Source organism: Apodemus sylvaticus, chromosome 4 (assembly GCF_947179515.1).
Source record: "Apodemus sylvaticus chromosome 4, mApoSyl1.1, whole genome shotgun sequence".
Classification (NCBI taxonomy): Eukaryota; Metazoa; Chordata; class Mammalia; order Rodentia; family Muridae; genus Apodemus; species Apodemus sylvaticus.
Window position 1 is genome coordinate 131,661,289 of NC_067475.1, and position 144,179 is coordinate 131,805,467.

Genomic DNA, 144,179 nt, shown 5'->3' on the forward strand with positions numbered 1-144,179 from the left:
TAATTGCCAGATGCTGGAAAGAACCCAGGTATCCCTCAACAGAAGAGTGGATGCAAAAAATGTGGTATATCTACACAATGGAGTACTATTCAGCCATTAGAAACAATGAATTCATGAAATTCTTAGGCAAATGGATGGAGCTGGAGAACATCATACTAAGTGAGGTAACTCAGACTCAAAAGGTGAAGCATGGTATGCACTCACTAATAAGTGGATATTAACCTAGAAAACTGGAATACCCAAAACATAATCCACACATCAAATGAGGTACAAGAAGAAAGGAGGAGTGGCCCCTTGTTCTGGAAAGACTCAGTGAAGCAGTATTCGGCAAAACCAGAACGGGGATGTGGGAAGGGGTGGGTGGGAGGACAGGGGGAGAGAAGGGGGCTTATGGGATTTTCGGGGAGTGGGGAGCTAGAAAATGGGAAATCATTTGAAATGTAAATAAAAAATTATATCGAATAAAAAAAAAAGAAAGAATTACACAGGGAAGAAAGATGATGTTGACCAACCAGATGCCCCAAGGCATCTAGGGACTAAGCCATCAATAAAGGGGTACACATGGTTCCAGCCAAAAGAGTGACAGAGGAATGCTTTGCTGGGCATCTGTGGGAGAAGTCCTTGGTCCTATGAAGGCTCAGTCGATGCCCCAGCATGGGGAAATCAAGGGGGAGTAGGTGGGAGTGGTTTGGGTGGAGGGTCATATTTTTGGAGGCAGAGGGTGGTAGGATTAGTTGGGAGTTTTCAGGGAGGGAGAAACTGGGAAAAGGTATAACATTTGAAATGTAAATGAAGAATATATTCAATAAAAATGTAAACATATCTGCAAAGAAAGAAACAAAGAAAAGGAGGCAGATGTGCAAGCACATTCCAGTGATACGAGCATTGTTAAAGCTGACTTATCCTGTGTGGTATACGTGGACTCTGCAGTGGACATGTTCTCAAAATAAAATATTTAAACTATGAGAAGCAGGTGTCCTCTTGCTTGTTGTTTCCAGATAAACTGAAGAAGCAAGAGGAAGGAATCCCTGATTATGATCCTTATACACAAGAGGCAACCCATGTAAGCCTCTCAACCTCATAGTTTCCAAATTAGTAGGAAGAGATGAGAAGCAGCTCCTGTCCCTCCACTAATCAAGGAAAACTGCAGGCACTGGGTCTTGTTTTGGTGATTCTGCACATACTAGAGAAAACTGATGTGATTAAATGAAGCTGTATACAAGGTTGCACTGTAACTTATGACTGTGGAGATGTTTTCTGGAGCCACATCACATATAATCTAAACTGGCAATGATCATAGCCTCCATGTTATTCTAGAAGGTATGAAGCTGGTATTGACATTATCAAGAAAATAATTTAAGGTATGTTCTCATCAGTTTGCAAATGGATTTGGGGAAAGACATCAATAATACACTTTATTCACTTTAGGGGATAAACGTTCAGGTCATCTGTAAATAATATTCCTAAAGATCCACTTCAAAAAATGTGAGAACATTTAATGTTAGAGAGAATTCTTCAATATATTGTAGATACAACCAATCGGGTAAATTTGGCTTTCAGCCCTGTCAGTCATTTGTAAACTCCCGCCACAGAAAATGGTAGTTAGTGTCTGACTGATGCAGGCTCAAAATAAGTGAATGTCCAGGCTGTCTATCAATCTGTCAGCCTTCTTGTCATTTCAACTCCACTCACCTTTAGTCCACAATTGGAAATACTTATTTTTTGAAAGATAGTAATAACAGCGAGCGAGGTGGTGCGTCCAGGGTTTGTAGCAAGTGCACGTGGATTAGACATTGGGTTCATTCTGGAGCTGGGGAAGGAGATCGGTCCAGTCTGGTCCATCCGGGGACCTCCTCCATATTCCCCCTCCCTTCTCTGCATCCACTTCCGCTTCCGCCTCTGTCTCGGCCTCCGCCTCCAACTGCCGCTGCCTGCAACCGCAGAGGCTCATGGGAATCTGGATCTTTCCTGTCTCGCTTCTCTAAGTAACTGACTCATTTGAATTAAAAAAAATACTTGTAAGTATAACTGGTGTAAGTGAAATTCACTTTGATTTTTGAGAGTAAAGGACACTAAAATGGTATTCTTGAAAGACCATATATTTGTTCCACTTCTGCTGTGTAGTGACACTTAAAACTATTTTGAGATTTATATTCATATTATGGAAAAAGCATTATTAGTCTTGTAAGAAATGATTGTCATTATTTTCATTTTCAAGGAATATTATCTGTTATCAGACATTGGAATTAGAGGTATTCCTCTAATCCATAGATAGGTTTATGTATTTCTTCTGAACTTTGGTTCATCTATATATATATATATATATATATATATACACACACACACACACACAACTAGATGTTTTCAGATGGAAACAAAATAAGTACAAATGTTTCATATGATTGAGACATGGGTATGTATGTTTGTGTGTGAGTGTGCATGTGAATCCTTTAGTAAATATTACATAATATTCTTGTATTTTGACTGTTACCAGTCACATTACATAATGTGGGAAATCTTTTTCTGTATTATCACGTTTAGTATCAAACTAGCAGAGATTCTTGATTCTCTTTCTAGGAATAAGTAAAAGGTTAAGATAAAATGTATCATCTCACTGAATTACCCGTGGGACAAGGATGATGAGGACCTAGTCAGCATCAATGAAACCTGTACTTGCGAGACACTTGATTTGTTTTAACCCAACGGAATTTTTTTGACCACCTTTCGGTAAGACCTACAGTTTGGACCTTGTATTCACCGGAGGATAGCTACAGAAATTGTGGGGCCACTTAAAGCTTTGTAATTCACAGGTTAAACCTATTAACCAGAATGTTTGCAACACAACAATCCAGTTTAGTCTGATTGTATACAGGTTGCCAACTCCAGTTTTACACTTCTATGATGACCCTAGTTTGTCTATACATGCCACAGCATACATTTCACATGTAAGTATATACCTTAGTCTTTCATCTGTGGATTTCATCAGGACTCCACAAGATTCCTGGGCCAGGATAGAGCTACACTGTCTTCTAAGAAAGATGTGGACAAAACAAAGACTTAACCATATCCTCCACATTCTTTTCCCCATAATTTCTGGTATTATTTAGGTTTTGAAAATACACAAATTGATTTCTTTCCAGTAATACTGCAGAGTATACTTAAATTTGACCAATACCTTCAATACTCCCCAGGTAATTTCCATAAAAAATATACATTTCATTGAACAGATAAAAATAGTTATTGTAGAATGCTCAACTATTTGGATGTCTGTGAAGCAGACTATCACTGGTGGCTAATGGTCAAGGGATAAGGTTCCATGGGATCCACAGATGATAGACACACAACTAGCTCATTTTGATATGCCTTAGCTCAGGGACCAGGCTCTTCTAAACCTTCCTCAGCTCTCTTACCCTTCTTTTCACCATCAGGTCAACATCTCTGAATTTGCTCTCAACTTTGTTTGCTCAGTCACCTTACTTCTAGCTCAGTGCCCTAAATCTACCCTCAGCTATATTATGTTTCTAATCTCTCTCCTGCTATTCCAGGACAGTTGTGGAAGCAGCCAATGGCCAAAACACCTTAGATCTCACATGGCTGGTGACTATTGCACCCTCTGTACCATGGGGAATCTTTTTCTCCTCCCCTGCAATTTCTAGCCTTCCTGTGGTAAAACTGGAAGTTCTGCCTGTTCCACCCAGCTCCTTGGCCACTAGAAACTTTATTGATCAACCAATCGGAGAAAAGGAACTTCAGTGTTCACATGCAGATTCCTGGTCAAAGCATCAAAACAAGCCACTTCATATCACAAAGTACCTATAAGATTTCTTCCAAAGTCACTTATTACCTGCTATGTCACTTTTAATATTATCATATGTGTACATACATGTGCGCGCGCGTGTGTGTGTGTGTGTGTGTGTGTGTGTGTGTGTGTGTGTAGTTTTGAGGGTCACAGATATAATCCACCCTTCTGACAAAAATGGTTGTAGGCAGAGAATAGAGTGGGTGAATACAGTTCATGGTAGAAATATGAATGTGACAGTCTTTGGGCAAGAATCAGTCTATGGTTCCTTAGTAAATCAGCTTGAGTTATGGATGTTAGAACCATGGCAGAAGTGAGAAGAATATTCTGTGATTGAAAGATTATTGCAGGATAGATAATTATTTTCAGAAAGAGGAAAACATGTACACATTAGCTTACAGATGGAAAAACTCTACCTCACATAGGGTTGTAACCATGGAGAAGAATAATGGATTCATTAAGAGTTGCTTTTTAGATCAGAAAATCATTGATCAACAAGATGACTGTAACACACTGTGAATATATCAAATATCAATGAGATTTAACTCATTCAACATATAATTTGCAGACACAACTTACCCAACAATGTGCATCTGCGAATAGGAAATCAAAAAAAAAAATCTCCTAGTTGTTCAGTTCATGAAGCTAGTTTGTTTTACGTAGTCTTCTGTATAAACTGGAATCCTGAAGAAGTAGATATCTACAGGTCTGAAGGCAGTCTAAGAGTAAGCAGCAAAGAATGAGTCTTCCTTCTTCTAATGTCCTGATATAGGCCTCCAGCAGAAGGTGTGACTCAGATTAAAGGTGTGTACCAACAATCCTTGATTGGGAACTTGGTTTGTCTCTAGAGACCTCAGATCTACTTCCCTCAGTCTCTAGGGATTAATTGAAGGTGCTGGCTGCAGTGCCTGGGCCTGTCAAGGTTCAAGTCAGAAGGCTTTGTCTTCCAGCCTCAAGATCTGGATCACAAGTGTGCCCTCCATTTCTGGATTGTAGTTCTTTGAAGATGTAGGCAATTTGACAACAACCTTGCAAAAAAAAAGTTCTGAGAACTGGCTGTGTTTCCTAGGCCAATGTGTTATTACCTGAACATATCTTTGCTTCTAAAATATTTTTAAATATTGCCTAATCCAATAATGCATGTTGTTTAATAATAAGTGTCTTGTATTTAACACTTAGATGGTACTTATAAACTATTAACAATGATTAGCTTAAAATAAGATATTAGAAAATTAACTTTTCTATATTGTGTGTTCTTCTTGCATTTGAGCAGAACCATTAATGAAGTTAAGAAGAGTATCAAGAAAAATTTATCACTGCAGATGTTCACTGAGGACATTCCAAGCTATGACAGTGTATATAAATACAAATCAAAACTGACATTTCAAGTTCATGAGTAGCAGAGAGACAGGCAGTTTGTAGAAGTAATGGAAGATGGAGACTTAAGAAGAAGGTAGACGGGAGAGATAATGAGGTTTACATATATAGAATAGATAAATATGAATGGCATGCACACATGTGTATTTTATAAGGGATATATAGAAAGCACTATGAACAAGATTGAACCACATGGTAAAGCAATAAAACAGAAGAACTACTTTTTAAATGACTGAAAACTATGTCAGCTAGTTGCAACAGCATATATTTCCAAGCCAAGTATTATTATTAGAAACAAACAGTATTCCTCCCGAGTTCTTATTTCTTATATACTAACTTATACATTGTTCAATTATTATTTGTTTTAAAATATTTCTCTATAATCAAAAATAATTGTTATTATATTAGATAAGTATAAACTATTCTTAAACAGAGTGAAATATTATCAAGAATTAATTTCTTCTCCACATGCACATGTTCTGGTACCATTTTATCTCTTACCTCTGTCCCCTTCTCTTTCAGTAAGTTTCTGTGCATCCTCACACCTGCTTTGGAAGGCCAGGTAATAATCATAGTTCTTTATCCTCATATTTATTTGAATGTTCTCTCCATAGGATTATCTTTTCATGTAACTTCTGTTTAGAAATAACTTCTATTAACTTATCATGTGTGTGTGTGTGTGTGTGTGTGTGTGCGCGCGCGCGCGCGAGTGCGCATGTGTGGTCATGTGTGTATAGTGCTTAGGATAAAACTCATAACCTCACGTATAATACATAGTAATTTTATCACTGAGTTCCATGCATACCTATTAAATAATTATTACACAACTATTTCAGGGTAATAAGGTATGTTTAGGAGACAATACATAAAAACCCTCTGAAAGAGATGGCTTATTGAGTGGTTTCCTTTGGTCTTGGTTCAAGGATCTTTCTGGATAGCAAGTGTTTCTTATTTAAGGGTTTATTTCATAGACACTCACAGTGCTTATATTATATGGAGCATTGTATGGAGAGAGTACTCACTCATCTTTTGTTTATTTTGCTTTTTAAATTTTATTTTGTTTTTGTCTTGTTTTCTTATTTAATATCTGCTGCTATTAATCCTTATTTACCTAAAACTGTGCACATGCTGTGCATGAAGGTAAGAGTGTCAAAAGATGGAAGTCTAGATCGGGAGGAAGCAAATAGTTGTGCTCTGTTTCAACCACCCTCCCTACCTGTCTGCTGCCATAATGAAAGAAAAATCAGGATGCTGAGCTCCTGTAGCCATGGCTACTCAGTCTTCTGTTATCATACACAACCTGTGACAGTTATGTTTGTATACCAAGTACCCCCATAGTTAATTTGGTGATAAATATGATAGACAGACAGTCTTCCAGAGTTATCTCAAGGGAAGAAAACAAGATGTTTATTCTATATTAGAGTTGCCATTACAGACTGTAGATTATAAGTAATGATTAGACAATAACCAATATTATAATCATGAGCTTCAAAATTATTTTATACCATTCTTCTCTGTACTTTTCACAGCCTTTTTGTGTAACAGCAACAAACACTGATACAGTGAATGATATAATTGAGAAGTTACTATCAATGATAAGAATGCCTGTAAGTTATTTTCAAACAGCAACAAACATCGATACAGTGAATGATATAATTGAGAAGTTACTATCAATGAAAAGAATGCCTGTAAGTTATTTTCAAGTAACTTGGGATTAAAATTGAATTTTGTTTTTGAGATCACATATGTGAAAATGTGTATGCATATAAATAATACAGATGAAACTTAATCATGATAAATTTACAAATCACATTTTATAGTCTTCTTGTTTTGGGATAAAAGGCATCTAAAATATAATAATAGTCTTGAGAAGGACTTTTGTCTTGAATTTCATGTCCATAGAAATGAAACTCATAGACCAATAGCATTGAGCTATACTTTTACTAATACTAGACAGTAAAGATGCAGTATAATGAAGTGAGGAGAATTGGTTATATGCACACAATTTATTTAAAATTTGCCAAGCTTAGAGGCAATAAGATCTTTTCTTTTCTTTATTTATTGTCTTTCTTTCACTTTCTTTCTTTCTGTTTCTTCATTAAAATTTTATTATACTTCCTTTATAGTATATGATTCCTTTCCTCTCCTATTCCTTCTTATTTTCATTTCATGTGTGTGAAGGTATTGTACAAGTTCTGGTGGGTTTTTTTAAACTTTAATTAATGTGCCTATATATTTCTTTTTTTTTTCTATGTTATTTCTCTCTGCATACATATCCCTATATTTGGTCTTTCTAATTTAAATGTGCAAAATTCTCTCTCTCTCTCTCTCTCTCTCTCTCTCTCTCTCTCTCTCTCTCTCTCTCTCAGGGGTAGGGTGTGTATGTGTGTGGAGGGGTGGGGGTGTTTCTCCGTTTTCCAGGTTAGACACATTGTCATCCTCTCCACAGACTGGCTATCGCTAAATGAAAGCTAATGGTTATATGTACCCTCAAAGTCTCTCTGTTTTCATCTATTTTTCTCACTGTTGCTGAAATAGCCATATCTTTCAAATGTCCTTTATTAAGTCGTCATTATCACTGTGAGTATATGACTCTCTAGGTACTAGGTTGTGTGCTCATGCCAAATCAACGTTCAATATTCCACTGACAGACTGGTGAGAACTATGTGAATCATTTTGTAATAATATTGGTCTTGGTTAGTGTTGATGGTTGAATGCAATTTCTTATTCTACAGTGGATCAATAGACCAAGGTTCCCTCGGGTTTCTCCTGAAATCAAGGAGGTCTCCTGATGACTCCAATCTGTGGTCAGAAGACATGTCATTAATACTGGTCCTTATAATTTCCATGCTAGAGAGCTGGAAATTATAAATAAAGAAAACCACTAGATACTTCAAGACTTTACTGTCAGATTATTTGTGATGGTTGGTTCTTTTTGACTTTCAGAACAGTGAAGATTACTAACTGTGGTTCCGTCCTGGCAATGCAGAAGCTCCAAGAGCACTCCAAGGTAAGAACCAGGGAAATCTATGGAAGGACTACATATGTTCAGTGGTCTAACCCTGAATTCTCAATGTTTTAATTATTTAGAATTAAAAATGAATACACACTAAAATAAACAGTATTTTATTCATTAAATTAATAATTAATAATTTTATTATAGCCTTCTAGTACATGATAACCTCATTATAAAAGAGTCTGGATTTTGACATAAAATAACAGAAACTTCTGTGTTTTCCACTTGAAAAACATAATTTTCCTAAAAAGAGTAATAAAACAAGACTCTGGATATATTTTTTCTGAAGAAAATAACTGAAAAATACCATTTGTTCATCATTACAAAAAATCCCACTAGCAAAAAAAATTTTCAATGATTTCGAACACCCACATGATAGCTCATAGCCATCCATTCCTACAGTTTGAGGGGGATCAAATTTGTTCTCAGATATCAGGCTCAATACGGTACAAAGATATACATCAGATCAAAATAGTTACAAACAGAAACAAGTCTAAAATTAAAATGAAAACATCTTCAAAGAACAATTCAGTGTTTTAAAGAAACTGCTGTCACAAGAAAATTGGGATTAGTTCTACCGGAGGAGGACCATGCTATACCACTCCTCGGCATATACCTAGAGGTTTCTCCAATATGTAATAAGGACACATGCTCCACTATGTTCATAGCAGCCTTATTTATAATAGCCAAAAGCTGGAAAGAACCTAGAGTCCCTCAACAGAGGAAAGGATATAGAAAATGTGGTATATATACATAATGGAATACTACTCAGCTGTTAAAAACAATGAATTCATGACATTCTTAGGTGGATAGAACTTGAAAATATCATCTTGAGTGAGGTAACTCAATCACAAAAGAATACACGTGGTATGCACTCACTGAGAGTAGATATTAGCCCAAACTCTTGGAAAACACAAGATAAAATTCATAGACCAAATGAAGCAAAAGAAGAAAGAACAATGTCTGGATACTCTGGTCCTTCTTAGAAGCAGAACAAAATACTCACAGGAGGAGATACTAAGACAAAGTGTGGAGGAGACTGAGGGAAAGAACATCCAGAGACTGCACCACCTGGGGATCCATCCCATACACACTTATCAAACCCAGACACTATTGTGGATGCCAACAAGTGCTTGCTGACAAGATCCAGATACAGCTATCTCCTGAGAGGCTCTGCCAGTGTATGACAAATACAGAGGGGGAGACTCTCAGCCAGCCATTGAACTGAGCACATGGTCCCTAATGGAGGAGCTAGAGAAAGGACCCAAGGAGCTGAAGGGGTTTGTAGCCCCATAGGAGGAACAACGATATGAACCACCCAATATCCCCAGAGCTCCCCGGAACTAAACCATTAACCAAAGAGTACACATGGAGGGAACCCATGGCTCAGGCTGCATATATAGCAGAGGATGGCCTTGTTGGATATCAAAGGGAGGAGAGGCCCTTGGTCCTGAGAAAGCTCAATGCCCTAGTATAGGAGAATGCCAGGACAGGGAAACAGGAGTGGGTGGATTGGTTACCAGGGGAAGGGAGAATGGGTTGGGAGCTTATTGGGTGGGGAGACAGCATTTGAAATGTAAATAAAGAATATATCTAATAAAGAAATAAAAGTAAGTTAAAATGAGAAAACTTTCAAAGAAAAAATTCAGCGTCTTTAAGGAACCTGTGGTCATAAGACCTTTTTCTTTTGTGTGTGTAAGATTTCTCTTAAGCAGTAAGAAATTCAGCAACATTAAAAAATATTCTGTCTTTTCAAAACAAAGTTGTTGCTGCCTGCAGAGACAGATGAGACCAAGGCCTGAAAGAGAATCCTGGGGATATATGGGGGAGGTGAAAGAGAACTGAGTCAGGACGACCTTTGCCAATCATGACCAAAACTTTAATAAATAGTAGTCAATATGTAGCTTAGGAAGAACCCTCCTCCCAGGCTTCAGGTGAAGTCCAAGAGCTGGCTGGCTCCAGTCTCAGCAGGTCGCCTGCTAAGATCCTCATACTTCAAGTCTAGCAGATTTACTTCTGTGTGGCTTCCAGGTGCTGTGAGCAGTGGCCTGTGTTGTTCTCTAGAGAACAAAGGCCAGGAATACCACAGGCTGAGAGCAGGGACTGGCATCCAGGAATGTCACACAGGCTGAGCACAGAGACTGAAAAGCACAGCTCAGTGCTGGAGGGGGAAGGGACACTAAGTAGATCCTGCTTTGTAATGAAAATTGTAAATGTAGCCATATCTCAGAGTCCATGTAAAATATGCAGTTCCCTATGACCAGCAATTCCCCTACTGAATGAGAGATCATATTCAGTTTATTGGAGAATTCCTGACTGCCATTCCTTCTATTGCCTTTTTTTGTTTCTCTCTAAATAAATTATAACCAAATAAATAATAATAATGAAATGACCAGGAGCACTTTGATAAGTTTTAAAATTGTAAGATCATCAATTGTGCTTGCAAAGGTGATCTTTTAAAAGCTAGCAAAAAGGTTAAGTTCTAATGCATTAAGTGACCTTCAGACAAGTGACAATAACTATCATTTTTAGAGATCAGAGAACATAGTTATTCAAATTTTTTTCATGTATCATGAAAAAAATATGTGGTGATATTCTTGATTATTTGAAGGAAACTAAAACTGGACTACTTTTATTTTTCTTCTATACCTATTTTCAGGATTTTGACACAAAACCAGGTCAAACTCAATGCACATATTTGACTTTATTTTCATTTATAAAACAGAGAGTTGCTATGTGAAGGAAGGTAAGGAACTTTCAATCCTTACTGTGCTGAAATTATAGGCATGTACCAAAATTGTCTGGCCTTTTCGGTTTGTTTTTTTTATAAGATGGACACAATAGCAGTAGTACTCAGTGAAAAGACAAATGTGAAGTGGCACATTCCAAAATAAATTTATTAAGTGAAATGTGTCGACTTGATGATATTTTAAAATTAAAGTTTGGAAGAGTTTTGTACATTATGAATGTTTCAGAAATCCCAAGAACTTAATGCTCTTGTTACTTTCTTAGCATCATTTTGAATGTGTATTTCCATACACAGGCCATATGCAAGTATGTGTCCCTTATGTGTAGATGTTTCTATATTGATCACTTGAATGGATCTGGAGTCCTTTTATCTCTATGTTGCTGTAAATCTTTCTCTGACTGTAGCACTGACATTCTATCTGTGTCAGAAGCAAAGGCAAATGAAGATTTTCATCACATTGGTCATTCATGAGAAAGGGACAAAGCCAAGGTTGCATACTTCCTAGAAAACCATATCCACAACAGAGCACATACTCTCTAAGATTTCTTTAGAGAAGAAATACCTGAAAACAGGGGAGAACACCTCCACCACCTGGATTTAATTCTACTTTTGTATTTGTTGTTCTGGCCCAGAGTCACTGTTTGTTGGAACAATCTAAAAATAATTTTGTGAGAAAGGAATTATTCTTAACTGCCTGTGAGAAATATTCACACACACAAGAAAAAAAGCCTTGAGACTGCAGTTTCCTTAGACACTGAATTGTTCATTGAATGTGCGTTGGTGCCCTCCCTAGGTGTAGCAGATAGGAGAGAGTTTACTCCAACTGTGGTTGTTCATATGCCACCATGGAGAAACTTGTTTTTTCTCGTCCAGCTTTTTGATTGTATACTTTCCTCTGGTGACTCTTATTTACCCTCAGATTATAAATTATCTGATTGCTGAGAAAAGTTGTCTATTGCATACAACTTCTACCTGTCTCATTGATAGACTACATTCTTGCAGGTCCATGTCCCTAACTAGAGTATTAAAAAGTCTTTTGTGTCCTGACAGACTCATGTGTTCTCTATAGCATACAGCATCAACCTGACCATTGTTAAGGAAAACAGAATAAGAGGAAGCAGAGGCCATTCCACTTCACTGATTCCAAGAAACTCTGTCCTTAACTGGGAATTGAAATGGACTCTATAAACGAGGCTGTCATCATGAATGAAAAGTAATTTTTTGACACAGAATTGCTTGACATGGCTATTAGAATTACTTATATAGTGTTTGCCTCCAAATCATATGAAGATATATTATATATATATATATATATATATATACACAATGGGAGATAATTAAATTGACTAATATAAATCTAGATATTACAGGATTCACTGTTTAACAACACTATGTTTCCATATACAGAACACACATGACCTGCAACAAGCTTCATTCATTCTATTTCCAGGGAACCTGGCAATTTCTCCTCAGTTCTGTGCGTAGCAGGTATATATGTAGTACAGAGAAATTCATATATAATGTTTAATTTTTCCCATAATACTATAGCGAGAATTGATTTCCAGAAAATAGTTTAGACAATATTTTTGCTGTATATTCCTACTGCTTTTGAATCCTGATTATACTATGAGCTGGTGTACAAAACATTTACCCTAATTCCTTTGTATTCAGCATTTTGTAAGTAAAATTACTTGTCAGACAATCAGTAGTAAAATTCTCCTTTTTCTGTGTATAGTATTCTAATGAAGATGCCACAAGCAAACTACCTCCTGCTAAAACAGCTCATCAGTGTGCTATTAAAATACAACCTCTACCAGGAATCACCTACAGCTTATCTGTCCTTATAGCCCCTTATGTGCTATTGGATCCTACGTGCATGAATTCATTATTTGGGAGTGACCTCTCAAAAAAGGTAAGGAGATCTGATTTTTTCCCTTTGTGAACAAAGCCCTAATTGTGAACTAGGAGTTGGGAGTATCTCAGAAAGGTCACTGTCGTTAAAGGACACCCTAGGATTGCATTCTTCTGGAGTTGGAGATGCATTAGTCTATTTCAGGAAGGATTGGGAAGGGAGATTGTTAATGTAGTTTGAAGGAATTTAATCATATATTTTTTTTCTTTCATTCTCTCCTTTTTTCCTTCTTTCCTTCTAAATATTGATTTTAGATATTGATGTTTTAGCCAACAATATGCTGCATGCATAGTGGTAGTGCGTGAAAACTCCAGTGAAGTTGAAAAAACTCCTGATTACCTCGTGTGGTTTTTGTTTCTTTGTTTTCTACTGTAGCTGTACTTTGGAGCATGTGATCATTGTGCTTAATAGTGGTTCATATTCACTCAAAATGCACTGCTAGTCATGTAAAAGCACATTGCTTACAAATATATATATATATATATATATATATTTCACTATATCACATATTTTATGAATAATCATTAGTGAATAATGATAAAATTATACTGTATGTTATATAATATATTTTCTAATATTTTAGCACTAATTCCTACTTATATAAAATAGAATAGTTTTATAAAATAGAATGTTTGAATTATTATAGGTACAGTCTTATGTACCTCAGTCTTTTGTATTCTGTATTTCTTAGTTTTACGAATAGCCATATGCATTGATACTTTTCATTACTTTATTTACATCATACCCTGATGGCAGTGCCCTCCTCTAAGTCCCAACCATACAACCCCTTCCTCCCATAGATATGGACAGACTGGAAAATGAGTTATCATACTGGGTTGCATGATGAGAAATTCACAGAGAATCAACAAAGAACATACATTTTGTAAAGAAAGAAGGTAGACAACAAAAAAGACATCAACAGTAAAAGAAAAGAAAGCAAAGGCACTTTTTAACAAGGGGTTTCCAGAAATAAGGTCCACAGGCAGGAAATCATGGTGGTGTTACCACAATGAAGTAGAGAAGTCCTGGGAATTGCTTGTTCAATTTAAAAGTGTCTTAATGAGAATATTTGTCAAGTGATGGAATTTAATATTCATTTAGCAGAGAAAAATATCAACATATCTTTCCTCAATGGAAACTTCTTCATAACTGAAAAAGGTGCAAGTTATTCTACTTCAATGTTCCCTTCTTCCTTCCTCTTAAACAAAGCAGAAGAGATTATTATAAGAAACAACTTCAATTTTATATTTAACTGTATTTTTCTACAAATAGTCTCACTCACGTATTACATATTATCATCTATTATATAGCTATAATAAATTATATTATTATATAACATAATAAATTATGTTATTGCTAAGTCTCCAAGGTATCTGAGTAATGATTCTACATAGATTCTGCCATTTGAAAATGGCATTTTCAGTATTCGCCTCCACTTCAGTTTCTCAGGCACCTATTTCTTCCAAACGACAATCAAAATGGCATTTTAAGTACTTGTCAATAAATAAAAGTTAAGAATTTATCTGACTAAATTCTTCCAGATTCTTACCATAAAACACTCCCATGGCTAAGAGTCTACTATTTAGTAGTACAACACAATCAGACTGTCTCCTGCTGTATTTCTCACCTTTCTTCCCTTGATCCATAATTTATGTATTTTATCTTAGATATGAAATCATTTTTACAAAGTTCACTTAGAAACAATTATTATATTTAAAAAGCCATGCTACAAGATTGAACCATATACCAACAATCTTTACTACCTGAGTTCAGAAACACTGTAGCACTGTAGAACAGTGTAGCAACACTTTTTTTAAAAAAACTAATTATATTTCTATTTATGTGAAAAGATACTGTAGAAAATTATTTTCATTAGGAAAATAGCTCATTATTTGAGGGCTTGGGATATCATCATACAGCAGTTCTGATGTCAGGAGTTTGTAGCTAGTGAAGTCATTCATGTAGTTGAGAAGCAGAAGACAAATGTTTATATTCAGTGAGCTTTTTCTTTTTTACCTCATAGGAACCATGCCTAAGAAATAGAACAGCCCAGTAATATTGTTACTTTGCCCACAACAGTTATTTAAGCATAGAAAGAAAAGAATGGCATTGAGTACTCCCTCTGTGTTGTGTCCAGAATCCTTTGACAGAGATAGTTCTCAATAAAATTCTATTAATGATCAACATGAATAATCACACATGAAAAAATAAGAGCTGTATCACAGTTTTAAGAATATAAGTAATGGCCTGAAATGATAGGTGTAAAGCAATTGAGATACAGGTTGTATAACATGAATTCAATGATATATGTTTAACATATGCAATATTCACAATACCATGGTAATTATATTACAATGTAAATAAACCACAAGTATTATACATACATACTTCTCTTAATTTGTCTCACACCAATATTCTAGTCTGACCAGCACACAACTGTATAGCATTGGCTGTCTTCCACACCATGAGAGTTATAATGTAAAAGACCCTCAAGTGGTGGGATTAGAGAAATGGTACAACATTCTTGCTTGAGAAATGCACCTGTTTATAAAATGGCTATACATGTCTGAGCAAAGGAAACCTCTTGGCTTGGGACACCATTTCAACTTACAATCCTGTAAATGCAAACCTATGTATACTCAAAATGCATCGCTTCTAACTCTCTGCAGTTCTTCAAGTGTTTACTGTATCATTACCTTTGTATAGCAGAAATTTTTCCAAGCAGAGATTCTTCATCAAGGACGCTAAGCCAATTTTCATATAAATCTGAAGAAAGCAAGCTTCCTTGTATATTTCCAATAAAATCCATTTATAATTTAAAAACACAAGAAAATTAATGGCCAATGTACATTGTAGAAAGTATTTGAGAATATTTTTTGGTTAAAAATAAGGAGTTTAGACCAGTGATTCCCAACTTCTGTGTCACAATCCTTTTGGGGTACTCACACATCCTGCATGTCATGTATTCCGCACGGTATGCATTATAATTCATAACAGTAGCAATATTCCAGTTATGAAATAACTGCAAAATGATGTCGTGGTTAGGTGTGACCACAGCATGATGAACTATGTTAGTGTCACATGGAAGGCTGAGAACCACTGGTTGAGACCCTACTTCCTTAAGAGATTCCCAGCCTGTCACAAACCAGAATCTTGGCACAAAAGTACAAACTTCAGGCAGGAACCTAGGTGTTCTTACCTAAGACTAGAATCAGAGATGCAGCATTCTGGCTGCAATATCAATGAAATAGCCCTACTGACTGTTCTAATTGCCTTTCCTGGCTTTCAGTCCACACTGCTACCTACAATCAGAGATCTCTACTTCACATCACAACCTGAAGCTCTGTCTGTCTCAAAGGAGGCCAGCTTCTCTGTGGAACATCCAGACAGGAGCCTATCATAACTGCTCTCTGAAAGGCTTCACCCAGCAGCTGACTAAACAGATAAAGAGACCCACAACAAACATTGGATGGAACCCAGGGACTCCTATGGAAGAGTTGAGGAAAGAATTCAGGATCCTGGTGGAGATAGGGACTCAACAAGAAGACAAACAGACTCAACTAACCTGGACCATTGGGAGCTATGAAGGACTGACCATCAACCAAAACTCATACAGAAGCTGCATCGTGACATATGGCATATATGTAGCAAATGTGCAGCTTGGACTCCATGTGGGTCCCCCAGCATGTGCAACAGGGTCTATCCCTAAAGCTGTTGACTATCTTTGGAAACCCCACCCAACTGCCTGAGTAGGAGATTTGCTAATCCTGAAGAGAGTTAATGTGCCAGTGTGCAAGGATAACCCATGGGGACCCTAACCCACTCAGAGGAGAAGGGAAGAGATTCTGTGAAGGGAGAAGAGATAGGGTGAGGCATTCAAGATGTAAAATGAATAAATAAATGACTGCATAAATAAATAAATAAATAAATAAATAAATAAATAAATAAATAAATAAATTAAATAGGTAATAATATTAGTAATAGTATAAGGAGAAAAAATAAGCAGTAACTACTTAAAACCAACAAAACAAACAAAAACCAAAGTGCTCTTCTTGAAAATAAACAACCAATAAAAAATGGCAGGGACAGAAAATACCTCATTCTGATTCTATGATTGGATGAATTTGTACTTTCAGTTCACAGAGAGTAAAGAGGTAATATACATGTACACCTGGGCATACAGCCCAATCTGGATTAGTAGTGAATTTCTTACTTAAGCACCCTGTATTACATGTGAGAACATCTCACAGTTTCATATTCATTCCTTAAAATGAATAAATATTCCACTATTTAAATTAATTGTAAGCAGCAGCTTGTTTGAAGAACAAGCTTTGTACATGAAATACCACAATTAACTTTCATATGGTACAAAGGATAGCAAATCAGAAAAATGGAAAATTCCCAGGTATTCCTGTGCCTTTAAATTGCTCTGAGTACACATAGCCACTTTCAGTTACTGATCTTCACTTTCCTCCCTGTGACGTGGTCCCACGTTTTTTGGCAATAAGAGCCAGCTCAATGGGCAAGCTTGAGGGCCAAGAAGGATCATTCAGTAACTTTGCCTAGTGTTATTAACCATGCCTACTCTCAGAGCATTATCTTTTCTCTTGATGTCTAGGACCATAGCTCCACAGTCTACTGAGAAGCAATCTCAGATCATGGCCCAAATAAAATTAAAACAATGATATTTGCTCTAGAGTTAACTGATGCTCAATAGTTAAGTGTGGTAGACTATTTAGAAGTAGGTTAGGCTAATTCTTCAGTATTTGACATGAGGTTATTTTTTAGTAGGGAAAGAAAACAATTTCATGCATCGATTGAACAAAGGGCACCATCCAACTTTCTTGTAACTTCTTTTAAGTCTTTGATATTTTGTAGTGTTGTTACTTAGCAGGAATAGTTTTGTTGTTGTTGTTGTTAAGTATGATATAAGACATTTATTTTGTAAATCACACTTTTATCACTATTATTAATTGTTCTGCTATTATTTCACATGGTTTCATTACAGAGGTGAAGTCAATGGGAGCATTTGTAATGCCAAAACAAAGTCCAACTGATGTATGAGAAAGTTAACTTCCAACAGAAAGTGTCCACATGTCTTTGTGATGAATCTTTGACCTTGTCAGACTTTTACTTACCATGCCTCTTATCTAGAGGTCATGTGTTCATAGTTCAAGAAAACTGTCATCATCAGGCAATCTCAAGGACAGAAAGCACATATGCATTTCTTAGAGGGATGGCTGAATGTTGGTGATGCAAAATACTTCCTCACCTTTAAAACAGAAGTTACTGTGAGCACCGACTCTTCATTCCAGTTAATCTGTTGTTCATTGAAATCTTATCCCTCAGGGACCAGTGTGATTTTCCTGGTATGAATCTCAACATTTGATATGAATTTTGGACCCTTCGCGCAATTATGGATAACATATCCTGTGTGGAATAAGGACAAGCTTCTATTATTACAGATCCAAACAGCTGAAGCACAAATATGTCTTTGAAGGTAAACCAGAGCCGTGGCAATTATGGATGCGTAGCTACAATTGAAAGGAATGAAGAAGACATTGAACTTGTTTCTTTTTTAGCTTTCAAATATACTTTATTGCCGCATTGGTTTTCCAAAATTGAAACCTCAAGGTTTCTTGGAATTAGATAATCCTCACGATTGAGCCACACTTCTATTCACAAAAGCATTTTGGTGAATGGTGCCCTCTTACTTTTTCTTCTATGAATATCTTTCTCAGGCATGACATTCCAAGTTAATATTGGGATAGTCCTCTTTCAGAGAACAAAAGAATCTGAATAGGCATGCGTACCAGGTGACACACCTATGCATGTATAAAGTGACCCTCAACATGGCCACATGAAAAATTCAAATGAAAGATACTTATTTACATTACTGCTCACTCTGACTTGATTTTTGTCTGAGTCCCTATCCCTTCTGTTCTTAGTAGCAGACGAACCTTTCATCTTTTGAGAGTCTCTCATTCTTATCTACTATCACTCAAGGGAATCCATGATGAAGAAAACTACTCATGTAGTCTCAAAGGAATCCTGAGAGTGGATGATGCAAGAATTTTTCCTGCCTTTAGGATCCATGCCACTACATACATTGATTGATTTTATTATACCCACCTCTTCCTCAGAATCCAACCTTTCCTTTAGTGTTTTGCAAAATTTACCATAGGGAGAAAGGATGAATATGCCCTGTGTTGTGGTGCCTTTTCCCTTAAGTGGCACAGGATGTCCTGAGAGGAAGAAAGGGAAATACTCGTCACTCATCATGCAGCACAAAGCACTATTTCCTCCTGAGAAGCAGACCAATGGTGTGCACATGTACAGTGCAAGGGCTGGCATTGACAAAGAGGACCTTGAACTGGTTTGGGGCCTCAATCTTTTCTTGTACACATCCCACCCTAAAGTTAAGATTGAAATATCGAGAAACACTCTTTTTTTTTTTTTATCAGATTTTCCTTAGGAAAGCCAGAAATGAAACATGCAAGACCTACCTAATTGCTCTGGGCCATTTTCTGACATGACAAATGGAACTCAGCTCTTTTCCAAAGAGTTTTCCTCTCTTATTAACTGTCTGGACAATGCATACTTGGTCCTAGTGGAGCATAGAACCCCTATGGAAACATAGCGTCATATAACGTCTTTCTTTCTTATGAAGTATTTCCTTTGCATCTAATGAGGAGATGTGATAATTACCTAGAATAGTGTAATTTATATAGATCTTTTAAAAAACAAATTTCAATTGAATAATGTCCCTGTTGTAATGGGTTAGGCATTCTGTAGTGTCTCTGTCTTCTTCCCTATGCTCTGCACTGTTATTAATCTGTGAGATGTCTCTAAGACATAATCTAGTGTTCTCTAAGACATGATCCAGTGGGAATTCTCACAAGGTGATGCTGTCTAAGATGCATCCCATCCTATGATAATTGATATCTAATTGAACAAGTTCCTTGAACTATGTACAGGCAGTTGCTTCTGTAATAATATCTGTTTTCATAGCCACACTCACATTTATTAACACCAATCAGTTTTCTATTGTGTTCAGTTTGCATTGGGAAGCTCTTCCCATGCTTAGGGTTTTTTTTTTTCTTTTTTGGTTGAGCTTTTATAAGAACCATTGTTAAATTTTTCTCATCAGCATTATGTCCCCTTCACGAGAATGTATGCATGACTCTTTTGTCAAACTCTGGACCCTGGTTACAGTAGTGGGACGTGAACAGTGAAATTAAAGTATATTTTTCTCCTAAGACTTGTTTTTATAAAAACCAGTCCATAATGATATCTTGTATATGCTACTTAATAAAAAAGTATTCAAAGCAAACAATGGAGTCATATAACAAGATATAAATTAAACAGTCTTTCTCAGTGTAGAACATACTATTTGTCTAAAAAAAAATTGTAAGGCCTGAAAACAAAAGAAATATGTTACAGACTAATAAGATGTATGAATTTTTTGTGTATGTATGTGTTTGTATTCACATGTATTCCAGTGTATATACATACATATATATACACACAGAGACACACAAACACATACAGTTTTTAAGAGGAGAACTTATAAAGAATTAAGGGGGTATGTAGGAGTAAGGGGTAAGTAAAGAAATTCTGCAATTATCTGGAAAAAATTGTTTAAATTTCAAAATCTCCAGAATGTATTAGCTCTATTTGAAATCCAGATACAGGTGTGGATACACACAAAAATATGCTTTTTGTGTGAATTGAAATGAGAATAGAGTCTGAGCTAGGAGACTAAGGTTACTTCTATTTCAGTCTGAAACAGACTTTCTTCAGTTCCATACATATAACTTTTCTGTGTCTCTTACAATATCCTGGTATAAATGCAGTTCTTAGGTCTTTTTCTGCTCTGATCATGAAACTATGTGAAATCACATTCTAATGGGACAAAAGATGTGAGTGCACACACATGTGCATATAGCATCTTGGAATACCTGCTTATGTTGACTATCAGCCTGGAACAACTGGAATGTTCTCCCTATAATCAAGGGTAGTCTTGATATCAGAATACAGAGATCTCAAGCTGGACCTGGGGCATACTGTTTTATTTTGGAGTTGTTTTCTGCAGTGCCCCTCCCCTAAGCAAGAAAATGCCAACATGCATTGATATTTTATGCCAATTGAAATGGGAACGGAGATGGTACTTGAAGGAAGGTGGAGGACTCACTTTGCTTCTGTCTTCCAGCTGAGTCTCGGGTCCTTCAGATGAATTGCCCCTCTGCATCTAAGTTTAGGTTTTTCACAAACAAGCCAGGCAAGGCAAGGCAGGAAAAGCTGTGGAAATTTGTTAGTTTGACCTACTGAAGGTATTTTGAAGGTTGTTCACTCTAATGCCATGTGGATACTCATAGATTATGGAAAGAAAATAATATGAATTGAAACTACTAATAATAAGTGTGAGCAACCCTTCCAATGGGATTGAGCATGCACTGCTCTATTTTATGTCTCATGCTTCTTCTGGAAAATGTAGACTGTACACCCTAAGCATTAGGAGACTTACATGGGTATTATGATAAAGTAAGGATGTGTAAGCAGAGGACTCTAAAATCAAGGAAAAGATTTTCAATTTATCATTTTATTTAGAGCCATCAGAGCACTTTGTATGGTAGACTTTTCTTGTGTTCTACTTTGAATGTCTTAAGACCTGCCTGTTTGATTCTTGATATCAATAAAATTTGTACACCATAAAAAACTTACGGTATTTGTCTAGATTTATAGTAATGAATTTAAATATTTCCCACTGCTAATATATCTATTTTCATATGATGTTAGGCTAACACTGTATACGTAATTCTATTAGCCATGTCAAGTACTTCTCTGTCCAAAATTATTTTTCTCTCATGATGACGGCCACTTTTATAGAATCCATTTCCATTCCTAGTATGAGGACACGTTTTCCTGGAATCAGTGAAGTGGAATAGCCTGTGCTTCTTCCCATTGCTGTTCTCCTTGATAATAATCATGTTGATGCTGTATGCTATAGAAAACACATGAGTCCTTCTGGACACACAATAGATTTTTAGTACTCAAGTTAGGGACATGGACCTGGAAGAATGTGTCTTAATAATGAGGCAGGAGGAAGTTGTATGCAATAGACAACTTTCTCAGCATATCAGATAATTCATAATCTGAGGATTAAGAAGAATCACAAGAGGAAAGTATACAATCAAAGAGCTGGATAAGACAAAACATATTTCTCCATAGAGGCATATGAAAAAAGGCAATGGAAGTAAACTTTCTCCCATATGCTATATATAGGGTCACCAAAACACATTCACAGAACAACAGTTCAGTGTCTTTAAGATAACTGCGATCACAAGACATTTATCTTATTTGTGTGTGTTAAGTGTGTGTGTGTGTGTGTGTGTGTGTGTGTGTGTGTGTGTGTATTTCTCACAAGCAGTAAGAATAATTCCTTTCTCACAACAATATTTTTAGACCTTTTCAAACAACAGTGATTCTGGGCCAGAACTACAAACACAAAATTAGAATTAAATCCAGGTTCTTGATGTGCTCTCCCCTGTTTTAAGGTATTTCTTCTCTAAAGAAATCTTAGAGAGTATGCGCTGTGTTGTGGAAATGGTTTTCTACGAAACATGTAACCTTGGCTTTGTCCCTTTCTCATGAATCACCAATGTGATGAAAGTCTTGATTTGCCTTTGATTCTGACACAGATAGAATGTCAGTGCTACAATCAGAACAAGATTTAGAGCAGCACTGAGATAAATTGACTCCAGATCTATCCAAGTGATCAATATAGAAACATCTAAACATACATACTTGCATATGGTCTGTGTGTTAAAATACACATTCAAAATGATGCTGAGAACCTAGCAAGAGCATTAAGTTCTTGGGATTTCTGAAACACCAATAATGGACAAATGTACATGTATTTGGTCCTGATTTAATTTTGGTATTTGGTATCTGTCAAGGAAATTGTCCATTTCCTCCAGATTCTCCAGTTGTGTTGAGTACAGGCTCTTGTAGTAGGATCTGATGATTTTTTGGATTTCCTCAGTTTCTGTTGTTATATCTCCCTTTTCAGTTCTAAGTTTGTTAATTTGGATACTTTCTCTGTGCCCTTTGGTCAGTCTGGCTAAGGGTTTATCTATCTTGTTGATTTTCTCAAAGAACCAGCTCCTGGTTTTGTTGATTCTTTGTATGGTTCTCTTTGTTTCTACTTGATTGATTTCAGCCCTGAGTTTCATGATTTCCTGCCTTCTACTCCTCCTGGGTGAAATAGCTTCTTTTTGTTCCAGGGCTTTCAGGTGTGTCATTAAGCTGGTAATGTATGCTCTGTCCATTTTCTTTTTGGAGGCACTCAGGGCTATGAGTTTTCCTCTTAGCACTGCTTTCATTGTGTCCCATAGATTTGGGTATGTTGTGTCTTCATTTTCATTGTGTTCTAAAAAGTCTTTAATTTCTTTATTTCTTCCTTGACTAAGGTATCATTGAGTAGAATATTGTTCAATTTCCACGTGTATGTGGGTTTTCTGTTGTTTTTGTTGCTATTGAAGACCACTTTTACTCCATAGTGATCAGATAGGAGGCATGGGATTAGTTCAATCTTCTTATATTTGTTGAGGTCTGTCTTGTGACCAATTATATGGTCGATTTTGGAGAAGGTACCATGAGGTGCTGAGAAAAAGGTATATTCTTTTGCTTTAGGATAGAATGTTCTATATATATCTGTTAAATCTAATTGGTCCAAAGCTTCAATTAGTTTCATTATGTCCCTGTTTAGTTTCTTTTTTCCTGATCGGTCCATTGAGGAAAGTGCAGTGTTGAAGTCACCCACAATTATTGTGTTAAGTGCAATGTGTGCTTTGAGCTTTAATAAAGTTTCTTTTACGAAAGAGGGCGCCCTTGCATTTGGAGCATAGATGTTCAGGATTGAGAGTTCTTCTTGTTGTATTTTTCCTTTGACCAGCAAGAAGTGTCCCTCAGAGTCTCTTTTGATGACTTTGGGTTGAAAGTCAATTTTATCTGGTATTAAAATGGCTACTCCAGCTTGTTTCCTGAGACCATTTGCTTGTAAAATTGTCTTCCAGCCTTTTACTCTAAGATAGTGTTTGTCTTTGACCCTTAGGTGTGTTTCCTGTAAGCAGCAAAATGTAGGGTCCTGTTTACGCGTCCAGTCAGTTAGTCTATGTCTTTTGATTGGGGCATTGAGTCCATTGATGTTAAGAGATATTAAGGAATAGTGATTGTTACTTCCTGTCATTTTTGACGTTATTTTTTAAATTTGATTGGTTAACTTTTTTTGGGTTTGATGAAAGGTTACTATCTTGCTTTTTCCTGGGTGAAGTTTCCCTCCTTGTATTGGTGTTTTCCTCCTATTATCCTTTGTAGGGCTGGGTTTGTGGATAGATATTGGGTAAACTTGGTTTTGTCATGGAATATCTTAGTTTCTCCATCTACGGTGATTGAGAGTTTTGCTGGATATAGTAGTTTTGGCTGGCATTTGTGTTCTCTTAGAGTCTGCATGAGATCTGCCCAGGACCTTCTAGCCTTCATAGTCTCAGGTGAAAAGTCTGCTGTGATTCTGATAGGTCTTCCTTTATATGTTACTTGGACTTTTTCTCTTACTGCCTTTAATATTCTTTCTTTGTTTCATACATTTGGGGTTTTGATTATTATGTGACGGGAAGTATTTCTGTTCTGTTCCAGTCTGTTTGGGGTTCTGTAAGCTTCTTGTATATTCATGGGCATCTCTCTCTTTAGGTTAGGGAAGTTTTCTTCCATAATTTTATTGAAGATATTTGCTGGCCCTTTAAGTTGTAAATCTTCACTCTCATCTATGCCTATAATCCTTAGGTTTGGTCTTCTCATTGTGTCCTGGATTTCCTGGATATTTTGGGTTACAAGCTTTTTGCTTTTGCATTTTCTTTAACTGTTGAGTCCATGGTTTCTATGGTATCTTCAGCATCTGAGATTCTTTCTTCTATCTCTTGTATTCTGTTGTTGATATTTGCATCTATGTCCACTGATTTCTTCCCAAGGCTTTCTATCTCCAAAGTTGTCTCCCTTTGAGTTTTCTTAGTTGTTTCTACTTCTGATTTTAGATCCTGGATGGTTTTGCTTAGCTCCTTCACTTGCTTGTTTGTGCTTTCCTGTAATTCTTCAAGAGATTTTTGTGTTTCCTCTTTCATGACCTCAGCCTGTTGACCAAAGTTCTCCTGTATTTCTTTAAGTGTTTTTTGTGTTTCCTCATTATTGGCTTTTGTATTCTCCTGGATTTCTTTCAATGATTTTTGTGTTTCCCTTGCAAGGGCTTCTAACTTTTGATCCATTTTCTCCTGAAATTCTTTAAGTATGTCCTTCATGTGTTCCTGTACCAGCATCATGACCAGTGATTTTAAATCCAAATCTTGTTTTACTGGTGTGATGGGGTATCCAGGACATGCTGGTAAAGGAGAATTGGGTTCGGATGTTGCCATATTGCCTTGATTTCTGTTAGTGACGTTCCTGCATCTGCCTTTTGCCATCTAGTTCTCACTGGTGTTAGTTGGTGTTGTCAATGCTGGACTCACCAGTGCAAGCTGCCCCTTCCCAGGTGGCCTCTGGTGCACAGCTTACCTCCTGCACTGCCTGGAGACAGGGTGTTGTTGTCCAGGCTGTTCAGACCCCAAGCAGACACCTGAAGGCTCCTGCTGGGGCCCGTTGGATTCACTGGAGCACACTGACTTCTCCCCGCTGGCCGCCCGGAAGCCCCACTTGCCTCTTTCAGGACCTGGAGATGTGGTGTTGCTGCTCAGGCTGATCTGGATCCGGAAGCAGAGAGGTCTGAGGGCTACAGCCAGAGGCCTCAGGACTGAAGCCTAAGCTCTGTTCCACAGGAAGGAGCTGTGCTGTGAGCTCCCAGACTGCCTCTGGGTGCACACCAGGTCTCCTGCACTTCCTGAAGACCGAGTGCTGTGGCCCAGGCTGTTCAGATCCCAAAGCAGTCGCCTGAAGGCTCCTGCTGGGGCCCGCTGGATTCACTGGAGCACACTGACTTCTCCCACTGGCTGCCTGGACGCCCCACTTGCCTCTTTCAGGACCTGGAGATGTGGTGTTGCTTTTCAGGTTGATCAGAAGCAGAGAGGTCTGAGGGCTACCACCAGAGGCCTCAGGAGTGAAGCCTAAGCTCTGTGCCACAGGAACGAGCTGTCCAGTTTTTTTTTTTTTTTTTTTAGAAAAAATATATCCATAATTTGGTTTTGTTTCTCTTTTTAGGAAAATTATGTTTCTCACATGGAAAACACAGAAGTTTCTTTTATATTTTTGTTAGAACTCAGATACTTTCATAATGAGGTTATCATGTGCCTGAATGTATAAGTTATTAATTATGAATTTAATGATTGATATATTATTTAGTTGTTTTGTTTTAGTGTGTTCTTATATTTAAGACTAAATAATGAAAGTCTGAGATTTCAGGGTTAGACCACTGAATTCAGTTAGTCCTTCCTTAGATTTCCCTGGTATTTAACTTGGAGTCCACTTGAAGCTTCCTCATGGCCACAACAGAACCACAGCTGGTAATCTACACTGTTCTGAGAGCCAAAAAGAACCAACTGTCACAAATAAACTGACAGTAGAGTCTTGAAGAATCTGGTGATTTTCTTTTCTTTTTTTTTTTTTCCTCTGTTAAAATAAACTTTTTTATTGATATATTTTTATTTACATTTCAAATTATTTCCCCTTTTCTGGGTCCCCACTCCCCACAAGTCCCATAAACCCTCTTCCGTCCCCCTGTTCTTCCATCCACCCCTTTCCATTTCCCTGTTCTGGAATTCCCCTATACTCTTGCACTGAGTCTTTCCAGAACCAGGGGCCACTCCTCCTTTCTTTTTGGACATCATTTAATTTGTGGATTATGTCCTGGGTATTTAAAGTTTCTAGGCTAATATCCACTTATCAGTGAGTGCATACCATGATTGATCTTTTGAGACTGGGTTACCTCACTTAGTATGATGTTCTCCAGCTCCATCCATTTGTCTAAGAATTTCATGAATTCATTGTTTCTAATGGCTGAATAGTTCTCCATTGTGTAAATATACCACATTTTTTTATCCATTCCTCCGTTGAAGGACACCTAGCTTCTTTCCAGCTTCTGGCTACTACAAATAGGGCTGCTATGAACATAGTGGAGCATGTGTCCTTATTGCATGCTGAAGAATCCTCTGGATATATGCCCAGGAGTGGTATAACAGGGTCCTCAGGAAGTGACATGCCCAGTTTTCTGAGGAACCACCAGACTGATTTCCAAAGTGGTTGCACCATCTTGCAATCCCACCAGCAGTGGAGGAGTGTTCCTCTTTCTCCACATCCTCGCCAACACCTGCAGTTTCCTGAGTTTTTGACCTTAGCCATTCTGACTGGTGTGAGGTGAAATCTCAGGGTTGTTTTGATTTGCATTTCCCTAATGATTAATGATGTTGAACATTTCTTAAGGTGTTTCTCCGCTCTCCGAAGTTCTTCATGTGAAAATTCTTTGTTTAGCTCCGTACCCCACTTTTTATTTTCTTTACTTATAATTTCAGGCTCTCTAGCAGGAAAATTATTCAGACCAGTATTAATGGCATGTCTTCTTTTTGTAAATTAATTTATTTTTATTTTCTATATTCTTTGTTTACATTCCAAATGATTTCCCCTTTCCAAGTTCCCCTCTCCCCAAATTTCCCATAAGTCTTCTTCTCTCCACCCATTCTCCCATCACCTCCCTCCTTTTTCTCTGTCCTGGTACTCACCTACAATGATAGATCAAGTCTTTCCAGGATCAGGGCTCTCTCATTACTTCTTCATGGGAGTCATTTGCTTTACTAATTGTGCCTTGGGTATTCAGAGCTTCTGAGCTAATTAATATCCACTTGTGAGAGGTTATATTCCATTTGTATTCTTTTGCTATTGGGTTACCTCACTTAGGATGATATTTTCCAGTTCCAACCATTTGCCTAAAAATTTCATGAATTCATTGTTTTTAATTGCTGAGTAGTATTCCATTGTGTAAATATACCACATTTTCTTTCTTTTTTTTTATTCGATATAATTTATTTACATTTCAAATGATTTCCCCTTTTCTAGCCCCCCCCACTCCCCGAAAGTCCCGTAAGCCCTCTTCTCTTCCTCTGTCCTCCCTCCCACTCCTTCCCAGTTCCCCGTTCTGGTTTTGCCAAATACTGTTTCACTGAGTCTTTCCAGAACCAGGGACCACTCCTGCTTTCTTCTTGTATCTCATTTGATGTGTGGATTATGTTTTGGGTATTCCAGTTTTCTAGGTTAATAACCACTTATTAGTGAGTGCATACCATGATTCACCTTTTGAGTCTGGGTTACCTCACTTAGTATGATGTTCTCTAGCTCCATCCATTTGCCTAAGAATTTCATGAATTCATTGTTTCTTTTTTTTTTAACTTTTTTTTTATTATTTGATATAATTTATTTACATTTCAAATGATTTCCCCTTTTCTAGCCCCCCCACTCCCCGAAAGTCCCGCAAGACCCCTTCTCTTCCCCTGTCCTCCCACCCACCCCTTCCCACTTCCCCGTTCTGGTTTTGCTGAATACTGTTTCACTGAGTCTTTCCAGAACCAGGGGCCACTCATCCTTTCTTCTTGTACCTCATTTGATGTGTGGATTATGTTTTGGGTATTCCAGTTTTCTAGGTTAATATCCACTTATTAGTGAGTGCATACCATGATTCACCTTTTGAGTCTGGGTTACCTCACTTAGTATGATATTCTCTAGCTCCATCCATTTGCCTAAGAATTTCATGAATTCATTGTTTCTAATGGCTGAATAGTACTCCATTGTGTAGATATACCACATTTTTTGCATCCACTCTTCTGTTGAGGGATACCTGGGTTCTTTCCAGCATCTGGCAATTACAAATAGGGCTGCTATGAACATAGTAGAACATGTATCCTTATTACATGGTGGGGAGTCTTCTGGGTATATGCCCAGGAGTGGTATAGCAGGATCTTCTGGAAGTGAGGTGCCCAGGTTTCGGAGGAACCGCCAGACTGATTTCCAGAGTGGTTGTACCAATTTGCAACCCCACCAGCAGTGGAGGAGTGTTCCTCTTTCTCCACACCCTCTCCAACACCTGCTGTCTCCTGAATTTTTAATCTTAGCCATTCTGACTGGTGTAAGATGAAATCTTAGGGTTGTTTTGATTTGCATTTCCCTAATGACTAATGAAGTTGAGCATTTTTTAAGATGCTTCTCCGCCATCTGAAGTTCTTCAGGTGAGAATTCTTTGTTTAACTCTGTACCCCATTTTTTAATAGGGTTGTTTGGTTTTCTGGAGTCTAACTTCTTGAGTTCTTTATATATATTGGATATTAGCCCTCTATCTGATGTAGGATTGGTGAAGATCTTTACCCAATTTGTTGGTTGACGATCTGTCCTCTTGATGGTGTCCTTTGCCTTACAGAAACTCTGTAACCTTATGAGGTCCCATTTGTCAATTCTTGCTCTTAGAGCATACGCTATTGGTGTTCTGTTCAGAAACTTTCTCCCTGTACCGATGTCCTCAAGGGTCTTCCCCAGTTTCTTTTCTATTAGCTTCAGAGTGTCTGGCTTTATGTGGAGGTCCTTGATCCATTTGGATTTGAGCTTAGTACAAGGAGACAAGGATGGATCAATTCGCATTCTTCTGCATGCTGACCTCCAGTTGAACCAGCACCATTTGTTGAAAAGGCTATCTTTTTTCCATTGGATGTTTTCAGCCTCTTTGTCGAGGATCAAGTGGCCATAGGTGTGTGGGTTCATTTCTGGATCTTCAATCCTGTTCCATTGATCCTCCTGCCTGTCACTGTACCAATAACATGCAGTTTTTAACACTATTGCTCTGTAGTATTGCTTGAGGTCAGGGATACTGATTCCCCCAGATTTTCTTTTGTTGCTGAGAATAGTTTTAGCTATCCTGGGTTTTTTGTTGTTCCAGATGAATTTGATAATTGCTCTTTCTAACTCTGTGAAGAATTGAGTTGGGATTTTGATGGGTATTTCATTGAATCTGTATAGTGCTTTAGGCAAAATGGCCATTTTAACTATATTGATTCTACCGATCCATGAGCATGGCAGGTTTTCCCATTTTTTGAGGTCTTCTTCCATTTCCTTCTTCAGAGTCTTGAAGTTCTTGTCATACAGATCTTTCACATGTTTGGTAAGAGTCACCCCAAGATACTTTATACTGTTTGTGGCTATTGTGAAGGGGGTCATTTCCCTAATTTCTTTCTCAGCCTGCTTATCCTTTGAGTATAGGAAGGCCTCTGATTTGCTTGTGTTGATTTTATAACCTGCCACTTTGCTGAAGTTGTTTATCAGCTGTAGGAGCTCTCTAGTGGAGTTTTTTGGGTCACTTAGGTAGACTATCATGTCGTCTGCAAATAATGATAGTTTGACTTCCTCCTTTCCAATCTGTATCCCTTTGACCTCCTTATGTTGTCGAATTGCCCGAGCTAGTACCTCAAGTACAATATTGAAAAGATAAGGAGAAAGGGGGCAGCCTTGTCTGGTCCCTGATTTCAGTGGGATTGCTTCAAGTTTCTCTCCATTTAGTTTGATGCTGGCTACCGGTTTGCTGTATATTGCTTTTACTATGTTTAGGTATGGGCCTTGAATTCCTGTTCTCTCCAAGACTTTAAGCATGAAAGGATGCTGAATTTTGTCAAATGCTTTTTCAGCATCCAATGAAATGACCATGTGGTTTTGTTCTTTGAGTTTGTTTATGTAGTGGATTGTATTGATGGATTTCCGTATATTGAACCAACCCTGCATTCCCGGGATAAAGCCTACTTGATCATGATGGATGATCGTTTTGATGTGTTCTTGGATTCGGTTGGCAAGAATGTTATTGAGTATTTTTGCATCGATGTTCATAAGGGAAATTGGTCTGAAGTTCTCTTTCTTTGTTGGATCTTTGTGTGGCTTTGGTATCAGCGTAATTGTGGCTTCGTAGAAGGAATTGGGTAGTGTTCCTTCTGTTTCTATTTTGTGGAATAGTTTGAAGAGTATTGGTGTTAACTCTTCTTTGAAGGTCTGGTAGAATTCTGCACTGAAACCATCTGGTCCTGTGCTTTTTTTGGTTGGAAGACTTTCTATGACTCCTTCTATTTCTTTAGGCTTTATGGGACTGTTCAGATGGTCTAGTTGGTCCTGATTTAATTTTGGTATTTGGTATCTGTCAAGGAAATTGTCCATTTCCTCCAGATTCTCCAGTTGTGTTGAGTACAGGCTCTTGTAGTAGGATCTGATGATTTTTTGGATTTCCTCAGTTTCCGTTGTTATGTCTCCCTTTTCATTTCTAAGTTTGTTAATTTGGATACTTTCTCTGTGCCCTTTGGTCAGTCTGGCTAAGGGTTTATCTATCTTGTTGATTTTCTCAAAGAACCAGCTCCTGGTTTTGTTGATTTTTTGTATGGTTCTCTTTGTTTCTACTTGATTGATTTTGGCCCTGAGTTTGATGATTTCCTGCCTTCTACTCCTCCTGGGTGAAATAGCTTCTTTTTGTTCTAGGGCTTTCAGGTGTGTCATTAAGTTGGTAATGTATGCTCTCTCCATTTTCTTTTTGGAGGCACTCAGGGCTATGAGTTTTCCTCTTAGCACTGCTTTCATTGTGTCCCATAGATTTGGGTATGTTGTGTTTTCATTTTCATTGTGTTCTAAAAAGTCTTTAATTTCTTTCTTTATTTCTTCCTTGACCAAGGTATCATTGAGTAGAATATTGTTCAATTTCCACGTGTATGTGGGTTTTCTATTGTTTCTGTTGCTATTGAAGACCACTTTTACTCCATAGTGATCAGATAGGAGGCATGGGATTAGTTCGATCTTCTTATATTTGTTGAGGTCTGTCTTGTGACCAATTATATGGTCGATTTTGGAGAAGGTACCATGAGGTGCTGAAAAAAAGGTATATTCTTTTGTTTTAGGATAGAATGTTCTATATATATCAGTTAAATCTAATTGGTCCAAAGCTTCAATTAGTTTCATTGTGTCCTTGTTTAGTTTCTGTTTTCCTGATCAGTCCATTGAGGAAAGTGCAGTGTTGAAGTCACCCACAATTATTGTGTTAGGTGCAATGTGTGCTTTGAGTTTTAATAAAATTTCTTTTATGAAAGAGGGTGCCCTTGCATTTGGAGCATAGATGTTCAGGATTGAGAGTTCTTCTTGTTGTATTTTTCCTTTGACCAGCAAGAAGTGTCCCTCAGAGTCTCTTTTGATGACTTTGGGTTGAAAGTCAATTTTATCTGATATTAAAATGGCTACTCCAGCTTGTTTCCTGAGACCATTTGCTTGTAAAATTGTCTACCAGCCTTTTACTCTAAGGTAGTGTTTGTCTTTGACCCTGAGGTGTGTTTCCTGTAAGCAGCAAAATGTAGGGTCCTGTTTGCGTATCCAGTCAGTTAGTCTGTGTCTTTTTATTGGGGCATTGAGTCCATTGATGTTAAGAGATATTAAGGAATAGTGATTGTTACTTCCTATCATTTTTGACGTTATTTTTTAAATTTGATTGCTTAACTTCTTTTGGGTTTGATGAAAGGTTACTATCTTGCTTTTTTCAGGGTGAAGTTTCCCTCCTTGTATTGGCGTTGTCCTCCTATTATCCTTTTTAGAGCTGGGTTTGTGGATAGATATTGGGTAAACTTGGTTTTGTCATGAAATATCTTAGTTTCTCCATCTATGGTGATTGAGAGTTTTGCTGGATATAGTAGTTTTGGTTGGCATTTGTGTTCTCTTAGAGTCTGCATGAGATCTGCCCAGGACCTTCTAGCCTTCATAGTCTCAGGTGAAAAGTCTGCTGTGATTCTGATAGGTCTTCCTTTATATGTTACTTGGCCTTTTTCTCTTACTGCCTTTAATATTCTTTCTTTGTTTAGAACATTTGGTGTTTTGATTATTATGTGACGGGAAGTATTTCTGTTCTGGTCCAGTCTGTTTGGAGTTCTGTAGGCTTCTTGTATATTCATGGGCATCTCTCTCTTTAGGTTAGGGAAGTTTTCTTCCATAATTTTATTGAAGATATTTGCTGGCCCTTTAAGTTGTAAATCTTCACTCTCATCTATGCCTATAATCCTTAGGTTTGGTCTTCTCATTGTGTCCTGGATTTCCTGGATATTTTGGGTTACAAGCTTTTTGCATTTTGCATTTTCTTTAACTGTTGAGTCCATGGTTTCTATGGAATCTTCAGCATCTGAGATTCTTTCTTCTATTTCTTGTATTCTGTTGTTGATATTTGCATCTCTGTCCCCTGATTTCTTCCCAAGGCTTTCTATCTCCAAAGTTGTCTCCTTTTGAGTTTTCTTAGTTGTTTCTACTTCTGATTTTAGATCCTGGATTGTTTTGCTTAGCTCATTCACTTGCTTGTTTGTGCTTTCCTGTAATTCTTTAAGAGATTTTTGTGTTTTTTCTTTCATGACCTCAGCCTGTTGACCAAAGTTCTCCTGTATTTCTTTAAGAGATTTTTGTGTTTCATCTTTCATTACCTCAGCCTGTTGACCAAAGTTCTCCTGTATTTCTTTAAGTGTTTTTTGCATTTCCTCCTTGTTGGCTTTTGTATTCTCCTGGATTTCTTTCAATGATTTTTGTGTTTCCCTTGCAAGGGCTTCTAACTTTTGATCCATTTTCTCCTGAATTTCTTTAAGTATGTTCTTCATGTGTTCCTGTACCAGCATCATGACCAGTAATTTTAAATCCAAATCTTGTTTTACTGGTGTGATGGGGTATCCAGGACATGCTGGTAGAGGAGAATTGGGTTCAGATGTTGCCATATTGCCTTGATTTCTGTTAGTGACGTTCCTGCGTTTGCCTTTTGCCATCTAGCTCTCACTGGTGTTACTTGGTCTTGTCAGTGCTGGACTCACCAGTGCAAGCTGCCCCTTCCCTGTTGGCCTCTGGTGCACAGCTTACACCCTGCACTGCCTGTAGACAGGGTGCTGCTGTCCAGGCTGTTCAGATCCCGAAGCAGGCACCTGAAGGCTCCCGCTGGGGCCCGCAGGATTTATTGGAGCACACCGACTTCTCCCAGCTGGCCGCCCGGAAGCCCCCACTAGCCTCTTGAGGGACCTGGAGATGTGGTGTGGCCGCCCAGGCTGATCTGAAGCAGAGAGAGTTGACCTGAGGGCTTCTGCCTGAGGCCTTGCCCCAGATTGTGTCTGTGGACCAGATGGAACCCGTGTGCACCCCCAGGGAGCTCCGAAGGTGTATGTTGCTGTGACCTCCCCTGTGTTCCGCTCATTCCGCTGGGCAGCCGATTTCCCCAACCGTGCTGGTGCACACTAGGTTAGCCTTGTCGCCCGGGCCCTGAGTCCAGGCAAACGCCTGGGAGGCCAAGGTCCGAGCAAAGTTCCCTTAGGGCTATGACTGTTAATTGGGTCTGCCAGGTGACCCGGATGGCCGGCGTGCGCGTCCACGCTCCCCGAAAGCACCGGGAGAGTCTGTTGTGCTAATAACCTCCTGGGCGGGTTGACACACAGATGGCCCACCAAGCCGCCCAGTTCTTGGGGTCAGTCCTGTGCCTTTTGGGGCCTAGACCCCCGTTTTGTTAGCCTCAGGCTACGCTTGTTAGCCGTCTGTGCCCTCCCAAGCACTCTGGGTCCTGTAGGCAAAATGGCGGCGCGTGCGCCGGCCAGGGCAAAAAAAATCTCCTGGCTGGGTTGGCACCCCGATGGCCACCCGAACAGCCCAGGGCCTGGGTGCAGGCCAACGCCTGTCGGGCTCAGACCCCTGCGGTGTTGGGCCTAGAATTATGTTTGTGTACCTCAGTCTGTCCGATCTCTGGAGTCAGAAATCAAGATGGAGGTGAGTCTCTCCTGACTGGCGGGAAGCCGAGTTCTGAAGTGGCTTCCGTGCAGCGAAAGGCTCCGCAGAACCGCAGCTGCTTGCCGACCGGCTGGTCAGCAAATGTCAGTGGTCGTGGGCGCAGGGCCTAACTGGACCCTGTGTCGCCTTGGTTCCAATGCTGATGGCCCATCAGCTGGACCAGCTACTGCTGCTGCCACCGCCGCCACCGCCGCCTATACCACATTTTCTATATCCATTCCTCCATTGAGGGACATCTGGGTTCTTTCTAGCTTCTGGCTATTATAAATAAGGCTGCTATGAACATAATGGAGCATCTGTCCTTATTGCATGCCGGGGAATCATCTGGGTATATGCCCCGGAAAGGTATAGCAGGGTCCTTCGGAAGTGTCATGTCCAGTTTTCTGAGGAACCTCCAGACTGAATTCCATAGTGGTTGTACCATCTTACCATCCCACCAGCAGTGGAGGAGTGTTCTTCTTTCTCCACATCCTCGAATGGCATGTTTTCTGACCACAGGTTTGAGTCACCGGGAGACTCGTTTGATTTCAGGAGAAACCCCTAAGGTACTTGCTTTTCTTCTCTTAGGGAACCTTGGTCTTTTGATCCACTAAAACTAACCAGAACCAATATTATTATAAAATGACTCACATAGGTCTCACCAGTCTGTCAATGGAATGTTGAACATTGATTTGTCATGAGCACCTAACCTAGTACCCAGAGAGTCATATCTCACAGTGATTTTGATGACTTGATAAAGGGACATTCGAATGTTATGATAATTTCAGAAACAGTGAGAAAAATAGACAAAAACCAGAGAGGCTTTGAGGGTGCCTAGGAGTACACGCAACCATTGGCTTTCATTTCTCCAGTCTGTAGAAAGGATGAAGATATGTCTAACGTGGAAACTAGTCCAGATACTGAAAAAAAGTTCTACAAGATAATTATTGCATTCACATTTATGAATTTGAAACAATCATATAGATAGAACATTCTGTTGAAGTAGTTAGCATCCTCCAGGAGTGACAAAAATAATAATGTGTTCTAAGTGGAATTATCATTTATTCTACTTTCTTGTTAATTCGTGATTAAAATCAAGGAATTGTGCCACAGAGTTCTTAAGTATTAAGCTAGAGGACAAAAATTCTTTCAAGTAGACACTCAAACTTCCACCCACCCAAACATACACAAAGAGGAAAGAGTGATACAGACAGAGAAAGAGTAATAGAGATAGAGAAAACAACTGACACTCAAGAGAGTCATCATACAAACTCATAACTTACTATATAATCAGTAAGATCTCAGGGGAAAAGCTGTTTATTTCTAATAATAACATTGGCTTGGAAATGTAAGCTCTTGCAACTAGCTGATGTGCTTTTCAGTCATTTAAAATAATTTCCTGTGCTTTTTTGCTTTACCATGTGGATCAATCTTGGTCATAATGCTTTGTATATGTCACATATAAAAGACACATGTGTGCATGCCATTCTCATGGATCTGCTCCATACATGTAAATCTCACTATCTCTCCCCTCCACCCTCTTCTTCTGTCTCCATCTTCCATTACTCTACAAACTGCCTGTGTCTCTGCTACTCATGAACTTGAAACATCAGTTTTAGTTTTGTATTTACATACACAGTCACAGCTTGGGATGTCCTAAGTGAACATCTGTGGATCCGTGGAACTTCATCCCTTGACCTCTATCCTTATCAGCTGACCAGTAGACATTCAAATACTTGAGCATTCTAGGACCAACTGTTCTTATCTGTTCAATTAAATACTATTTTTTTTCTGGAAATCACCTGGGGAGTATTGGAGTTATCAGGCAAATTTAAGTATACTATGCAGTATTACTGGAGAGAAATCAATTTGTGTATTTTCAAAACCTAGATAATACCAGACATTATGGGGAAAAGAATGTGGAGGATATGGTAAGTCCTTGTTTTGTCTTCATCCTTCATAGAAGACATTGTACCTCCATTCTAAACAAGGAATGTTGTGGCATCCTGATGAACATTACAGATCAAAAACTAAGGTATATACTTACACATGAAATGTATATTGTGCAAATATAGACAAACTGGTGTCATCATAGAAAGGAAAAATTGGAGTTGGAAACCTGTATACACTCAGACTAAACTGGATTCTTATTTTTCCACACTCCTTTAATCTCAGCCCTTGGGAGGCAAAGGCAGAGGGATTTCTGAGTTCGAGGCCAGCCTGGTGTACAGAGTGAGTTTCAGGGCAACCAGGGCTATACAGGGAAACCCTGTCTCGAAAAACAAACAAACCAAAAATAACAGAACAAAGAAATGGTTTAACCTGTGAATTACCAAGCATTATGTTGTCCCACAATTTCTGTTGCTATCCTGTGAATACAGGTCCAGCTGTAGATCTTAACTAAAGGTGGCCAAAAATTTTTCAGTGGACCAAAATAGATCAAGTGTCTTGCAAGTACAGATTTTGTTGATGCTGACTAGGTCCACATCTTCCATGGCCCACAGGTACTTCAGCGGGATGATACATTTTATCTTAAACTTTTCCTTATTCCTAGAGAAAAGAACTTAAGTATCTCTGTTCGTTAGATACCATAATACAGAAAAAGATTCCCCACACTATGTAATGTAACATTTAACAGTCAAATACAAGAATATTATACAATATTTACTAAAGGACACACATGCACACTCAAACACAAACATACATGTCTCAATCATATGAAACATTTGGACTTATATTTACTTTCCATCTGAAAACACCATATATGCATATATATGAACCAAAATTCAGAGGAAATGCATAAACCTAAAACCTCTTAATTCCAGTATGTCTGATAACAGGTAATATTCCTTGAAAATAAAAATGACAATCATCTCTTATGAGACTAATAACTCTCTTTCCATAATGTGAATGTAAATCTCAAAATAGTTTTAAGTGTCACTACACAGCAGAAGTGAAACAAATATATGGTCTTCCAAGAAAATTATTCATTTTAGTTTTCTTTACTCTCAAAAATCCAAGTTAATTTCACTTACACCAACTACACTTACAAGCATGCTACCTGTGTGTGTGTGTATGTGTATGTGTGTGTGTGTGTATACATATATATATCAGTATTAAATATTAAAATAGATATCAGTATTAAATATTAAAAAATATATATTTAATTCTAATGAGTCAATTAGTTAGAGGAGCCAGACAGGAAAGAGGCAGATTCCCATGAGCCTCTGCAGTGGCAGGGAGCTGCAGTTGGAGGAGAAAGCAGAGGTGAAGGCAGAGGCAGAGGTGGAGGTGGGGCAAAGGCGGAGACAAGAGGGGAAAAAATGGAGGAGATCCCCAGAACAACCAGACCCTATCCTCCTTCCCCAGCTCCAGAAAGACCCCAAGGCCAGGTCCACAGGCACTTGCTACGGGACCCTGGATGAACCACCTACGTGTTGATTACTATCTTTTAAAAAAAATGTGAGTATTCCCAAGTGTGGACAGAAGGTGAGTTGAGTAGAAATGACAAGAAGGATGACAGCCACGATATTCACTTATTTTGAGCCGGCATCAGTCAGACACCTACTACCATTTTCTGTGCTGGGAGCTTACAGTGACTGATCAGGATTGCAAGAAAAAATTTACCCAATCCGGTGTATGTACAATGTATTGAAGAATTCTCTTCTGAGCATTTCATTTTCTCACATTTTAAAGTGTTTCTTCAGGAATATTATGTACTGATGATCAGTCCATAATCCCCCAAACTGAACAAATAACATTATTGATGTCTGTCCTCAAATCCAATTACAAACTTATAAAACGTACCTTGAATTATTTACTTGATAATGTCAATACCACTTTCATACCTTCTAGAATAATAATGAATAATATGATCATGGGCAGTGGAGATTATATGTGATGTGGTCCCCAAAAACACCTCTATGGTCATAAGTTACAGTGCAACCTTGTATACAGCTTCATTTAATCACAGCAATTTTCTCTAGTATGTGCAGAAACAGCAAAGAAGATCCAGTACTGAAGTTTTCCTTGATTAGTGGAGGGATAGGAGCTGCTTCTCATCTTTTCTTACTAATTTGGAAGCTATGAGGTCGAGAGACTTACATGTGTTGCCACTTGTGTGCAAAGATTATAATCAGGGATTCCTCCCTCTTGCTCCTACAGTTTATCTGGAAACAACAAGCAAGAGGACACCTACTTCTCATAGTTTAAATATTTTATTTTGAGAACATATCTCACTATATAGTACACATATCCCACAAAGTTTCAATACTCGTAAGCCAGTTTTAAGAATGCTGCTATTTGTTTGTTGTTATTCAAGTTTGTTTTTATTCTTTTCCCAAAGTCAAATAGCAGGATAGCACCTTAAAAAATCATTTTTTTAAAAAAAAAATGTATCTAAGACTTTTTCAGAACAAATTGAGAAATGTGGAGGAGAGTATCCACCAAACCTCAATCAGAGCAGTAATAAGTATAATCATTTTTTAAGTAAAAGAACATTTTATTTTTGTATAAAACGGTCTTCATTATATTGCCTTCTGAAGGTGTAGTTGTATTAATCTAAACAACTGAAGCCAAAGTCACATGCTTCAATGATCCTTATGTTCAGCTGAGCTGTCGAAGCTGTTATAATCAATTAGATAACTGTCAGATCAGAAAAACAGACAAAAAGTGTACAAACAAACGGACAAACAACGAACACTCCAGCACTCAGAAATTACTTGTGAAGTTGATCTTGTCCAGACAAAAGTGGCATTTCCCTTGCGTCTTTCCTGTGGCTCCTATTGATTCTGCAAAGTAAAAATACTAGTACGTTTTAAAGTCTCCCCCTAGATTCCTGTACCTCTCAAACCTCTCCATCTCCTGTGCTATGTCAACAATAGAAGCCCCTCTCCCTCTTTATGAATGCAAAGTTTCTCCTACTCAAATGATGCCAATTTTCCTCTCCTGATATTCTTCCTTCTCTATTACCCAACCTTGGCCATACCAAACCTGTTTCCTTTATCTCTCTAAACTCCTCCAGCTGCCTCTCAACATGTTTACTTTCTAATCAAAAATAAAATTCTTCCCTGTAATAATGGAGTGGCTAATCTTTACTGTGTAATATTTATAATATATGTTTTCTTTAAGGAAAAATAATTTTGTCCAAAAGCTGTTACATTATTTAAAAAATATGTACTGAGCCACCATATCTTTTATGTAGCATTTTGGTTCTCTGTGAATCAAAGTGTAAAAGTGATATAGCAGCCAATAGTTGTCATCACAAACTTCAAACATTAATGTAAAGATATATTAAAAATAATACCATGTGGTTTTTTTGAGTTTGTTTACATTGATGGATTTCCATATATTGGACCAACCCTGCATCCGTGGGATGAAGTGTACTAGATCTTGGTGAATTTTTTTTTCAAGTGTTCTTGGATTCAGTTGGCAAGAATGTTTTTGAGTATTTTTTCATTGATAGTCATAAGGGAAATTAGTGTGAAGTTCTCTTTCTTTGTTGGATCTTTGTGTGGTTTTGGTATCAGCATAATTGTGGCTTCATAGAACGATTTGTGTAATGTTCCTGCTGTTTCTATTTTGTGGAATCCTTTGAAGAGTATTGGTGTTAGGTCCCAATATCTATCTGAGCAGGAACTTTTATCTTTTAGATTCTCTATTGAGAAGTCTGGTACAGTACTCATATGTTTTAACTGCTCCCTTTCCCTTGCTTTTTTAAATCATTCTTTTTCCTGAAGATTTTGTGCATTTTTTATTATGTGGTGGGGGGACTTTTTTCGGTCCAGTATAATTGGAGTTCTATAAGATTCTTCTAGGTATTTCTTACTTTAACTTGGGAATTTTATTTATGACTCTGTTGAGGGTATTTTCTGGCCCTTGGAGCTTACATTTTTCTCTTCCTTCTATTCCTATTATTCTTAGCTTAGGACTTTTTATGGTATCCCAGTTTTCCTGAATAATTTGTGTGAGGAATTTTTAGATTTAACGTCTTTGAGTGAGATACCAATTTTCTTCCACTATATCTTCTATGCTGCAGAGTCTTTCTTCCATTTTTTGCATTAATTGGTGATGCTTGCATATATAGTTCCTGTGCTCTTTCCTACGTTTTCCACATCAAGGATTTCGTCAGTTTGTGTTTTTTATTGTTTCTATTTGCATATTCAGGTTTTGCTCAGTTCTGTTTATTTACTAATATTTACTAGTGTGGAGTACTGGAGAGATGGCTCAGTGGTTACGAGCACTAACTTCTCTTCCAGTGATCCCTAGTTCAAATCCCAGCAACAACATGGTGGCTCACAACCATCCATAATGAGATCTGACACTCTCTTCTAGAGTGTCTGAAAATATGTATATGAAGAATATATATGATACATGTAATATAAATATATTATTTATAATAAATATATAAATCTTTTAAAAAGATACTAATTTGGAAAATTGGGGTTAACAAAAGAGGATAAGCATGGATTTATAAAAAGATACTTGTGTGTCATTTTGACAGGGGATAAGTTTTGCTGTTTTGTTTGATTGTCTAAATGACTCAAACTTAAATATGTCTAGTAAGGAGGGAATTTCAACTAGGAAAATGCCTTCATATGTTTGTCCTATAGACAACACTGCAAGGCATTTATTTAGGATGATATTTAATATAGGAAGGCCCAGAAAAGTATAATGGTGCCAACCCAGGCAGTTGGTCCTGGGATTTGAAAAATACAGGTTAAACTAGCAACTGGTTATATGCCCAATTAGCAGGACTCTCTCATAGTATCTGCCTCAGTTGCTGCCACCACTTTCTTGCTTTTGAGTTCTTGCACTGACTTGTTCATGCTGGACTGCAAAAGTCAGCTGAAATAAACCCTTACTCTCCAAGTGATTTTGGTGTTTTAAGAAAATATATACCTGGTAATGCAAATATGAAGTTGCAGAGATTGTTTTATGATTTGAATTTGTATATAATGTCTAATACTAAAATGTATAAGTATTGTAAAATAAACAATATTTTCAATGTCAAACCAGTTATTACTAATAGATACTCATTCTCTTACATACTATGTATAAAAGGCACTTCATACATATTTTCATAACTTTGACCAGGATCTTATGAATACATATTGCTCAAAGTTCCATTGATGAAATGAAAATTGAGCTCTAGGAAGACTGAATGATTTCATTCTGGATATGCATTGCATGTGTATCGCTCTCTTATAGAAAAGTAGTGACCTATGTACAATTGCCACCATTGCCTTATAGGCAATGTCAAAGAGATTGTAGTCAATGATGTGATAAAATTTTTTTTAAATAGCCATTTAAAATTGTTATATATTGCTTGAATGCTACAGTGTCTATGTTTATCATCTTTAGTAAATTTGTAATTTGTTTTACATTGTAATATTTTTTCTTTTTTTCATTTTCTTTTTTTACTATTTTCTATATTCTTTGTTTACATTCCAAATGATTTTCCCTTTCCCAGTTCCCCCTCCCCATAAGTGCCATAAGCCCTCTTCCCTCCGCCCATTCCCCAATCAACCCCCTCCAACTTCTCTGTCCTGGCAATCTCCTACAATGCTGCATCAAGCTTTTCCAGGACCAGGCCCTCTCCTTCCTTCTTCTTGGGTATGATTTGATATGTGAGTTGTGTCTTGGGTTGGAACTAGAAAATATCATACTAAGTGAGGTAACTCATTCACAAAAGAACAATGCAGTCATTGATAAGTGGATATTAGCCCAGAAGCTCTGAATACCCAAGACACAACTCATATATATTCTTAATAATTTTTCAGTATTATTTGTCATTTCTTTTTTTACATTTTCTTATTAGATATTTTCTTTATTTACATTTCAAATGTTATCCCCCTTTCTCCTTTCCACTCCAAAACCAATCCTCCTTCCCCCTGCTCACTAACCCACCCACCCCTGGTTCCCTGACCTGGCATTCCCCTAACCTGGGACAATGAGCATTCACAAGTCTCAATGATGTCCGACCAGTCCATCCTCTGCTACCCATATGGCTGGAGCCATCATTCCAACCATGTGTACTCTTTGATTGGTGGTTAAGTCCCTAGGAGCTCTGGAGGTACTGGATATTTCATATTTTTGTTCCTCCTATGAGGCTGTAAACCCCTTCAGTTCCTTGGGTTCTTTCTATAGCTCCTCCTTTGGGGACCCTGTGCTCACTGAATGGTTAGTTGAGAGCATCCCCCTATGTATTTGTCAGGTACTGTCAGGCCCTCTCTGGAAACAGCTATATCAAGCTCCTGTCAGCAAGCACCTTTACACATACACAATAGTGTCTGGGATTGGTAACTCTATGTAGGATGGAAATCCAGGAGACAGATTCTTGATGGTCTTTTCTTCTGTCTCTACTCCAAACTGTGTCTCTGTATTTCCTCCAATGGTTATTTTGTACCCTATCTAAGAAGGACCAAAGTGTCCACACTTTTGTCTTCCTTCTTAAACTTCATGTGGTCTGTGAATTATATCTTGGGTAATCCAACCTTCTGGGCTAATATTCACTTAGCAAGGAGTACATACAATGTGTATTCTTTTGTGGTTGGGTTGCCTCAATAAGGATGATATTTTCTAGTTCTATTTTTTATTATTATTTTACTTTATTTTTTAAAGGGAAATAGAAAGACTTAATGATGAAATTAAAGATTTACATGGTAAATATTTCAGATAAACACATTAAAATGATAATTTTCATGGAAAATTAAGGAGTAAAGTGGTATACATGTAAAACTGCTAAATTAATTGAAATATGGGATAGAAACATTTTATGATAGAATTGAATATTTACATGGAAAATATTTCTGATAAAATTGTAGAAAAATGTAGAAAAAACATGTTAGGATTGAAGATTATCATGGAAAAGTTTATATAGATATAATAATGGTAGGCATAAAAGTATTCCTAAGTTGATTAAAAGAGGAATTATAAACATTTTCTAATAAACTTGAAGATTCTGTTCCTTTTCTTTTCTTTTTGCCTTCTCTGAGACAGAATCTCATTATGTAGCCCAAGCTAGTCTGGAACATGTTATATACTCTAGAATAGTCTTGACTTTTGGATACTTCTGTCTTAGCTTCCCAATCATAGAGAAAAAAGCTTAAGATATTTCTACAGTAGCTGTCACATTTATTTCTTTCATGAATTAAGGTTCCACTGCTTCATATTTTCACCCTGTTTGCAATCGCCATGTTGTTGATATCAGGTACTCTCATAGGCATGTTGTGGAATCACTATTCCAATTTGTATTTCTCTAATGACACATGGTATAGTGTATTTACAAATTTTTGCCATCTTCTTTGATAAGATGTCTCTTCAGGTCTTCTGCCATTTTTATAATCAGGCTGTTCTTTTTTTCTTTTTAATTAGCACATACCCATCATGTGAACTGATGGATTTCATTATGGCATCTCATACTTGTGTACCATGCTTTTGATCATATTCCTCTCTCAGCCCATCCTTTTTATTATTGATCATTAAAAATTGATATAGGTTTTTATTTTTATTTTTGTGTAAAAATTATCACATGCATTTTGTGGAAGTTTCTATAATTTTTTTCCTCCAAATGTGTTGCCTGTTCCCTTATTCTTTTTATAATAGCTTTCAGAGTGGAGACATTTTTAATTTCAATAATGTTCCATTCATAATGACTTCTTTTTTTGATTGTATCTTTAGTGTTCTATCTAAAAGACCATCAGGGCAATAAAATAGCATGTGTCTATAATCCTAGTCCTTGTGGAATGGAGGCAGAAAGCTCAGGACCTGCAATCTGAGATGGAACTGGAGTCACAGGTGGTTGTAAACCACAATGTAGATGCTGGGACTTGAACGTGAGTCCTTCTTTCCATGCAGTTATCATCTCTGAGTCTCCATTTTACAAATGAAAATAAGCTGCCCATCCCAGTTTTCCTCACGTGTCAGGCAACTGAAAACAGGAACAAATTTAACTTTCCCAGAAACATCATCTTTTCTATCTTCAAACACAATCCTCACTCCTCACAGTAAAGGGAATGAAATATTTCTTTTCCTCATCCATTGCTAGGTCCATGGCTGAGGTCTCTCTCTAAAACACTAGAAATACATCTGATGCCATCTGGATATGCAAGTCTCCTCTCTGCTCCACTAGTGCAGTCTTCTGTACCTCCTCATCATCCTTTTCATTGAAGTGCATGCCCCAGGGTTAGTTGATGAGAGTGCCATCTATTCGCTCATACTGGACACCCAGAATTCATTCATAATTTCTTCTCTTTCCTCAAAAAATTTGGTTGACCTGACAAGATTTAAAATCAACTGGTTTTAGAGTTATATAAATTTGAGAGAACCAAGATTTCCCTGAGGAAGAGGACAGTCAGAAGAAAGCTGTCATAGGTAGTTATGTGTAAGGATGTTATGGTCACATTGCAGGGACCCCAAACAGGGACCCCAAAGACCACTGAGGATCCAATGCTGATGCAAACACATAAGGGTCTTTATTAGGAGCTTGAAAGCAAGGACATTCAAACCCTTACCGTCTCCAGGGGACAGAGTGAGAGCCCTGAGTCTGGCGGTGCATGGTATGTATTGTGGTTACAGCAGCTTGGGGAATTTCTATATGCGTCAGCAAGTTAGTATCTTAAAAACTGCATTTCTTCTTCTGCATGCTGCCCTCCAGTTGAACCAGGACCATTTGTTGAAAAGGCTATCTTTTTTCCATTGGATGTTTTCAGCCTCTTTGTCGAGGATCAAGTGGCCATAGGTGTGTGGGTTCATTTCTGGATCTTCAATCCTGTTCCATTGATCCTCCTGCCTGTCACTGTACCAATACCATGCAGTTTTTAACACTATTGCTCTGTAGTATTGCTTGAGGTCAGGGATACTGATTCCCCCAGACTATCTTTTGTTGCTGAGAATAGTTTTAGCTATCCTGGGTTTTTTGTTGTTCCAGATGAATTTGATAATTGCTCTTTCTAACTCTGTGAAGAATTGAGTTGGGATTTTGATGGGTATTGCATTGAATTTGTATATTGCTTTTGGCAAAATGGCCATTTTAACTATATTGATTCTACCGATCCATGAGCATGGGAGGTTTTCCCATTTTTTGAGGTCTTCTTCCATTTCCTTCTTCAGAGTCTTGAAGTTCTTGTCATACAGATCTTTCACATGTTTGGTAAGAGTCACCCCAAGATACTTTATACTGTTTGTGGCTATTGTGAAGGGGGTCATTTCCCTAATTTCTTTCTCAGCCTGCTTATCCTTTGAGTATAGGAAGGCCTCTGATTTGCTTGTGTTGATTTTATAACCTGCCACTTTGCTGAAGTTGTTTATCAGCTGTAGGAGCTCTCTAGTGGAGTTTTTTGGGTCACTTAGGTAGACTATCATGTCGTCTGCAAATAATGATAGTTTGACTTCTTCCTTTCGAATTTGTATCCCTTTGACCTCCTTATGTTGTCGAATTGCCCGAGCTAGTACCTCAAGTACAATATTGAAAAGATAAGGAGAAAGGGGCAGCCTTGTCTGGTCCCTGATTTCAGTGGGATTGCTTCAAGTTTCTCTCCATTTAGTTTGATGCTGGCTACCGGTTTGCTGTATATTGCTTTTACTATGTTTAGGTATGGGCCTTGAATTCCTGTTCTCTCCAAGACTTTAAGCATGAAAGGATGCTGAATTTTGTCAAATGCTTTTTCAGCATCCAATGAAATGACCATGTGGTTTCGTTCTTTGAGTTTGTTTATGTAGTGGATTGCATTGATGGATTTCCGTATATTGAACCAACCCTGCATTCCCGGGATAAAGCCTACTTGATCATGGTGGATGATCGTTTTGATGTGTTCTTGGATTCGGTTGGCGAGAATTTTATTGAGTATTTTTGCATCGATGTTCATAAGGGAAATTGGTCTGAAGTTCTCTTTCTTTGTTGGATCTTTGTGTGGCTTTGGTATCAGCGTAATTGTGGCTTCGTAGAAGGAATTGGGTAGTATTCCTTCTGTTTCTATTTTGTGGAATAGTTTGAAGAGTATTGGTGTTAACTCTTCTTTGAAGGTCTGATAGAATTCTGCACTGAAACCATCTGGTCCTGTGCTCTTTTTGGTTGGAAGACTTTCTATGACTCCTTCTATTTCTTTAGGCATTATGGGACTGTTTAGATGGTCTAGTTGGTCCTGATTTAATTTTGGTATTTGGTATCTGTAAAGGAAATTGTCCATTTCCTCCAGATTCTCCAGTTGTGTTGAGTACAGGCTCTGGTAGTAGGATCTGATGATTTTTTTTAATTTCCTCAGTTTCTGTTGTTATATCTCCCTTTTCATTTCTAAGTTTGTTAATTTGGATACTTTCTCTGTGCCCTTTGGTCAGTCTGGCTAAGGGTTTATCTATCTTGTTGATTTTCTCAAAGAACCAGCTCCTGGTTTTGTTGATTTTTTGTATGGTTCTCTTTGTTTCTACTTGATTGATTTCAGCCCTGAGTTTGATGATTTCCTGCCTTCTACTCCTCCTGGGTGAAATAGCTTCTTTTTGTTCCAGGGCTTTCAGGTGTGTCATTAAGCTGGTAATGTGTGCTCTCTCCATTTTCTTTTTGGGGGCACTCAGGGCTATGAGTTTTCCTCTTAGCACTGCTTTCATTGTGTCCCATAGATTTGGGTATGTTGTGTTTTCATTTTCATTGTGTTCTAAAAAGTCTTTAATTTCTTTCTTTATTTCTTCCTTGACCAAGGTATCATTGAGTAGAATATTGTTCAGTTTCCACGCGTATGTGGGTTTTCTGTTGTTTGTCTCCTTGTACTAAGCTCAAATCCAAATGGATCAAGGACCTCCACATAAAGCCAGACACTCTGTAGCTAATAGAAAAGAAACTGGGGAAGACCCTTGAGGACATTGGTACAGGGAGAAAGTTTCTGAACAGAACACCAATAGCGTATGCTCTAAGAGCAAGAATTGACAAATGGGACCTCATAAAATTACAAAGTTTCTGTAAGGCAAAGGACACCATCAAGAGGACAGATCGGCAACCAACAAATTGGGAAAAGATCTTCACCAATCCTACATCAGATAGAGGGCTAATATGCAATATATATAAAGAACTCAAGAAATTAGACTCCAGAAAACCAAACAACCCTATTAAAAAATGGGGTACAGAGTTAAACAAAGAATTCTCACCTGAAGAACTTCGGATGGCGGAGAAGCATCTTAAAAAATGCTCAACTTCATTAGTCATTAGGGAAATGCAAATCAAAACAACCCTGAGATTTCATCTTACACCAGTCAGAATGGCTAAGATTAAAAATTCAGGAGACAGCAGATGTTGGAGAGGGTGCGGAGAAAGAGGAACACTCCTCCACTGCTGGTGGGGGGTGCAAATTAGTACAACCACTCTGGAAATCAGTCTGGCGGTTCCTCCGAAAATTGGGCACCTCACTTCCAGAAGATCCTGCTATACCATTCCTGGGCATATACCCAGAGGATTCCCCACCATGTAATAAGGATACATGCTCCACTATGTTCATAGCAGCCCTATTTATAATTGCCAGATGCTAGAAAGAACCCAGGTATCCCTCAACAGAAGAGTGGATGCAAAAAATGTGGTATATCTACACAATGGAGTACTACTCAGCCATTAGAAACAATGAATTCATGAAATTCTTAGGCAAATGGATGGAGCTAGAGAACATCATACTAAGTGAGGTAACCCAGACTCAAAAGGTGACTCATGGTATGCACTCACTAATAAGTGGATATTAACCTAGAAAACTGGAATACCCAAAACATAATCCACACATCAAATGAAGTACAAGAAGAAAGGAGGAGTGGCCCATTGTTCTGGAAAGACTCAGTGAAGCAGTATTCGACAAAACCAGAACAGGGAAGTGGGAAGGGGTGGGTGGGAGGACAGGGGAAGAGAAGGGGGCTTACAGGACTTTCAGGGAATGGGGGGGGCTAGAAAAGGGGAAATCATTTGAAATGTAAATAAATTATATCGAATAAAAAACATTAAAAAAAAAAAGACTGTAAAAAAAAAAAAAACTGCATTTCTGCAGGAACCAAACATGAGGTCAAAACTAACTGATAAACAGGATGCTCTGGTTCTCTATTCTCTGCAAGACGTCTTAGGTTATTTTTATGTACCTTAATTCTGCTGTTATAGCCTGATTGGCTGTTTCTGGGGGGCGGGGGGTGGGGGTTAATGTCATAGAATGTTCACTCAGGTGGATTTTGTGATTTTCTTCCTGGAATTGGAGTTTAGACCCCAGTCTAACACAAAATGGAGTTTCCTTGAAAACAGAGTTGGTTGGGCTTTACAGGGACACATTCATGAAGAGGCTACGGGTCTCAGAGGATCTGAGTACCTTCCTGTGGTTGATATGGTTCTTTTAATTTACCATGTTTTGTTTTACTTAGGCAGGGCCTCCTGTGGCCCAGGATGGCAATGTGTGACCGAGGGTAAACTTACACTGCTGACCTTGAGCCTTTACCTTGGGAGTGTTGGGCTTACTGGTGCACACCACCATTCCTGGTGCTAGGGATGGAGCCCAGGGAGGCATGCACTCTATAAGCACTCTATCAGCTGAGCTATATTGCTCCCTCTTTTTGTGCTGTTGAAAGCAGGAGGTTGGGGCTACTGTAGACTTAAGTGCAGGCCTTGCTTTGTTCAGCCCCAGGGCACCATTCAGCAGCTCCAGAAAAGAGACATTCTTAGCCTGCCTGCTCAGCACTGTAGCCATCGAGACCGTGTTCATTTGCTTTTTCTTACCCCAGATCCGTCTTATTTGAAAAACTATTTTCATATTTTACCTTTCAAAGATCTTAACTTTTGTCCCAGAAATTCTCATGAAATGTATCATAAAATCAAACCACCGGTAATCCTTAGTAATTGTAGTACGTCTAGGATCTTATACTTTTATATAAAACATATTAAGTCACAAAGCTATATTTTAATGTACTTTTACACAAGTATATACGGTCATGTTTTTAAATCAATAAAAATTAAATACTTTCAGAATTTAAAATTATTTTTTTATTTGGGTTAAAAATAAAACAGGAAAGAATGGGTTACACTTCCAGGATCCTGATATTTTTTCTATGGGGCTGTCATTATATGGTGCAGTTGTAGCTATGACCTCAAGTTAATGAGAAACATCTCTCTCATGCACACACTTGGGCCCTTTGATCTGATAATTGTATTTCCTGGTTCCTTCTCCTGACTTTTGTTTTATTAACTCCAGTGCTGTGTTGATCCATCTCGATGGACAGGATCTAGAACTTGGGGGCAAGAAAGATTTGAGCTTCTATCTAAAACTTCTGGATTTCTACAGGAAGCGCTCCAGCCAGGGCTGCTACTCTGGGTCTTAGAACAATGCCAGCATCAACACCAGCATCGGCCTCAGTTTCCCAAGGGGGGAAGTCTTAGTCAATCTGTTGCAGTAGAAGGCAATAACTGCCTTTTCAACCTTGCCTATGCTTCTCCTCAAACTAGATGGAGAGGCAGAGGTGAGAGGACCCAAGGGCCAGATCAAGAGGAGGAAGACTGAGAGACAGAAACAGTCTGAGATCCAAAGAGTCCAAACACTGTTTGGTTTGGCCTTTAGATGTGGAGGCCCAGCAACAGGAAATGTCAGCTTATAAAACCTTCATGTGGCATTATCTGCTGACAGCCATTAGACCCCCTTGGCAAGAGCCCTGAGATCACTCCAGGGACAGAAGACAAAACGAATGTCTAAATACACTCCATGACTTACTGGGCGGGCCAGCTTAGCCGACTGGCACCAGGATTAATCTGGTTATTTTGGCACTGGTTAGACAGTGCAGGAGGAGGCCACTTCTCTATTTCTGACAGCAACTCTGAAATCCAGCAGTCATGGTGCAGGCTGGGGGCTGTCGTGTGAATGACAATCAGGCAACCTGTGTGAAAGATTAAAGAACTCATCAAAACAACCACTGTTGGTCTACAGTGACCACTCAGGGTGAGATGTTTCTTGCTAGAGAAGATCTACCTCTAACTGTGGTTGTCAGCAAGGAGATTCCAAGAAGGCCTATTTGCCATACCTGTCACGACAGTGAACGTGTTATTATTTCTCAGTGTTAGGGGACTGCTCTTGGCTAGAACCTGTGCCTGTGAGGGGAGACAGCCCACTGAAGTCCTAAGTCCTCTCTACCACTTTCTGACACTATTAGAATTTTAGTTTCCTCTTTGGTGTGGAAAGATCACTCGTCCTTGGTACTAGTCATGAGGCGCCATGGTACCTTGTCAGCCCCTCTGAAGACGTATCCAACTGTTCCTCCTCTGTCTGCTTTTGCTTTTTGGCTCACTCAATATAGCTTCAGTGGCCAATTTCCACAGCATCTGAAGCCAAAAGCAAAATATGAACCGGGGAAAGGAAAACAGTTTGACGTTACTAAGATGTTTTAAGGATGTCTCCAGGGAGAGATGCCTTTAATTGTCAAGTTGACACAACCTACAATCAACGAAGAAGAGAGTCTCAGTGAGGGATGGCCTAGATCATGGTTGGGCTATGCCCATGACTGTGAAAGATTCTCTTAATTGCCTTATTTGATGTGAGAAGGCCCAACTTAAAAGCAGACAGACTGCTGTGAACTTCCTTGTAGTAATAGATTTTAACCTGAAATTGTGAATTAAAGTAAACTTGTTATCATCTAAACTTCTTTCTTCCAAAGTATTTCATCACAGCAACAGGAGCAAAACTAGGAGTCCTGCCCCCAAAGATTCCTTTCACATAGCAAAACACACAACCCCCAAGGCATCAGACACACAGCAGCCCTGGGGAGCAGGCTTCAGACCCCCAGCATTACTCAAGGATGCACTGTTCTTCTTGGGGTCTGCTCATTTGGCCCATCCCAAGGAAGCCAGGTCATGCAAACTTAGGCTTTCAGAAGCCTACAGAAATCTTCTAGAAGCAGATAGAGGACCATGGGTGGCCCTGTGATGAAGAGAAGATTGGTGGCTTCAGCTCTACCCTGTAATACCTGCAGAACTTCCTCTAACCCATGGAATCATGTGAACAGTGCCAGCTGGCAAAGTTCTCACAAAGGCTCCTTTCCACTGGGGCTTTGTTGCTGCTTCAAAAGATCTCCTGGGTCCCAGCTGTCCTCAGCAGCGCCATCTTCCCCTCCAGGAATTCTTCTATTTTAAGGAGCCTGCCAATCTGGTTTATTGGTGCTACAGTCCTGCCCCCTCCATATTCATCCTGAATTCTCACTTATGGCATTAGAAGAAATATGCCCATCAAATAGCTGTGATCCACAATGCCTAAGGATAAAACATGGACATAGCAACCGGAGACAGAGGGCTAAGGAAGATGGATCAAACAACTTGTAGCTACTGCTGGGAACCCATTCAGATGACTGAGACAGAGAAAATTCAAAGGAGGAATTCAAGCTTGACTTCTAATGACTCTGAGAAAGGATGCAGAGCAAGCCCCAGAAAGGCCACATGAATACAGGACCAGGAAGCTGACCGGGGTCACCATGCATAAATGGCTGAAAACAGAATCGCGTTCCCCTCCAGCGAGTCTCACAGCAGAGGAAAGGTGTGTAAGAATGAAAAGGAAACATTCCAGTCTCTGCAGAGAGGAGCTGCGGCCTCCCTCGCCAGCTCTGCTCCTCGAGGCCTTAGTTCCCACAGGAAGCAGGAAGGGCTCAGTGGCTGCTGGCTGGAGTGACAGCGTCTCTGCAAACCCCATGACTGAGCACCACCTTGGCACTGGTCAGCAGCAAGGGGCAGTAGAGCATTCCTCCTTTCTCTGTTGGGGTGCACCAGCAGCCGGCTCCCTTGCTCAGTGACACTATGGAAACGGAAATGGTTGACTGGCTACTTAGGATGTACAGACTGCATTTCCTTTGGCCCAATGCCAGTCTCATTTCAAAGTGTCTGGGGTAGGACTTGGTCTGCAAAGGGGATCTGCAGAGACTATGTCAGGGTCAGCCTTTCTGGCTCCTCCTGGCTGACTTATACAGGACTTAAAAAGAAACCGCCAAGGGGTATTACATTGTATCAAACATGAGTAACTAAAGAGTAGCTAAGAAGAAAGGAAGGAAGGAACAGAACAATCCAGATGTTTCTTCTTTGGTTGGTTACTTTTGCTTGTTTGGTCGTTTGTTTTCATTTTGGCAAAGAAGTACATGAACTAAAACAACCCTGTGATCCCCCAGGGGTTGAAAGAAAGATCCTTTCCTCACTTAAAATATGGCTTAGCCTGATCTCTCTTAAAGTGCCCTTTTGCTGCAGTGAAGTTCAAGCTTCTCTGTTGGAATTCTAATAGCTCACACAGCATAGAAGAGCAATGAAAGCTTAAAATTAAAACCCACACATCCTAATAAAATGACCATCCCTACACCGTTAATAAGTCCAGCAGAGAAAAAATGAAGTGACAGATATTTACAAGTAAAGTGTGATTTCATAACACCTGGGCACTAATATAAAAGAGGAATTAGAATACATTCTATCTACTATTTTTTATTGAAAATTAATTAAATGGTTACTACATAAGAAAATACACATTTTCAAATGATCCTTTACTTGTAAGTTTGTTATTTACCCCTCTAAATACCTTTCTAGTTTCTTGCTTTTGAAAATAATCCCTGTTAAAAATTAATTTATTCAATGTAATTGAATAAGGCAAATTTCAAACCTTTATAATGAAATAATAGCCCAAGCATTGAAATGGGAAAAGCCAAGAAAGTGGTGAAGTCATTATTTATTGTACAGAGCCCTATTGGGGCAGTCATGCACATGGTCAGAGTTTGACTTTGGTCAAGGTTAACTTCTCCCAGATAGCCAGGATCCTGCTCCACCTAGGGTGGAGTGCTCGAAGTAAAGGTTAAGTTCATTGTTCCTCCAGGTCTAGGAATTCCTGAATTAAGCAGGTGACCCACCCAGCTGCAGGAGCAGTCAAGACGAGGACCTTTAGACAACTTCCACCGGAACTCAGCCCGGAGTCTGGGGGGAAGGATTTGCCCAAACTGTTAAAAGGTCTGGCGCCATTAAAGTTTCTGGCTTTGATCAGTGAATATTGTCTTAGCCATACTTCTTTTCGCCCCTTCCCTATTTATCCCTCAGCTTCTGTTCCAGAAACCCACTTTGTAATAGCTGCAGGCAGCTATGGAACCCAACAATTTATAATGTCAATTAGAAGACAGAATGGGGTGGAGAAACAGAATGTTTCAGTTTAATTCAGAAAATTCCATGGCGCTAAAATTATGGCCATGGAAGAATTCTAACATAAAGAGATGAAGATGGTTCGTTCTCACAGCTTTAAAGCAAAATGAAACTAGGAAACACTAACATGCTCAGGGGGTAACAGGCCAATCAGGAAGCAGAGTAGCAGTCCTTCGCCACCTTCAACAACACCAAAGGAAAGTAGTGCAGCTGAGGAAGACCTCTATGGAAGGGCCTTTTGTTTAAGTTCTTACAGATGAATAAGCAAAATCCATGTGTGCACAGATGTGTAAGCAATGGGTGTGTGCTGACATACATGGTATGTATCTATAGGGGTCAGACAATACCCTCAAGTAGTGCCCCTCAGACACTGTTGGCCTTTGTCTGAGACAGAATTACTCATGGCCTGAGACCTGCCAAAGGGGACCTCAAGGATCGGGCCTCTCTAACTCCCAGTGCTGGCATGAGAAGTTCACACCACCAGGCTTGGCTTTCCTCGTGTATATGGGGAATTGAACTCAGGTCTTCAAGCTTGCGAGACAAGTACTTCAATGACTGAGTTAGAATCCAGACCTTGTAGGAATCTTTCTGACACACAGACCCTCCCAAAGGGAACTGAAACTTCCATCCCATCCTGTAACGTAGAATTGACACCTTCTCAAACACTGCCTGCATATCCTGTGTCCTCACCTAGAAGCAGCCTGAGCAGTAGGAGCCACTCCAGCCCAAGCCTTGCCTCCCTCAGGCTGGCCATAAGCAAGTCCACTGGGACTTATTTTTTTAATTAGTTAGTGATGTGGCAAGGCCAAGCCCACTATGGGTAATGCCATCCCTGGGCAGGAAGTCCTAGGTGAAAGAGAAAGCAGGCTGAGAAAGCCAGGGAAACCAAGCCAGTAAGCAGTGTTCCTCCATGGTCTCTGCTTCAGTTCCAACCTCAAGTTCAACTTCCCTTCATGATGGACTGTAAGCTGAGATAAACTATTTTTCTTCCCAAACTGGTTCTGGTCACAGTGCTTACCACAGCAAAGCAACACAAAGCAGGACATCTACGTTTTGTAGTGCTTAAATTTTCTCTAGTAATGGATCTAGGACCAGATAAGCTTCTTTGTCTCTTTGACAGTGGATGGGGCATCACTCACCCATCTGGTTGACCCCGCTGCTGCTCATAGCCACACCACAGTCAAAGTGCAAAGCTTCAACAAGGTCATACTCTATTAGATGAGTTTCTCCCAATGTTTAGAAACATCCAAGTGTTCTGAGCAGGTCACCTTCTACTCTGCACTGATGCTGAGGGTGTGCAAATGGTGAGGACCAAGAAGGTGAGGACAATGGGAAGGGAGGCAGTCTTGATCCTCTCATTCCCAGAGACTCTAAGCTGTGAGCAGGGTGTGAGGCCTCATGATGTAAGAGAGCAAACTTCCCACTGCCAAGAAAGATGGGAAGAAGTGAGAAAGATCTCCTGAGAAACCGGAAACCCAAAAATCTTCCCCACCTCTCAGTTAGCACTTTTCATGATCTCATTTCAGACATTCCCTGACATCACACTTAAAACTGAAGGAAGCAAAACTCCTATTGGGGCCCTCATAGGCGTGCCCCTAAGACAGTGCCTGAAAGCCTGACCTATGGGATGAACGATGCCATCACAGGAATCTATGGTCAGTCTATGTGATCAGCAGGAAGCAGGCTCAGTATAAAGTGCTTGGCTCTGTTCCCTTCCCCTCACCCTGTTACTCCTAACAGACGGAACAGATGCACTGTATGTTGTTTCCATGCATTGCCTGTCTGGAAAGTTCTCAGCACACAACTAAAATGCTGAATTTGATAGTCGAGCTTGAGCTATAAAAGGGAGAGGGGAATCTGCAGGGACAGATTCCTGGTCCCGTGGTCTACATGTGAGCCTTCCATAGCAGTAGCTTGTTAAATAATTTTAAACAAGCAGTTTGCTCACCACGGAGAAAATATTCGCTTCCAGAAACTTTACAGCCTAGGATTTAAGGCTTAGGGTACGATGCTGCCTGTTGGTACCACAAAATACCCAGAGGCAAAGGAGGTGCAAGCCAGTATTCATAGCTCTAGATCTGAAACTGTAAGGGAAAAATGGAGGTTAAGAAGGAATCAAATCAAAATGGCCAAAGCATCTCATTCTGAAGAGAGGAGGAAGGGTCTAATGCAAGAGAACATCAACACGCAATATAAAAGGAGAGAGTTCTCATTTCTGACTGTTCTTCTGATACAATCCCAAACCCTTCAGTTCCACTTTATTTAATAGTATGATTCACATAATTGCCAGGACACCGTAGGTTGTCTGGGTTTCCACTCATATGTGGTTCATGGTTTAGTGTACTGCAGCAGCCGAGACCCTCAGAGCCTGTGTTCCTCCACAGAGAATTTGTACATGCTGTGGGATGCAGGGCCAACTGACAGGGCCCACAGAAAGCCCTGGCTCTGACCTGCAGGATCAGGGGTCCCAGCTGTCCAGTTTTGTGGTTGGAAGCCCAGAGGTTCTAAAGAGAACCAGGGCCATTTATGTTTGCTAACTTTGCACGTACATATAAAGTACATGGCACTTGTAGAGTGTATAAACTTTGACACAGATGACAACATTTCTGTCAAACTTCCAATGTTGCCAGTGCTGAACCTGAGCTAATGGTGCTTGGCATACTGGGCCATATGGCACATTTGCACGTTGCATGGCCGTCCACCTGCCCCTTGTGGTATTATTATTGTGCCCATTTACATACAAGCTGCCTCAGAGAAATCATGCAATATGCAGTGGATGGGACCACTGTCCAAGTGTCCAATTGCTTTAGGGCCATGGCTTCCTTAAAGGAGGGCTACTTGATCCAAACCAGCTTTCAGTTCACAGGCCAGTAGTTGTTCTATTTCTGTATTATTAGTGCTGCTGCTATTACTGTTACTGTTTTATGTAGCTGCCCTTCCCATTTATCCCATTATGTTTCAGGGCACAGATAGGAAGTCCTCTCCCATCCTATTCAGGGTTCTCAGTGATCAGTCACCCTTGTCCTAAGAGAATAAAGACTGCAGTTAAGAGAGTTTTCATCCTGGCCAAAGACTACTGGCCACTGCAGAGCAAGTCTCATGCACAGAGAATCTTTGAAATAATTAATACAAAAACACAGTTTAGTATGAGCATCCCAGAGCGAATGTAGCACAAAACACTGTACTTTAAATAGAACAAGCATCCCTAGCATTTCAAACACAGGAAATCACAACAAAGAAGATAAGAGATGTCCAGTGCTGCAGATGGTACAATTCAGGAGAAAGAGCAGCCTCACTGACTGTGCGTCCGGAAGCCAGCTTCTCCCACAGAGATGAACTTCTATTCAGAATGTCTAAGGACTCAGAAAATCTGTTTTTGAATGGTAATCCCTTTATTTTCCTCTCCATTGTTTTAAACAAATGAATTTCTAAGGAAATACCAAGGTAATTGGTGACAGTTCGAAGCTTTATAAACTGGCCATTAAAAATAAACCAAAAACATAATTACCTTCTGGATGGATGAATCCTTTATGAATACCATGGGATGCTGAAGACCTTAAATTTAGAAAATCGGGGCAAAATTTTCAGAGTCCTCCATCCTCTAACAAAGCCATGGATGTGGGCCTTCCAAGGCCCAGCATTCTGCCCAGCCCCCTCTACCCTGTGTTGCTTGACTCTATATTATGTAGTCTGCAAGGAACCTGGGGAGTAAAACTCAGCCTCTGGGAAGATCAAAGTCACATTTGAAGAGGAGTCACTACAAAATTCATTCAATATTCCCAATATCATGAGCAAGGCTCCCCTTGGCATGCTCTGGTCTCATAGATAAAGGAATTTCAAAATGGATTGGGAAGTGAAGTTGGGACATTTATTGGTATCATAGAATGAGGACAAGAGGTGAGCTGGAGATCTCAGCAGCTCCCAGAACGGAGGTGGAGTGGAGTCAGATGCTAAGTTTCAATAGAACTCAAGGCACTGGGACCTTGGAGAACAGAGAATCATGGTGGCCAACCAACCCCAAGGCCATTGTTCTCTGCAGTTCCCATTGAACAAGAGTATAAGAGCGCCCTTCTAGCAGGGCGTCGAGGACCTCGGATAGAAAAACAGCATGCTCCTCTTTATGGTTCACCAAGCAGGGAATTCTTAACCTTAATACTACTTGGGCTACTTGTTCTGGAAAGACTCAGTGAAGCAGTATTTGGCAAAACCAGAACGGGCAAGTGAGAAGGGGTGGGTGGAGGACAGGGGGAGAGAAGGGGGCTTACAGGACTTTTGGGGAGTGGGGGGCTAGAAAAGGGGAAATCATTTGAAATGTAAATAAAAAATATATTGAATAAAAAAAAGTCCCAGCACTTGGGAGGCAGAGGCAGGCAGATAAAAAAATTAAATATTACTTGGGCTAACCAGTTTCTGGGATCTGAACGTTAGTCCTTACAGCACCTACATGTGACCAGCAAGCGCTCACATATAATTGACTTTTATCTCGTGTTCATTACTGTCTTGCCTGCATGCAGGTCTGTGTGAGGGTGTCAGGAGCCATGGAAGAGGAGTCACAGACAGGTGTGAGGTACCGTGTGGGGGCTGAGAACTGAACCCCGGTCCTTAAGAGAGGCAGCCAGTGCTTTATCATCTCTCTGGCTCCACAACAAGCGCTTGTATCTGCGGCGCCATCTCTCTGTCCTGGGAGTCTTCGTTATCAAGGAAGGATGGAGTGAGGGAGTTGTTTCAGGACAATTTATAAATGAAGAAATGAAAACAGAGAGAGACTGAGTCACTAGCCTACAGTCACACAGCATTAGCTGAGAAGACAGTAACAAGTAACCCCGAGGGGACTTTCAGATCTCAGTCCGCCAGCTGCTATCTCCTCTGAGAGAGTTGGGGGTCAACACTGAGAGCTTAACTCTGGCAAAAAGTAAACACCAGCCTCCCTCAGTCCCCACTGTGTCCCTTGTGACAATGGCCACAACTAACCCAGACTCTATTCAGCCAACATAATGACAGAAAGAGATGTTTAATTAATGTATTGACAGCCAGTCACTTCCTGAGGAGATGTGTTTTCATTTCGCTTTCCTTTCTTCAATAATACAACATGCACACAAAGCTCACAATTTGAGATTGTTTTTCTCCTTACCCCACCCAGGTCACACACTCTATCCCCTGCCCCCACCCTGCCTTTAAATAAATAAATAAATAAATAAATAAATAAATAAATAAATACTATAATTTAAACTCAGAGACTTCTGCTGTGTTCCCATTTCGAGGTTTGTCACTGTTAGTTTTAGGAAACGAAGCATGCTCTTGAAGAATGCTTGCTTTCAGGATCTAAATGCTCCACTGAAGATGAAACCGGGCTGGACAGCGTTCTATGCCTACAGGGACCAAAACCCCCATGATTTAGGCCCTCACATAGCTTTCCCTGAAGGCTCCTTTTGAAGTGTGTAGTTAAGGCTTCCCATGCACCAGTACACTGGCTTAGACCCCACACCCTCGGGGTCCCCGTCTCTATGTGCTTGGATGGGCTCCACTCGCACAGGGTTCCAAGGACAGGGACTGGGCTGAACGAAACTCACAAAGCTTGGCCGGAGTGGGCAGAGCCAGTGAAACCTGACCGCTGTCAAGGAAGCCAGCGATGGTTTTGTTTCACTTTTTAATGAATGAAAGCAGGGTTGAAACCCATCCAAAGATTGGACGTTTGGGCTTTTGAAGGAAGAAAAATGAAAGCGCATGGGGTGTTTTCCTCTCTCCTGGCAACGAAGTGCATCGAGGTATGGAGAATTCAGCTTAGGCCCAGGGCCGTCCAGGAAGCCTGTCAGAGGCACCGGGGCTCTGGGCAGCTTTTGCCTCTGACCCAATGTACTCATCAGCCGGAGAAAACCAGATTCATCATCCTCGTGGTTTAAGGAAAACATCTAGATGTATGAGCGTTCCCAGGGGCAAAAACTAGACTATTTCCTGAAATATTTGGGAGCGTGTCCAAATAGCTTTAACATTTTTTCTTCTTTGTTTTGTTTTTCTTTTTACTTTCCAAAATCAGCAAGAAATAAAGTGCATCTAGTGCTGACTGACCACCCAGAATTCCACCCTCCCGAATGTATGTAGATTTATGTTTTTTTACCGTTTATTCCCCCCGTGTGAGAGGCCATGTGTGCCTGTGTGACCAGGACCTTGATGTCTCTCTGCTTTAAGAAGAAAATCAATGTTATCTGTGCTTTCATTTGCCTTTTCTCCAGCAATGTCGTAAGGACTCTGCATCCCTCTAATCTCTCCTAAACACATGTGGCTTCAGGGCATCTTGTTCTCTGTTCTCCGGACTTGTCATCTCCACCTGTGCCTTCGTCATTACCCCTAAAATCATTGAGATGCTTCTGGTGGCTGGGGAGATAGCTGAGTCCCATCTTCAGAACGCAGGCAAAATGAATTATTCTAAGTGCAGGGAAGGCAGAATCGAGTGAATCCCTACAGCGTGGGGTTTGCCTAATCCATCAGCCCCAGGTTAAGTGGGAAACCCTGTCTCCAAAAAATAAAAATAAAAAATAAATAAAATAAAATAAAATAAAATAAAAGGTGGACATTGTGTGATGGATGACAGTCAAGGTTGTCCTATGCATGTGCACACATTCAAGCATGCACATGCACATAAGCACACACAACCAATGTGGTTGTTAACACAAGCAGCAGACACCCATGCATCTCATGATACCTCTAGAGAATGGACAAAGCAGGGCCAGAAAATGCCCCTCAAGGCTAGTGTTTTCATGGAGGCTTGAGATGTGTGTATTCAACCTTGCCTCTACAAGTTCCCTGAATCCAGGGGCCTAGATCTTAGCCATCGGGCTCTATAAGAAGAATCTGGAAATACTGCTTCCTGGAGACTGAGGACTCAGCGGTAGCCAACCTTGGTGGCAAAACCCTCTGTACCTCTGTACATAGCGATCAATTGGAGGCTCCATAGCCAAGCAGCTCTGAGGCCCAGCCAGAACGTGCTTAGGAAGGGCTGCTCGCCCTTGCTTATGAGACCTGCTGGACTCCATCTTGTGGCCTGCACATCTTCATTCTTTCCAGCTCTGCAGCCCCGTTTAAGAGATGTGCATGCAGGGGTCAGCCTCCAAGGTGCTCAGTGACCGACTTTACAAAGCTTACAATTGTTCGCCCCTCGCTGTCATGGAGAACACAGAGGGCAGTTCGTCCAAACAAGCTCCTCACATCTTCAGTTCTAACAAGGTGAAGATTCCACAGGCGACTGCAGAAACCTAAGGATGAAATGTAATGACCCCTTGCTTAAAATATCCCTCAGTCTTGTTATTCAGCGTGCAATATAACATTTATAAAAAAAAAAATCCCATGTACTACAACCCAAGAAGGGTCTATTTAGTTGATTAAAAGAAGTAGTTTAATATTAATTAGTATATTAAAAATGTTAGTGAGGGGGCTGGAGAGTTGGCTCAGCGGGTAAGAGCACTGACTGCTCTTCTAGAGGTCCTGAGTTCAAATCCCAGCAACCACATGGTGGCTCACAACCACCCACAATGAGATCTGACACCCTCTTCTGGTGTATCTGAAGACAGCTACAGTGTACTTACACATAATAAATAAATAAATAAATAAATAAATAAATAAATAAATAAATAAATAAATAAATAAATAAATAAATGTATGTTAGTGAGGTTTGTTTCTGGTAAGAACACAGTTGAATCTTGTCTTATAACCTGATCATCTAGACTTCACTTTCTAATTGGGAAGTTAGGATCATGTACATTTAGAGTTATTACTGAGCACAACTTTCTGCTATAATTTTTATAGCAGAAATTTTCTATAATTTTGCTTTATTCCTCTGGGTATTTGTATATTAATAGCTTCTTTTCATTCTACCCTATTCCTGTTAGGTGTTGACTAATCTACTGAGTTGAACAGGATCCAGTCTTTTAACAGTCTCTTTTGCTCATCTTTTCAACCCATGGAGTTGTTTCTTACCCATGTTCTTGTAATTGAGGCTTTTTTCCACCTTTGAGTGTAGGAATATTTTTAAAGTGTGTGTGTGTGTGTGTGTGTGTGTTTTAATGGAAAAGTAAAATCTTAAACATTTCTCCAGCTCAACATTTTAAGTATTAACTCCTTTCTAGTAAAGTTAAATTGCCTAAGACTGAAAGAAAAGTAATTGCATGGGTCAAAACACAGAGCAAGTCAGGCAGGAAGGCACATCTCTCTAATTCCAGCTGTGGGAAGCAGAGATGAGATGATCATGAGTTTGAGGATAGCATTGACTACATAGAAAGATCATGGCCTGACTGAGCTACGTAATCTCAAAAATGCCAAGCGAGTATAGAACTACAATTGTCGAAGACATATCCCACAAATGATAAAAAAAAAAACATACAAAGTATTAAATTTTACTAAAAAAAATTTAAAGAAAATATAGTTCTCACAAATTTCACCAAGAAGTTTACTCTCTTGACGCATTTGATCAGCTTTTATGTTTTGAAAATAGCTTCAGAAAGGAAATGTAGAAAATAGTTACAAAAGGAAAAATAATTTTCTGAATGCTGAATCAGAGAGTTATCATTTCTGTTTCTCCAGTAGAGATAAGGGCAAGACATAGATAGAGAAAATAATATAGATTTAACACTGTTTTTTCATTCCACAAGAAATATCTTTAAATATGTAAGTCAGATGGGCAGGAGAGTGAGGAATTGTGACATATTGTCTCTTTCCAGGGCCAGTGGTAACACTAACAAGCTTAGAAAAAAAATTTCAAAGACTTGATAATGTATGCTGTGTAGAAACTATAAAATATCTACATCCCAAATAAAAGAAATGCGGTGAACGGCTGCCAACAGATTAAATAAGGAAATCCACAGGAGTCAAATACCAGAAAGAACACAGGAAGCAAATGTTAAAGTCAGCTAGAGAAAATGAGAGTTCACCAGCTAAGGGGCAGCCACACTGTCTCCAGAGTTTACTCTTTCCAGCACTTTAGGACATCTGTGTTGGTATTTGGTTTTATCTGTAGCATAGTGTTAACAACCCTTTCCCTCCAAATTTTGACCAATCTCCTAAGCAAGGTGTCTTTACAAAATTCATTATTTTCACATGTGAACATTTTAGCAATTTTCAAAACTAAAGATTGCGTGCCCTTGTGCTGCTAATGTCCTCTAAACACTTTGTACGTGGAATATTTGTTCCACCCTCTTCTCTTGCTAGGGCTTTGCTGGCACCATCAAACGTTCTCTCCCCAGTTTGCCCATGGGTGTGGCTGTGCCCCCAAGGTGGCTTTGCCAGTCTCCATCTCTGCTCTCTTCAGATGTACTACACTGTGAGTGAGTTCAGTAAATTCTCTTCATGTCACCATATTTAATACCCCATAGTTTCCTGTTAGAACTCTGACATGGATATGGAGTCTAAGTGGTATTTCTTCTGGAGGAAGTGATGTTGAAGGCTGTAAAGCCCTTCTCTGAGGCTCTACAGTAAATAATAAAAAGGAACACCCAGCTCTGAAACCAAGCGTCCCAGCACCATGTCATGCATGCTGCTTTCGGGGTGGTGGTCCCGGCCTGATCCTTCCAAGGGTCAGTGAGGCAGAACCATCTTCACGCTGTTCTCAAAAGAGCAATGCCTGTTAAGAAACCCTTCTGTCGGAATAAGAAGGACTCTTGGCTATCCTGCATAGCAATATTTTGCTGAGAGCTAGCCACATCACAAGGTCTTGGACATTTTAAGAGTTAGATTTAATACAAGGGGCAGATACCAGCAATCACATAATTCAAAATAAAAACTTCAATGAGAATGTCTGTCCACAGGGGAAAGATTCCAAGAGGTTAGAGCTTGTCAGAGTTCATTCCAACTCCCCTAAATCCAGAGTGCGAGTGTCCAAATCTCAGCTTGTGCCTGATGTGTGGGGAGCAGGCAGCTGCGGATAGACAGTCCTGCTCCTGCCACCACCACCCCCCATCAAGATTTGGCCAGTTTTCTGGAAAACAGCAATAAATTTGCCAAACTTAATCCAAACTTGCTGGGCTCTGTAGAGCCTTTCATCCGTGACGAATGTGAAGTCTTCACCCTGGCGGTAAGACACACGTGTCTTCATCTTGCTTTTCTTGTGGTTTGATGAGAAAAACCACAGACATTCACAAGTGTGCAGGAAATTCAATGAGGCCTTTAAAAGGGTCCCGTTTTGTTTGGCACATAGATCCTACAGTCTAGAAGAAGACAAAACCAAAATTCTAAAGAAAGTTCAGTGTGGTGATTTCATGAGAAGCAAACACCATTTCATCAGTTCTACCAGCTGAAGCCAGAAGGGACACAATCCTGACTATAAGCCCATGGGACTCCTGCCTGGTCCCCAGATTCTTTACTCTACATGGTATGGAGTCAATTCAGTGGTGCACATAATACAAGTTATTGGATATCTTAATCTCCTTATAGTAACATACAAATCTTAGCACACACAGTTGACTTTCCCACATAAACAAAGACAATTTCCATTTAAATAGATGATTACATCCTTTTAAATAGTTCATTCATTCACATGGTACAATAGTTGACTTGGGTTCTAGAGAGAAATTTTTTACCCTGTCTTCTGAGTGGTTCTCATTGCAGATAATTTTCATGTACAGTATTAAATGACCCTTCTAGAGATATGATAGCCTCTATACCAGGCATACAGTGTGAGAATATTTAGATATTTGCATATATTTATGTGGTGGCTTTTATTTTAGTGAAATGACAATATGGTCCATTATGTGCTTTGTTTTTTTGGTTTTCACTTAAAACCAATCTTTACATCTCCAATATAATTGTATAATTTTATTTCATTCATAATTTTGCTACATTCATAGACAATACGTGGTGATAATGATATCTGGTATTTTAAATTGGTATGCTGCTTTAACCAATTCAACTCTTAATGGCATTATTATAAGCCCCATAAACAACCTTCCCTATCCTGTCTTGCTAAATTTAAATACTTTCATTTCAAAGGAGCATGAATGGGGAATTTGACAAAACCCCGGCAAAGGTGAGTGTGCATGTGTTAAATAGGTTCTTGTCAGAAGAGGTAAGGAGGGCCAGATGGGAGAGTAATTCACAAAGCCACAGAAAAGCTCTTAGAAGTGTTTTCTATGATTTCTAAATATCCCAGAAAGGCTGATAAAAAAGAGGAGAATGTGGAGATCCATCAACAATTAAATAAAATGCACAATGGTCATGGTTTGCATGCATGGATGCATTTTTTGAAAAGTTTGAAGAGAGTGGCCTCCTGGTTACAAACAACAGAAGTCAGAAGTTTGGGGAGGAGCTTCGGCCTGACTTGGCACTGAGTACAGGAGGAGGTGAGCAGGAGACATTGGTCTGTTGGCTTCCACCGAACCCAGCAGACACCAAGGCAACCTCTCAGAGAGAATCAACAGCAGGAGACAGCTTTGCATAAACAGGTATCTCTGCCCAAGGAGAAATGTGCCAAGGGGTATTTTCCAGAAAGGACAGGCAGTCGCTAATCACTAAGCTCTCTGTGAGGCTTTGTTCCACCATCTTATTAAAACCACTTGTAGAAACATTGATTTGAATCCTGAGTTGATCAAATGTCCTATAAAACATTATTTATTCTTTTCACTTACATTATTTTTGTTGTTCTTGCTTTCATTTTGTGTTCTTTGTTGTTTCAAACCTTTGAACCCTATCCATCTCTTCTATAGCCCCCCAAAGGCTGTATGCCTTTAGAATATCAGAAGCTAAGAGACTGTAAGACTTTGACTTAAAAGTGTTAGACCCTTCTGAAACATGTCAACCATGTGGAAAGTGTTGAACATTCGCACAGCTCAGAGACATATACCACAGTCTCTCAATCATCTTCCCCATGGCTACAAAGTTGCTGTTTTGTGTCCTACCCTGGCAGCACCGTGACCATAGTTGTATTACGTAGGAGCACTGGACATGGCTGAAAAACGCACATTTCATCTTGGCCATTGCTGTGCCCTGAATGTGCACTGGGCCCCCAGGCTTTCTAGCATTGCTCTCCAGCTGGTGGTGATGTTGTGGGAGTTTGTGGGACCTTTAGGAGAGAGTATCATTGAAGGAAATGAGTGACTGGAGTGGAAGCCCTGAGGTCCGATAGCCTAGCCCTACTTCTGTGTAACCTCCTGCTGTGGCTACAATGTAACTAGTTTCTTTCAAGCTCTAGCCGCCATGCCTTCCCTGTGAGGCAAAGTAAATTTTTTTGTCCCATGTGTAGCTATTTTGTCCTGGGGCCAAGTAAAACCGGAGACCATATAAAACTTCATTAATGATCCTAAATACAGCATCAGCAACTACAGTGTAAAGAAATTAAACATATGCTAGACTCTGCTAATTATTTACCTGTCCTATATAAAGACATAGGGCTTGGCAGCAAGTTCCTTTACCCATTGAGCAATCCTGACAGCTCATAGTTTCCAGATTTTATGAATGGAGAAATAGAGCCTTAAAGATAACAGTAACTTGTATAAGGTTTCATGCAAGTTAGATAAGCTGAAATTTGGCCTCAGGTTTCCCACCTCTCCCAGCTCTTAACCTCTTCTTCTTTTCCCTCTCTTTTGTTTTTCTTTCTTCCTTACCCTCACCGGCTTTGGGAAGCCAGCCCAGCCAAACAGTCCCTGTGACAATGTAGCGAGGTCAGGGTGTGAAGTGTGTTTTTTCTATGTCCCGTTTCTCTCAAGCCACTGTTTGCAAATTATTGCACAAGATGCCCTGATATTCCCCTGTTGCAGCAGAGGCAAAGTCTAGCTAGATCCAGTTCCTACAATAACAGCCAAGGATCAGAAAATGAGGGCACTCGAGATTAAGTGGCTTGGGGACTGTGTGCTTTGGCAGGGTGCTGTAGAGTGTGCAAGTTGAATAGACATGAACGTTCTAAACAAACATGACCTCTTGTTGCAATAGAGGAGGAAATGGAGGCAGCCATGTTCCCTTCAGCGTGTGGCTTTAGAAAAGGACCCTTTGTGGAGTGCCTGCTGGGCATCTGTTCTGAGGAGCAGCAGCAATGATGACAGAAGCCACCTCGGTCATTATATATCTGTGGTTGTCTTCAAATAATAGGGATGTTTCATAAGCAATGTGTCTCAGGAAAATTCCCTCCATTCACAAGAAGTCAGTTGAATTAGTCTGTGACCACGTCCTCCACCGCAGCTGGGTTATGACCTGAAGGTTGAATTGCACCAATATCCTGCATGGGAGACCACTCCAGGCTGGAAGCTGACAAGATGAAAATGGCAACTTTCATGCCCAAAGTTCACAGAGAAAACATGAAGAGGGGCTTGAAGGATGGCTCAGTGGCTAAGAGCATTTGCTACTCTGGTAGAGGATCTGGATTCCCTTTCATATAGCTTACCTGTAACTTCAGCTCTGGGGGATCCAACACCCTCTTTTGGCCTCAAATGGCACCCATAGTTGTGTACCTATACATGTGGGCATGCGTGAGTACACACACACATACACACACACATACACCTACACACACTATACACACACACCTACACACCTACACACCTACACACACACACACACACACACACACACACACTTAAAGCTATTTTTTAAAGAGGTTAAAAAAAAGAGGTTAAAAGGGAACGGCCATGATGTATACTCAGAGGATTTGGTTCAGACTCCTGCAGGTTCCGTGCTTGCTGCTTCAGTCTCTGTGAGCTCATAAGCTGACCCACGGTTGATTCAGTGGGCCATTCTCTCCTGGTGTCCACCCCTCCCCCACCTCCCACAGTCTTTTCTTTCCCTCTTCCATGGGATTCTGCCAACTCCAAGAGTAGGAACCCAATGGAGACCTCCAATTGAGACTCTCTCTGCATAAAGTGTGGCTGAGGATCTCCACACACGCTCTTATCGGTTACGAGAGGTAGAAAGCCTCTTTGAAGGAGGCACTGGTCTATGAGTATGCAAAATATCATTAGGATCATTTCATTGAGTTTTTTTTTTTTTTTTTTATGATCACTATGTTTGATTCTACTGTAGGTCTCTGGGCTACCCAGTCTCCGGTTCCTGGATTTCTAATCAATGTAGGACATGGGCTCATTCTAGCAGAGTGGGTTTCAAGTTAAGTCAGACGTTGGTTGCCAACACCCCCACAAGTTCTGCAACACCAGATTGCCCCATCACCTCTTGCGGGTAGAACAGGCTGTAGGCCAAAGATTTTATGGCTGTTATATCTAGAGTTCTCTTTATGTAGGCTGCAGAGTACCTTCTCTCACCGAAGAGTCTAGAATGTAGGGATAAAGTCTTCAATGAGGTACCAGTTCGCTCGCTCCACTTTCAATGAACTGTGCGCATGTTGTGCTTGACAATAGGGCCCCTGGGTCCTTTTTTAAGAAAATGACCCCTATATTCTAGCATCAGTCTGTGTTGGTGATGGTATCTATGGGACCTCCTCAACCAACAAATCAACCAAATACAACCCAGATCCACCACTGGGAGCTTCACCTGGCTACAAGAAATAACCAGGTCAGAATCCATTGTATCTCCCATTCCTAGGGGTCCTCACTAGGACCACCATTAGAGATTTCCAAGAAGTTTCCACTGTGTTAGGTTTCCATACCACCTCTGGATAGCCCCCAGTGCCAGCACTCTCTTCCTCCATCTCATCCCCTTCCCCCGATCCCACCCACTTCCATCCCCATCTGCCCCTGGCCTACCCACTTCCATCCCAGCCTACCCCTGGTCCACCCCAGCAACATTATCCTAGGTTTCCTTCCCCAGGAGTCCCATGCATACACTCCTAAAGTAGTCCTCTTTACCTAACCTTTCTGGGTCTATGAACTATAGCTTGGTTATTTTTTACTTAATGGCTAATATGCAGTTATAAGTAACTACATACCATAGTTGTCTTTCTGGGTCTGATTACCTTACTCTGAATGATTTATTTTCTAGTTCTATCCATTTGTCTGAGAAATTCATAATACCATATTTTTTTTAATTAGCTGAGTAACACTCCATTGTGTAAATTTAACACTTTTTTATCCATTCCTTGCTTGAAGGAGATTGATTGGCCACTCCCACAAGTTCTCCATGGTTGTTTCCAGTTTCTGACTATTATGAATAAGGTTTCAAAGAGCATAATCAAGCAAGTGTCCTTGAGGTTGGGTGGATTTCCAAGAAACCTCCATATTTATTTCCTAAGTGGCTGTACAAGTTTGAACATCAGCAGCAATGGAGGAGTGTTCCCCTTGCTCCACATCCCAGCCAGCATGAGATACCACTTTCATTATTAATCTTAGCCATTTTGACAGGTGTAAGATGAAATCTTAGGTAGTTTTAGTTTCCTCGATAGCCAAAGATATTGAACATTTCTTTTAAGTGATTTTCAACCATTTGAGATTCTTCTATTGAGAATTATTTTTAGATCCGTACCTCATTTTTAAATTGGGTTACTGGTTTTTGCTATCTAGTTTATTGAGTTTTTTTTTATTTTGGATATTAGTTCTTTATTGTGAATATTAGTTCTCTATCAGATGTTAAGTAGAAATGAAACTGGTTTTTTTTTTCATTTCGTAGGCTGTCATTTTGTCTGATTGACTGTTTTCCTTACAGAAGCTTTTCAGTTTCAAAGGTCCCATTTATTAATTGTTGATCTTAGTGCCTGTGCTAATAGCATTCTGTTCAGAAGGTCTTCCTTGTGCCAATGAGTTCACAGCTATTCCCCACATTCTCTTTTATCAGGTTCAGTATGTCTGGTTTTATATTAAGGTCTTTGATCCACTTGGAGTTGAGTTTTGTGCATGGTGATAAGGATGGATTCATTTGTATTCTTCTGCATGATGAAGTCCAGTTAGACCAGTACTATTTTATAAACATGGTATTTTTTCCAAGTGTATATTTCTGACTTCTTTATCTAAAGGAAAAAGCAAGTGTACATAGGTGTGTAGATTTATGTCTGGGTCTTCAATTCGATTCCATTAATCAATGTATCTGTTTCTATACAATACCAATGTGACTTCTTACTGTAGCTCTGTAGTGCAATTTGAAATCAGGGATGAATTCCTACAGAAGTTTTTATTATTCAGGATTGTTTTAACTAAATCCTGGGTTTTCAGAGTTAAGAATTGTCATTTCAGGGTCTGTAAGGAATTGTGTTGGAATTCCAATTGGGGGTTGCATTGACTCTATAGATAGCTTTTGGGAGGATGGGCATTTTTGCTATATTAATCTTACAGATTCGTGAGCATGGGAGATATTTTTTCTTCTGATATCTTCTCTAATTTCTTTCTTTCAAAACTGAGCAATTTTGTCACACAGCTCTTTGATTCAAGCTCTTTGGCTCTTGCTTTGGTTCAAGTTATTCTAAGATACTTTATTTTATTTGAAGCTATTGTGACAGGTGTTATTTCAATGATCCTTTTCTCAGTCCATTTGTCATTTTTTTAAATATAGGAAAGCTATTGATTTTTTTTAAGTTAATCTTGTACCCAGACATTTCACTGAAGGTGTTTATCAGCTGTCAGAGTCTGCTGGTAGAATTTTAAGGGGTCACTTATGTATACTTTCATATCATCTTTGACTTTTTCCTTTACAATCTGTGTCCGCTTGATCTCCTTCAGTAGCCTAACTGCTCTAGTTGTGACTTCAAGTATTCTATTGAATAGATATGAAGAGAGTAGACAACCTTGTCTTGTTCCCAATTTTAGTGCAATTGGTTTAGTGTAATTCAGTGTTGAATATAGGCATGCTATAAATTGATTTTACTATATTTAGGTATGTCCATTGCATCCTTAATATCTCCAGGACTTTTATCATGAAGGGGTGTTGGATTTTATTAAGGGCATTTTTCTGAATCTAATGAGATGACCGTGTATTATTTTCAATTTGTTAGTATGTTGGATTACATTTACTGATTTTCATGTATTTTAGTTTGTTAATATGCATTTACTAATTTTCATATATTTAACCAACCCTGTAACTCAGGATTGAGCCTACTTGACCATGGTGAATGATCTTTTTGACTTCTTGTATTAAGCTTACAAATATTTTATTGAGTGTTTTTGCATCTATATTCATAAGAGAAATTGATCTGTAATTTGATTTTTTTTGAATCTTTAAGTAGTTTAGATGTCAGCATGGCTGTGGCCCCATAAAATGAACTTGGCAGTGTTCCTTCTATTTCTATTTTCTGGAATAATTTGAGTAGTATTGGCATTAACTCTTCTTTGAAATTCTGGTATAATTCTGCACTAAAACAATCTGGCCCTGGACTTTTCAGGGTTGGAGACTTTCAATGACTGCTTCTACATTACTAGGTGCTCTAGATGCTATAGGTTTATTTAAATTGTAAACTACATTTTTAAAAGAAAACTATAAAGAAGACAAATCACTAAAGTAAGGAATGCTCCCATTTTAGTCATTGTGAACATCTGGTGTTAAAACCTGGGGTACAATTATGGGGGGATTGCCAACTGCTAGCATATGTTACCCGAAAAAGTGAAGATAGAAGGCCGGGCCCTCAGTTCTAAATGTGTCCAATGTAAATTCATAAGGTTAGAAAGAACATAAGAAGAATTGCTAGACCAAAACTCCCTTCCATTCTCTGCAACATTAGATTGCTTCTAACTCTACTACTTCCCCCCCCCCCAAAAAAACAAAATTTAATAATAGATTTAATTTACACATGAAATTATTTTACACACAATTGTGTGTCTTTTGAAATTCAGTTGTACCTGCTTGAGAGATGTTGGTAATAATATAGAGGGGGTTGTGCCTGGATGTGGTGGTGCATGCCTTTGATTCCAGTACTTCGGTGGCAGAGGTGGGAGAAGCTCTGTGAGTTTGAGACCGCTACCATGACCACCACCAACAACAACAATGGCGGGAATGCAAGTGTGTTCGCTTTCTCATGGTGTCAGCAGGTAACTGCAGCTTTCTATCTTGTGATAATGCAGTTACAATATCACGATAAAGGTCATATCATAAGGAAAGACAAACTATAAAAATATACCTAAGCAGCCTGGCCTGGTGGCATAGGTCTGTAATTCCAGCTACTTCAAAAGTTGATTACAAGATCAAAACCTGCCAGGACTACAAAATGAGATCAAGGTGTAGTTGGGAAACTTAGTGAGACCATGCTTTAAATAACATTGAAGGAAAAAAACTGACCCTTGAAGCTATACTCTGACCTGCAGAGATGTGCCTACAAATGTAATGTAGGTATACACACAGAGACACATGCTACACACACACAAATATTTACAAAAGCACCACTTATTTAAACTAAGATGTAAGAATAGTGGCATGTGTTACAGTAAATCTTTTTACTATATACCCTGTTGCATTAAGCAATTGCATTTGTAACAGTATACCCTACAATTAGCAGTTGTTTTATTTCTTGTATTTTAATTTTCATTTTTCTTTCTTTCTTTCTATTTGGTTTTTGTTTTGGGGGGGAGAGTAGTAGAGTTAGAAGCAAACTACTCAAAGTGCTGTAATCCAGCCACTGCAAAAAGAAACAATTTCTCTAATGTTATTGTCACAGATAAATCTCCATAGACATTTGCATCTAGGTTCCAAAGTTCAAGGTTGATTCTCAATTGTTTAGCTCCTTCCTGTTAAAAGTGAGTACTGAGATGTTTTCTTGATACCCCATTTTCTGAGACTTAAAAATGTCACCGGAAAGATAGATGCTTATTTTAGACTGCTAAGTATGTTGTTTTTACAATTTCTACATTTTTATTTCAATTTGCTTTTAATCGATTCATAAAATGTGTGCATACTCCTATGTGTGCATATGTGGTTCTGGTTCATATTTAATGAATGTTAGTCATCTCTATCTCCCCCAAATATTTCTCATTCCTTTAGCCAAAACTCTTCAACATCTTTTCTTCTAGCTTCTTGAAACATGTGATGTAGAAATTATCTGTGAGCTATAAAAAGCAGATTCCCTCTTTGGTTGATTTTTTTTAAGAGTGTGGAATACCTCTTCCATGGGTTCTCCCCTGTCAGCTTCCACTGAGAGCTTTCAGCTGAGAGATGTGGCTGTCCCGAACACAGCACTACAGCAGGCACATACTGCTCTAACAGACAGCAGCCTGGAGTACATTGGAAAAAAAGATACAGTGCCCACAGTACTAAGCATTTCCCAGTGACTGTATGCTTTGTTTAACTCAACATTACAAGTCAATGATATTTGTAAACACAGTGGAGGATTTGCCACCTTTACAGAGCATTTGAAGCCCTGCTGCTCAGGTCCTGTGTGCTCCAACCTTGGTCTTTCTGCGGTGACTATCGGTTCCATGTGCTGTTCTGTTGGGTAGTAGCTTCCGGTGTCAAGGGCATTTCCCTGACCTCATCCCCTTCTGGTGCCCAAGCTCTCATGATAGGCAGAGGGGAAGTCTTCCTCCTCAATTCTGTGTTCAAAATCAGGGAACACCAGCAGTTGTGCTGGCACTGAGAAGATCCCCGATATCTTTCCATGACCAGTGACCAGCTTAGCCCCAGCTCATAGACCCTGGGTACAAACATGCATGGAATGGTTGCAGTAGTTTTCTGAAAGAACCAATGTACCACCATGTATAAAGTCCTTCCTCCCTCACCTGAGGGCTAAGCACTGGCTCAGGGATGGAAAATGGATTGAGACTATCCCACTGATGTGGGTGACCTCAGTACTTATCAGTTCAGTCTGTTCTGTTTTCATTTCTGTCACTATGATGAGCGAAAAGCAATAGAGGGAAGAATGGATGGCTTTAGTTGTCTTACAATTCCTGGGTGCAGCCCATTATGATGGGGAAGTCAACAGAGGAGTTTAAGCATCATGGCCAGTCAGGAATCAAGAGAGAATAAGCAAGCAAACACCTAGTTTGCTTTCTACTTTTAATAGTGTTCTGTTTCAGGAGTCACCTAGGCAATGGTGACATCCACATTCAAAGTGGGTCTTCTTACCTGAATTAACAATCAGGACAACTCCTCATTTCATATAGAACCAATGGCTTTATTGAAACAAATGAAAGCAATCACTTGAATAATGAGAAACATTAAATTTACTGGACATAGTATCTTGCAAAGCATGACTGTGGTTATGCATATTATTTTTGAGTCTCCAGTAGGGCTTGATGCATCTTAGACTGGGAAGAAAACAACACATAGATTACAAAGGGAGTGGAAGAACTTTATTAAGGGATTGTTCTCTGCATTTTAATGTGGAATTAAAGGAGTATATTCTGACATCTAGCAAAAACAAGGAACGTATGTTTTGAACATTAGCTTCCATCAGTAGTGAATTTTCCTGTAAGTGGCATGGGCTGTCCTCCTAAAATCAGGTGTAGGGCTAATCAGTAAGTCCTTCTCCTGCTGTGCAGGTAGCCTGTTAATCAATCTGGAAAGCAAAAGAGTTTTGCTTCAATTAAATAGTGCTTTTCCAAGTCTGTCCGCACATAGGATTTAAGAGCTGAATCTTCTAAGTTGTGCTGATAGATGTGACAGGATTTTAATTTACCAATTAAGGTGTACCCTGTCATCTCCCTCACCCAAGTTTGCAGGGTTTTGAGATTCCCTTAGAGTTCTGTGATCAGTCCTACCTCACTACCTCAGTTATAAGTACGCATGCCAACGCATGGTCCATCAAGACCTTGAGACAGACATCCCACCTCTTTGTGATTACCCAGAGTGACCACTAAAGGTCACTCTTACTCCATTTTCTCAAACCAGTTCTGTAACCTGGACTCAGGTAAAATAAAAATCAGGAAAACCTCCTCATTCACAGAGGCCTAGGAGGCCCAAGCCTGTCAGTTTGCACAGAAATCCCCACTCACCCCAGGCCCACGAGACTTAAGGCATTCGTGACCTCTCTTTGTTAGTACTTTCCCAGCAAAATTATCAAGATTCATAAAAACTATTTTTTCCAAATGAATATAGTACAGATGTGAAAGCCAGCCGTTGTGTTCCGGGCCCAGATTTTTAAAAGGAAAATGGGTCACTTTTAGGAAACAGATTTAAAACTTTACTGAGTTAATAATTTATAACTGTCCCTGTCTGAAGAGAGAGGAAGGAAGTTTGAAAATAGTACTTGCCAAGAATTCTGAGCTTAAATCATCTGTAAAGGATGGCTCGTGTACAGGAACCACGTCCTTTCTGCATGTATGCTCGGGAGATACAAGGAGGGTCTAGATTTGAAAAATCTGTTTCTGTAAGGAACAGACCAAATGTATTTCAGCATAATTTATGGGTAACTGAAGTTAGTTTATGGACATGTTTAATATCACTAGTAGTAGAAGGAAATAAACCACTGCAACAATTATCATTTGTTGTACAAAAAAATGACAAAAAATAAAATTGGAAAATAAAAATTCTTAAGACTCCAGGGAAACAAAGCCTTATTTGCTTTTCTCCTACAAAGAGATACAGTGAGGACCAGTATGGAAAAATGTCTTTTTTTAGAGATAACATTTTACCTATAAGAATTACATTAAGGAAAGACTGATTTGTTTGAAAAATACCTACAATGAAATAAAGTCAAAAAAATACTGTATCATAACTCATTTTATCACGACTCAAGTATATTATTGCAGGATAGATAAGTATTTCTGTACCTCTCACTGTGGTATTTTATTTTCAAAACATGGAAAACTGAAATTCCATCTTATTAGAACTCCTTGGATTTCATACTTCTGCTCTGGAATATATTTCTATGCACTCTTCCTGTCAGAACTGGAAAAACTAGCTTCATATTATTTTGCATAACTCCTGTCTATTGCCTACAGTTGTATATTTTATAAAACATTAACAGCATTGAACAGAATAACCTTGTGATTTTCAACTCAAAATATAACATGGTAAATCCTTATTTGTCTGTGAAATTCTTAAGCTGGCAGGACACACAGCAAAAGACAGAGCCCCAAATACCTACATGCATGTTTACTGTTTCCTCATACAAGCAGTAGGTGCGGAAAAATCCATCCTTGATCACTGTGGCAAATTTATGAGTCTGATATACCCAAACCTCAGATTCTACAGGACTTCATAAAACAAGAATCGGAGGAAAATGACCAGGAATCCATCAAGTAGTCTGTCTCATGAAAAGCAGTCAGTGCTGCTGGGAACATGGCTCAGAGGATAATGTTTGAGCTATGTGTGCAGACAGATATGAGCGAGTTCAGAGTCCCAACACCCACAAAAAAAGTTGCAACCACAGATCTGGGGAGCCAGAGAAAGGTAGACCCTGGATAGCAGCCTAGATAACTGGTGAGTTCTAGGTTCTGGGAGACACGCTCTCTCAAAATGTGAGGTGGACCATGACTCCTTCCATGTACCCCTGGCCACACACCTGTGAAAGTCCTGGTTCTATCTTTATCCTTCTGCTGTCCCTGTTAGGTTGTCTTGTTAGTTTTCATTCTGCTTCTGTCTTTCTGTGTAGATGTATTCATTTCACTATGCATATTATGAAATGTATTGCCTATTATCGTGTGTGGGGCAGCTGGGGACGTTAGGTAGGGAGGGATGGCAGGCCCTTGGATTGGCCTGGTTGAATGTCACAAGGAGAGCTGTGGGTCTCTCTGACAAAGCAGGAGGGGTGTGCAGATTCACTAGTCATTTGAGGATTTTCAACTGATTCTTCCAGTGAGAACAATCTAGAAAGGTCATACTCAGACTAAGTTGCCTAGTGACCCTCAGAGACACCAAGACGCCTTTTCCCCCACTTCCTTCCCCTTCCACCCTGGTGACACTCTGACTTCCTTCAAAGCCTTGACCACCATACTTCTGCTCAGAGGGTCTTGGGTTCTTCCACACTATAATCCATTTCTTTCCGGTGTGCTGCTTTTTGGGTTTGTTTTGTTTTGTTTTTGTTTGTTTGTTTGTTTTTGTCAAACTTCTAGAATTTTCTTTCTCTCCTTGATATTTGGAAATTTCAACAAATGCATCCAGAAACTGCTTCCTTATGTATGCTCTGGACCCTTTCAACCTGTTGTGTTTGTTCCTTTGTTAAGTTGAGGAACCTTTTTTATTTATTCAAATTTTCCCTCTTGTCCATATTTACACATTCTTCTCCTTGGTAATTAAGTTAATGATTTTGTGCTTTGTTCTTTTTCTACACATCACTTAACTCCTCATTTGGACTTCTATTTATTTAGCTTTTGCTTATTCTTTCCAGAATGTTCCCTCAGCTCATATCCCAAGACTGTGTTTGAGGGTTGCTTTCCTTACCCACTCTGTTCTTGGCTGCTCCCATGTTTCAGGCCCAAGGCTCTTTCTTGTTTCTTCAGACAGGTCTCATGCTTTATGCTGCTTTCTTAGCCTCATAAAGTAGCATGCTCATTTTATAGTTTGTTCTTTGTTTGACTCCCCCTACTTCAGTGTAATAGAAATTGCAATTTAGACAGGCATGTTCTTTGACCTCCTCGCCCCTGCCCTTGGTGTCTGTGGCCCATGTTCCTCAAGGTTACTGGCAGTGTGTGGAGAGATGCTTCAAGGGTCCTTCACTCCCTGTTGGCTCAGCACGCTAATGGAAATTGTGATACAAGCCTCCCATCTACTGTTTCTGCTCTGTTTTCCAGATAAAGACCATATGCCTCAACCATAAAACAATAAATTTAGAATTTAATAGTAAACGGATAAGTAAAATTATCTTGTCCTTGGAAATTAAAATAAAAACTTTGCCAAATAACTTATGGGTTAGAAAGAAATACAAATGGACAGTGGGAAAGATTTAGAAGTGAATAATAATGCCCTGAATATCAAGATACACAGGGTCACATGAGACAATCTTTAAAGGATGATTTTTTTTTTTAGCTGTTTGAGACAGAATCTCTGTTTATAGTCTTGACTGTGTGGGCGCCCACTCTGTAGAGCAGGCTGGCCTTGAATGCAGAGATCCACATGTTTCTGTCTCTTGAGTGCTGGGATTAAAAGTGTGTGCCACTACATGTAAACGTTGAGTAGCTTGGTCATCACGTAAGACTCCCAACAGCAGGAGCAAGGGCTGTATCTGACTCTCTTGCCTGCCTTCATATCCCCGTTCCCTACCTGGGCTGCCTTGCACAGCCTCATTAGGAGAAGATGCCTAGTCTACTGCAATTTGATTTGACAAGACAGGTTGATATCTATGAAAGGCACCCTCTTTTCTGAGGACAAAGAGAGGGAGCATGAGGGAGAGGAGATGAGAGAGAATGACTGGAAGGAGAAGAGAGAAAAGAAGATGTAATTAGGATGCTTAGTAAATTTTAAAACTTGATTTGAAATAAAAGCATAAGCAGAATTATAAAAGTGTGGTAGATCAATAAGTCCCAAAGCTCTTTGAAAAAAAGCCCAAATAGTCAGCGAGGCAAATGATGTAAAGAGAAAAACATCATAAATAGAAAACCTAATACAAGTAAAAATAAGGTAATAGATAAGAGAAGATGATCTCCACAAATATTTCAATCTTGAGAACTATAAACCATAATCAAGAAGAAATGGAAAGCCGCAGGAGTCAAGGAAATCCCAGGGAACACTCCAGGCTTGAGATTGCAGCCAAACACAGGCACCTGAGCAGTCTGCTGGATCCTGTCTCATCGCAACATCTTATCTGAAGAACTTAGGCTGAGAATCAAACCAATCATTCACTGCCATTTTAAAGAGAAACTAGGGTCATACGATTTATACTTCCTCAGTAGATCGGTTTCAAGTTCTTCAGACAACCATGTCCGAATGCTCGCCAGAGACTGCTCTACCCTTGGAATGTCATCACTTAGCAACAGGCTCACCACAAACCATGCCGCTGAAATGAAGCCAACCTGTGTGTGTTTGTGTGAGAATATCAACCAACACTTTAGAAAGCATCAGAAAATATACACTGGAGTCTACTGGCAACCCATTTCTACCCCTATAGTCAATGGAAAAAATGTAGCCAAAAAGATTGCCACAGCTGCTTCATACCTACACACCCCCATCCAAATTTCACATCCAATCAGCAGTTAGCATCTCTCAGTAAGATTTACAGTGAACAAGTCCTGCAGCCCTCCATATGCCCACATTCTCTGGAATCTCATCCCCATAAGTATATGAGCACAGTAGCTCATGCCCAAATTCTACCTGTCCTTCAAAAAAAATCACAGTCTGATGAATCTAATAAGCCAATAAACACTGATTTGATTTGCTACAATGCTGCTATTTTGCTTGAACCATAAGACTGATAACCAATGGGAACTTTATTTTTGATATGTGTACATGTGTATACACACATGCATCTACATGGATATTTGTGTAAATGTGTGCACATAAATGAGTGTGGAGGCCAGAGGTTAATGTGGGGTATCTTCTTCTAGCATCTTCCAACTCATTTTTTTCTTTGAGACTGCACATTGGGATGATGATTAACTAGACTGGCTGTCTAGAAAACACTGTATCCTCCTGTCTCTGCCTTCCCAGCAGTGGGATTGTAGATATTCATCAAAATACCTAATTTTTACATGTGAGCTGGGATACAAACTCAGTTTCTCATGTTTGCTCCAAAAGCTCTTTACAACAGCACCATCATCCTGGCTCACTGGTAGGTCTTTAGCCATGTTAATTAAGCCTAAATCCTGCTATGAGACAGTTAGGCATTTTTTCTCATGTCCTTTACATGTTAGGAAATTAGACCACGATGGCCTTTGTTATAAATCATTAGATCTTTTGTGGCAATATATGATCTTTTTTGGTTTTTTACCTAATCTGCATATTGTCTTCTTTCTCCTTTGTTTGGCCATCCATCTAAAATCTTGTCTCATATGTTTTTGTTTTTCCCTGGATTGCCTTGTGTTAAACATATGAGGGAGGTAGCTTCCCCAGGAAGGAGGAACTTGTTAATGGGTCATTAATCTTCGCAGGAAGCAATGATGATAGTCTCGAAACAAAGGCTCTTGTAGAACAGAAACACAAACTCATTGAGAGTTTGAGACTTGTCTAAAATTCTGAAAAACACTGGAAATAATCTAGCTGCAAAATGCATGAGGTTATGAGAATCCCAGATAATTTTAAATAGAAATGTGACTGAGGTCTCCTCTGACAACTGACCGCAGTCAGTAGCCATTGGCCTCATGAAACAAATCCTAAGAAACAGAGACAAAAACAAATCCAAGAACAATGACAAGTCATCCATTCATGCCTCTGCTGTGACTCTGTGTCTTTAATAGACTTGGGATAGTTTTAATTATAGATGCTTTCTGTCATCTAATGATGCCAGATAGCAATAGAATATTAAATAATCCTATCTAACTTCTGTCCCATTGAGGATTTAACGATGAGAAAATGCCTATAACAAGATAAAATTACCATGAATGAAACTCAACAGAGCCAGATTTCTATAAACTAATGAAAATTTCGAGGGAGAAATTAGAAAATGCGGCCAGAAAGCTAGAGAGTTCCCATGATCTCCTGAAGCTTTGGTTAATGAAAGATAGAAGAAACTGCAATTGTTTGAGCATCCATACTAGTAGGAAAATAGTGGCTATTCTGTAGAACATAGCCGTAACTGTGTGTGGTATGCTAAGAATAAGGATTGTGTATACATATGTACACACACATACCTATCTACATATGTATATAGGCTTTGACCTCTGTACCTAGCTTAGCACCTTTTGTGAATTTGTACCTCCATTGAGATTTTCAATAAGCAATAAGCAGAGCCATCATCAATCTCTGGAGAAGGGAGTGGACCTACAGTGTGAATCACCTGTGGCTCTCAATAATCTTATCAGTCACACCTATCTGGGAAGCCTCAGCATGATTTCTTAAGTGACAAAGTCCAGTGAGTGTGGTATTGTTCATGAAGAGTGGTTTTTCACACTCCAGAGAAGTGGCTTGTAATTAGAGCCTCCTCTGCCCAGGTACACCATGTCTTCCCTGCCTGGGGTAGCTACCTCCCTCAACACATATTAAATAATCCCATCTAACTAACTTCAACACATATGTTCAACACAAGATGATCCAGGGAAAAACAAAAACCTATGAGGCAAGAGTTTAGATAAACAGCCAAACAAAAGAGAAAGAAGACAATACATGAAATCCCTCTTAAATAACTTATGCAGATGTTTAATAGTGGAACAGCAACACATCTCAACTTGTTCTAAGATGTTAATGTAACTCATGAGATGAAGTTAGCAAAGAATATAGTCAGAACACATATGACCACTTCCTTTGTACATATAGAAAACAAGAATAAAATCTACAAGGAAAGCATCAGGAAGTGCACTCCAACAGGGGAAAGCCTGTGTTGTGGTCAAGTTCCAACTGTGTAAGTGAAGTCCCAGCTCACTGTTAGCAGTATGCATCAGATCAACAAACAGTCAAGTCTTGATTTTTTAAAATGTCTTTGTAAGTTATAGAGATTCAACTTACTAAAACTGATAAAGAGAAAAAAACTTACCACAAATATGACAGTCAAGGGGAAACTTTCAAAGCATTCTGCGTAAGGTCTGGGCAGATAAGACACTTATCTTTTAACATCCACTTAAACTCCAGACAAAATTCAGGAAAAGAACATTATAAACTAAAGTAACAAGTGGTAAATTGAATCTGTTAAATGACAGAACCTAAAGAAATCACAGGTAATATCTAAGAATAGTGAGAAATTTTGAAAGAGTAGGTGGACTCAAGATTATTATATAAAATATATTCATCAGTACTGGTTAAAACTGAAAATATCATTTAGAAATAATTTTGCAGTTTTAAAATATGAATCAAAATAAGTAACATTGCAATAATATCTTTTAGTGCTTGCATTCCTTTCTGTAAGTTTTTTATTCAAAATGGGTGTTTTTTTGTACTTAAAGTCACAAAAATTAAAAAAAGGAAGAGACATTATTTGAACAATAAATGAGATCAGTGAAAAATTGAATGAATATATAACTTTATTAAGATATGTATTTAAGGGAGGAGTCAGTGTGCTCTGGTGAGTCCAGCAGGCCCCTGCAGCAGCCTTCAGGTGTCTGCTTCAGGATCTGAACAGCTTGGGCCACAGCACCCTGCCTCCAGGCAGTGCAGGAGGTCAGCTGTGCACCAGAGGCCACCTGGGAAGAGGCAGCTTGCACTGGTGAGTCCAGAATTGACAAGACCAACTAACACCAGTGAGAACTAGATGGCAAAAGGCAAACGCAGGAACGTCACTAACAGAAATCAAGGCAATATGGCAGGATCTGAACCCAATTCTCCTTTAACAGCATGTCCTGGATACCCCATCACACCAGTAAAATAAGATTTGGAATTAAAATCACTGGTCATGATGCTGGTACAGGAACACATGAAGGACATACTTAAAGAAATTCAGGAGAAAATGGATCAAAAGTTAGAATCTCCTACAAGGGAAACACAAAAATTATTGAAAGAAATTCAGGAGAATACAAAAGCCAATAAGGAGGAAACGCAAAAAATCACTTAAAGAAATACAGGAGAACTTTGGTCAACAGGCTGAGGTCATGAAAGAGGGAACACAAAAATCTCTTAAAGAATTACAGGAAAGCACAAACAAGCAAGTGAAGGAGCTAAGCAAAACCATCCAGGATCTAAAGTCAGAAGTAGAAACAACTAAGAAAACTCAAAGAGAGACAACTTTGGAGATAGAAAACCTTGGGAAGCAATCAGAGGACATAGATGCAAATATCAACAACAGAATACAAGAGATAGAAGAAAGAATCTCAGATGCTGAAGATACCATAGAAACCATGGACTCAACAGTTAAAGAAAATGCAAAATGCAAAAAGCTTGTAACCCAAAATATCCAGGAAATCTAGGACACAATGAGAAGACCAAACCTAAGGATTATAGGCATAGATGAGAGTGAAGATTTACAACTTAAAGGACCAGCAAATATCTTCAATAAAATTATGGAAGAAAACTTCTAACCTAAAGAGAGAGATGCCCATGAATATACAAGAAGCCTACAGAACTCCAAACAGACTGGACCAGAACAGAAATACTTCCCGTCACATAATAATCAAAACACCAAATGTACTAAACAAAGAAAGAATATTAAAGGCAGTAAGAGAAAAAGGCCAAGTAACATATAAAGGAAGACCTACCAGAATCACACCAGACTTTTCACCTGAGACTATGAAAGCTAGAAGATCCTGGGCAGATCTCATGCAGACTCTAAGAGAACACAAATGCCAGCCAAAACTACTATACCCAGAAAAACTCTCAATCACCATAGATGGAGAAACTAAGATATTCCATGACAAAACCAAGTTTACCCAATATCTATCCACAAACCCAGCCCTACAAAGGATAATAGGAGGAAAGCACCAATACAAGGAGGGAAACTTCACCCTGGAAAAAGGAAGATAGTAGCCTTCTCTCATCAAAGCCAAAAGAATTTAAAAAATAACATCAAAAATGACAGGAAGTAACAATCACTATTCCTTAATATCTCTTAACATCAATGGACTCAATGCCCCAATAAAAAGACATAGACTAACTGACTGGAAACGTAAACAGGACCCTACATTTTGCTGCATACAGGAAACACACCTCAGGGTCAAAGACAAACACTACCTTGGAGTAAAAGGCTGGAAGACAAATTTACAAGCAAATCATCTCAGGAAACAAGCTGGAGTAGCCATTCTAATATCAGATAAAATTGACTTTCAACCCAAAGTCATCAAAAGAGACTCTGAAGGACACGTCTTGCTGGTCAAAGGAAAAATACAAGAAGAACTCTAAATCCTGAACATCTATGCTCCAAATGCAAGGGCATCCTCATTCATAAAAGAAACTTTATTAAAGCTCAAAGCATACATTGCACCTAACACAATAATTGTGGGTGACTTCAACACTGCACTTTTCTCAATGGACCGATCAGGAAAACAGAAACTGAACAGGGACACAATGAAACTAATTGAAACTTTGGACGAATTAGATTTAACAGATATATATAGAACATTCTATCCTAAAGCAAAAGAATATACCTTTTTCTCAGCACCTCATGGTACCTTCTCCAAAATCGACCATATAATTGGTCACAAGACAGACCTCAACAAATGTAAGAAGATCGACCTAATCCCATGCCTCCTATCTGATCACTATGGAGTAAAAGTGGTCTTCAATAGCAACAAAAACAACAGAAAACCCACATACACGTGGAAACTGAACAATATTCTACTCAATGATACCTTGGTCAAGGAAGAAATAAAGAAAGAAATTAAAGATTTTTTAGAACACAATGAAAATGAAGACAGAACATACCCAAATCTATGGGACACAATGAAAGCAGTGCTAAAAGGAAAACTCATAGCCCTGAGTGCCTCCAAAAAGAAAATGGAGAGAGCATACACTACCAGCTTAATGACACACCTGAAAGCCCTGGGACAAAAAGAAGCTATTTCACCCAGGAGGAGTAGAAGGCAGGAAATCATCAAACTCAGGGCCGAAATCAATCAAGTAGAAACAAAGAGAACCATACAAAGAATCAACAAAACCAGGAGCTGGTTTCAATATAGTACTTGAAGTTCTAGATAGAGCAATTAGACAACATAAGGAGGTTAAGGGGATAAAAATTGGAAAGGAAGAAGTCAAATTATCACTATTTGCAGATGACATGATAGTCTACTTAAGTGACCCAAAAACCTCCACCAGAGAACTCCTACAGCTGATAAACAACTTCAGCAAAGGGGCTAGTTATAAAGTCAACTCAAGCAAATCAGTTGCCTTCCTATTCTCAAAGGATAAGCAGGCTGAGAAAGAAGTTAGGGAAATGACACCCTTCACAATAGCCACAAACAATATAAAGTATCTTGGTATGACTCTAACCAAACAAGTGAAAGATCTATAGGACAAGAACTTCAGGTCTCTGAAGAAGGAAATCAAAGAAGACCTCAGAAAATGGAAAAATCTGCCATGCTCGTGGATTAGCAAGATTAATATAGTTAAAATGGCCATCTTGCCAAAAGCAATCTACAGATTCAATGCAATCCCCATCAAAATCCCAACTCAGTTCTTCACAGAGTTAGAAAAAGCAATTCTCAAATTCATCTGGAATAACAAAAAACCCAGGATAGCTAAAACTATTCTCAACAACAAAAGAAATTCTGGGGGAATCAGTATCCCTGACTTCAAGCAATACTACAGAGCAATAGTGTTAAAAACTGCGTGGTATTGGCACAGTGACAGACAAGTGGACCAATGGAATAGAATTGAAGATCCAGAAATGAACCCACACACCTATGGTCACTTGATCTTCGACAAAGGAGCCAAAAACATCCAGTAGAAAAAAGATAGCATTTTCAACAAATGGTACTGGTTCAATTGGAGGTCAGCACGTAGAAGAATGTGAATTGATCCATTCTTATCTCCATGTACTAAACTTCACTCCAAGTGGATCAAGGACCTCCATGTAAAACCAGACACACTAAAACTAATAGAAAAGAAACTGGGGAAGACCCTAAAGGACATGGGCACAGGGGAAAAGTTCCTAAACAGATCACCAATAGCTTATGCTCTAAGATCAAGAATTGACAAATGGGACCTCATAAAATTACAACGTTTCTGTAAGGCAAAGGACACTGTTAAAAGGACAAAACGGCAACCATCAAATTGGCAAAGGATATTCACCAACCCTACATCTGATAGAGGGCTAATATCCAATATATACAAAGAACTCAAGAAGTTTAGACCCCAGTGAACCAAATAACCCTATTATAAAATGTGGTACAGATCTAAACAAAGAATTTTCACCTGAAGAAATTCGGATGTCCGAGAGGCACCTTAAGAAGTGCTCAACATCATTAGTCATTAGGGAAATGCAAATCAAAACAACACTGAGATTTCACCTTACACCAGTCAGAATGGCTAAGGTCAAAAACTCAGGAGACAGCAGGTGTTGGCGAGGATGTGGACAAGGAGGACCACTCCTCCACTGCTGGTGGGTCTGTAAGATGTTACAACCACTTTGGAAATCTGTCTGGCGGTTCCTCAGAAAACTGGACATGACACTTCCAGAGGACCCTGCTATACCTCTCCTGGGCATATACCCAAAGGATTCCCTGGCATGCAATAAAGACACATGCTCCATTATGTTCATAGCAGCCTTATTTATAATAGCCAGAAGCTGGAAAGAACCCAGATGTCCCTCAAAGGAGGAATGGATACAGAAAATGTGGTATATTTATACAATGGAATACTACTTAGCAATTAGAAACAATGAATTCAAAAATTTTTAGGCAAATGGTTTGATCTGGAAAATATCATCCTCAGTGAGGTAACCCAATCACAAAAGAATAAACATGGAATGCAATCTCTGCTAAGTGGATATTAATTAGCCCAGAAGCCCTGAATACCCAAGGCACAAATCGTATAACAAATGACTCCCATGAAGAAGTATGGAGAGGGTCCTGATCCTGGAAAGGATCGATCTAGCATTGGAAGGGAATGTAAGGACAGTGAAAAAGGAGATGATTGGAGAATGGATGGAGAGAAGAAGGTTTATGGGACATATGGGGAGGGGGGATCCAGGAAAGGGGAAATCATTTGGAATGTAAACAAAGAATATAGAAAATAAAAATATTTTTAAAAAATTCAAACTAAAAAAACTATATGTATTTAAGTAATAGTCCATTCATATTTGATATATGTAGTCTTTCATTGATATTGTCTTTGATTTCTGTTATTTTAAATCCACTTCAATAAACTTGAGCCTTTATCTCTCTGTCTGTCTCTGTCTGTCTCTCTGTCCCTGTCTGTATCTGTCTCCCTCCTGCTCCTCTCTCTTTTTTCCATAAGGTTCCTTGTTCTGTCCTTGTTTGGGGGTCCTTTGCTGAGCCTGGGAAGCATCCCTAGGCAGACATCCAGATTGACTGTGTATGAGGGTCACTCCATATGCTTCCTTTTCTAGGATTATAGCCTGGAGTTACCTGTGACCCAATGCTTGAAGACAGTTGCTACATATAGTTTCTGCCTATTTAAAGTTATCCACTCAATCTTAAGCAGATTCCTGGAACTAAGTTAAGAGTAATGTTTTTATGTGCTACCCTTTGTGACTTTCCAGACACTGTATCTTGTTCACATATTGAATTTATAGAGAAAGGTTTTATGTAAATTAAAATGTGGATATGTGTGTGTGTGTGTGTGTGTGTGTGTGTGTGTGTGTGTGTGGTGATATCAGAAGGAAAGAGGTTTTGTGTGTGTGTGTGTGTGTGTGTGTGTGTGTGTGTGTGTGTGTGTGATGTGTGATATCAGAGTGGAAGGCGTTGAGTTGGTCCAAATATGGTGAACAGTAGGGCAATCCTATCATTTATAAATTTTGCTTCAGAATTCTTACAGGTAAAGCCAACTAACTCTAGAGTACTGGGTTCTGGAAATGGGAAGAGAAGTGTCCCACTAAGATTGTGATTGCAGATCTATTGGCACAATGTCCTGTGATGGGGATCTCTGGGTGACTGGGACCCCTCATTAGATGCAGGACAGTGAGGAGTGGTTTCTGGAGAACAGACCTGAGGAAAATGTTTTATTGTGGCTGCAGGAGGAGCTAGAGGATTGGCTGTTAGATGGAGATGGGTCCTTGCTCTGCACAGAAGTCAGCGGAACCATGAGAAGATACTCTGCCTAGGCTAAGGAAGTAGTGACTAAAGACAGAAGAGAATTAGGCAACACATGCAGCTAAGAAATCCATGAGGCATGGATGGAAAGGAGAACTCTGGACCTGATGGTACACGCCAGGCTTGCATGAACTTCATGATGCCAAATGTTTAAAGGCAGCACTGTGTATGAAAGGACAGTGATGCTCAAGGACTGTCCCAGTGTGACAGTCTTGATCTAATGCACAAAGCAACGATCATTTTTAACATTCAGTACAAAGGAGAGATTTTCAGTTTTTGGGCTAAACAGCGACAAGATGATCCTCCTTCCACACCTCTTATTTCCCCCTCCTTGGCTGTACTGAAGGATGGTCGGTCGTAGGCTGGTACATTTTCCTGTGTGTGTATCCCAGCATGATGCCCTCTCTTCAGGTGAAGGCTCTGTCCAGAGAGAGGCAGAGATCAGGTTAGACGCAAAGGCATCCTACAAGCAGAGAGTCGCACTGCAGTTACCTCAGCCCAGTCTCTCTCTCTCTCTCTCTCTCTCTCTCTCTCTCTCTCTCTCTCTCTCTCTCTCTCTCTCTCTCTCAATGCTTCTCATTTTCTCTTCTCTTTTTTCCAGGACAACTCCAGCACCATAGAGCTGGTCAAACCATGCAGTGACTGAATCTCTTCCAGACAGTCACATCAAAGGACTCAGTCTCTTTCTCCTCTGAGAAAGCTGAGAGAGGAGTCACAACTGTCCACATGAGTTTCTTTTGCCTCCAGGGACAAAACATAACATACAGTAAAAATGAAGTGTGGTTCTAGATATGATGGGGTTCATGGACTAAAGTCAATGTGTTAATTGATTTTTCTAAACAAATACTTACTGTGTATTGTGTGTGTGTGTGTGTGTGTGTGTGTGTGTGTGTGTGTACATGCGAATGCTCAAGGAGAAGTGAGAGGACAATTTATGGGACTCAATTCTCTGCTTCCACCCTACCAGGGCAGAGCTCAGGGCACCAGTTTTTGGAACAAATGTTTTGTTTGACCCACAGAGCCGAACCATGGTTCAAGTTCACAGTTTGACTCAATGTGTTGCTTGCATTCCTTTCCAGGAAAGATATTCATAAACAATATCTCATATAAACAGATCTATGTAGCTGGTGGCAGGCAATTTGGATGGAGTCCCTTTTTATAAAGTCGAAAACAAGAGAGTTTATTAGGAACCAAGAAAATTAGAACATATTACTGAAGTTGAAGAATAGCAGATAAAATTTAAAGAAACACCTCAAAACTCAGAGGAATCGATGGCAGGAAAACCAGAGATTCATGGAGATTGCTGATCAACAGGTTGTAGTGATACTCATCTTTCAGGTGGAGACACAGTATCCAAGATATGCTCAGTAACATGAAAAAGAAAGATCTTCAGAATTGTGAGAAGTAGAATTTTCCTCTGGTGAATAAATGAATGGATATACTGTCCCCGTGGGAATTAGGCTATCTTCTGCCACTATAACAAAATACTGGTGGTGGTGAAAGTATAAAGAATAAAAGGTCATGGGTCTAGACATGCAAGAAGATGGTAGTATTTTCTAGTGAGAGCTCAGCTCTAGTGAGGGCCTTCTGGCTCCAGCACGACATGGCATCGTGGTAGGTTCTACATGGAAGTGAGAGATTACAGGACCATCAATAACCATTGAGCATTCCGGGGAGAAGTATTCTGTTGGTGAAGCTACCTTTAGAGTTACCCATGCTGTCTGTGACCTCTCACCCCCACTATGTAAGAAAGCCTTCTGAATTCATAGGTTTTCCCCAGGGTAAACTTTGACATATTCAAACTTTTGTTTGTCACTAGGACCTTTTGAAGAAGAGGAAGAGTTTGTTTATATCTCCCCAGAGAAGGAATTTTAACATGCCAATCTTCCAGCATATGAGCCTTTTAAGAGACATGTTCAGACTGCATTCAAAGCATACAGGTATTCACTAGAAATTAAGAGCTATACTATGTATAAAATGTTGCTAGCACAGAAAAGAACACTATTTCAGGAAATATCAACAGACTATAAGATATCAGAGAGTGTGTACCAAGCACTTTGAGGAGTCTGATTGGTAAACTATGCCCATTTAGTATGCCCACAGCAGTTGCTTCCCCTCTACAGCCTATACTACCATTGGCCACTGACTTGACCAAGTTTGTGGCACCAGACATGACTTCCCTTCTATGCATGGACATCAAATCCAAATAGAAAGGCATGGGTTAGTCCTATAACAGACATGGTTTAATTGCACTGGTGGGTTTGATTTGCAGGCCAGTCAGTGTCACTATGCACAGGGCCCGCTGATGACAAGTTCTCTCCTAGACACCTACTGGCACTATGAGTGCTTTCCATCAGGAATGAAGGTTCCAGACCATTTTCATTTCAAATCTTACTTAATATTTAAGGTAATAAATTGAATGCATTGCTTCTTTGAAAATTCCTGAGTTGGAAGGAAATGGGAGTGGAAGACTCAAGGGAAAGAAAAAAGAATTCAGTTATTTTATTCTCCCCTAGAAGCAATAGAGTTACATCTTAATAAATACAGTGATAGACTCCATATGTTAAGAATCTAGGAGTTGGAATTACTCAGGACTAACTGTGAATCCCAGGTGTGATCCTTAATGGCTATATACACCAGAAGAAGTTAAATTCTGCACATTATTTGGTTTCTCTGCCTATAGCAATCAATGACGAAAATACACGAAGATAGAGAAGAGAGAGACTAGAGTGGTGTTTGGTTTTAGTTAACTTGAGATGAAGTGTTAGAATCCTGGTGATGAGAAAAACAAAACCACATTAACACTATTATCCTTTTATTAGCTGACACACCTTCATCCGACCAGCAACAGTGTTCCCTTTACCACTAAGATCCAAAGATTAGGTGTCTGTCTCTAAGTAACCTGAAGTCATATTTGAAGTTGTGATGTGTCCTGACCCAGCCAACTTGGAATGTTGCATTTAAATTTATATCTTAAGTCAGTTAATCAATTCAACATAGTAGATGATTTTTCTAAGAGCCTTTTTCTGTTCCCAAGTACTTGGAATAAATACACTTGGGAGCTGTTGCCCCACTCTTGAAGAGTGTAAAATACTTTACAGAGTGTTATCTCAGGATGTTTGTTCTTGAGCAATAGCAATAGCTTGGGAAAGGGTAGAGGATGATTAACACAGAACTAGCTAGAGCTTTCACCCAGCAGGCCCAGGCTCAGAAGACCTCAACACAAACAAAATTCCTGAAAAGACCTCAAGCCTCTTGCTTGTAGATGCAGAAGAAATGCTCATCATTCACTGTGCTTGCTTTGGGTTGCTTCTGAAAGATCAAAGAATAGGCAGAGAACACCTTCAGCAAGACAGGTGGACCAAAGAAACACTGACTTTAGTCTGTGGAGAATGATGGACCACCGTCCATCCTGATGACCTCACATTTTAGCTGCTCCTGGAGAAAAGAAGAGCGCAGAGGGTTTACAGAAGAAACCCTCAGGAAGCTGAAAAGTACGTCAAGAACTTGGGAAAAATGGTATAGGAAGTCAATTCTTGTCCAGGTGGAAGGCACAGCCGTGGTGAGGAAGTGGGCCTGAGGATCTGTGGGGAGGTGAAGGGAAGCTCCCGGACCACTGCAAACCCATGGACAGGTCAGGGTTCATTTAATATGCCTGGCAAAGGACCATAAGAAACATGTGAGGATGATGTGGCAAAAATGAAAATAGACACCGAACTATTCAGGCGAAATCAGGAAACAGAAAGAAGAGGTAAGCAGCTAAGGAGACCAAACAAGTGTGGAAAGCAGGAAAGTAACCATCAAGTAAACCATTTTTCAGGATATGAGTAGCTTCCTTCATGAACTCACAACAGCTATGGTTGGCTTCCCAAGACCCACACAAGAACAAGCCAGGCGTCAGGGGAGCGTTTCATGAACACCCTTGCCAAGTGAGGAACCATTTACAGGTGATGGCTGCTGGGGGAGGGACAGTCATTTTTCTTTAAGGGGGTGGCTCCTGATTATTAGTAAGCTCTAATGGTGCGGGGAGGAGGGTATTATGTTGGGAGGGAGTGGGCAATGGAGTGCATTGGGAGGAGTTAGAGAAGTGGGAGTGTCGATATAATCAAAATACATGTGAAATTCTCAACGAATTTTTGAAAAAAGACAAACAGGTTAAGACTGCTCAAGCATTTGGCTGGAACACATTGAGTTTTATAATCTTGCTACTGCTTCATTGACTGTGTTCTGAGTACAGTGCTTTTTTTGCCTTTTCCCGGATGTTTGACAGAGTGGATATTGTTGACTTTGGGATACTCCACAGCTTCTGTCAACTGTTTAGTTGTGCCATTGCCACTTGGAAGCAGCCAGTCAGCAAAGGAATACAATTCTCTTCTAGTCAAAGATTAAAAAGCAGGTGATATTTGACAACCCTGTTCTCCAGATGATGCCCGAAGAGTTGGGTTCTGGAAAGGGCACCATAAGGGGAAATTATTTGAAATGTAAATAAAAAATATATCAATAAAGAGAAAAAAATAAAACCACCCATACTGTGGGGTGGGGGTGGTACATGACTGGGGGAGAGAATGTAATGAAAGACATGAGGAAAATACAGACTCAGATGTAAGGACTTAGCAGCAGTAGGTGGTCTATGCCAAACTCGAAACATGGTTTTCGGAGGAGGAAGTCATCACCATGTGTGATATTTGTAGTTGTTGTTTTGTTTATCAAGACATGGTTTTGTAGACCTGGCTGTCCTAGAACTGTTTCTGTAGACCAGGTTGGCCTCAAACCCAAAGATCTGTCTTCCTCTGCCTCCTGAGTGCCAGAAGCCTCTCTGTGTGGTGTTTTAACATGACTCATGGCACTCCTCATGCAGGAAGTGACCTCGTGAGTCTAGTCACACGTGCACCACCTTTCATGACAATCTTAGGAAAGAAAATTTCATACATGTAAATTCTAAATTATCCAAATTTTCGATTATTATCCAAATTTTCAATTATTATCCAAATTTTCAAAGGCAGAAAGAAAAGGACAATGGGAATCGGTGACACTGAGCTGGCGGGTCCCAAGCTTCTGAGACAGATGTGATAGTTTCCCTTGTCAAGTCACAGAAGTACACAGGAAATTTCCCAGAGAAACAGCACTGTGAATTGGTAGAAGCCCATAACAAAATCATTTGAAAAATATTTTATATATTTGAGTCATTTTGTTAAAAACTACTCTCTTCCAATTTGTTATTTTTCTAGGAAAAAACAGGGCTCAGTAATACATGAAAGAGCATAAAAGTCCTTAGAAAAATACACCATAAAAGTAAAATTCCAACTGGACAACAAAAAGAGAGGTTCTAGGGCCATTATCAAAGACTCAGTGGATTTCCCTTTGAGGAGGGACTGATGGTTATATCAGGATTTCATTAACTGTATTGAATACCTAACAAAGATGATAGGCTAGCTCTTGTTTGTGGTAAATGTTTTCATGGGAACCAAAAGCAATATATACTCAGCAAAATGTGTTGGATTGCTTCATATTCCAAACTTTGTTTTAAAAAAGAAAAGAAAAAAGAACATTATTCGCCAAGGTTGACTTAACCACAACTCTCATTGGCTTCTGTGGGAGTTTTGCCATGGCCAAAGACCACAAATAAGACCCATGCTCCTGGTAATAAAAAGGCCGCCTAGATACTGTGGAAAAGCTGCTGAACCTCAGAGCAAAAGAAAACACTTTCCTGTCACTGGAGACGGCTCCATGTTGACTTCCATTAAAACGTAACCTGAGCCCAGGATGCAGATGATTAGAAAGTGCTTGGAATAATGGACAAAGGTTATTTTACCCAAAGAGCAATCATGCACACCAGACAGGGGTGTGTGCAGAGGGAGCAGGGGTGCTGGCTCTGTTCCCATACTGACTTGCATTTGGCCATCTGCCTCATGTTTTTCTGCACCCCTCCCTGGCCCCTGTGCCTAGCAAGTCTAGCTCCAGAGCCATTGTCTTCCCAATGCTGGTTTGCAGTTCCCCATCTTTCTTGCAGGCCATGTCTGTCTTCTCCATGCTACTGGCCTCCAGACCTTCTTCTTCCTTCAGTCCACATGCTTGTCCCCCTAAAGTTTCTCATTTATTTGCCATCTGTTTTCACAAAAGCCATATATATGTATAATATTTATAATATATAATATTTATAATATATATGATATATATTATTTATAATATAATATTTGATAATATATAATATCTATAATATATATTTCTTTTTGGCTTTTAATTCTTCAAGGCAAAAGCCCATTCCCTGGCTACCCAGACTCCAAATCTGACAAATAATATTCTCTGAGGGAAGTCAGGGAATCCTCAGTGTGTCTGACATTCTAAGACTTCATCACAAGGAGAATAATGCACTAGAAAGCAATTTGCTAGATTCTCTACCCCCTTCTTTTTATTTCACTATAAAAGAAGTGTCTCCTATGAGTCTGATTTTCCACACCTTCTTGTGTTTGTTTCTCTGCATAACTAAAGCCAGATCATTTGGGGGCAGACAGGACTTTTAGCCCTGGGGTAGAAAAGCCCTGTTTCCACGGGGCAGTTTGTTAAGACATCATGGCTGGCACTTGCGGATCACTCTGGTGGATCCTCCAAGCTGTAGCGATTGTCAGTGATCCCACAAGGTTCAATCTTCAGTGTGTCTGCCACACTAAGACTTCATCACAAGGAGAATAATGCTCTAGAAAGCAATTTGCTAGTTGAATATCTGTTCAACTAGCAGGTTGTGGCAGTGAGATGCACCAAATGTGTTGTTACCTCCACAGCTTTCAGTTGAGAACACTGAAGATGTGAGCTTGGACTTAAAGACAGAAATGACAGAATCTAGAGTGGCTCACCTCTCAGCTTAAGGCCTCACACCGAGGTCTTGTTAATATTCTTCCTCATTCCTTTGAGGAGCGATTGACCTGGGTGGGGTATTTATTTCTATGTTGGATTTTTAGCTAAATCAGAAAAATTGACCCAATTGCCTTTGACAAATGATCTGTGATGTCTGTTAAGAATGTTCCAGACTCTCTTTCCGGTCAACAAACCAGTAGCACAAATTTGGATGATTTCTTTGGACTATTAATGATGGAGGTTTTGAATCTTTATGAGCCTAGGAAAGCCCTGAGGTTCAACCTATATTACGTGAGACTTGACTCAAAAAAGACAACTAAAAAAAGATAAAAAACCATGAATAGCCACTTCACCTATAGAATACATGTCTAATAATTTGAGCTTATAAACTACTTGGCAATGTCTTACATGGCTAAGGTAGAAATTGTTTCCTATCTGGCCAACCTTCAGCTCATGGGTCACAGGCCATAAAGGAAGCCTGTGTCTGGATTAACAGGCCCTGTGTCAAGTACTTCTAGCTAGACCAGAACCTGTGCTATCTTTCTCCCCTATCTCCTCCACTGATGGCTCCCTGAGGCTCCCCATCACAGTCCCGAGGCCTTGGGATTCCTGAGTTGACCCTGGACTGCCTTGGATAAGGGTTTTCTCCCCAGCGGGCCCTCTGCTGTACAGCAGAGTGGAAATTGAGCTTAGGGTTCCTGGATGCATATAAATCCAAGCCCTCGGCAACCACAAGCTATGTGAGGTCCCTCAGTGACCAAGCCTGTATACATTTTCTCTCACTCACTTATGTGAAAAAAGGCTTACTGGCTCAGAACATTTCAAAATTGTTCCTTCTTCTATCATATTTTAATTTTCATGTTTTCCCCAAGCCGACCTCAAACCTCAAACTGTGGCTAGGTCAATATCATTTCTTTTTTTCTTTATTTTTTTTTTCTAGAACACAGCCTGAGCTGCAAAATCATTTATTCTCAGGGGAATGTAACAAACTTACCTTCATGTTTAATCTCTTGTCCTCGCTTTTTTTTTTATTCGATATATTTTTATTTACATTTCAAATGATTTCCCCTTTTCTAGCCCCCCACTCCCCGAAAGTCCCATAAGCCCCCTTCTCTCCCCCTGTCCTCCCACCCACCCCTTCCCACTTCCCCGTTCTGGTTTTGCCCTATACTGCTTCACTGAGTCTTTCCAGAACAAAGGGCCACTCCTCCATTCTTCTTGTACCTCATTTGATGTGTAGATTATGTTTTGGGTATTCCAGTTTTCTAGGTTAATATCCACTTATTAGTGAGTGCATACCATGATTCATCTTTTGAGTCTGGGTTACCTCACTTAGTATGATGTTCTCTAGCTCCATCCATTTGCCTAAGAATTTCATGAATTCATTGTTTCTAATGGCTGAATAGTACTCCATTGTGTCAATATCATTTCTGATTGTGAACAGAGCAGTTTTAACAGCTTATTTGATGATAATATTTTCCTATTCTTTTTCTTCAATGGAATCCCGTGTAGGACACACAGGAGTGATCCCTAACCCCTAGCTGATTAAAAATGAAGAACTCATCCATCACAGGAGAATTTCCTAAACCTGGGGGGATGGAATATTGGTACTTTTCAGTTTGAGAGCCACAAACATTATAGCATGCAAAATAGATTTTATGTTTATTGAGGTAAATAACTGTTAGATCATTAAATAAATATATTTATAAAATAAGTGTCACTGTATTAGTCACTCTTGGCCATAACACCAAATGTGGCCATTCAAGCTGAGAATGACTGTCACGTATAGTCCCTTGGGTGTATGTGCATATGGTATGTGTATCTGCCCCTGTAGGTGTGTGCATATATGCTTCTGCACCTGGAAGCCATTATCTGATACAGTATGTCTCCCTCAATTGATGTCGCTTTATTTTAGGACAGGGCCCCTCACTGAACAGGGAGCTCATCGATGACGCTAGGCTAGCTGGCCATTGAACTCTAGATGCCCTCCCGTCTCTGCCTCCCCAGATCTTAGAACACAGGTGTGCACCGCCAAACTCAACTTTTTACCTGGGGATCCAAACTCAGATCCTCAAGCTTACACAGCAGTACTGTCTCCAGCAGGGCTGACACCCCAGCTTCCGTGTATGGTCTTTATAAATCCCAAAACATTACTGTTGAATAAAACATGAATTCCTTAAACCACCAGCTAAATTAAGTAGCCAGCAGCGTGTGCATTTGAGAAAAAATGGGAGGCACCCAAAAGCGCACTGCTGCATTAGAAACCAGCTCGCATCAGTAGCGTTTCTTCTTGTGTTGGTGTTTTCCACCAACAGGTAAGAGTGAGGTTTTGACACACTTCATGTAACACAGGGTGTTAATCTTATAATCACCCTGTCAGCACTTTCTGTGGCTGTGTTAATGGCCACCTTTCAGCCACTCAAAACTCCTGCCAACAAAAATATTCCAGAATCCAGCCAAGGAGAAGTCATACAGCTACATTTTCCCCCTCTTTTTCTTTTAAAGCAGTGAATAAATGCTGTTTAAGGACCGGCTTTAGAGATGGAGCTTCGCCTCTGTGTTCTGCTTCTGTGACAGGCTCCCTGGTTCGCAGGAAAACTTGAGCTTTCTTCTTGAAATTCCTAACTTTTTTACTGGAAAAAAAAATGACATTGTGATGGAAAGCTCCGCCATCAGACCCAAAACCACCACTCCTAGCACATACTTAAGAAGCCCAAATGAATCAATTCATTTATAAGCAGTGGCTAAGACTGAGAGCGCTGGGTGACCACAGAACCTGAGGGCGGACTCCACTTCACATCAAACGTGGAGCCATCCAAGGCATTATGACTACATGGTTTCTGTTCTGGCCAAGGTCAGGGCAGAGTTTGGGACCACGGGCTGAGCAGTGACCGCCCCTGACTTTCCTTCGCTCCTCTGACGTCAGTTCAGGCTCCATGTTGTTTCCCTCCCTGCATTTTGAAGACATCCAAGAGTGTCTGAAGACCTCCACCACCGTGGTCCTTACCTTTGAGCACCCTGGAGCTCTGCGCAGCCACTCTGCTGAGAACTCTAAATCAGTGTGAGTCCTCATTGATTTCCTGCCGCTGATAAAGATATTTCGACGAGAAGCAACTCAGGGGAGATGGAGTTTAATTTAGCTGCCAGTCCCAAGTTACAGTTCGTTATTGAAGCAGTCACATCAGCAGGGGCCTGAGAGGGCTATTCACATGGGAAAAGAAAGGATGGGCACATGTGTGCTTAGCACTCAGTTTGTTTCTTCTACTCTCAGATGATCCAGAGCCCCAAAGGAGAGGTGGGTGCCACCCACATTTGAGCTACGGCTTTCTATATCAATAAGCAACCAAGACAATCCCCAGCAGACAACCGCAGGCCAACCTGATATGGACAGTCTCCACTGAAACTGTCTTATCAGGCAGTTCCGGTCAGAGCCAAACTGACAATTAAAACCAACCAACCCATTCCTAGGCTTTCCTAGTTTTATTTTATTTGACTCTTTCTACATAGAACACTTTTTTTTCATCTTTCTTTTTTTATTATTATTATTATTTGATATAATTTATTTACATTTCAAATGATTTCCCCTTTTCTAGCCCCCCCACTCCCCGAAAGTCCCGCAAGCCCCCTTCTCTTCCCCTGTCCTCCCACCCACCCCTTCCCACTTCCCCGTTCTGGTTTTGCTGAATACTGTTTCACTGAGTCTTTCCAGAACCAGGGGCCACTCCTCCTTTCTTCTTGTACCTCATTTGATGTGTGGATTATGTTTTGGGTATTCCAGTTTTCTAGGTTAATATCTACTTATTAGTGAGTGCATACCATGATTCACCTTTTGAGTCTGGGTTACCTCACTTAGTATGATATTCTCTAGCTCCATCCATTTGCCTAAGAATTTCATGAATTCATTGTTTCTAATGGCTGAATAGTACTCCATTGTGTAGATATACCACATTTTTTGCATCCACTCTTCTGTTGAGGGATACCTGGGTTCTTTCCAGCATCTGGCAATTACAAATAGGGCTGCTATGAACATAGTAGAACATGTATCCTTATTACATGGTGGGGAGTCTTCTGGGTATATGCCCAGGAGTGGTATAGCAGGATCTTCTGGAAGTGAGGTGCCCAGTTTTCGGAGGAACCGCCAGTCTGGTTCCTCCGAAAACTGGGCACCTCACTTCCAGAAGATCCTGCCATAGAACACTTTTGTCAAGGAAGTGGTGCTGTGTCGGAATTCACGCCCAGATAAAACATTCGATCTTAGAGGGAAGATTATTAAGATTCAGGCGTGTTCTAAAGCAGTGGTTCTCAACCTTCCTAACGCTGCAGGCCTTTAATAGAGTTGGTTCTTTATGTTGTGGTGACTCCCAAGCATAGAATTATTTCATTGCTACTTCATAACTACACTTTTGTTTCTGTTATGAATCATAATGTAAATATTTGGTATGTGGGATATCTAGTATGCAACCCAGGAAAGGGTTGTTCAACCCCAACGAGGGGTCACAGCCCACTGGTTGAGAACCACTCTTCTAAAGGGAGGTGAAATGTGCCATTCTGCTGGGAAGCTGGTTAAAATTCAGAAAGTTACCAACTCAAAAGCCTCAGGAAATCCCTGAACCTGACCAGTGCACCAGAACCCACCCTGACCCATCAATACTACATAAACACTAAGAGCTGCCGAGAGCCATTCTCAGACCAGTGGAGGTGCCTGAGGGAGACTTTCCAAACTGTTGACATTGTGGGGTGATCTCTGGGTTCCCATTTTCATGGGCTATCTGCATGTAGTAATGTAGTATGGCTTTAGATAATATAGCTGTCTTCAGCTACTTATGCTCCTCAGACCTTCAACCATACTGCTATAATGCCCAATAGATTTACTGGTCCACAGAAACAGACACTGGAAGCATTGTTATTCTGGTCTGTCCCTATCTATTGTGATTTGACATTTCTTTTTTTTTAATAATAAATTTCAGCTTTAATATTCAAATACCTTGTATCTTACATCTTGCTACTTAAAAGACAGATTTTTGGATGGATTTGTATCCACAGATTTATCATTAAATCCTTCATTCTGTGAGGTTGTTTCAACAATGCTGCCACATAATGTTAAGTTTTTTTTTCCGTTTTTTTTATTCGATATAATTTATTTACATTTCAAATGATTTCCCCTTTTCTAGCCCCCGACTCCCCGAAAGTCCCGTAAGTCCCCTTCTCTTCCCCTGTCCTCCCACCCACCCCTTCCCACTTCCCCGTTCTGGTTTTGCCGAATACTGTTTCACTGAGTCTTTCTTCTTAACATTGTCCCAGGAATGTGTCAAGCAGTCTGACACACTGTTCCTTGCTGAAGTATCAGGATATTGAAATATCATAAATTCACCTTTTTAAATGGGAATATGCCTACTGATCCATAACTATTATAATCACAACGAATTTCATTTGTGGGTATCTAATTCATACCTGAAGTTTTACTTCTTATTTCATATCAGTGCGCATGCCTATCCCATCTGTTATGTACTAATTTACAAGAAGGGATGTGCAGGCAGCAGTATGTCAGTAATAGTCATCAAAAGCATAAAGACTCTCTGAAGGACCTTGACTGGCATATAAGGATAAAAGATAAACATGTCACCTTTTTCTTTTTAGCCCCAACACTTTTATGTGGTGTTCTATTTTTGTTAATGATGGACTACACATGAAAAATATATTTCCAAGAAACAAAACCCCTAAACACAATATCCTCTTCACTTGAAAATGAACTAGCAGTAAAGAGGGGATAGCAATGTCCCACCAAAAATAGGGATTCAGTTTTCTGGCCCTCATGCATTTCTGAGAGAAAGTCCCTTCCTATGAGCTGGTTAAAGGGAGGTGACATTCAAATGTGAAGCTAGCCAAGTTCATGTTAGAAAATGAATAGTAGCTAACCCATCCCTGAATTGTGTCTTGCCTAGACAGATCATGTCAATGGGAAAAGGAGAGTAAAACATGGAATTATGACAGAAAGACAGTCAAACTTATCTGTAATAAGTATGTTCATTTTAAAAAAAATAAAAATAAAAACTGAAAATCTGGGCTGGTTGGAGGACTTGTATATCTCACACTATAGAATTTTAGTGAGATTGTGGTAGATATAAATAATTCAGCTTTAACCACTTTTATTTTTACATTATTATTTCATTTATTTATTTGTATGTGTATGTAGAGGGATATGTGCCACTGAACATCTATGGAGTTCAGAAACAATCTCTCTTTACATCATACAGGACCCAGGAATCAAACTCAGGCTGTATCAGGCTTAGCAAATGGTACCTTTACTAGTTGACCCATCTTGCTGACCCACTTTAGTAATTTTTAAAAGATAAATCCTTTTTATGTAAAAGATGATTCAAATGGACCTTTCTATAGATCTTTAATGTTGAGAACTTGAGATCATATTGATGAGAATTCTGCTCCTTAATCCGGAACAGACTCTCCTTTCTGCATCTCAAGGACTTTAGTGTTCAGAAAGAAAATGCTCTGGTTGTGAGGGGGGAGGGAGCAATTTGTGTTGGCAAGGGTCAACAATACTACACTACTGTTTGTCTCTAGGGACAAAGTTTGGGGTTAAAAAAGATAGACTTGACCAAATCAAAAAGGAATAACACTGGAAATAGTTAGCATGTGACATGAACTTTCTCTTGAAAACCACTGTATTAAAGTACTTAGCATCATGACACAGCACTCACAGACCCACTATTAAAGAGACAGTGAGGTCCTTTCCATGTTATAAGTCTTGTTTCAAATAGAATATCCTTAATCTTTAAAAGAATTTTATAAATCTCTCTAGCATGTGTACGAGAAAGGCAGACAAAAGTTTAGATCGCTCTCCACCTTGGCTTTAATTAAACTCCATTAGACATTTTAATTTACATTTCTATTCGATATTCCAAATGCATGATGAGAAACCCAATTATATTCTTATCAAAGCAGAATGCACTGAAAATCAAATTACCTGCATGTTCCTTTAGTACTTATTCCATCATTTTCTCTTCCTTAGAACATGGAGAAGCTCTAAATTGCCACCATTTGTTTTGCCCTGCTCCTGGATGGTCCATCATTCCCCACCTCCTGCCATTCTAACATCAGATGATCAGAGTGCTAGGACATCAGATGCAATTGGGGGCATTGCTTTGTTTAATCACTGTTTTGCTTCAGTGTCCACTTCTTATCCATATGGGTCACATTCCATGACTCCCAGGGGATGCCTGAAATCATAGGTAACCCCTAACCCCATAAACACTGCTTTTCCAGTTTAATCTATCCTAGTAAGAGTGTAACAAAAATAAAATAGAAAAATTACAACTATATAAAGTTACAGAACTCTTGTATCTCAAAATGTCACAAGATAATGTAGCCATCAGAAACCCCAGCATGTAATTCTTTTTCTTTCCTTCTTGGGTTAAGTGATTCACTTTTCGGAAGCCCTTTATGGCTTTTTTTGTCACATCAGAATTTGAGGCATCACTGCTGATCTGTGTGGGGGACATTATTAAGCAAAACAAGGGTTACCGGGACAGAGACACATCAAATAGCATCAAATAGTCCATCTAATGACCAAGATGGACACCCAGAGGCTGATGGGAAAGTAGTGTATACCACGAGGATATACTAGACAGAAGGGTGGCTCATGTCCAGGAAAGATGGAGCCAGGTGACACGTCTCACCTGCCATTTAGAATGATACACATTTATAATGTATGGATTATTTATGTCTCGAGTCCTCCCCCCCCCCCACTTAATACTTCGGACCACAGTCGTACCACAAGTAACTGAAAATACAGAAATCAAAATCACAGATAAGGGGAGACACTGTGGATGTAAAACATATGTAAAATAATCCTACTGAATGTTAAATCAGGAAAATATAAATCTTAATTAGAGCTTAAGCGTCTCTGATAGGAAGAATGTTCTGAACACTGAAACTATTCATGAGCTAACGTGATGCAAAAAGTAAAAAAATCCATACTGTAAAACATGGTTTTATGTACTATGCTAAATAACTAAAAATAATACATTGGGTTACCTTCAGCCTGTGTAAATGAGATCTATAAGAAACGTAAATTTTGTGTCTAGACATGATTCCATTCATGAGATAACTCATCGTGTATATGCAAACACTCTGAATTTTTAAGAAACCTCTAAGATTTGAAACACTGTGGCTTTAAGCATTTCCTGTAAAGGAAACTCAGTGGGGGGCAAATGAGCCACTTCACAGCTTTGTTGCTTAGCTGCAGCTTGGAACCCAAGGAAAGAGAATCATAAAAAAAAAAAAAAGATGACGTCACTGTGCAAGTTAGTTTGTTCACAAGCAATATAGAAAGGCTAAACTGCCTGAGAGGGCTGGCAGGTGGGAAGGAAGGCTGACAGCGAGCAGCTTTTGAGTAGCCTGTAACTGGAGCAGCCAAGGGTCCTTCAGCCTCAGGGACTTGGTGATCTGACTGAAACGGACCCCCACCAGCCCGACCCTTTGGCCTCACTTCATACCACTCAGAATTCAGACATCCTTCTCACTAGTTCAGTGTGGTGCCGATGGCATGCCTCATGGTCAGAAAGCAGCTGGGAGGCAGGAGTGTCTGCAGGCCGGCCCGGAGCTTCACGTTCTGCCCACAGGGCTTCCTACATGCCACGCGCCAGCAAAGAGTCACCAAAATGGAAAAATCTCTTCTTTACCATAGATGTTCTACAGCTTCCCCAGTGAGAAGGAGGTGTTAGCAGACAGGTAGCTATTGTATAAGAGGAGAAGATGGAGGCAAAAAAGAGCCTGCTTTTGCTGTTCCTCTTAGAGCAAATAGCATTTATGTAAAAACACTAATAACTCCAAAGTGCTAATGGCATGGAGTTCTAGGTTGGAGGCAACAGAGTCAGGTGTTAAGGCCTCCGCGAGCCCAGTGATAGTCGACCTATAAAATACTTAGTGGAGATCTGGAACATTTGGGCAGTGCTCACTATGCACAACTCTGACCTCACACCCAGTTTAGAGGAGCACTCTTGGCTTCTTATTATCATTAAGTAAACTTTGCTTAATTAACAGTTACCTCTCAGGTTTGCCAAACATCACTTGACATTTAGTCTAATTAAACATGGGGTCAGACTCAGGATAAACTTGAACCACATTACTTTATGGTCTCTTACGGAATGTGCCAGATGGAAATAGGAAGACAAAACAAATTTTAGAAGGATCAAAATCTCCACAAACCTATCAAAAAATAATTTGTAAAACTTGGGAACACTTAGAGAAGATGAGCTTCTCAAGGAAGGCAAAGTCAGGGAGACCATGTGCAAGGCCAGTAGGCCTGGAGACCAAAATTGTGTCATATCCCCTGGAACTGCAGTAAGGCACTCATGAGCTGTTCCTTGTGGATGCTAGGAATGGAACTCAGGACCTCTGCAAGAGCAGCAGGACAAACATCACCTTAACTTTAGACATTTCTCCAACCCTGAAAACTCTAGCCTTAAAAGATACCTAGAACACTTTCCTGGGCAGACCAAGGTATATAAAGAGTGAATGAAAGTCATATTGATAAGGCAGAGACATGCCATAGAAAGTTATGAACCTTGCAGGGAAAGAACATAGACATATTTGTATTTGAATAAGACATAGCAGAAAGGTAGAATTTATGGAAATAACAGAAAAGCATGGGAGGAAACAAACATGCAGCAAACAAACATGCATCTTTGTTTCTTTGATAGGACAAATATCAGTGGATTTTGGATAGAAATCAACATCAACTAAATCACGTAGAGCAGAAAGTGTCCGGATGAGATGTGGAAAGTCTTTGCTTTCATCATCAGTCAAATTAAAACAAAAATCTATTCATATTTTCTTATTTATATATGTGTATATGTCCATATGCTCCACCATGTATGTGCAGTGCCCAAAGAGGCCAGAAGAGGGCACTGAATATACTGGAACTACAGTTATGGGTATCTGTGTATGGAATAATATCAGATGCTCAGCCACGTTCACCATGCCTCCTGTGTGCAGGTAGCCATGGTCCTTCTCTTAGGTCATCGCACTCAAGTAGATACCACACACTACCACCACCTCCCCAAGGGTTACATCAAGGGATCATGTAACTACTGTTTGGACTAGATACTCCAAAATATAAAGGCAAGAGGTACCAAGAACTGTGGTAGGTGTCATAGAGACAAATGGAAAATAATTGGCCAGGGACTGAGGACAGAGCCTACCGTGCATCACAGTCTTGCTTTAATACCAAGTGACTCATGAATCAAATATGGTATTCATCAATAATGCCAGACTCTGGAGCTATAGGCATAAAGATGACTTCTACCAGACTTGTATAACCAAGAGTCTCCAATTAGCTCTTAGAAGATAGCTTTGGATGTCTTTGGGAAATGGAAAACCATGTCTTCCAGCTAGGACTGTGTCCCTGTGTACTGCGGACAGTGTGAGCGTCTCTGCATATCCAGAAGACTAGAGAGAAATGGTTTCAACAAGATTCAATTGATCTCACAGTGTCAGTGAGATTTGGTCATGGAACACTTACATTCTTCATGGTTGTATTTATTTTAAGTTTTTAGTAGTGTTGGGTGATTGTATCTGCATACAGGAAACATTATGACAATCACATTCAGCTAACATCTAATGGTCAGGTCACTATTGGCTCCTCATCACTTCTGTGACTTTGGACCTCCAAGTTCCACTTTAATTATTTACCAAACAGACAATATGTTATCATGAGCTGTAGGTGGGCTGATGTACTGTGCAACACTAGGAATTGTTCCTTCCATAGCCACTTGGGTGTTTATGATCCGCTCTCTAAGCCATCCCCAATTTTCTTGATCTCGTTGCCATTCATGGGAATGAAGAGACAGTGTGCTGTCATTCTGGGTGTGGCCTTTCACTTAACAACATGCCTTCAGTCTTGTTCCATGCTCTCTCTCCTCATACCAAAGGCCAGCAGACTTTATTTTCCCCACTTACCTCCAGCTCAGTGCTCCTAAACTCCAAGCTTACCAGTAATGTCTGTTCCTGGCCACCAAGGGTGGAGGGTATATGTGCACTTTACGGCCTGACTCCAACCCTCTGCTACCTGTACTCTTTGACTTGATGGCATGCAGACCTCCTGCTCTCCACAACTGCTTCTCAGGACCTCATCAAGGCTCCTTGACCTAATCTTACTGCCTCTTCTCAAGCCCAGGTAATTCAGTGTTAAACAAAAGTTCCTATCTCCAGAAAGATAATATGATAAGTATCTGCCAGCTACTGCCCCTACCAATGGAGAGGTCATTCTCTCACCAGAGCCTGTAACTGGACTTCAAACACATGAAGACTATGGTTTGGTCCTGGTGGGGAAAATGTCTGCTGTCTGAAAATGAAAGATGCAAAAAGCTCCTGACCCAAAATATTCAGGAAATCCAGGACAAAATGAGAAGACCAAACCTAAGGATTATAGGCCTAGAAGAGAGTGAAGATCTCCAACTGAAGGAGCCAGTAAATGTCTTCAACAAAATTATAGAAGAGAACTTCCCTAACCTAAAGAAAGTGATGCCCATGAATATACAAGAAGCCTACAGAACTCCAAATAGATTTGTCATCAGCTTTCTAAATAGCCATCCTTAACCACCCATTAGACTAACACATAAAATACTCCAGAAAGTGTTAACTTAACAAAACTCTAGTTTCCATGGACCAAAGGCTGAGAATGCCATTACACCGCATCTTGGGCCTATAGCTGAGATTTCTCTGCTTTGCTTCAACTACCTACTTAATGTTTCCACCAAAATATTTCAGAGTTCCTTGATTATGAGGTATGATGTTCCCTGTACTATAACTACTTCATCACATTGTTGCCATATTGTATCATAGACTTTAGGATCACCTAAATCTGTTCCCAGGCCTCAATCACTCATATTCAGATCTGGGATAAATTGTGGTGGTTTGAGTAGGAATGGCCCACATAGATTCATGTGGCTGAATTCTGGGTCCATAAGGAATAGCATGATTAGGAGGTGTGGCCTTGTGGGAGAAGGTTTGGCCTTTTTCGAGGAAGTGTCACTATGGGGGCAGACTTTGAGATCTCATATACTCAAATATACTCAAAATACACCCAGTGTGGCTCATTGCCTGCTTCCGCTGCCTGCAGACCAAGATGTAGTACTCTCAGCTCCTTCTCTCGCACCATGTCTGCCTACACGCTGCCATGATGATAATGGATGTAAGCTCTAAAATTGTAAGCCCCAATTAAATGCTTTCCTTTATAAGAGTTGCTGTGGTCCTGGTGTCTCTTCACAACATTAGACATCCTAACTAAGATAATTATGTCTTATCCTCTTTGAGGTGAAAGTTGTGGTTCTTATGTTAGCAACCTTGTCCTTGTGATAGATGCTGAAATGTGAAAAGTGAAATGCCCTCACCTATATACAAATGCTATTATATAACACATTTCAGGCTCCTGGAAGTTCATAAACAGACCCTTTGTATTAGTCAGCTTTTTGTTGCTATAACAAATATCCTAACTGTTAAATTTATCAAAAAAAGCGGTTTATTTAGCTCATAGATCTGTAAACTGAAAGGTATAGTGCCGTTAAGATGTGAGTTTAGGCTGGCTGGCATTCTCTTTTATGTCACATGGTGATAGACTGTAAAGATAGGCCATGCACAGAATGAACAAGAGAAAGACTTTTCATTCATCTTGTCTACCAACCACTGCTCAAGCACTGCCAATGGGTCTCACATAGGCACTTTTACACTTCCTTAAGGGTTGTATCTTCCTCTTCTTGAAAGTGCCATACCATCTCTGAAGACCGCACAGAGCACAACCTCTACATATGAGGTTCCTACCTTTGAGAGACTGGCAATATACAAGCCTCAGTGCTCTTGAGCAGACCTGCTATTGTAAACATAACACTGTTTTGCAAATACAAATACACACACACACACTCAATCTAAAGATATTGTCCCTAGGTGTGAATTAGAGTTTGGACACAACTTACTCTCAACAAAGTTAAATAGATCCATGTCAATTATAACAAAAATATAATTTTCAAAACATTTAAAATAGATTTCTTTCCTTATAAAGAGCAATATCTATTGCCATAAAGGAGTCAAAATTCTAAAATATATTCATAAATACTTTCATGAAATGCATATAATTTATTTCCATGCATCTTGCAGATATCCTTAACTATGAAGTGTAGCTTCCCATTGCTATTGCATAGATGGTATAACTCAGAACATTTTAAAATTTGAGCAAGTTCTCCACAGTTCAATAAAGAGGACTAAGAGATTTATCCAAATAGCAGTGGTTTGTATTTGAATTTTAGCCTAGATTATTAAAACCTCAAACCACAAAATTAACCCAGGAAACCTTGCTTTAGACTGTTCTCACTGAGGATTGGGATTAGAAAAGAAGAGGGGTTCATACTGCAGCTGACACTCAGACATCAAAAGCCTAGAGGCTAAGTCTCCTTCGGATGTGTGTCCAAAACTCTTTTCAGAGGCAATGGAAATTATATGTGAGGATTTGAGGAGAACAAATTAAGAAATGCCAAAACCAACCAAGGTTTGTGCCTCAAAAATCTGGCTTATTCAATATCCATTTAAACAAATAATTTTATGTAGAATGTCAAGAGCATTCATTCATCTGTGACCAATTGAAAGGAAGGGCTTTAAAAGAACCTGAACTATATTTCTGCTCTGGTTTTGACCAGAAAAAATAAAGTGTGCACTTATTTTTGAAGAAGTTTCCGTTTATCTTTCTCTAAAGCAAAAGAGCTGTAGTAACTCAGGGCCCCCAGAGCCTGGTGGGAAAGCTTTCCTTTTGCTGATGGCTTGAGATGCTAAACAGTATTGTCATGAAAACAACTTGTGGACCAGACATATTGTGGACATAGGTTCAATCACCACATGAGGAGGTCATGTTCTAGAATATTCCTCAAGATGTATTTGGTAGACAATATTGCTTTAGCATTAAAGAGATGGAGAAGGACATAAGCAGAGGTATTATTTTTGAGGAAGTGGGTAGGGATTTCTGCCAAAAAAGAAAACACTGCTCTCCAGATCCAAACCACAGAGACTTACTAAATAGAAATTTAAATGAGAAGGAAAACAGGATGCTGATCTGGGACACATTCTTGGACACATGCTTCCAAAACCACATGAAAGTTGCACCAGCCAGATGGGGAAACAATACAACAGAATGCCTGACAGTAAACTAAGGAGTGGCTGGGCAGCCTTGCATGGTACAGATCACAGACAGCAGCTCATGCTGATGGAGATGTAGGGCAGTTCCTCATGCCTGTGTTTTCTCGAAATGGAAGAAGTTAAATTCAATCTGGATTTAGGAAACAACTTTGGAACACTTTGCACTTGAGACTCTAATTATCTATTTTAAGCCAAAGCAGAACTTTATTTAGGCCAGCACTTCACTATCAGATGAGATGCAGGATGGAAAACAGAGCAACAGTTGGTACATGTTGTGCCTAAACACTGAAAGCCCAAAAAATGAGTGACAGCTCCTTGAATCATACCCAAAATATTTTGAACCTAGAGATGTGTGGTGGTTCCTCACATTGTATCTGAACATTATGAACCTAGAAATAATGATGGTTCCTCATAGTGTTCCTGAAAATCATAACCTAGAGAAAAACAATGCTTCCTTGTGTTTTATCTAAACCATGAGCCTAGAAATAAATGATTTTCAAAAAAAGTATAACTCAAATACAATTGTACTCGCCAAAATAATATTTAGTTTCTGTGATGTTTTCATCATTATAGCAGGATGAGATGGTTTTTAATGCCTTTCCAAGGCTTACAGTCTGATGATGAGACAGTAATACAGACACAACATGCTATTACCAATAGGAGCACACAACATGATACAGGAAGGTTTGGATCTAAGAAAAGTTTTCACAGAGAATGGCAGTAAGCCCACAATGTCAGATGAAGTTCACAGCACATGCAATGAGTGTGTAAGAGGGCAATATCATGAAGCTGAGGAAGAGATTACAAATAATTTACTTATATGAAATGTAGCCTGTCAACAAAGCATTGTGCAATAAGAAAATTGCTAGTTAAGCAGAGACCAGATCCTACAGTCACTGTCTGAGAAACTCAGACTTGTACCCTGCAAGCAATGGGGTACACACAAAAGATCTTATATTTGAGTTATATCTCAAAAGTAAGATATAAAAGGGCTCCCTTTCTGCTTTTGAACATTTATCGGATGGGGATGAAAAATATAACCAAATACCCACACCTCACCCTGAGGAGGTAAAGGCTAAACTTCTACTTGAAAGATAAATATATGTCAGTCTTTGATGTTCTGAAGGGATTGTATTTAATATAAAATTTTGGATAAAAAGTTATTAAAGTTCCAATTTCCCATCATAACCATTTCTATCATCCTCCTCTTTCTTCCAATGATGTCTTTTATAAGGGGGGAAAGATTTTTTTTCCATGGAATTGGAAAGAGGTGCCCCTGCCAATTACATGCTGACTTCTGAACTGGGCAGGCCTTTAATAGGAAAGGAGCTTGGGTGTGTACCTCCTCTTAAGGACATAGACAGAATGGTTTAGACTTTGTTCTGCTTTTGACACTTGGCAGTAACACCCATCCCTCTTAGATCTGGCTCGGGAGGGTCCTTCAAAATACATGTTTTTCATCTCCCCCACACCTGGCCCTATAACAGTGCTGGGGAGGTGCTGTGGTGGACTTCCTTCATGGTATCACCTCATTTGACAAGCGGAAAATTAAATAGAAAATATCTCTTATCTTCCCTAGTAAATCGAATACTCAAGTATCGTAGTGGAGCTAAAAGCTCTAGAATCTTCTTTCCTCCCAACCAAGCTTGACTTTGAGAATGTGGTCTTACTGAGAACTACAGTGTTTTATTCCAGAGTCAATAGCTAAAATCTAACTGCTTTGGGTTCACTGCATCTTAGCCTCAGCAAGTCTAGTGGTCAAAGGTAGACAGGTCATTCTAGAAGGAGAAGACAGAGTACTGCTCAGAAAATGGAAACAGAACAGTCATCTCTTTTCAAAATATTTATCACTCTTCATGAGAGAAACATGTCACATTTTATGCATACAAAACAAGCAAAGTAGACATGAAGAAGATGAAGTTGTAAAAGAGAAGGTAAGGTGGACTTACCTGAAGCACACCTGAATTATAGAATCCAAGAACAATTAAAAGGATTTGTCTCAAAGGAAGACCTGGATCCTCAGCTGAAGTACAAGAAAATAGGAAATTAAAATGCACAAATCACTGCTGGGCTGCCTTCTGACTACCCAAATTTCCAAATAATTTTAAAAGAACTTTGTAATTGTTATATGCTACAAATAATAAGTGAATTTCTATGTTACAAAGTGTGAGTACTGTGTCAAATTTTTTTTGAAGAAATGAAGACATTGTGTAGAGTCCTGTAATGTACAACAGTGCTCCTTTAAGTGGGGATGCTGTTTTCATCCAGAAATTGCCCATCATTTCCTCCCTCAACAAATCCAAGTCATATTGTTAGGAAAACAATAACTCCATCCACTTGCAACACCAACAGTGTTTTATTGGTTTTGTTCAGATTCACACTTCAGCCAGGCCAAAGTCACACAAGTGGACTGCTTGCCACATGAGCTGGCGTGTGTTTTAACTAGAAAGGATGCCTTGTCTTGCTTTTTTTTTCTTTCACTGTTTCCTTTCTTATGTTTCCTTTAATGCTTTTCTTTTGTTCAAGTGTAGAGATGGAATATGACAACCAGATTGTAGATCATTAGCTCATCCGACAGGAAATACATATTCCTGTTTCAAATAGGGCATCTGTCTGTTCTCAAGAATGTTAAATAACAATAGCACAACTCCTGAGCAGCTTAGGGTCGGAAATGAAAACCACCAGAGTTTTGGAACACTTGAGAGGACACTCCATGCAGAATGTAATTAAGTAGTCGGAATTTGTGGTTTGGGCCACCAGGGTTAAAACTATTGCCTCCTGGGCCAATGCCTTAGATTTTTCCAAGATCAAAAATACTGGTACATATTTTATGATGATCACAGAAACCTCTCTCCTACTTTAGGCATCTCCATCATCAACACTGATACTTTGTCTCCTGCAAAAAGCTTCTATCTTTCTGGAACAAAGGAAAAAAAAAAACCTTTTCCCACATTTTCAGTCAACTGAACCCATTTCTAGGGTATCCATGTCTCCATAACTCAGATATCACTGTTGGCAAGATTAAGAAAGGAACTGCAGTGCAAAAGGAAACTGTGTTGGTTAATCACTTTCTCATCACAAATGTACTTCCTGCTTCTTCTACATCACACTAACAAAAACACAGTTAGGGGTTGGAGATGTGGCTCAGTGGTACAGCACTTGGGTAATATGCAAAAGACCTTGTGTTCAATGCCCAGAAACACATACACACACACACATTCACATACACAGACAAGTACACAAACACACACACATACACACACATTCACATACACAAACAAATACACATATACATACATACACATGCATACACATAGACACATTTTTAGAGAAGGTTATGCCTAGTGTACACCAAAGCAACATAAAATCATTTCCTGCTCTTTGATTAACACAGAACTGATAATAACATGTCCATTCATGCCACATTTAATGATGGTGTCACAAGTTAGTTGTAAACTGTGGCTATGTGTACTTGTGGCTGTGCCCAGTTAGGAAAATTGAAATGGAGACATCATCCTAGATTATCTGGCTAGACCAAGAGTTTACCACACATCTTCATATAACAGAGACAGAAGAAGATTGGACCATAAACAGGAAGTCAAGGGAAGAAGCCTCATTGATAGAGCGTTCCCTCTGTCCCTATCCCTGAAGCTTTGGGTTTGAATCTCTGCACTGCAAAGGACAGGTGTTGTGGTATACACCCATAATCTGGCACTTAGGAGTGGAATGCAGGAGGACACGCTTGGCTACATAGAGTTCTCCTGTCGTGTGACGGACATATGGGTCAGCTCAGCTCTTGCTGCTATAAGACAGTCCTAAAGGTCACCTGATGGAGCAAGGCTTTAAAGGAATGTCATTGTCTTTGTTCTTGGCACAGAGTTAGCAACTCAATTAGGGAGTAACTTGTTCTGCGACAGAACTCAACATCTCTGCAACAGGAACTGAACAATGCTGATTGAAGCACCTTTTGTCACACAGAGAGTGACCATCTCTGCTGAATATGAAGCAGTTGTGGAGATTTTGAAAGAGCAGAGGACTGGACCTTGTCCAGTCGCATGACAAAAACTAAATCATATTGCCCAGACTTGGTAGGCTCTGGTCACTCAGAAGCACCTCACACATGACTGAGAAGCTGAAGAGCTAATCGACCATCTAGAACATTCTTAATCTCTGCTTCTTATCTAATAATGAGAATGCAACGGTTTGGATAAGATCACTCATGATTTATATTGATCACTGCACAGCTGGCAGCTGTAACTTTCCACATTATCATTAGTTTAGCATTATAACAAATCATAAATTCTCCTACGTCTGCCGCTTAATCTTTAAAACCTTATGCATCTTACATATTTTACGCATCTATGTATCTTACGCATCTGGAACCAACACCCCCATGTTTCCATTTGTCTCAATGAGCATGAGGTGATGAGAGACTTTCTCATGGTGAAATTTTGATTCTGCCTGTGGAATCATAGCTTAGTCTCTCAGATCTAATTGATGATGTTTAGAAGCATGTAGGTCATAAGGAGCAAAACTATCCAAAAAGAGAAATAAATGGAGAAGGCAACTTTCTGTTTTCCACTGGAAATAAAAAATAGTGTGACCTATTAATTCATCTCTTAAAATAAATGTGCTTTGACAGTAGTGAATAACCCTCCCTAGAAGAACAAATTTGCTTGAAAGCATTAAAAGATTTTTTGAATAATTGGCCCTCAAAAGTCATTTGCTGCTCTACTACTGTTAGTGTACAGAGAGAAAGCTCAAGGCATGTGGCATGCAGCTAGTGGCCTCAAGTCACCTCACTGGCTAAACTGTATCTCATGCTAAGGTTTTAATTAATATTTGAACAGCCTTTCAAATTTCTTTTTTTCTTAGTTTCTTTGATAAGTTATACACTAGTCACAGACAATATAGATCTTTCCATGTGTTGAACATTGTCAAAGCAAATACATATGGTTATGCAGGGATTGGGGTGGGTAGTTATTGTTGATACAAGGATAAGATAAGTAGATATCTGTGGATGCTGGTGACACTGAATGACAGGCCAGAAATGAAGGCAGATGTCATAGAAAGGATGACAAAGTATAGTAACTAGAAAGAAAATGCATCTACCTATAATGAAATGAACAATGTTTTAGTTGTGATTTCAGAGTGCTCAATAGCGTGGACAGGTAAGATTGTGTGGCAGGAGCCTAGGGAAGATAGCCACTTCTCACTTCTCTGTGTTACAGTATCGCCCTTCCCTCCCTCAACTATCATGATGGTAACATACCACAGTGGTTAACTATGTGTGCCAGTTTGACTGGCATGAGAGCTGTTTTGATTTCTTGTCAAATGTTATTTGCGAGTGATCTGGGATGATTATTTGTCAAAACAAATAGCATTCAAGCCAATAGTCTGGGTGTAAATCTCTCATCTGCACAGGTGGGCTTTATCCAACCTGTTTAGGACCCTAATAGAACAAAAGGCAGAAGAAGGGTTTCTTTTCTCTTCATCCCTTACTGTCTAATGTTGGATCCTTCAGGTTTTAGAAACTGGGACCTATTGGTGCCAGAGTTTGTCTGCTTTTTCAAGTATTGATCATGTATTACAAAACTTTTTAGTCTTCATAGTCACAAGAACAATTTCCATAATAAATGTGTCTACACTTCTGTCTATTCATCCATCTACACATCTGTGGTGGTTTCAATAAGATGACCTCCACGGACTCATATATTTGAAATCTTAGTCACTGTGGAATGTCACTATTTGAAAGGATTAAGAGGATTGGGATCTGTGGCCTGGCTGGTGGAAGTGTAGAGTTTGAGATTTCAAAAGCCCAAGCCAAGCCCAGAGACTCCCTGTCTCTGCCTATCGATCAGGATGTAGCTCTCAGCTACTGCTCCAGTGTCTTTCTGTATTCTGACATGCTTCCTGCTGTTTTAACGATGAACTAAACCTCTGAAATTATAAGCAAACCCCAAATTAAATGCTTTCTCCTATAATACTTGCCTTAGTGATGTTTCTTCGTAGCAATAGAAATGTGCTATAACAACATCTATTCATCTATCCATCCATCTATCAACATACTTGCCCATCCTTTCATCCTTCCAGCTACCCATCTAACCAACCCATTCATCCATCTATCTCTATATCTTACTGGTTCTGTGTTTTGGAGAAGAATAGAATATTTGTAATGAAAGTCATAACAAGTTTGGCAACAGAATACAAAGTAAGTTTTCCCAGTATACCAATCAGGGGGCTTCTCTGGAGTCACAGAACTTATGGAATAAATCTAGACAATCAGATAGACAGATAGATAGATATAAAAATGATATAATAGATATAAAGGGGATTTATTGGAATGACTTACAAACTGCAGTACAGATAATCCAACACTGGCTAGCTGTAAATGAATTCTAAGAATCTAATAGTTACTCAGTCCTACAAGGCCTAGTCTCTTGTATATCCTGGAATCCTGAAGAAGTAGGCTCCAATGACAGTGAAGGAATGGATTACTAGCAAGGTGAGGCCAATCAGGCAAAGAGCAAAACCTTTTTTCTTCTGTGTCCTTATATAGGCTTCCAGCAGAAGGTATGGAGCATGTTAAAGGTATGTCTTCCTGCCTCAAGATTTGTATTAAAGGCTCGTGTCTTGCAGCCTTAAGGTCTAGATCAAAGGTGTTCATTCTTCTACTTCAAACCAAGCAGAAAATTTCTTACAGGTATGCCCTCCATTTCTGGATTGCAGTTCACTCCAGATACATCAAGTTCATAACTAATAAAAACCATCACAGCCAGCCACCACGTTAAAGTTTTTACATGTGTTTCTTCAATCTAGCAAACCTCAAAACTAAGATAGGGGAAATGTAATAATTCATTATAACCAATCCCTGGATGTTGTAACTAATCCCTGGATGTTGGAAGTTAGTACAGCCCCCGTAAAAAAGAGTGTTGTGTGTCTAAAAATAAATAATAAAACCAGATCTACCATATTATTAAGCAACCCTACTTCTGAGTGTATATCCAAAAGTAATAAAGCCAGGATCTATAAGAACTATCTGCTTGCCTGTATCAGTCAAGTGTTCTTTAAAGGAACAGAACAAATAGAATGATGTGTGTGTGTGTGTGTGTGTGTGTGTGTGTGTGTGTGTGTGTGTGTGTGTGTGTGATTTATTAAGTGAGGTACAGACTGTGGTCTAGATGGTTCCAACTGTAAGTTTGAGAATCTTATTTGTTCAGTCCACAAGACTGGAAGTCTCAACAGTTCAAATCTGATGTTGAAGTCCCAGGGAAGTCCTAGAGAGATGTTGGTCTTCAGTATACATTGGAATCCTGAAGAAGGAAATTATGATACCAGAGAAGAAATATTTCAGGAACAGGATGCATAAATTTCTAATAAGAAATAGGACAAATAGACAAAATAGAAAAATGTTCTTCTTCTGTGACCTTTTATATGGGCTGTCATTAGACATGTGGCCCAAATTTAGAGTATACCTTCCCACTTCAAATAATCCAATGAGGAAAACTCCTCAGAGGTGTGTCCACTACTTGGGTTTTAGCTAATGCCATATGTTGTCAAGTCAACAACCAACATTAGCCAACATACAACCTGTCCATTTTCATTCTGTGCCTTAATCAAAGGGTTTTTTTTGTGCCATTTCAGTAGACACCAGACTATGTAATTTATAAATTACAACACTTCAAAAAATTCATAATGATGGGGGCTGACAAGTCGTTCAACATGAAACTGACATTTAGGGATAGCTTTCATCAGCAATGCAACATGGTGGGAGGAAGGACCTGCAGGATTACTGCATGGCAGAAAGGCTCTTGGGACTATAACCATGGGATTTTCTACCCATGCTGCAGTTCCTGACTCAGAGACATAACTAGGAATAATTGCTAAGGCCATAAACTTGGACTTGTTCCCTGACAAGCTTGTGACTTATATATCTTATTTATTCTCTTCTGTGTGTGCCACATGGCTGACTACTTCTCCTCAGTCTCATACATGCATCTCCACAGACTCCATGTGAAATCTCCCACCTCTAACTCCCAGAGTTCCTCTCTTTCTGACAGATGTCTCACCTTCTAGTCCTGCCTCAATTCATTAGCCATCAGATTTTTATTGACAGGTGATGCTACCTACCATACAGTGCACAAGAGATTGCATATTTCCCATTTTAGTCCCATAAAAGGCTTTCTCAAATTCCTGATCACTCCAATACTTTTAGGATGAAGGGGTGTTGTATTTTGTCAAATGCTTTTTCTGCATTTAAGGAGATGATCGTGTAATTTTTTCTTTGAGTTTGTTTATATAGTGTATTATATTAATGGATTTTTTTGTGGGTTGAACCAACCTTGCATTCCTGGGATGAAGCCTACTTGATCATGGTGAATGGTGGTTTAGATGTGTTCTTGGATTCAGTTTGCAAGAATTTTATTGAGTAATTTTGCATTAATATTCATAAGTGAGATTGATCTAAAGTTCTCTTTTTTTGCTTGGTCCTTATGTGGTTTAGGTATCAGAGTAATTGTGGATTCATAGACTGAATTAGGTAGTGTTCCTTCTTTTTCTATTTTATGGAATAGTTTGAGAAAAATTGGCATCAGGTCTTCTTTGAAGGTCTGGTAGAATTCTGTACTAAATCCATCTTGCCCTGGGCTTTTTTTTATTTTTATTTTTTTTTTTTTTTTGGTTGGGAGGGTTTTCCTGTTTTTGTTTTTGTTTTTTAATTTTTATATTAAATATATTCTTTCTTTACATTTCAAATGTTGTCCCCTTTCCTGGTCCACCCCTGAAAGTCTCATAACCCACCCCCTCCCCCTGTTCCCCAATCAACCCTCTCCCATTTCCCTGTCCTGGTATTCCCCTACATTGCAGCATTGAGCCCTCCCCAGACCAGGGGCCTCTCCTCCCTTTGATGTCCAACAAGGCTATCCTCTGCTGCCTATATGACTAGAGCCATGGGTAGCTCCATGTGTATTCTTTGGTTGATGGTTTTGTCCCTGGGAGCTCTGGGAGTACTGGGTGGCTCATATTGTTGTTCTTTCTTTGACACTGCAAACCCCTTCAGCTCCTTGGGTCCTTTCTCTAGCTCTTCCATTGGGGACCCAGTGCTCAGTCCAATGGCTGGCTGAGAGTGGCCCCCACTGTATTTTTCATGCACTAGCAGGGCCTCCCAGGTGACAGCTATATCCAGCTCCTGTTAGCAAGCACTTGTGGGCATCCTTGATGGTGTCTGGGTTTTGTAGTTGTATATGGGATCGATCCCTGGGTGGATCAGTCTCTGGATGGTCTTTTCCTCGGACTCTGCTCCACACTTTGTCTCTGTATCTCCTTCTGTGGGTATTTTTTTTTTCCTCTTCTAAGAAGGACCAGAGTATCCATACTTTGTCCTTCCTTCTTCTTGAGCCTCATTTGATCTGTGAATTGTGTCTTTGGCATTCCAAATTTCTGGGCTAATAGCCACTTATCAGTGAGTGCATACCATTTGTATTCTTTTGTGACTGGGTTACCTTACTCAGGATGATATTTTCCATTTCCACCCATTTGCCTAAGAATTTCATGAATTCATTGTTTTTAATAGTTGAGTAGTAGTATTCCATTGTGTATATATACCACATTTTCTGTACCATTCCTCCATTGAGGGACATCTGGGTTCTTTCCAGCTTCTGGATATTATAAATAGGGCTGCTATTAACATAGTGGAGCATGTGTCCTTATTACATGCTGAAGAATCCTCTGGGTATATGCCCAGGAGTGGTATAGCAGGGTCCTCCAGTAGTATTATACCTAATTTTCTGAGAAACAGCCAAACTGATTTCTAGAGTGGTTGTACAAGCTTGCAATCCCACCAGCAGTGGAGGGGTGTTCCTCTTTCTCCACATCCTCTACAGCATTTGCTGTCCCCTGAGTTTTTGATCTTGGCTATTCTAGCTGGTGTGAGGTGAAATGTCAGGGTTGTTTTGATTTGCATTTCACTGATGACTAGAGATGTTGAACATTTCTTTAGGTGCTTCTCAGGCATTCGATATTCCTCATAGAGTTAGAAAAAGCAATTCTCAAATTCATCTGGAATAACAAAAAAAAACCCAGGAGAGCTAAAACTATTCTCAACAGTAAAAGAACTTCTGGTGGAATCAGTATCCTGGTCCTCAAGCAATACTACAGAGCAATAGTGTTAAAAACTGCATGGTATTGGCACAGTGACAGGCAGGTAGATCAGTGGAATAGAATTGAAGATCCAGAAATGAATCCGCACGCCTATGGTCACTTGATCTTTGACAAAGGAGCTACAACCATCCAGTGGAAAAAAAGATAGCCTTTTCAACAAATGGTGCTGGTTCAACTGGTGGTTAGCACGCAAAAGAATGCACGTTGATCCATTCTTATCTCCTTGTATAAAACTCAAGTCCAAGTGGATCAAGAACCTCCACCTAAAACCAGACACACTGAAACTAATAGAAAGGAAACTGGGTAAGACCCTTGAGCACATGGGCACAGGGGAAATTTTCCTGAACAAAACACCAATAGCTTAAGCTCTAAGATCAAGAATTGACAAATGGGACCTCATAAAATTACAAAGTTTCTGTAAGGCAAAAGACACTGTCAATAGGACAAAATTGGGAAAAGATCTTTATCAACCCTACATCCAACAGATGCAACCAACAAATTGGGAAAAGATCTTTACCAACCCAACATCCAACAGAGGGCTAATATCCAATATATATAAAGAACACAAGAAGTTAGACTCCAGAGAACCAAATAACACTATTTTAAAAAAAAAATGGGGTACAGAGCTAAACAAAGAATTTTCAGCTGAGGTTGGGAGGGTTTTGATGACTTCTTCTATTTCCTTGTGCCATATAGGCCTGTTTAGATAGTTTCCCTGCTCTTGATTTAACTTTTGGTGTGTGGTATCTGTCTAGAAAACCATCCATTTCATCTAGATTTTCCAGTTTTGTTGAGTATAGGTTTTTATAGTAGGATCTGATGATTTTTCAAATTTCCTCCATTTCTGTTGTTATGTCTCCCTTTTCAGTTCTGATTTTGTTATTTCGGATACTGCTTCTCAGTGCTTTAGTTAGTTTTGCTAGGGGTTTACCTATCTTTTTGATTCCCTCAAAGAACTAGTTTTTGTTGATTCTTTGTATTGTTTTCTATTTGGTTGATTTCAGTCCTGAGTTTGACTATTTCCTGCCTTCTACTCCTCTTGGGTGAGTATCTGTATCTGTCTCAGTCAGCTGCTTTTTGGGCCTCTCAAAGGACCACTATGCTGTCTGTATGCACACCATAGCATCAGTAATAGTGTCAGGCCTTGGAGCCTCCCCTTAATATGAATCCCAAATTAGGCCTGTCACTGAACCTCCTTTCCCTCAGTCTCTTCTCCATTTTTGTCCCTGTAGTTCTTTTAGACAAGAACAATTCTGGGTCAGAATTTTTGACTATGAAATAGCAGCCCCATACCTCTACTTGATGCCCTGTCTTTCTACTAGAGATAGACTCTCCCCACTGTTGGGCATTTCATCTAAGGTCCCTCCTTTTGAGTCCTGAGAGTTTCTCACCTCCCAAGTCTCTTGTACTTTCTAGAGGGTCCTCCCAACTTTTCACCCCCAAGATTGTATATTTCCAGTCATTATGCTGGACCTCAGGGCTTCTCTCTTGTCTGCCTGCAATACCTGATCATGTTCTTCTTTTCCCCTCCCCCTTCTCCCACCCAGGTCTCTCTCTGCCTCTGCCTCTGCCTCTGCCTCCCATGATTATTTTCTTCTCCCTCCAAGTGGGATTGAGGCATCCTCACTTGGGTTCATCCTCACTTCTTGGGTTCTGTGGATTGCATCCTAGGTATTCTGTACATTTTTGGCTAATATCTACTGATTAGTGAGTATATACCATGCAAGTCCTTTTGGGTCTGAGTTACCTCACACAGGATATTTTCTAGTTTCACCCATTTGGATAAACAACTCATGATGTCCTTGTTTTTAATAGCTGAGTAGTATTCTATTTCATAAATGAACCACATTTTCTGTATCCATTCTTCGTTTGAGGGACATCTGGGTTGTTTCTAGCTTCTAGCTATTAAAAATAAGGATGCTATGAACATAGTGGAGCACATGTCCCTGTGGTATGGTGGGACATTATTTGGGTATATTCCCAAGAAAGGTTGTACAAATTTGCAATTCCACCAGCAATGGAGTGTTCCTGTTTCTCCACATCCTTGCCAACATGTACTGTCACCTGAATTTTTGACCTTCACCACTCTGATTGGTATAATGTGGAATCTCGGGGTCTTTTTGATTTGCATTGCTTTGATGACTAAGGTCTTTGAACATTTCTTTAAGTGCTTCTTGGCCACTCAATATTCCTCTGTTGTGAATTCCCTCTTTAGCTCTGTACTGCACCATTTTATATTTTAGAAGTAGGTAGGAGAGAAGGAAGGTTAGAAGAAATAAAAACAAAGAAAGAACTCTAACCTCTTTTCCTTTGTTTCATCCCTGACCAAGACCATAAACAACTCAAAACCAACTTCCCGTCCCTTAAATAATGAAAAACATCCATCACCCTATGAAAAACCAAAAACCACCCACCCCATTTTAGGAATGTGGCATCATTCTCTTGAAATAGCTTCTTGGTATCTGGGGGACATCTTTTTTGGGAGTGAGATCCCAAAGAAAAATAGAATATTCGCCAATCTTAAGAACACTAGCTTTAACATTTATTGTCCAGTCTCTGTGTGTTAAGAAAGTGCAGGCTTAAATGAAGTCCTGGCTGGAACAACCTGTGATGCTGGACCAGCTATTTAGCTGTTTTGAAATTGTCCTGGAGGTAGATGGAAACACTAATAAGGTAATCTGATGTTGAATGAAGCAGGATGCTGGAATAAGTATGTCTTAGCATCCTTCTAGCATCCTCCAGGGTGAAGCTTGTCAGGGCCTCTTTAACTTCATTAGTGTCTGAAAACATATAAACTCTCACAGGTGATATACATTTCTGCAGTAGCATATATATGGAATATGTGTGTACACAATCAGCTAAAGATGATTCTCTGCTCTTTGTTCAAGCAGCTAAGGCATCTGTCTTCTTCACACATTAGTTTGAACATATAACCAAATAGTAATAGAAATTTTTATCCACGCCATTTGAAAGAATGGTGTGATAAGTTCTGAGGATTCTGTAGACAACAAGATTTATTAGCCATGTATAACTGTCTGTATTCCTGGCTGGAGATATTTTCATAAGTCAGCCAGTCTCTGAGCTGTTCCCATATACAAATGATCTGTTTTATTGGTCTTCTTGATTTCATTGTTCTGTCCATAGCCAAGATCTTCACAGGGTTTCCCCTGGTAAAGTCTTATTCGTATTAATTTTGAAGGAATCCATACTTTTTCTTCTTCTGTTGAAGCAAGAGCATGTTTTCTTCCCCAACACATCCCATTTCCTGCTTCCATTTTGAACTTATCACATATATAAGCTGATTTAATTCATCAATCATTTCTAAAATCCACTGTTTTTCAGCAGTCATGTTATCTGTCTCATTGGCATTTTAAAAATTCGAAGTTAATAAAGCATTATTTAATCTCTCTCTGGGAGACTCCTTATTCCCTTATGTTCTATAAGCAAAATCCTGTTAGATTGCTATACAATTGCTTGAACTGTAGAATTGTAAGATATATCTGTAACATTTTATGCCATAATGTTTAAAATAATGGATGCATTTTATTGGATACATATGTTGGGTATCATCAGCTTTAATCATCACAGGCATTTCCAAGAATGTCATCACTTCTAATAAATGTGCAATCTCAAAAGAGCTTTTTCAAAACTTAAAGCAGTTGTCCATTGAATTCCATAGTATCAATTGTATGATGTATTAATATATGCATAATTTTCCAAATTCTATAAAAATGAAATGCACAATCTATTGTAAGACTTTGCTCTAAGGTACCATCATCTGGATGGTACACAGAATATGGATTCTTATTCAGCATATTGCATCTCTATGGACCTCCATTCTAATTCCTCAGACCTTTGTGGATTTTTCTCATCTGGAATTACCTTTTCTGCTATCACTGTGGGTTCCAGATTGGATTCTTCTGAAGATTCTTTATTCTGGTTTAAAGAATACTCTAATCTCTGTTCTATAATTTCCAATCTAGCATTTAATTTTTTAGTCTTCTTTCTCTCTAAATCTGATTTATTTTGATCTTTTAAAAAATGATATATAAAATTGCGATCATTATTGAATATATAATTATTTTATGCTAAGAGTGAAAACAAAAGTATATGAGGTCCAAACATCCAAACTACTACAGTGTTTTTAAGGTTTTAATATGGAAAATATTTTCTTTTTAATCTTGCTAAATCTCCCCTTTCTTTTTTTATTGAATATTGTCTTCATTTACATTCCAATGGTAAAACCTTTCCTGATTTCCCCCCTCCCCAAAGACCCCACAGCCCCTCCCCCAACCCCCTGCCTCTACATATATGCCCCTCCACCCAACCTGCTCCTTCCTCCCCTCCCTCGATTTCCCTTTGTTGGGACCTCTATTGAGCCTTTACTTGACCAAGGAGCACTCCTCCCACTGATGCACAACAAGGCATTTCTCTGCCACATTTTTGGCTGGAACCTTGTGTACCCCTTGGTTGAAGGTTTAGTCCCTGGGAGTCCTGGGATATCTGGGTGGCCAAAATCATTGTTCTTCCCATGAGGCTGTAAACCCCTTCAGCTCCTCCAGACCACCCTCCAGCTCCTCCATTGGTGACCCCATGCTACATTATATAGAGGGCAAATATCCAATATATACAAAGAACTCAAGAAGTTAGTCTTCAGAGAATCAAATAACCTTGTTAAAAAATGGGGTACAAAGCTAAACAGGGAATTCTCAACTGAGGAAACTTGAATGGCTCTAAAGAATCTTAAAAAATGTTCAGCATCCTTAGTTATCAGGAAAATGCAAATCAAAACAACACTGAGATTCTACCTCACACCAGTTAGAATGACTAAAATGAAAAACTCAGGGGACAGCAGATGTTGGAGAGGGTGTGGGGGAAAAGGAACACTTCTCCATTGTTGGTGGGATTGCAAGATGGTAAAACCACTCTGGATATCAGTTTGGCAATTCCTCAGAAAATTAGACATAATACTACCCGAGGACCCAGCTATACCACTCCTGGGCATATACCCAGAAGGTGCTCCTACATGTAATAAGGACACATGCTCCACTATGTTCATAGAAGCCTTATTTATAATAGCCAGAAGCTGGAAAGAACCCAGATGTCCTTCAACAGAGGAATGGATACAGAAACTGTGGTATATATACACAATGGAGTATTATTTAATTATTAAAAACAATGAATTGATGAAACTCTTAGGCAAATGGATGGAACTAGAAAGTGTCATCCTGAGTGATGTAACCCAATCACAAAAGGACACACATGGTATGCACTCGCTAATAAGAGGATGTTAGCCCAAAAGCTCAAAATAACAAGTTAACTCTCCCCTTTCTAGGGAGACTTTATTTTTCTTTCTCTCTCCTTTCTATGGAGACTTTATTCTCCTAGATCTCTAATTTCTATGGAAACTCTTATAATTTTCTTTCTTTCATCTTTATTTGAAAATTTTATTTTTATTTCTTATATTCAAATTCACTATTTCTATGATTGTCTATGTTCAGTTTCTTTTTTTAGTACATATACATATATGCATATGTATAAAACTTTCTCTATCTTTTTATTCTTTCTTCAGAGACTTATTTTCTATGTGCATTTATTTTTTTCTCTTGCTTCTTTCTAAACCTAATATATTTTTCTATATTTAATTTTCTCTAAACTCTCTTCCATCTTTATGTAGCCATTTTAATTTTACTCAATTCTCTCTTTATGGACTTTATTTTTTTAATTTGAAGTTATTTATATCTGTATAGGATGGCCAGTCTCCTTTATTCCTTAGCATTTAAGCATAAATCCAAATATTTTACTTGATCAGAAGTTCCACTGTGTTTGGGTTTCTTCTTGTCTGTTTTTCTCTAGCTTCTATGCCCTGCACTGTAACAAACCCCATCCCTGTCTTTTTGTTTGTAGGGAAAGAGGTAGTCCAAATGACCCTCAGCATGAAGGTTTTCTATATTCCTACTAGGATGGCCCGTTAAGTCCCACTTTAAGTATTCCATGGCTTTCCAAATCCAATGTCCCTAAATTCACATTTCTCCAAACAAAAACATGGTCAGGCATGTTTTTGTTTGGCATATCTCAGCAATACCCCCCTTACCCCCTGCCGCAGTACCTGGTACCAACATCTATCTTAGGATTTCCATTGTTGTTAACAGTCAAAGCAACTCTTATAAAGGATAACATTGAATTGAGGCTGGCTTACAGTGTCAGAGGTTCAGTCTATTATTATCATGGCTGGAAGCATGGCAACATGAAGGTGGAGATGGTGGAGAAAGATCTGAGAGTTCTGCATCTTGACTCAAAGGCAACTAGGAGAGACTGGCATCCTCGGGCAGCTAGGAAGAAGCTCTCTTTGGCAATGTGTGAAGCCTCAGCATAGGAGGAGACCTCCAAAGCCAACCCCCACAGAGACACACTTCCTATAACAAGGAGGCCTCACTTCCTAACAGTATCACTCCCTATGGGTCAAGCATATTCAAACCACCACAGACCCACAGGACTGTAGCATGGCAGAAAGGTCTGCAGCCACATCCAAGAAAAGTGGCACTAAGCCAACCTTCTCTTTCCAGGAAGCTGTTCGTGGACCACTGCTGGACTCACCCACAGGAGTTGCTGGTACACTAGCACTCGCAGTAATTCCACCCTTGCACTAAAATTCTATCAAGAGAATTCTGGAGCCCGTGTTTCACTCTGAAATTGCAGTGTTGTGAATTGATGATCAGATTAACTAATTCAGAGAATGGGAAGGCAGAGTCCACAGTCCTATGTCTTTATAGGAAGCACATGGATGCCATGGATATTTAAATAGACATAACGAAGATTGACTTTCAGGTAGATTCACCAATAGATAGATGATAGATAGATAGATAGATAGATAGATAGATAGATAGATAGATAGATAGATAGATAGATAAGAAGGTTTCCTTTTCTGTAATCCCAACTAAATCTTGTCAGGGGTGGTGCTGAGGAGGAAGGGTTGAAAGTTTGAGGTGGGACTGCAATAAACTGAGGCCTTCTCTCAGAGGAAAAAAGAGGGGAGAGAAAGGGCGTGGGGAGGGAAAGTGGAAGGAGAGGTGGAAGGAAGAAGTGAAAGGAAGGGAAGGGAGAAGGTATGAAGGAAGGGGAAGAAAGAGAAAGGAAAGTAAAACAGGAAGGAGAAGGGGAGAGGTGGATGAGATGAGGAAGATGCAAGGAGAGGGGAAGGGGAAAAAAAGAGGAGGAAGAGGAACAATCTACAATGAGTTGTTTAGAACCACGGAATTGAATAATCTATTATAAATTTGATCTTAGACCTGCAGGAAGCTGCTGCCGGCCAGTCTTCCTCTTGAACATCACCACAGTGTTTCATGCTCTATTTTTGTTGAGTAAACAATAAACATTAAAGCAGAGGTTTCTGCATCTGTGTGCCCCTACTGCGGTTCCACTCACTGCGAGTCTGAAAACCCCTCCGTCTGGTCAGCATCAGGGCTGCTCTGGACCGTATCACTGCAAGCCTTGAGCAGTATGCCAAAAGCATGCTTTCTGTCTTCTCCCTGTCTAGCTGAAAATCTGTAAACAGTGCAGGCTCTGCTTTCCACCTGCTCTCTCGGAGCCCTTCCTGGTAAACCAAGAAGCTGAATCATGTACTAGAACATGTTTACACGATGTGTATCTAGTGTGCCTAGGGTGTGCCTTCGGGAAGTCAGTCTTCAGAGAAACAACCTGGACATGGGCACAGACATAGGAAGGTATTTGTCAGCCATTTTACAGTCTGTCAGCACCTATGCCTGGTGAACAGGGTGTACTGAGCATGTTACTATTTCTGTATTGGGTTCTTTGACAGAAAATTGGGCCTTTTTAATAAGGTGTGGCCATTCATATTAACTGTCAAAGGAATGGCTTTGGAGAATTTTGCTTAATTTTTCAGTCTTTCATGTTGCCTTGATTACTCCATGAACTTTACAATAGGCCAATCTGACAGAGACAATTCTTCAGCTGAGACTTCTTCTTCTTTCCAGATAGATCTAGAATTTTATAAAGTTGACAAGAACAAAACAAAACAAAGCAACCTATGGCCACAGCCAATCTAAAGTCTACATCTTTTAGCCACTACGTGGATTGTATATTCTGAAATGTGATCATTCTTTAGATTTTAGTAGTGTCTACTTTAGCAAAAAGGTCACTGCAAAGTTAAGAAGTTAGGATGTCTGAAGGCACAGGCTTACCAACTCATCATGTTAGGGACAGGGCAGCTCTGACTTTCCATGTCAGCACTCTACCCTGCAGCCTCACAGCTAAACAGAATCCAATCTTTCAGATTAGAATCAAGCTGACATTTAAACGCTATGATTAACCCCAGGATTCCATAAATCCTGCACATAGCACCACTCCATACTTCCTACTTTTCTCTGGAACAGAACTGATGAACTTCCCAGTATTCAGTGCTATTAGAAAAGGCCTACAACTCAAAATATTGACAAACCATTGGAGTCACAGTTCAGTTGTCCACAATACTCTCTCCATTTGTGAACTAGATTCTTAATACTATCCTTTGGTATGCTTGGCAGTTAGTACCAGGACATCTTGAGGTATAAATATCATCTGGTGATTCATATAGGACACCTCATGAATGTCAGTGTCCTTGGCAGCCTTTAAAGAACACCCTATAGATGTCAGTGTTCTTCAGGGCCATATCAGAACATCTTTTGGATGTCAGTATCCTTGGGTGTCAGTATCAGAACAGCCCATCAATGCTTAAAAAAAAAAAAAACTGTGGATGCTCAAGTGTCTTCCTAAAATGATGAGGATTCCAATAAATCCCACAAACATCTGCTTATAGTGGGCATGGGGACATAACTCAGGAGTAAAGGACTTGTCTGGTATGTGTGAGGTCCCTCTCAGTTTCTTTGCACTATATTTTTAGAAAATATTGGGAGTACTCATACAGGTTCAGTACAAATTCAAAGTTTTTCAGATATTTTCCATTCAAGCCTGGATAAATCGTTGTAGAACCCCAAGATATGAAGGACTAACTATAAATTCTTATTAAAAAATAAAGCATAATAAAATCTAATGTGTCCTTGGATAAATGCTGTCCTGGAGACAGGAAAACCTAAGATCAAAATGCCAGATATGAAAACAGATCCGATAAAGGAAAACTAAGAGCTGTTTTAGAGTGAAGCGCTGAGGCCTTGCTCGTCCGATTTTGTTCCAGAGCCATGTGAGTGAGACAAGACCACTGGCGCTGCTTCCTCTTCCTAGAAAACAGCTGCTACATTTCAGGCCCTGCAAACAGTCAGAAGCCAGGAAATTGTGATGAGCCTTAAACACTGCCTGCCTTTGCCTATTAGAAAACAAATGTCCAGGCTGGAGAGGGGCCTCAGCAGTTGAGACCACTTGTTGCTCTTCCAGAGGACCAGGCTGAGTCCCCAGCACCAATGTTCAGCTGTTCACAACCCTCTGAAACCTAGCTCCAGTGGGGGATCTGACGCCCTCTTCTGTCCCTCCTTGAGTGTACACACACACACACACACACACACACACACACATACACACACACACACACTTCCCCTCCTCCCAACCACACATATATTTATGAACAAGAATAAAATACTTTTAAATGAAAGAATATGAAATTAAGACACTTCATTTAGTTAATAACAAAAGAGAGTGAGACTTAGAGCCAAAATATCTATTAAAAAAGCACCGCATCTTGAAATATTTAGAGCATACTTTTTTCAATTGCTTTATGGAAAATCACTGGATCATTGTTGTACTGGAAACAAACAAAACCCACATATTGTTTATATTAAAAAGTATATGTTAGAAAGATAATTAAATATGCATTTATACTATTGGTGTTAGACTATTATTGATAGGTATGCCTTCCGAGTTAATTACTGTTGTATTATAATCACGACTGTCACATTGTAGTTAATTTTGTATTATTTTGAATGCAGAGTGTTTATGAAAACTCATTTTCCTTATTTTACATGACTCTTAAGGAAAAATGCACAAAATCTCCACACAATGGACAAAATTTAGCTTATTCAAGGGTACTTTGTTTAAGCATTTCATTATTATGTGGGGTACACAGGCCCTAGCATGCAGAGAGAGATCACAGGAGCCTGTAGGAGCTGGTTCTCTCTCCACGGTGTGAGTTCTAAGAGGGATGAGTTCTGGAACTGTGGTCAGCAGGCCGTCTGGCATCCCCCTCACCTCCCAAGCCAACTCACTGAAATTTGACTTTACTGGAATAGCCAGAGCCCTCCACCCTCAGCAAAGTTTATGCTGTGGGACATTTGAAGCTTGGAGATTTTACTTACAAGCAGGAATTCTGCAAAGCAATTTAATTTTTTTCTTTTAAGCAACTTTAAAACTAGGTGCCGTTTAGAAATGAGGAGTCTGCATTATTGTCAATCGAAAGTCGCTTTGGTGCCCATACCTTAGTTCGATATGATGGCTGACCGCTAGTTGCTAGGGTACTGTAATTAAAACACTGTCCACAGACAAATCAAACAAATAAAGTCTTCTTTACCATATGGTGTTTCCTTTTCTCTGTAATTTACTTTCTCTCTGTTCTGATTTTGTTCTGTCTCTTACTTCAGATCACACATAATCAGATCCTGAAGTCAGAGGCCATGGTTTCGCTGAATATTTACTCTACATCAAGCATGGGTGCTAAGGATGTGTGGGGGACATGGGGATGTGAGGTTGGAGGGGAAGCTGGGAATCCCCTAGGAAAGAGGGTAAGAGCAGGCACAGTGCACTACAAGTCCCATCGTGTCTCTGGTCGGTGTCTGCCTGTGACTGGAGTCTGACGCAGATATGAACCAGGCTCACTCTGTCACGCTGAGGCTCCCACGGAAACACCGCGTCTGCCAATTCCCAATCACTCACAGGCTTTTATTAAATTTGAATATTAAACAGACATCTACTCTCTCTTCTTATACAGTTCTCCCCCCCCCATGTACTAATTTATTAACAATTTCCACCAAAAGATCCACCTAGAACAGAGCAAAGGAAAACCAACCACTTTGAATTCTGTTTCACAGACCATGTGAAAAGATTTGGTTGGAGTGGGAGGAAAAAAATGGCCCTCATTCTGAGGAATGCATAGTTTTAGGAAAGAAAAATCTTCCATTTGAGTTTCCGAAATTGCCTTAAAAACTAAAACAGCCGAGATTAAATGACCGTTCATAATATTTACTGCCTGGCGAATGAACCATCGTCTTCCAGAGTACACTATTCGGGGTATCATCTACAAGCATTTTACTTGTGTTTTTCCCCAGCTCCGACAGAAGAATTTGGCTGCCTTGAGGCTTTTGGTATGCATTACTTTCCAGACATTTGGCAAAGGTGACATCACAGCGAAGTTTCCATCGCATGGACATCTTCAGGCACGGCGTGCAGAACACTGACACTTGGGAAGCAAGCATTCACTATTCACTGACATGCTATTCACTAAGCCTTCTTCCTGAAGCGGCCGTGGAGCCTGCGTGTCTTCATGGTTGAAGGGCTGTCTGTGAAGACACTGGGTTATGCAGGCGCACATTCTTTTCTAACTAATAAAGCCTCTTTTTTTTTTTCTTTTCCTCACAAGGATTCAGGAGGAGCCATAGAAAATGCACATTGGTTAAAAGCATCTACCGGGACTGGAGAGATGGCTCAGCAGCCAAGAGCATGGGTTGGTCTTTCAGAGGACAGAGATACCATTCCTAGTTCCCATATGGACACTCACAACCACCTGTAACTCCTTTTCCAGGGAATCCAGTGCCCTCTTCTGGACCCTGCAGGTACTGCACTCATGTGGGACATAGATGTGTATGCAAGAAAAAGTGGGGTACAGAGCTAAACAAAGAATTTTCACATGAAGAACTTCGGAGAGCTGAGAAGCACTTTAAGAAATGTTCAACATCATTAATCATTAGGGAAATGCAAATCAAATCAACCCTGAGATTTCACCTCACACCAGTCAGAATGGCTACAGGAGACAGCAGGTGTTGGCGAGGATGTGGAAAAAGAGGAACACTCCTCCACTGCTGGTGGGGTTGCAAGTTGGTACAACCACTTTGGAAATCAGTCTGGCAGTTCCTCAGAAAACTGGGCATGACACTTTCGGAGGACCCTGCTATACCACTCCTAGGCATATACCCAAAGGATTCCCCGGCATGCAATAAGGACACATGTTCCACTATGTTCATAGCAGCCCTAGTTGTAATAGCCAGAAGCTGGAAAGAACCCAGCTGTCCCTCAATGGAGGAATGGATACAAAAAATGTGGTATATTTACACAATGGAGTACTATTCAGTCATTAGAAACAATGAATTCATGAAATTCTTAGACAAATGGATGGAGCTGGAGAACATCATACTAAGTGAGGTAACCCAGCCTCAAAAGATCAGTCATGGTATGCACTCACTGATAAGTGGATATTAGCCTAGAAACATGGAATACCCAAGACATAATCCACATATTAAATGATTTCCAAGAGGAACGGAGGAGTGGCCCCTGGTTCTGGAAAGGCTCAGTGCAGCAGTACAGGGGAATACCAGAACAGGGAAATGGGAAGGGATGGATGGGGGAATGGGGGGGGGGGGGAAAGAGGGCTTATGGGACTTTCAGGGAGTGGGAGGCCAGCAAAGGGGAAATCATTTGAAATTTAAATAAAGAATATATTGAATAAAAAAGGGGAAAAAAGAACAGTTTTTAAATACTGACCAAAAGCAACTTGGGGAGTGAATAGATTATTTGGCTCACAGGTTACATGTAGTCCATCACTGAGGGAAATCAAGGCAGCAACCCTGAAGCGAAGAGGATGGAGGAATACCTCCTCCGTATGGCCTTGCTCCCCGGGGACTTCTCACCTACCCTTCTTATACACCCAGCGTCACCCCTGGACGGGTGACATCACCCGTCCAGGGGTGACACTACCGCAAATAGTCTGGGCTTCCCCACACTAATCATTAGTGAAAAAAATGCCCATATTTACTACCATCCGTTAATCTGATAGAGGTGGTCCCTTAGCTGAGGTTTTGTCTTCCCAGGTTATTCTAGTATGTGTCAACTTGACAAGGCTAACCAGCACAATGTGGGAATGCAGGCGCATGTGCCCATCTCAGCCAAGTGTGTCCTTCCTAGGTCTTCAAAGGAACAGAGCTTAGGAAGCAGAGGGAGGGAATGTATCTGACCGCATGTAAAGCACTTCAGTGTGCAGCAGCACAAGTCTTTGAATCTTTTTAAAAAAAAAAATTCTTTTATTTTTGAGATTATACTATATTTATGTGATTTCCCCTTTGTATCTTTTTAAGGCATTATTTTCTCTTCCTTTTACATTTTGCTTTCTTCTTCTTCTCTCCAAGTTTCCCCAAGGAAAAGCAATATGTAAGATTATACAATTTGAAAACAGGCTTTTGACAATAATGGTTAAGTGAGTGCTATGTATAACAGTATAATAAAGTCTCCTTTGTTTTGACCTAACTACAGATAAGAAAAAACATCTCACACATTAGAAGCATTTTCATCTGCTCAATTTTCTGGGAAAGCTATTTATCCAAAGGCCATATGTCCCCTTCTTTCAAGCTACCACGGAATTCAGGTCTCATGGCAGAACACAGACCATCTGGGGGAGTGACTGCTTGTGACACCCCAGCATCCCCTGGGGAGGGGGAGCACTTCTGGTGGCCACTTGCCCTCTGCGATTGCTGGACCTATGTGCTTCACAGTAGAATTTTTAAATTATTTGGCTTTAATTTTTAGCCCCTTCTCCATGGAGGATGAACTAATAAGCAAACAAAAGATGTATAGAGCTAAATCCTGCATGCTTCGCACATGGGGGTAGAAAATCTAAGGCCAGAGGACTAGTTCTGGAAGCACACGAAGATGACATCACATGGAGAGACAAGCCTCACTGACAGAAGGCAACAGCTTCCCCTGGCTTAAGTGTCTGGAAGAGAAACTCTGCCTAGCAAGAAGGAAGGAGGAAAAGGCGTGGTGAGCATCCCAGCTCAGGTGACCCAACTCATATGGAAAGGACAGGAGAGGTTCTTTATGGAACATCAGTCTCAGTTACAGTAATTAATTTTCTCTCTAAATAATTACCTAAGAACAGGGACTCTTGAAAAAATATGACCTTATAAGTCACAGCTGGAGACTGTCTAACATTGCTTAAACAATGGATACAGAAAATGTCAGAAGATCTTGTTGAAATTATGCAAATATATATTCTTTGCTTCTCTATAGTCCTGGCTGATGAGTCATGGGGGTGGTCATCCTGGGCTCTTCAATTCCTCTGGAGGAGCCTGTGATAAAGAACAAAGAGGTTAACCGGCAAACATCGAAGACCTAGAGAATTCTAGAACAGGTGCTCCCCGCATGCCCTTCTTCTGAAGGACTGAGGTTAACGCATAGCCCTTGTGTGGTTCCAGTGGACAGCAGGGATGCCTGCCTTAGGGTACCTCCACCCCATGGTTTCAAATGCTGCTGCTCTACTTGTTAAAAAATATACAATCTGATTTCCTAGTTTCACATAACAGAAATAAGATGAACACCCCCAGGTTAGAGCTGACCTGGTTAGTTGCATGCAGGACACTGAACACTTCAGGAAGAAGTGAGCTCTCCATTGTTAGCTGAGTGGGAAGGCTGCCCAGAACATGTCCCCAGCTATAAGATTAGTTTGGGAATTAGGGATTTATGGTGCTTATCCCTCTGGAAGAGGCTTGGCAGGGTTCCCTGGGACTGCAGAAATAAACTGTTGGGAGTGAAAGAAAACATAGCCTGGGGCAGTTGGATGACAGACTCTCCTGTCCCTGAGCCACATCGATGCAGAGTTCTGAAGTCTCCCCAGGTGCTAGCCTGAGCAAAGTGTTTCTGCAAAAGGATAACACAGCTGACCCACTTGCATGTCCTGATGGCCAGGCTATGAAGACCACACCCAGTTTCACATTGGGAGCAAAAGGGAGACCTGGGTAGAAAGGACCCTCGGCCCACTCAGCCTTCTGCAGAGAGCTCCGAGGCCCCTCCCCTCTCAGTGCCTGTATCCATTAGATTCAAAACTAAGACAGAATGAGATATGACATTAACCAAAGAGAGGATGGTCAGCTTTGGAACTGACTTAGAAGATTCCAGATATTCCTCCAGATAAACGCCTCAGGTACACGACAGCAAGTGAGACGGACGGGAAGTGCTGGCAGGAAGCTTCAACACTTTCCCTGCAAAGATAAATCCATCAGAATTCACCTTCATCCAACACCCAAGTGAACCAGACAAGACTGTAAACACAGGGAGGTGACTCACAACTGCTGCTGTGAAAGGCAGTGCCTGACTTAGGAGGAGGGCTTTTCTTGTTATGTTTTAAGGCGGACCTGGAATTCTTTTCATCATCCACGGACACCACATGGAATGTCTTAATTTGCTCTTTGGTGGCCTGTTGTCCTCTACAATAAGAGAAAAACTTAATTCAAGTACATCATCAATGACCTAACTTCCTGGTACTTTCGTAGAGCAGACACAAAGCTCACTGATGTCGTCCTCCCCTACTCCCTATCGTCTTCTCTCCTGACATCTCCTTCTCCCTCTCTTCCCTTTCCCTTGTTTTCCTTTTCACCATTTTTCTTCCACACTTTCCTTCTCTTTCCCTTCCTGGCCTTCCTTCTTCTCCTTCCCTTCTTCCTTCCTCTTCCACGCTAAGAGACCTAGTAGGTTAGAAAAGCCTGGATATCAAGACATTCATTCAAGAGCACTTCCTGCAAGTGTGCCCTGGGCATGTGAGTATGCCTGCAACTGTGCATGTTTGTGAAGGTCAGAGGTCAAGCTGGGAGATGGGTCTTCCACTGTCCTGGAGCTCTCCCCCTGGTAGGTTAGGCAAGCTGTCTATCAACTCGGGATCCTCCTCTCTCTGACTCAACTGATTAGGCAGGCTGTCTATCAACCCGGGATCTTCCTCTCTCTGACTCAACTGGTTAGGCAGGCTGTCTATCAACCCGGGATCTTCCTCTCTCTGACTCAACTGGTTAGGCAGGCTGTCTATCAACTCGGGATCCTCCTCTCTCTGACTCAACTGGTTAGGCAGGCTGTCTATCAACCCGGGATCTTCCTCTCTCTGACTCAACTGGTTAGGCAGGCTGTCTATCAACCCGGGATCCTCCTCTCTCTGCCTCCTGGAAATGTATGTATGGCTTTTTCTCACACATACACCTCAAGCACTTTATTGACTGAGCCAGTTATCTCATCTCCCAATGCATATCTTTTGAAAATAAAATAATATTTTTTTAAAAAAAAGAAAAACATAAATTCCCACATTCAGACTTCTGAACATGAGCTGCTGCTGTGACCTCAGCTCTTTCTCGGGCTGCAGATACGTCCACTGATGGTCACTTTCTTTAGTATAAGTCTAAGCTATGAAGACAATTTTTACACTGTCAATGATAAATAGAGGCTATGTTTGCGTCGTCGAATCATGATGCATGTTACTGAGGGAACTATTCATCGCGTTGTCTTCTAGACGTCTGGCGTAGCCATTTCTGTGAGAACCTCAGTTGCCTGGAGGGCATCTTTTGAATGTGGTGTCACCTCTTCTCACAGCGGACTGTCAAAGGCAAAGTCCAGTATGTTTAAGTGACATGTTATGTTTCTCTAACTCAAGAATTATAGCAGCTAAGTTTGCTGTGCTAGCAAACACCTGTGATCTTAGCACTTGCAAAACTGGAGCAAAAGGATTGTTAAATTCCAGGCCAGATTGATCAACATAACAGAACTCTGACTCAACCAAAGAAAAGAAAGAGAAAAAGGAAAAGAAAAAGAAAGAGAAAGAGAAGAGGGAAGTGTCATGTCCAGTTTTCTGAGGAACCGCCAGACTGATTTCCAAAGTGGTTGCACCATCTTGCAATCCCACCAGCAGTGGAGGAGTGCTCCTCTTTCTCCATATCCTCCCCAACACCTGCTGTCTCCTGAGTTTTTAACCTTAGCCATTCTTACTGGTATGAGGTGAAATATCAGGGTTGTTTTGATTTGCATTTCCCTAATGACTAATGATGTTGAACATTTTCTTAAGGTGCCTCTCAGCCATCCGAAGTTCTTCATGTGAAAATTCTTTGTTTAGCTCCATACCCCATTTTTAATAGGGTTATTTGGTTCTCTGGGGTCTAACTTCTTGAGTTCTTTGTATATCTAATATATTAGCCTCTGTCGGATTTAAGGTTGGTGAAGATCTTTTCCCAATCTGTTGGTTGCCGTTTTGTCCTTTTGACAGTGTCCTTTGCCTTACAGAAACTTTGTGATTTTATGACGTCCCATTTGTCAATTCTTGATCTTAGAGCATAAGCTAATGGTGTTCTGTTCAGGAACTTTTCCCCTGTGCCCATGTCCTCAAGGACATGTTTCTTTTCTATTAGTTTCAGTGTGTCTGGTTTTATGTGGAGGTCCTTGATCCACTTGGACTTGAGTTTTATACAAGGAGATAAGAATGGATTGATTTGCATTCTTTTGCATGCTAACTACCAGTTGAACCAGCACCATTTGTTGAAAAGGCTATCTTTTTTTTCCACTGGATGTTTTCAGCTCCTCTGTGGAAGATCAAGTGACCATAGGTATGAAGGTTCATTTCTGGGTCTTCAATCCTATCTATTGATCCTCTTGCCTGACATTGTACCAATACTATGCAGTTTTTATCACTATTGCTCTATAGTAATGTTTGAGGTCTGGGATACTGATTCCCCCAGAAGTTCTTTTACTGTTGAGAATAGTTTATGCTATCCTGGATTTTTTGTTATTCCAGATGAATTTGAGAATTGCTCTTTCTAACTCTATGAAGAACTGAGTTGGGATTTTGATGGGGATTTCATTGAATCTGTAGACTGCTTTTGGCAAGATGGCCATTTTAACTATATTAATCCTGCCAATCCACGAGCATGGAAGATTTTTCTATTTTCTGAGGTCTTCTTTGATTTCCTTCTTCAGAGACATGAAATTCTTGTCACTGATAAGTGGATCTTAGCCCAGAAGCTGTGAGTACCCAAGACACAATTCACATATCAAATGATTCCCAGGAAGAAGGAAGGAGAGGGCCCTGGTCCTGGAAAGGCTTGTTGCAGCAATATAGGGGATTACCAGGACAAGTGGGAGGGGGTTGAGTGGAGAATGGGCAGAGTGAAGAGGGCTTATGGGACTTATGGGGAGGGGGAAACCGGGAAAGAGGAAATCATTTGGAATGTAAACAAGGAATATAGAAAATAAAAAAATAAATAAACAAAAAATAAAAAACGGCTGTTCAGCCCCTCCTTATCTCTCTTATCTCTTATCTCTTTTACCCCTCTTATCTCTCTGCCCTCTTGGGTTCTTCTCCCATCCCCCCTCTCTCCATGTGGTCATGGCCGGCCTCTACTTCTCTACTCTCTACTCTCTCTGCCTTACTCTGCCTCCACTACTTCATTAACTCCCATCCTCTGCCCTGAATAAGCTCTACTCTATACCATGTCTGTGTGTGTCTGGTCCCTCAGGGGTAAGGGACGGGCATGGGCCCGCCTAGGCACCTCCTTCCCCCACACTGCCATATACCACATTCTCTAAAACCTCTTTCTCTTTTTATAACCATAACAGTATCTATCTGGTCTTGAGTCTTGGACTGGTTCCCTCACAATCCTCAATTCAGCATGAGACTCCAGTGTACTGGGTCCTATAAGCTCTCAGCATTGAACGTCACAGAAAGTATGGACAGGCCTCAGTGTGTGAGGAAAAGGCCCGAGATATGGTGGTGACAGGGCTAGATTTGTGTGACAGAGACAGCTCACACTGTCTTAGGTGAAAACAAGGAACAATCCTCCCCCACACAGCAGGAGAATGAGGGGCAGAGGGAATCCATGAAGGTGTCTCCCCTTGAGGTCTGCAAAGTCTAAGACTGCTAGTTCTATCGAATGCTACATAAACAAGAAAACATTTTCAGTGTAAGACTCATTCCATGTATGGGCCATGTTTATTCTACAAATATATCTATTGGTTACTTGGAAAGTTTAAATAGTATTCCCAATTTTCTTTTCATTTCTCAGCATGACCACCCCACAATGTTACATGCCCACCCAACGTACTTGGCCACCTAGCAAAGTATTGTCCATTTGTGTTTATCGTTTTGTTCCTATCAGGTTGACTCCTTTCAAAGAGATGAATGAGAGTGATTTTTACTGAGTGCTTATTGGTTGGTTCCAGCCTCAAGTATGTAGCTTTCATACTCAGAAAACCTGATGAAGTCAGCAGAAGATTTACTCTAAGTTTTACAAACATGAAATAAAGCATACAAGCTTCACGATGGCTTAGTGGTTGCTGTTCTAGCAGAAAACCAGAGTTTGGTTCACGACACTCATACCTGGCAGCTCACAAACACTGTTCATTCCAGCTCCCCAGGATCTGGCCCAGCCTTCTGTTTTCACGGGGCATCTGCACCCATACAGCGACATATACAGGAAGACACTTGCACACACCAAAATAATTAATAGTTTTTAAATGAAACTTAGCACATACCATGTATAAGCTTATATACATAATTTTTTCAAGCATGTCTTGATTTATAAATTTATTTGTTTATTTAGATACTGAGGCAGACTCCTGGATAGCCCAGGCTGACTGAAACAAGCTATGTGGCCAAAGGCGACACTGAATTTCTAATCCTCCTGCTTCGGCCTCCAGAGTGAAGGATTCCAAGAGTGCCTCGCCATGTCTCCTTCTTGTGGCTCTGAAAACCCAGGACTCACACAGCCTAGGTAAGCACTTTGCACCTGAACTGCATTCCCCACCCTGAGTCCTCATTTTAAGCTATAGTAGTCAAGTTTTTTCTAGGTGCATATTTTATATTGTTATTATCTTACGTTCATAAAACCCTAAAAGAGGCACAAGCAACATTCTCAAACTTTTTTTTTCTTTCTACAAAAATTTATCTTTACAAATTCTTGCCTGGAATACTGGCACCTCTCAGGGAGGAAATCCACCAGCCAGCAGCTGACTGGAACAAGTGGGACTTCACAGGGAACACTTGTGAAGTGGGACTTGGTATTACATTCTCCAGAGGTGAAATGGGACCACTTCCTAATTAATCTTATACACAAATTATAAACAATTAAATGTGATGTTAAACGATCTAGTGTCCCAAGAGTTTTCTCTCTGAGTTACAACCAGTGAGCCCAGAGAAAAGGAGAAATGGGGCAGCGGAATGGTGTCTAAGGTTATTCAAACTCCTCAGGCCCAAGGCCAGCAACAAAAATGGCACCCCCCAACATCCTAAGCGTCCCCTGATTCCCTGGGCCCAAGGATGGGCTAAGAATGCTGCCTGGGAGCCCTGACTCTTCCCAACAGGGATCTGGCTTGCACTCAACACAGACTCCAGCAGGGGCCTCTGTGCCACAGGAAATGTTCATTTTCCATGGGTCACCTTCAGAAATGGAGACAGGGCGCCTGCTAGGAACAGGCAGAACAACAGACAATGTCACCTGACCTTCCTTATCCCTCACACATAATGACGAAATGAATCGTTCGTTTTGACATGTTCAAGAAGAAAACAGATCAAAAGCACAAATTCATAGTTGCTTGAGAAACACACGCACACCCAATCACTCCATGTGCACTGCTTAAGGATGCAAGTTATGAAGTCTGACCAGCTTTTTTCTTTTATTCTAGGTTATTTTTTAAAACAATTACAAAGCAATGAAATCATGGATTGGTCACAGTGTCCATTCTATGTTGTTTCTTTGGAACTCTGATAGGGATAGACGGGTACAGCCAGTAGTATTCAGCTATTGCTCTGGCCTTGATGGGTAGAGTGCTGAGAGGTTCAGTGTGTGGAGTCAGCATGTCCCTGCTGGGACAAGGGAATCTGTGTGGGTCAAGGGGGACTAAGGAAAATGTAGGGAAACCCGAGTGAGTGCTCAGGGCGTGCCAGGTCTAAGTCTGCCAGGCCAAAATAATAACCTAGGATTGACTAAAGAAAAAAGCCAAACCTTGGAGAAGTGGACACGACTGCACCGATTACTTGCAGTGAGGGTACACATGCCTTCCTGTGGCTGCTCTAACTGCTACAAATCCTGTCCCTACAACAGCAGGAATTTATTCTTCTGCATCATTGGAGGTTCAAACCCTGAACACAGGAGTCACTACCCTGAGATCAAAGGCATCGGCAGGGCCCCCCTATTTGCAGGTCCCTTAGAGGAGGCGCTTTTTCTTCCTCTGTATCATCAGGGGGTCTCTAGCATTCCATGGTGCATGGCTACATCCTTCCAATCTCCAAGGCTGGGAGGTTAGAGATGCCCCCTGCCCCACGCTTACACACCTCCTTCTCCACAGACCTGACCTTCCCCACAATTCTCTCTGGGATGCTTGCTGTAGCCTGCGTGTGTCAGTCAGGGATGACGACACAATAAAATACCATCCTGAAGACTGTGTGGCTTCCACACCAGTCTCCGGTTTTCCCACAGTCCTAGAAGCTTGAGACAGAAGCTAATTTGTTTCCCAAGACCTAAAAAGGCACTTCCCAGTATCTCACATCTCTGCAGCTGCACCCTGGTGTCTTCCTGTGCTTACCACCCCCTCCTGGGAATGCCAGTCAGGGTGGACCACGCTCATCTCAGCAGCCTCGCTTTCACTTAGGTACCGCTCATCTGACTCCAAATGCAGCCATATTCTGAGATGCTGGAAGGGCGGGGCTTCACACTTCCATCTGGGAGGCTCTCTTGGTGTCAACATTCTTAACCACTTCTATGGTTGCCATACAAGGTAACCTCAGGTCCCAAGGATGAGTTCAGGCTTGTCTTTTGAAAGCCACCCTTTGGTTACAGAGGTGAATGTAGAACCAGACCAGGGAGACATCACCCAGCACCTCTGCTCATAGCCATGATGGTGATGGTGTACTCCCACCTCCAAAGTGCTGTTTTTAACCAGAGCGAAAGAAAGCGTCATGGAAGGGAATCTGGGCTAAAATTAAAAGCTGGTGGGAAACACCAGCTGGCTCCTGGGGTGAAGGAGGGAGAGCTCAAATAAAATTTTGGCTTTCACAAGGACCTTCCTACTTAGTGAGCACTAAGATTGGAGGTCAGGAGAGTTGTGGTGGGCCATGTGACAAGGGACAGGACCAGAGTGGTGGCTGAGGGAATGTAGAGGCTGGCCAGGAGACTGGAAAGAAGAACTGTCAAGAACTGAACAGTGGAGCAGAAGCAAAAAGACAAAGTCTCGTCCTTTGACATGCATAGGCACTGTCGTCACACTGTGTGCATCTACGTCTGAAGGATTAACCCACAGCTCTTCCGACTTCAGAAAGTGCACAATAATCAACTATGAGAGTCTGGGGACTATTGAATCCAATCACAAAAGAACACGCATGGTATGCACTCACTAACAAGCGGATGTTAGCCCAAAAGTTCAAACAAGTTACAATGCACCCAGCACAGGGAGTTCAAGAAGAAGGAGGACTTAAGTGAGGGTGCTTTGGTTCCTCTGAGAAAGGGCACAAAATACTCACAGCAGCAATAAGGGAGAAAATGTGTGGAGCAGAGACTGAAGTGAAGGCCACCCAGAGACTGCGCTACCTGGGGAGTCACCCTATAAACAGTCACCAAACCTGACACTACTAAGGACAACAAGAAGTGGATCATGCCATGGTTGTCTCCTGGGGCCCTGCCAAAGCCTAACACATACAGAGGCAGATGCTAGCAGTCAACCGTTGGACTAGGCATGGGGTCCCCAATGGAGGAGCTGAAGGGTGGTCTGGAGGAGCTTAAGGGGTTTACAGTCCCATGGGAAGAACAATGATCTCAGCCACCCAGATGCCCCAGGACTCCCAGGGACTAAATCTTCAACTAAGGGCTACATATGGTTCCAGCCAAAAATGTGGCAGAGGAATGCCTTGTCAGGCATCGGTGGGAGAGTGGTCCTTGGTTAGGTAAAGGCTCAATAGAAGTCCCAACAAAGGGAAATGGGGTGAATGGGTCAGGTGGAGGGGCATAACATGGAGGCAGGGGGTGGGAGGAAGGGTTGGAGGTCTTGGGGGGAAATCGGGAAAGTTTTTACCATTGGCAATGTAAATGAAGATGATATTCAATAATAAAAAAAAAGAAGCAAGGTGGGAAAACACAAATAAGTGAAGTATGGTGGAGAACTGAGTGCGGGCAATGAGGGGCATTCAAAGTCACCAGTATGGCCCCTGAGCCACGGGTCTGCCTGGTTCCCCAGGTTGGTGTGGAGAACCTGCTGGGGAGTGGCCCATCCAGGAGAGACCTGGGAGATGGACACACCAGATGCATACGAAAATACGAAAATATCAGATGCTGCCATTGTCACAGTTAGAGGGAAACTTAACTAACAGGAACTCCTGCCTTCAACGTGGAAGCCTTTCTTCCCAAGCTCTGCAATGAGGTGTCAGCAAGGCTTTAATCACAGTGGGGAGTCTGGTATTTACCATGTATCAGGAATAGTCGTTCTGAGATCACATCCTGTGGAAAGCTGTCTCTAGCTCTGGGAAGTGGGCTATGTTCCATTCTGTCTTCTAAGATTCTTCCATCTCCGGTTTTGGCTTCTTATGCTCCAAGACTGTCCTAATTTGGGAGGATATTTGACTGCAAATCAAGCATCCTGACTCTGAAGGACAGGTCCTTCCCTCTTCTCTCATTTCCGAGTTGCAATGGGAGTCTTTTCACTTCAGTTTCAGGTGAAAACTATTTCATACAATGATAAAGCTTAATCAGGAGTCTGCCAGGCTTAGGACTCACATCGTGCACCCCAGGAATGATCAAGGAGTCTGTGAGGCTGAGTTGTCATCGTCAGCTGCAATTCTCCAGGCTGAGGTTTGAACCCCCTGACACAGAGACCTTCAGGCAGCTCTGGAATGCGCTCGCTGGCATTTCTGGTATCTTTTACATGTCAAGAGAGCAGAATCTCTCTTGTCTCCTGTCACTGCAAGGAGGCTGACAATTAAAGCCATCTGCTCTTCTTTCGCTCTCCAGGGTTGTCTTCCATTTTTCACCAACTTCCTGTTGCTGACAGGCCAGTTCCTCCCATCTCTCCCACACTGTGAGGTCACCCCCAGGCTCAGACCATTCCCCCAGCCCAGGCTGCCCTTTGCCTTGGGAGCTTCAGCCTTAGTCACCAGAACCCTGAGCATTATCCACCTTGAGCAGTGCTAACTGGGACAAGGACACGATCCCAGGGCCAGCTCAAGGACCTGGACTCAGGACTTTTTACGTAAAATAAATAAATAAATAAATAAATAAATCAAAAGAAGAATAAAAAAGACGGAGGGAGGAGGAGAGGAAGGGAGTGCAGGGGACAAAAGGAGAGAAGAGAGAGAGGAGGAGAAGGGACAGGAGAGGAGGGGAGGGGAGAAGAGAGAGAGAGGAGAAGGGACAGGAGGGGAGGGAAGGGGAAAAGAGAGAGAGGAGGAGAAGGGACAGGAGGGGAGGGAAGGGGAGAAGAGAGAGAGAGGAGAAGGGACAGGAGGGGAGGGAAGGGGAAAAGAGAGAGAGGAGGAGAAGGGACAGGAGGGGAGGGCAGAGGAGAAGAGAGAGAGGAGAAGGGACAGGAGGGGAGGGGAGAGAAGAGAGAGAGGAGGAAAAGGGGCAGGAGGGGAGGGCAGAGGAAAGGGAAATACATAAGGGAAATTGGGGAAAGCAGGGAGGGAAAAGAGAGAAAGGAAAGAGACAACATAGAAGAGAGGGAAGGAAGGGAGGAGAGGAAGGTAAAGAATCAGGGAATGGGAGGAAGGAACAAGTGCGGGATTCTCTCCTCTAACTCTGCGCCATCACTAGGATCTTAATGATAAAGCACAGTTCAATCACTACATATCTGTATCATGGGGTTTACCTTAAAAGAACTTTGATGTTAGAAAAATATCAGAAAGTGCATGGGTGCCAAGTTTACAGACTCCATTGTGCACTGCAGTGATCTGACTCCGCAGTCAGCCATCCGGGTTTTGCTGACCTGTGCACAGCTGCTCTATTGTCCCTGTCCCTGCAAACACACGCTCAAACAATTGTAAACCGCACTCTGCTAGCAAGAAGAAAACCATTTCACATTTCCAGGCAGAACTCCCTCTCTCTGACTTAAGGCAAAACCAATAGATGTCAGATGTACATTTCACAACGTGAAGTTTGAATGAACTTATCAGCCCAATTTTAAGAAAAGCAAAATTTCTAGAAATTCTTAGAAATAAGGTTCACAACTTTAATGGTTCCAAATATAATTTAAAACACCCATCAAGCATGTTATTAGGCTTTTTGGATTTATTTGTGTGTTCCTAACCGAAGTCAGTCAACAAAAGTTAATGAGAACCTCTTTTGGGTTTTGTGGCTTACAAAATCAACATTCCTGGGCCCCAGACAGGTAGCATTTACATGGAGTTGAGAATAGTTGGCTTTCTTTTGGGTGACCGATGGCTGCTGCCTCTGTGTGGGTTCTGGAGTGCTGTAGGTGGCACTTTGACCTTCAGGGACACATTTGCAGAAGCACAGTGTGGTCAGTTTGTGTGGCTCACGGGCACAGAATGACGGCCACTCTCTCCGTCTTGTTTCTGAGCTCAGGAAGCACAGAGGGTCACAGCTCATGTGAGTCCACGTCAGGAGCATGTATGAGTATGTCAAGAGTATGTGGGAGCCCATGTCAGGAGCACGTGTGAGCCCGTGTCAGAAGCACGTGTGAGCCCGTGTCAGGAGCACGT